This window comes from Hermetia illucens, chromosome 1 (genome assembly GCF_905115235.1).
Source record: "Hermetia illucens chromosome 1, iHerIll2.2.curated.20191125, whole genome shotgun sequence".
Lineage (NCBI taxonomy): Eukaryota > Metazoa > Arthropoda > Insecta > Diptera > Stratiomyidae > Hermetia > Hermetia illucens.
In genome coordinates, this window is record NC_051849.1 from 169187021 (window position 1) to 169331199 (window position 144179).

General features: G+C 40.9%; 4 protein-coding genes across 11 annotated transcripts in view; 3 read left to right on the top strand and 1 right to left on the bottom strand.

The window, feature by feature from the left end:
- The first annotated feature begins 15141 nt into the window (after positions 1 to 15141).
- LOC119647150 (pancreatic triacylglycerol lipase-like) lies at positions 15142 to 57430 on the top strand. 8 transcript variants are annotated; one of them, XM_038047948.1, is made up of 8 exons: positions 15142 to 15479; positions 51880 to 51993; positions 52103 to 52169; positions 52230 to 52479; positions 52548 to 52705; positions 52770 to 52993; positions 57004 to 57169; positions 57237 to 57430. In XM_038047948.1, exons 2-8 carry the CDS (start codon positions 51882 to 51884, stop codon positions 57346 to 57348), a joined length of 1089 nt encoding a protein of 362 aa, XP_037903876.1. In that variant the 5' UTR covers positions 15142 to 15479; positions 51880 to 51881; the 3' UTR covers positions 57349 to 57430. The 8 variants fall into 8 exon arrangements, with proteins under 8 accessions (XP_037903876.1, XP_037903880.1, XP_037903875.1 ...); XM_038047952.1 differs by having other exon boundaries at positions 51912 to 51993; XM_038047947.1 differs by having other exon boundaries at positions 15142 to 15358.
- Positions 57431 to 63934: 6504 nt separating this feature from the next.
- LOC119646181 (lipase member I-like) lies at positions 63935 to 65458 on the top strand. The gene is made up of 7 exons (XM_038046563.1): positions 63935 to 64022; positions 64083 to 64155; positions 64212 to 64461; positions 64517 to 64674; positions 64804 to 65021; positions 65076 to 65241; positions 65298 to 65458. The coding sequence occupies exons 1-7, from the start codon at positions 63986 to 63988 to the stop codon at positions 65407 to 65409; spliced, it is 1014 nt and encodes a 337-aa protein (XP_037902491.1). The 5' UTR covers positions 63935 to 63985; the 3' UTR covers positions 65410 to 65458.
- Positions 65459 to 68613: 3155 nt separating this feature from the next.
- LOC119659907 (haloacid dehalogenase-like hydrolase domain-containing protein 2) lies at positions 68614 to 75879 on the bottom strand. The gene is made up of 4 exons (XM_038068236.1): positions 75737 to 75879; positions 75381 to 75674; positions 69059 to 69272; positions 68614 to 68999 (listed from the first exon to the last, which is right to left on the bottom strand). The coding sequence occupies exons 1-4, from the start codon at positions 75871 to 75873 to the stop codon at positions 68832 to 68834; spliced, it is 813 nt and encodes a 270-aa protein (XP_037924164.1). The 5' UTR covers positions 75874 to 75879; the 3' UTR covers positions 68614 to 68831.
- A 24809-nt stretch (positions 75880 to 100688) lies between these two features.
- The window catches only part of LOC119661108 (phospholipase A1-like), a 58373-nt gene continuing 14882 nt past the window's right edge, over positions 100689 to 144179 (top strand). Inside the window, exons 1-2 of the mRNA XM_038070304.1 lie at positions 100689 to 101014; positions 101131 to 101266. Of these exons, the coding sequence (XP_037926232.1) occupies positions 100963 to 101014; positions 101131 to 101266 (188 nt within the window). The 5' untranslated portion in view covers positions 100689 to 100962. The remainder of the gene's footprint in view (positions 101015 to 101130; positions 101267 to 144179) is intronic.

Here is a 144179-nt window from a genome sequence, read left to right on the forward strand (position 1 = left end):
ACATATATACATACATATAGAATGTATTTTATGAGTAATATCTAAGGATACAATGCATTCACACAAAATAGAAAATTATTATAACTTTGCCAATAATACCAGAATTTCATTCAAGTTTTCCAGTATTATGTTTGATATTATAATTTACACTTATAATAAATTCTGTCGTACTAAAATGAATTTAAGGGGTAACATCACTATGAAGGCCTAAAAAAGCGATTTTTTGGCAATTGTTTCGAGTGGAAGCAAATGCCGTAGAGGAATACAAATTAGAACGATTATTACGCGCATATTTAAGTATATTGCAGTCAATTTTAGCAAAAATATATGTAAAGGTTGCGCCACTGCAGCAATCCTCCTGAAGCCTGGCGAATTTGAGATGCTCTGCGCAATATCTAGTCCTAATTTTATGCTAGACAAATAAAAAAAAATCGAGAATACCTTATTATTGTCACTCATTGCGAAATTTATTGGCGAAAACTATTCTTTTCTATGTGAAATTTCGCAGATAATATAAATTTACTCAAAAAAAATTTATTTTATGATCGAACGTTCTAGAGTTTTCTCTTCTTTCTGTAATCGTTTATAGAAATCGATTTTATCTTTTATATATACTTTGAAAGAAAAATATATTGGGACACTATAGAAATATTAAATCAAATTTCAAAATGTTTACCAAGTTACAGCAAATAGAAGAGCACGCACCATATTGACGTGCCCATAAAACGAAAACCTCGTTCTTCAACTGTGAAGGATAACTAAAATTCTGTTGAACCAATTGCGCTGAAATTTGTACACATTATTAGCTCTGGTTCGATTATGTTTATTATTTTCGAGGTGTTACAATCTCGGCAGATGCCGGATTTTACCTAATATTAGCACTAAGTACCCAGCATTCAGGCTCGGACGATCCTATCTACTTAACTGGTGGTGGTGGCCGATGGTAGGTTAATGGAAGAATCCGTCGAGAACGCCCCGCAACATCGAGCACGTATGCAGAATGGTGTACTTCTGTATGGTTTGAACCAGACTGTGCGAAAGTCGCAGGACATCAAGGAAAGCTGTGAGGGGCTTAGGCACAATATCTGTAGCTGACAATATTATGGGACCTACAACCACCCGCTTGAGATGTCAATTTCTTTGATTTCTCGAGCCAATGGCTCATAGTTCACCTTCTTCTCCACGTATTTCCGTAATATACGCGGAGTGACCCGTCTTGTCAACTAACAACACATCAGGCTTGTTGTGTGTAATATGGCGGTCATTATTATTTAATTAATTATTTCTTATTTTTATTCCGACTTTTCAATGAAAAAAGTGTGAATTTTTTTTTGATTCGTACGATGGAGGCCAATATACAGAATAAGAAAACAATTTTTCTTGCTAACAACCCAAGTTTCCGAGGAATACATGAGGACTGGCAAGATCATAGTCTTGTACAGTAAGAGCTTTGACCCTATGGTGAGACGTTTCGAGCGGAACAGTCTTTGTAAGCTGAAATAGGCTCTGTTGGCTGACAACAACCGTGCGCGGATTTCATCATCGTAACTGTTATCGGTTGTGATTTTCGACTCTAGATAGGAGAAATTGTCAACGGTATCAAAGTTGTATTCTCCTATCCTTATTCTTCTTCGTGTTTGACGCAATGGAAAGATTGCATTTTTTATTGCCGAAAAAAATCTAAAAATAGGTTGAAATATCAGAAGTTATAGAGCAAACGCTCCTAAAACAACTAATGTGGAGTTGTTATTTGTGCTATTGTTAAATGATAGAATTCCTTGTGTCTCATAAATGTTTATTCTTAACTCGATGAAAAACTGTTCCACTCTATCCAATAGAAATATAACTATAAAGGTGAAATTGTAGGAAGTACTATATAATCCATATTAAATCTTATTAAAATAGTAGTTTGTCGTTAAATCGTCGTAAAATACCTCGACTCAAATAAAATTAACAATAATTATATTAATTATATATTTTATATTTACTGAGAACCCTTCTCAAGTATATGTACCTTACAAGTGTAAACTTTGCAAAAGTTTCGCCGATATCCTGTTATTATTAGCCGCATTTTGAGGCATCATATATAAAATGTTATTATCTTCAGTGAATAACTTAAATTACTGAATGCATATCCATTATGAACGTAACAAGCTGGGAAATCGGGAGCTGAACGCTTCAGGTATGAGAGGGTTTGCGTATTTCTTTTATAAAAACATTTAAGTGGACATTTGTCTCATTAGTACCTAGCACGTAATATATGTATACACAATGTGACAATATCCATTTTCGCGTGATACTGACATTTAAAGTTCTTGATACATGATACATTGGATTTCGTGATTCTAGGATGAACTTAAGGGGGGTCAAGTCAATTACTAAAAATTATAGTAATATAATATTAACTTTATTTGAACAGACATCGGTATGTAGGGTATTTCAGAGCCTAGGCATCATATAGCGGTAACCTCTTGATTTTTGTCAAATTTTTGGGTTGCGTAGTTTCTGCGAATGGGTCCGTTGAAGAAATGGCCACTTTCGACCCCCGAACTCCCCGCATACAGTAAACCGATTTTAATAATGATCAAATTTGGTTGAATTCCGAATAATTCTTCCCAGTAAAGAAAATCTCAAAAAGCATGTAAAGAAAAGCCCTCTAAAGCGGTTTGCTCCTTTAAGTATATTTTCCCACAGTTTTTCCATCGCTTGCCGCAGAGGGAAAATCTAATCTGTTGCTGATTTGCCTGGAGTGAAGTCTCTTACAAAAGGGTAACAGCTAGCTGCTTTGAAGCTCCTCCTCTGTACAGGGAGCGAGCTTTACATGGAAAAATGCGCAAATAGTTATTCCGTTTGCATTCCCGAGATCGTCGTAGTGCTGTTGGTCCATTCCGAAGCTCCTTTTGTGGCTTCGCAACAAATTGTTTTTCCTATTGGGTTGTCAGCCTTACCCAACCCCCAATATGGAGGACCAGTTCGTACAATTTTCCTCGTTTCTAGGCGTGGGAGACTCGCCTTCATTCTTCTCCGTCTGTAGCTTTTCGTTAGGAAAGAGCTCCCAGCGATCACCACGTGGAGGTGGAGATCGGGTTTGGTAGTAGAGCTGTTGGTGTTGGTTCAGCAGGCGTTTCCCATTTTTATGCTTCATCGTGGGTACCAATTCACTTCCCTTTGACCACAGATCTTTATATAGACTACGGAATTGTTCATCCTCTTATAGAGGCCCAAAAATTCATGGTGATGTGTTTTGGCTGCCCAAAAACCATGTACGGATTTCATCATCGTAGATATTATCGGTTGTGATTTGCGATCCTAGATAGAAGAAATTATCAACGGTCTCCAAGCTGTAGTTTCCTAGTTTTAATGTTCATATTTGACCAGTGCCATTTAATGTTATATTTTGCTTAGTTATCATAGCTGACGATGCACCATATATTTCGTCTCGCTTTCATTGATATGTAGCCCAAGATATCGCGCCGCCTACTCGATCAGTTTGCACATCTTGTTCTTCCCATGCTGTCGATGTCGTCAGTATAGGCCAGTAATTGGGTCGACGTAGAGAAGATGGTGCCTCTCTCATTTATCTCAACATTACGAATCACTTTTTCCAGGGCCAGATAACAAAGGGTACATGTCGTGTTGATGTCGAATGGTCTTGAGAGTGATCCTGCTGCTTTTATCCGGCCTCGCATATTGCTCAGAGCCTAGTCTAAACAAATAATTTCGTCGGGATACTGAATTTTCCCGTGATCGTGTACAGTTTTACGCTGGCTATGCTATCATAGGCAGCCTTAAACTTGATGGAAAAATGTTGCAAGTGATGGCCACTACCAACAATTTTTCCATCGCTGCTGGAGAGAGGAAATCTGATCTGTTGTTGATTTGCCTAGAGTGAAGCCTCTTTGGTACTGGCCGATGATGTTCTGGGCGTATAGTTCTCAGCAACATGATACCTCTATACCTCTCTGCGTGATATCCGTCTTTTCAAGTATGGATCAGATAATGCCTCTTTGTCAAACATCAGACATTGATTCGCTGTTTCACCCCTTAGCATCAGTTGACGAATCGCTTAGTGTTGTTGATCCCGTTCATATTTAACCTCGTAACGACTTATGATTTTTAAGCCGATGAATTGCACGGACTGCTTTTTTCCATACTTGGTGGTGGCAGCATTTTTCCGTCATCTTCAGTTTTCAGGCCCTCCAACTCCCCAAAATTCGGGTTCATCAAAATACTCAACCCATCGCTCTTATATGCCCTTTCTGTCAGAAAGTAAATTTCCCACTAAATGCCATAGTTTTGTCGGGTGTACATTTGTAGAATAACCCACTTTCATCCACATTTAAAATGTCCTTTATCAATTTCGGCAATTTCATTTTCCAATTGCATACTTCTCGTTAGTTCACGCTGCCAATCTCCCCACACTTTTAAATGGAATGTTTCTGCTCTCAGAACCTTCAACCCAATCCGTACTAGCTTCGAAATCACTCTTACCCCATTTCGGAGCAAATTCTTCTGCTTTTGCTTCAACTAAGGACCCACTAACATTTTTATCTCTCGATTGTTTAAATCATTTAAGGACACATTCACCAACGTCAGGATTTGTGGAACCTCTAACTCTCTCTTTTTATCTTTATTTCCACGCCCTTTTCATACGAAATCTAAACATCAAGTTCAAAATTGAAATATTTTCTAAAATACTTCGAATTATCCAAAAAGGATTCAAATTATCCAAAAAAGATTCGAATTATCCACAAGGGCGAGTTTGATTTATCCACGATTTCTAAATATCAAGGTTCGACTGTATCAGTAATCATGAAACAACCTGAATCGAGTTCCCAAGACATTACAGACCGCTTCACAGGCCGACATCATCACTAAATCCTACACACAGCTCCGTCAACAATGCAACCAGTAGAACCATGTTGCATACATTGTTTTTGCGCATAAAACAAGAACAGCAAATGCATTCCAAGGGTCAAATTTGAAGTATCAAAGATCCCCTACAACAGTTAATAAAAACAATGACTGTTGCATTCCTTTAAAATTCTTTGGTTAATTTGTGATGAAGCATTCGGATAATGCACTTATGGTATTCCATCTAAACAACAAACTATTAGCGGAATAAACCTCAACAGCACATGAACGCAATTAAATTCTAAATTGATGAAATTGGCTCCCAATTGAGTTGAAGGTTGAAACGAATGCTGACGCTCTGCCTTTTTTCACAAATATACATACATGCCATGTTCATACTTATAAATTTAGACTCGCTTGAATGCTTGGAATTAAGCTTACATTGGTGCTATTGCTTCCAATAGTGTAAACCAAGTAAGCGGCTTCAAAATGAAATGCTACATCGCAGCTTTTGGATAAAGAGAGCAATGTGTAAATACCTAAGAGAAAAGTGAATTTTCGAACCTATAAATATCGTTGAATTACCGTTCCCAATATATGGACAAAGCCATTCGAATAAAAACTTAGTATTTACGCTTTGTACTACGACTGATTTTAAACGATGCTCTTTCTAATATAAACAAGTAAGAGGAGAAAAATGACTCAAACCCCTCAAACCTATGTAAACTTTCTAAATTTTATGGTCGCAAACTACACATGTTGGTAACGTCTGTGCACTCGGAAAAGCTCACTATAGACAACCTGTTACACTAGACGATTACATCACGTTGAAATATATTATTATCAGGTCATAACAGTCACAGCTACACATCAAAACCTACCTACAAATAATTCAGATTGAATTGAAAAAGCCAATTCTTTATCAGACGAAATCAGAAAAAAATATCTCCCACTCTCTGCAGCTGTTATAATTCCAAAAATGTTTACTTTTTTTATATATCATATTTACTATAACTATTGAATATATTATGGCTCTTAAGGAGTAAAAATTTAAAATTAAAATTATTTTAAGAAAAAATTAAAATAGAACAAAAATTTCTATAAATCAACTATTCTCTACTATAGAAAGACAAGTCGGAACCCAGAGACTCGGCGCCTCGATTATGAAAAGTTTTCTTGATTTTCTATGTAAGAATTTTTGGGTATACGATGGTTCCATTTATATATAGTAATATATAATATATAGTAATTTGACGTGAAAGAGGCAAATTTGATCTACTATAACTTTATTAATAATAGTAGGAATTCCACCAAACTTTCCAGAATGCTGGTTCATATTAAAATCTATATTACTGCAGGATGAACTTAACTTTATTTAAGTACAGATCGTAACAGAGGGTATTTCGGAGCTAGACACTGTGTGGTTCAAAAATAATTCTTGGCACCATTTATCCAGTAATTGAAATTATTTATTATTCATAACACATAATTATAAAACAATGTCACTTTGATTATATAAATGTGATTATATAAATATCTAATTAGAGAAAAAATTGACTTAGCTTTCTTATTGCTCTGCCAGCCTCGTGACTCTCACCCCGCTACCTACAGGTAGGCGAGCCACTCAGGTGAGTGAGTATCAGTTCGTGGTGAATTGCATCGTTCCCGTACGGAGCCCGGACGAATCCATGTTAATTAGCCTGTGCCTCCACACAACCCCACTCCCAGGTGATACCGCGCTTTAGCGATAAACCTGACTCCAGGCCGACCTGGTATCGAATACAGGATCGCTGGGGACTCTCAAATTCTCCCCGTATAACAACTCGGCCAAAGAGGCGGCAAACTGTACGGAAGCCAAGTAAAACGAAAGGCCGATCTTGAAACTACGAGGAGGTATCGTGTGCCATTATAGCTGCCATCAGTGTCCTATGCCAGCGTACCAGCATCCCATTGGATTGCGAGTGGTACGCAGTCGTCCGGTGAGTCCAGGTGTTTGTCCAACTCCAAGAACAAGGTAGACTCGAACTGCATTCCCTTCAGTAATGACTTCGGCTGGAACTCCAAACCGTGGGATTCACTCACGACAAAGAGGCTCGGCGCACGATTATGCGGAAATGTCGGCCAGAGGTATTGCTTCAGGCCACCGCGTGAACCTGTCGATGATTGTGAGGCAATAATTGAAGCCGTGCAAATCTCGCAAGTGGCCAACAATGTCAATGTGGATCGTGTGAAAACGCTTTGTAGACCGGGGAAATGAACCTACTTCTTTCTGTACGGGCTTGGTGACTTTACACTTCTGGCGCGCGATGCACTGTCTGGCCCAGGAGTTAACATCCTCATTCATTGATGGCCAGTAATATCTACTAGTGACAAGCCTTTTCGTTGTCCAAATGCCTGGATGAATAAGCTCTTGTATTGCATGGAACACTTCCTTGCAAAAAGCGGCCAGAATGTATGGCCTAGGCCCCTTTTCAGAGGTCTTGTAGAATATTTCGGAGATTGAGCCGAAAAAGGGAAACTATCGAAATTTGTATTTGGAGTTGTCCCTGAGGCTCTAAAGCATTGCATCACATAGGAACATAATCATGATTTTCGTTTGGAATCATTCAGTATTTTCAAAGAATGAGTTCTATCACATTTTTGTTTCCACAAATCTCTAAAATGATTCTTAAGGAAAACCGTGCTGATTTTCAGTTTAGAATAAATTATCTTCGATATTTTCATAAGATGTCAGTTGTGTGGCGCGGCAGGATTCGCGGCATTCGAAATTTATTTCGAATGTTGCGAATGTGAGCAGTCAGATGACGCTCTCCACACATTTTTAGAACTCGCCACAGGAGTCGAGAGCAGGCGGTGGAAGAGTGCTATTTACGCGGCGGAATGACAAGAAAAAAATGGCGAGTCTTCCGTCAGCCGTGATAAAGAGAAGGAGATTACGAAAAAAGATTTATGGATCTTATGTATAGGAGTTGTAATTTTAATTATTTACATAATATAATAATAAATAATAGTGTTAGCTATAATGTGTAAAATAATGTCGTATTAACTAAATGGGTATTATTAGCTAAAATTGCTCTTCATTTAGTTTTTTTTCGCGCCCTCTGAATTGGGGCTCAACAATATACCCAAAGTTTTCCCTTCTTCTCGTTGGAGACTCAAAGGGATAGTGGGCTAGCAAGCTGCAAATTTTAAAACCTTACTACCGAAACGTCAACAACGCTTCGGATAGGGGTCGACCTCACGGCTACAACCTAAATGTAATACGCAGATCGCAATGGATGATCCAAATGCCTCTGACAGCACCTTGATATGTGATGGGGACACACCGTTTTGGCGACTGTAACGATAATGGAGCCAGGTTCGTGGATTTCTGAAACTTCTGCCGGCTTGTTATTGATGGGACATTGTTCGAGCACAGAGCCTGCCATAAGATCAGTTGGATTTCAACTGACTGACACCGTACAGGCAATCAGATCGACCGCTTCGCGATCAGTAGTAGATTTTGAAGTTGCCTTCTGGATGTGCGTAACAAGAAAGGCACTGACATCGATCTAGAAAGAGATCACCATCTTACCTTCGCTTGCGTTTTGCGTCCGTCACTTCTAGCAGGGTTGAAGAGCTACGGCCCCCAAGGTCAACACCGATCACTTGTATGATCAGTCGTTCGATAGGCATAAGATCTGGCTGACGAATCGATGAACGGAAGGGGTTGAAGGCTCTATTGACCACTGCGAGTGATGGCAGGCGGGACGCGCTCGAACTACGATACCTAGCGAAATCCGTAAAAATCCATACGTGAATAGAGAGAATTTGCTATTCGCTATTCAAGGAAGCGGAAAATATCGCAGAACGCAATGATTTCAGAAGTATATACCGCATCACGAAAAAGCTAGCAGGTGATCCCAAAGCTTTCGATAGTGTTATGAAGGACATTAACGTTCTACTTCACATCCAAGCTACTGAGAAATTGAAGAGGTCGAAAAACACTTCACCACACTTTTTAACTGCATCACAACCGGTGAGCTTGCTCCTCTTATGGATGAAGTGGCTAGTCACCATAGCATGCGGATACCGACCGAGAAGAGAAATCATTTCGGCAATCCATGCACTCAAACGGAATAAAGCCGCTGGGCTTAACGGTCTCAAATTGTTCCTGTTTCAACAAGGTACACCCCTTGATGAGGCGACTCTCTTATGACTGCCCACATATAAAGCAGGCTCACCCGACACCATCTCTTTCTTAACAAGCCCTTTCATAACAGTATTCCGTAGATTTATGTCTCTTGGCTGATGCTGGTCGCGAATGTTTGCGTTTTACCTATATCATACCTTCCTAGCCAATTGATAAGGATACATTCAATAAGGAGCTCTTTGATTAGTCTCTTTTCTCCTGATCTCATCATGATGCGTTGAAGCGGCCAAAAAGAAGTGAAAGCCCCTTCCTCTCGCAGACGTTTGCCAGTCTAATGGCGAATTGCAATGGGAACCGGATGTCATCTGCTAGGGTGCACGATGCCACAACTGCCTCCCAAGCTCTACCCCCAGCTTCCAATGAAAGTTGGACTGCCGTGGGGACTCCAGTCAGGAACTCTGAAAAACTTATATATTTTAAATTGCGTTGGAGAATTATACAAGCTCTTGGTTTTTCACAAGAGGAATTCCAAATTATCTGCATATTTCTTCTTTGTAGCTCACCAATCTGCCTCCGACACGCTCAGGGTTCTTGAGCCAGCACTATTTAAATGTTGTCTGTGCAAAAATCCCTTGCAATTACTGCAGATGCAGCTTTTGTATGGTGGAAGTTTTCCTGTAATATATTAGTGCTGACCATTTTTTCAATTAATGGTTAGGGCTCTTCTCCAACCCTGGAGTATCTTCCTGCTCAACTGATGTGGCACTTCCATGAATCTCGCTGTCCGATTGGGTCCCAGGTCTTGGCCTACCCTCTCCTCCTCGTATGCGTATGTCGGTGAACATGAGCTTTGCGCTGCATCACTTGCAGATCTGCATGACACCAAGGTCTCCAATGATTTCCTGGTCCTCACGAGTTAGTATTTACGCCGGAAATGATTTCGGTAGGTATGTCTAGCCGGATTCTCTCAAGGCACTTGCATAGCTAAGGACGGACTTCTTGGCCGGAATTTCTTATCTCTTGGGTTCGGGTTTAAGTATATGCCCCTTTTGTGAGCTGATCTCTGCTATATTTTTCAACTCCTCCGTCGCCGTAATGTTTTGTTAATACTAGAGTCACCTCGTATAGACTGCTTCCTTCAACACCCATTAACGGTCTTGGTAGACGAGAGGCTTGGTCCCAGGAAATGGTTTACCTTCAAGGGAGCTATATTCCGGATCAGCCTATACTGAAGTTGCTTGACAAAAATTATAGTCCTACTAGACGAAAGGTTTACTTTCTTTATCTTCTTATACTAGGTCAGATAAATCTACACAGTAAGTTCCTCGTTCGGATCGCATCATTTTTAAGGTTTTGTGTGAAACAAAACCGTATTAGAATCGATTCGATGTCTGTCTGTCCGTCTGTCTGTCTGTCTGTCTGTCACACCCGATTTATTCGGAAATGGCTGGACCGATTGTCACGAAAATTGGTAAGAGTATGTGAGCTGCCGTTCCCTTTACATGCAGCAATTGGCGCCATTTTGTGTTAAGTTTAAGGGGGGGCTCCCCATACAGGTGAAAGGAAGCTGCAACATTTTTTTTCAGAAAATTTGGCCATGTGGGGTATCAAATGAAAGGTCTCAATTAGTACTTTTCGAAACTGGTTCAATCTTTGATATTGGGTGAAACATAGGGAAGTGAGGGCTCGAAATATGACCATCAAAAAGTGTAGCAGGTCTCGTTCTCAGAACCTATCCAACCGAAAAATCCGAAAAAAATCACAATGGTGCATCTCTATGAAATCTAGGCCTCAAAATATATCCGGTACCGATGTCTGCAGAAATAAAGTTAATAACAGTATATTTCCACATTTTAGAAATTTACCCGGCACCCCCCTTATGTTCATCGCACAAGTACAAAATTTAGCATAGGTGTGACGAAGAACATGATGCACAATTCGGTCAACAAAGTTATAGGGGGTGAAACTTTACAATTTTTTGTGAATTTCGTGCACTCTACAACCTGCATGACGTCATCATCACATATCAATTTGTCAATACCACAACGAAGTTAGTTCGTATGAATTGGGTGGAAAAGGATTAGGAAAGGATTTTTTAGTCATTTGTATATGAATATCAATTATTCAAACGAGATATGTGTGTATGTAGGTATATAGTATATGCGTGCTAATGGACTTTGCGGGTAGTGCTAAATTCAGATAGATATAAGAAGTAAATCCAAAATATGGGCACGATCAATTTATATACGTGCATATATGTGTACAGTATTCGGAAATAGGCAGTTTGTCTGTTTAGGGTGAGTGTAATATCTACGGCTGTAATATGTACGTATGTCTCGTAGTTTGGAAAAATATGAAGGAGTATGTTGGATTTGTAGCTATATACGGATAGAAAAATGTGAAATTTCTTAGATAAGATGAACACAAGACCTTTATACCCGAAGCGCGAGCATCTCTGAACCATTATTTATATGATTCATGCTATCATATGATTTAAATTATCCCCTAAATGGGGCGCAATAATTCACTGTAAGGTGACTCAATGACTGTGTAACATATGTACATGCATCGTAAGGAGGAGGTGGGAGAATTTCACTCGACGTCCAGATGACTTAGTTTTTAGAGCGCTAGGCTTCCGCAGCGGAATGTCACGGTCCAAATCTCAGTGGCGGCAGAGGGAATAGTATCGCGACTGGATGTCGGGTACCACTCGGGCTAACTGTGAAAGAATACCTGACTAAAGTCAAGATAATAATCACGGGATAGCGCGATGCTAATCACATTACTTCCCATAAGGTGTAGTATACCTCTACGATTTTGAATGAAGCGCTTTAACACTTTCCGAGGAACAAATCTAATTGTATTGTCGCGCCAGCGATTATTATTGGCATTTGCTATTATACCAAGAAATCGGCAAGGTGGTAATTCCCCTATCAGCTGGGGGTTTTGAATTCACTGGAAGTATTCCTGTTTATTGCAAAAGGCAACTAAAAGAGATGGATATTGGCAAGGTAACAACTTTAAACAGTGAACCTTATTATGCTTCAGAAACGAACACCGTGTCTAGTTGAATTTCTCCCATCATCAACGGCACAACAACCGACATCCGACCTAGACCTGCCTCCAGACATCGCAGGTTTTACGCCGACAGCCACCAATCCGATATACCTAAAAGCTACCTGATGTTCTGGCCTACGTCATCGCCCCATCTGAGACAGGGCTTGCTCTGTCTTCTTCTTTTACTATAGATATTTTCCTTATATACTTTGCCGGCTGTATCATACTCACCATATGGATTAAGTGACCCGCCCACCCACAACCAGATGGTTTTGGTATCGCTCATAAATTACGTCGTTTTAGAGACTTTGAAATCGTCCACCCCATGCAAGGAGCAAAAAATTCTTCGGAAGATTCCGAGGCTGCCAACAACCGTGTGCGAATTTCATCGTCGTACTTGTTATTGGTTGTGATTTTCGACCCTAGGTAAGCAAAATTATCAACTGTCTGTTGTAGTCTCCTACCTTCTTATTTGACCAGTGCGATTTGATCTTGTCGCTTCTTTGTTCTTTGGTGCTGACGTTGACACCGGGTACTTCGTCTTGTCTTCATTAATGTTCAGCCCAAGATCTCGCGCCGCCTGCTCGATGTAGATGGGGGCAGTTTGTACATCTCGGGTTGTTCTTCCCATAATGTGAACATCGTTAGTATAGGCCAGTAGTTGGGTTGACTTGAAGAGAATGGTGCCTCTTATATTAACATCTACATCGCGGGCCACTTTTCCAGAGTCAGACCAAAGAGGATGTATGATCATGATGCATATCGTACGGCGCCTTGAAGTCGATGAAAAGATGATGTAAACGTTGTGCATATTTCAACAGATTTTCATCGCTAGCCATAGATAGAAAATTTGATTGTTGCTGATTTGCCTGGAGTGAAGCCTCTTTGGTATGGGCCCATGATATTCTGGGCATATGTGGCTATTCGACCTAGCAAAATAGCAGAGAATGTCTTATAGATGGTGCTCAGCAACGTGATACCTCTATAACTGCATGATATCTGCCTTTTAAGAATGGGATAAATAATGCCTCGTTGCCAATAGTCAGGCTTCGATTAGTTGTCCCACATTTTAAGTATAAGTTATGAATCACTTGGTATAGTTGGTTACTTCCATATTTAACCAATTCGCTTGTAATTCCATGGGTTTTCCGCAACTTTGTCCGATTTGTCCGCCATCTTCAGTTGGTGGGATCTTCTCGTCGATATTTTGGTTGTCCAGAAGTTCATCAAAGTACTCATTCCTTCGTTCTAATATGCTCATTCTGTCGGAAATCTGATCTCCTTCTTTGTCACGGCAGGATGAGAATCAAGGCCTTCCGCCCCTGTTGCGGTTTCTCCCTGCACTTTACAAGTTCACAGGTTCTCCCAGGCTTCCTGTTTCTATCTGTGAAGTCGTTTCTCCACTCGACATGATAGGTCTCTGAGAGTGCCCGCGTTCTTTCAGAATATTCATCATTGTCCGGTATGCGACGTTCTTCCGTTCCGTTGCTAGCTTACATTAATCGTCGAACCAGTCGCCTCTATTTTTTTTGCAACTGGGGCCAAGTATGTTTGTGGTCGTATCCATGATGACGTTCTTCAGGTGATTGTGAAGATCATTTGTAGATGCTTCATCTGCAGAATCTCTGTAAGCTGCGGTTATTGTGGCATCCATTTCCCCTTATAAGTATTACAGAAGGCTTTATCATGGATGGCTTCAATGTTTACTCTCACCTGATTGTCAGAAGCGATTCGAGGTGGTATTGTTGCTGAGAGCACCATGCCAACGAAACAGTGGTCCGAGTCTATATCAGACCCCTTTATGTACTGACATTCATCAAGGCTGGGAGGTGACAACGTTCGATTAGCACGTGGTTAATTTAGTTGAACGTCGTCCCATCCCCCACGCAAACCAGATACTTCCAATAACCACTTCGTGCGACACTGCCAGGTGGATAGTCCACAGTCCGTTTTCATTGGTAGTTTTGTATAAGCTGTGGAAGCCAACGTATCACCTGTATACGGACACCGTCCCCACTTATCTGTTAAAATCTCCAAGTATGATTTTGATATTATACTTGAAGAAGGCTTCGAGGGTTCGTTCTACTGCCTCGTAGAAGGTATCCCTCCTAGTGGAATACTTGGTACAATTTGTCCTGTTTTTGGGCCCGGAAAAAACGGCTTCATCATTGTTTGCCTGCTGTTTTTCGTTAAGAAACAGATGTTGGTTCACCAGGCTTTGCCCAGGTTTTATGCTGCATCGTAGATACCATCATCCCTTTAATCGTCAGCATAAATTCGATTGAAACTTATTCCACCCCCTGCTATACTCTAGACCCAAACCACGGAATTTTTCGTTTCCTCTGAATTCGTTTCTAAACCAAAAAAGACCATTCCAACAAAACTGACAAAATTCATAACTACTCGTATAAACTTGTTTCATTCTTTGATTCGATTCTATAATGCGCTAACACCTGTTGTTAACAATCCCTGCACTTAACTTCTTCACGCTTTTTAAAAACGGCGCCCAACGTGGGACCCCACACCTTAGGAAATATTTTCGATAATACTGTTATTTGATTAAACACTGTCGGAGGCTCTTTAATATGTTATATTATAGATTGCTTAAAATGACTAACTAACTTCTATAGTCTATAGTCAACTCTAAGTAATTTCTTAATGCCTCTCTCGTCAGCCGAGTTCATTCCGTATCATCGCCCTGGTTTTACTTCAAACGCTGCTTTATCTATTTATTTTTCAAAATTACGAATTTATCTTATAAATATCTTATCAACTCTAAAAATGATTTCCGAACTGGCTGCCTTCCAGTTAGAGACTAGTATTATTCCCTCAAAATCTCATTCATCCATTCATTATTATGCAGCAACTTTTGCAAGCCATATCGTAGTTTAGCTGATATCTACTCTAACAGTAGTATCTCACAGTGTAACAAGATATAAACAATTTACCATAGTAGTGATCGGTGGTTTCTTAGAGGCTATTTTTACAACTTGTTCTTTACGAAGATTCAGCGGTTCGCTCACCTTGGAGGTCGTTTCTTCGCCGGGTTCCGCCGAAGTCAACTCCCCTTTGGGGGCTAAGTCACTTTGATAGTCGCATTGCGAGCTTTCAATAGTACTAGTTCCGCGCTCGTCGAAATCGTTAGTTTACGCGTTGCGCTCTCGACGTGGAAATCTACACGTTGCGAATTCTATACTTACAACTATTTGTGATAAACGAAAACAAACGGTCTGGGAATCACACGTGGATTTTCATATAAAGTTAATTGCAACGGGTCAAGAGAGTGTTGAAGTGCAAAGTGCGAAATTGTCAAAAGTAAGACGACTTAAAGAAATGCGCATAGTGTGCACTGAAGCGGGTCCATTCACAAATAAGTGAAAGTTAAATATAGAACCAATTCCAATTCGATTCAATCGCCCTTGGTGAAGCATATTTTGTAATTGCAAAATTTTTTGCTCGAGTGCCGTCCCACTAACTTCATTTTGTGTTGATATTGGCAATTTAGGTTTTTCTCACTAATCATACGTTAAAAGCAAATGAGTCTGCTTTAGTATTAAATATTATGATAGTGGATTTTCGGGTCAAGTGTAAGGTCATTGCCGCAAAAGACCTTTGAAAATATATTTCAAAAACACAATATTCATTCAATAACTCCCAATATTGCAAAATGTAAACTCCATGAAGACATGGGCATCTAACTGTGTCCTCGTAAGTCAGAGATAACGCTAAATTAGTTTACTTGGTGATAACAGAAAACAGCGACGATAATACTAATGAAATCCCAAATGGCTGTCTCCCTTGAAGGTGATGTCTGAAGCCTCTCAAGTCGAACATATTGAAATTGTTATCTATAGCATGACACTGCTAGAATGCTACTATTTTGGGCGACTACATAGCATTAGATACACAATTCTGATAGTGACTTTTTGGTCTTCCGGGCAAAGTCCATATTCTTGGGATAATATATACGGAAAATTTGAATTTGTAGCACCCGCCGAGACGCTAGATAGCATCATTACTAACACAGTTGTTCGACAGAAGTTTCATTTGGGGGGAAAGCACATAGAATGTAATGAATTCCCAATTCGGTTAATAGTAACACAACCCCCAAATAGTAGATTTTGGTATTAACAGTTGTAAACACTCGAAACCGAGCAGTTAGTTGTGTCTATTTGGATGGTAATTACAAAAGCTTCTCGATAACACATCAAATTTAAATCTAAAGATAAATTAATTGAGAAACTAAATCCCTCTCTAGAATAATGCACGCGACCAGCAAAAGTTAGAAATTTTTGCTTTTAAAGTTCAAGTTCGGTCTTTTGTGGGTCATTAACATTGACATTGGCGGTAAGTTGCATTCGTAAAAAACTTGTTTCAAGCTTTATAGGCATAACCACTTCTACGGCGCCAAACGAACGGGTAGTTTTGGAACTGTTATAATAATATTACTTCCAAATCAAGCAATGTGGATACTGTATTTCCTTAAATTAAGGAAAATATAAATGAACAGTGGCTTTTCGCTAAGAAAAGTGAGTTCGCGAAATAATAGGTTCTCTTTCTAATATAATTGGTTGTTTAGGTACGATCGATTCAACATAATTGTAATTGCAGACTGAAAATTCGAAAATTAGCTGAGGTGAAGAAAAGTCAAAGTGTGGAAAATCATCTGTAGGCGTAGAAAAAATCTAAACTACAAAATTAATACTCACTCCAAAACATAAACGGTATGGTTTATGAGTTCTGCTTGTTCAATAACTGGCCCGCCGCGTCTTGATAAGGTTCACCAATTTACTCGGTCATGGACTTGATCCGGCTAAGTTAAGAGTTGGCTTTCATCAGTTTGGATATTCAGATTCATCTTTGCAACCTTACGGGCGCAACTCCACATCAATCGCGGATGTTCTCATTTCGGACATAATCTAACATCGGATGCCACTAATCTTCATTTCAGTTACTGCGGACTGGTGTTCATTGTCTTTACTAGTCGGCCAACACTTGGAACTAACTAGGGCGACATACAAGCTACACTGGCCCGTGAAGTAATTTTATTTGAACAACGTCGCGGACCATTACAAAAACCTTTACGATAACTGGACACTCGGAATGGCAAGAGACATCTGTATCGACTTGCTATGGGGATTGTGGTTACGTTCACCTTCGGGCCTCGACGTGGTGTTGCGTTTCAACACGGGTGCCGTACTCCTTAGTTTGGTAGAGATTTAGGTAGGTCTTCCATCCACCAGTATGAATTCTGAACCATGCACTTGGCATAGACTGGTACCGTCGCGTCGTAGCTTGCTTCGGCGCGGCTCTGATTGTGGTCACAAAACCAATCTGTGTCTTAAGAAGACCGTAGGATTAAGTCTTCATGACAAGTACTCCCATTAAATCCCCTAGGACTGACTGTATGGACTTGTTAAAAGCCGATGTGAACGCACACAGGATATCGAACACTTCTGTTGCGTTAATGACAAGAACGATACTTTGCGGACCAACCATCGAGCCGGGACGGATAGATGGCGAGAATATTTCGAGCAGATTTCAATTGACGAATCTGTTCATCCTCTATTTCCACAATCAATGCCGACATTTGGGACACCTGTGAGCGCAACTGAAGTCGAGGAGGCAATAAAACGAATGAAATTGGGGAGAGCAAGAGGTCCTGATGACATCGCATCTGAGCTCTAGAAAGCGAAGAGTTGGGACCCAGCACTGTGGCTCAGTGAACTTTTTAGTCGGGTTATTCAGGAAGGTAGAACACCATCTGACTGGCAAGAAAGTTTCACAGTTCCAATATGAAACAACTCGGGAAACCGGAAGCTAGACGCTTCAGGTATGAAAAGTATTGTGTATTTCTTTTAAAAAGAGATTTAAGTGTGCATTTGTCCTATTAGTATGTAGCACGTAATATATGCATATATTATGTGAAAATATCCACTTTCAAGTGATATTGACATTCATAGTCTTGAATTTGCCCAGAAACGACAGCTTTGTCCCAGTATAACTTTGTTAATAGTGTGATTTTCACCAAATTTAGTAAGATGCTCTATGCTATAGCCTACAGTGTTGCAAAATGTCATGACTCTAGGGTGAACTTACGGGGGGTTTTCCTGTCAATTACTAAAAATTATAGTTATGTAGTATTATTAACTTTATTTGAACAGGTATCGGTATGGAAGGTATTTCAGAACCTAGGCACCATAAAGTGGTAGGCCCCTGATCTTTTTTCAGATTTTTCGGTTGGGTAGTTTCTGAGAATTGGTTCGTTAAAGAAATGATCACTATCAACCCCCACCTTTCCAACAAATGGCAAAACTAAGACCGGCTTCGAAAACCGACCTTTAATTTGATACCCCACATGACTATATTTGATGAAAAAAAATGTATACCCTCTTTTGCATGTATGGGGACCTAGACGTAAAAGGATGTAACTCACTACATGCGTGAGCGTTCACAATTCCCACCTTTCTACTAAATTTGGTGTCAATCGCTATAACCGTCTCCGAGAAAAATGCGTGCGACGGATCGTCCTGTCCGGTTACTTTCCTATACCATGAAGACTTTTGAACGCATTCCTGACAACCGTATTCACGAAATCGTTGAAATAACCGCGAATCAAGCCGGATTTGTCATGAACTGCGGAACTACTGACGCAATACACGCTGCGCGATTACTCATGGAGAAACACCGTGAGAAGTATCGCCCTCTTTACATTGCCTTTCTGGATCTAGAGAAAGCGTTTGACTGTGTACCACACGAATTCATCTGGTATGCTTTACGACAACACTTCGTACCAGAAGAACTCGTGCGTTGGGTTCAATTGCTCTACCACGATCCGAAAAGTAAAGTTCGAAGTGTGCCGGTTTATCAATACCGTTTCGTGTCTCTGTTGGTGCTCATCAAGGAAATCGCCCTCCCACCACTCCTCTTTGTTTTTGTTATGGACACCGTCACACGGGATATCCAACGTCCAGCGCCCTATACAATGCTTTATGAAGATGATGTTTTCCTAGCACCCAATAGCAAAAGTGATCTCGAGCAACCTGTCCAAAAATATTATGATCGCCCCATGCAACACGGTCTCAGGTTGAATCTAAAAAAACTAAATTTTTGACGATCGATCCCCACGAAACAGGCACAATCACTCTCAGCGACAATGACCTGTCCAGAAATTTAAATATAAATTGAATATATATAAATATATAAATATATTAGATTTAAATACCTCGGGTCAATGCTATCAGCCAACGGAGAACTGCATTATGAAATTGCTTCACGAAACAACGCAGCCTGGATGAAGTGGCGTTCCATAACTGGTGTTCTTTGTGATCGACATATCAACAAACGTCTCAAACCTAAAATTTACCGCAATGTCGTTATCCTGTCGCCCTCTATGGTCCTGAGTGTTGATCGACTATAAAAGACAATGAACGGCGTCTTGCGGTAATGGGGACGAAGATGTTGCGTTGGACTAGTGGCCTGACACGTTTCGATCGCATCCAAAATGAGGACATTCGCGATCATTATGGGGTTGCACCGATCGTGAAAAAATTGCGAGAGAGGCGTCTTTGATAGTCATGTAATTCGCGCTAACGAGGATTTACTTGCCAAGATTGGTCTGAACATCAAAGTCGACGGTAAACGACCAAAAGGACGGCCGAAATAACGGCGGCTTGATACGCTGAATGGTGATTGAAAAGCCTCGAGGGCGCATCCAGATCAGGCATTTGATAGCATCAAATCGCGAAACCGATCACGACTAGCCGATCCCGCTTGTGAACGAATTGGACTTTGATTTGAACATTCTGCTGGACTGCCTTTCTTTCCCATTTTGGAACGGTTCAGAAAATTGTCTACTGAAGGTTTCGTTGATCATCATGCTGGCTCACCCCTGGCCTGCCGATCAGCAGGACCAAAAGCGACTACAGATATTGTTGATTCCGAACACAGAAATTTAAAATCCCGACATGGGTAGAGATTATATAGACCGGAAATCAACAAAGAGATTAGATATCCACTGTATGCAGGCGTCAGATTTTCACAAATCCATGCAGATTTCATTCGTCCTCAGCTCGCTTTCCTCGTTTCGAATTGTAAGATTAAGATTATCTCGTCCTCTCGTTGTCTTATCGAATCTTTGATATGTAAGACGCCCAATATCGACAAGCGATGATTTTGTAAGGCAGGACTTTGCTGCCAGCAAAAATGATGCCGTCTTATGATACTATAGGCGATCGACGTCTTGAAGTTTACACTATAAAATGCAGGAAGGTGAGACAACGATTAAATTTACCATGTATTGACTGGCGTCGCGATTATACTTAGAGATTTCAATGTGGACATTTTATTGAGTAAGTGAACTACTAAAGGAAATGATTTTATAGTCGTTTTTGTCGAATCGTATATCACAGCTTTTGGCACTACAACGTCGAATTTCTTACAGAGTAGAGATAACGGTGTATCTATTATGAAAGACTAGTACAAGTTCTTCCAGCTTCCAAGTCAGACTACCAAAATTGTTTGTGCAGACATGGAGTTATGCGGTTCGGTCAGATTTGCGGACAACCTAACGTCGTCCTTGCATTAAAATTATCAACAAGGCGGGGCCTGCATTGCGACCGGGGTGGAAACATAGCATCTTTCCGGGTCATAATATTATTGATTATTGAACCACGATCATGGTTATTTGTTTTTTACTGACATTCAAGTCATTTATAACCGTTATCGAGACAACCTAATGAGATCAGGGTCTTGAAATGTGTTGGAGCACTTCATTCAAGAACACTACAAAATTACAATACCCTGTAGGAAGCAATGTAATCAGCATTGCCTTCGTACGTAATATTACCCTGATTTGACTCGGGTATTTATTCACAGCTGTGTTGACTAGTATTTGACGTTAAGTCACAATAGAAATCACGCTGCCACCAGTGAGATTTGAACCGTGGCCCACCGCACGACAACCTAGTGTTATAACGACTGAGCTATCATTTGATCTGTCTTAGGGATTCACCATTTCTGCCAGAAGAAATAAATCAAACATTTTCAATAGGTACCTAAACGCAAAAAGAAATGTGAAAAATTTGGTTAACCTAATAAAAGACCCCGGTTTGCAATTCCAATTTGATATCTTGCTGGTGAGGCCATTTTTCAACTAGATATAACTCGGTGAATTGAAGTATAAAAAAGATGCTTTCCTTTTATTTTATATTCCAACCTTCTCTGGTCAGTTAACCCCAAATGGACTTCTCTATTAACAGAGATGATTCGGGCTTCGAATAGTTAATTAGTTTAGTTGAGTGGAGGAAGCGGCAACTCCACCCACTCAGACCTTTGTTAGGCCCATTGTACTATTCCTAGAAATCATCAATTCATCGGCTTCTCGCCGACGGTGTTCTCAGGCTTTCGGAAACATTCTCCAGAGACAGAGAATGCGCAGACTCTTCGTTGAAACCATACCAGGGTATGTTCGTCAGAGGTCTGAGGAGTCCGGGCAGCTACATAATAAGTCCAGGGTCGCCTTTTCTTCCTCCTCACATTGGCTGCATATGGCCCAGACCACCACTGCCTTTTTTTCCATGTGATAGTTTAAGGGGCGGTGTCCCGTTAAAAGCCTTGCTAGTGTTTTCATGTCCCACTTCTTAAGGAACAACAAAAATGCCGTTCTGCCGGCAGAAGTTCAAATTTCTCCACTCGGCTCTGTTGGCTGCCAACAACTGTGCCCGGATTTCATTATTGAAGCTTGTTATCGGTTCCTTTTGTTTCATATGAGCAGTGCGATCTGATCGGTTTTTAGGTGCGAGGGACTCACCTTCATTCTTCTCGGTCTGTAGCTTTTCATTAAAAAACAACCCCCAGCGATCACCATATGGAAGTTAAGATAGAAGGCGTTTCCAAGGTTGTATGCTTCATCGTGGGCATCAATCCACGTTCCGCCCCGGGGACTGCACCACCCTTGAAGTGTTAAAAAATACTTGAATTTTATTGATTTGGTAGGAAGAAAAACGGAAATTTAAACTTATGGGAATTCTATATTTTTAATAGAAATAAAGTTGATGTTACAGGCAAACAAACTTTAAGATTAAATCAAAACTCACGCCATCGCAAGTTGCTGTAAGCACGGCGCTGAGGTCGTTAAAACTACTAAAGTATTTAGGCCGGATGACTCTGTCAGCCATACCATTGTCTTCCCTTCTTCCAGCCAGGAGCCACTCTTTCTCACTTTCCAGCCGATAGACGATCACAATAATAATAATAATCGTTGGCGCAACAATCCAATTGGATCAGAGTCTAGTAGTGTGTTAGGGCACTTCATTCAAGACCATGACGGTACACTACAGTACACTGTAGGTGTGTGGTGAATGATAAACGATGCCATTAAATCACTTGGCGAATTACTGTCAACTGTTTGAAATGAACCTCAGAATTTTGCATTTTTTACGATTGAGGCGTCAATAAGTTCTTAGAACCTCCAAAATTACATGCATTACTTGAGCAGTTTTTGGATAGCAGCTGGAAGCCATTAGGTTTTTCTCTCGGAAATTGAATGCCCCGCATCAAAAATGCAGCACCTAAAATACAGAACATCTTGCAATTTTTGAAGGAATCAGGCATTTTGGATACATTTTGGAAGGCAGCTCATTCAACTTGCGGATGAAGCAACTCCTAGGCAAGCTCGGCAGGTAGAGTACATTGCACAATTCTCCAGAAACTTGTTCATATAGACGGTTCACCAAATATTATAGCGGACACTTTGTCGCGAACTAGAGAAGATTCTCCGGGGCAGAACCTCTCTGTGTTTAAATTCAGTTAATATTGACGGCAAGAAATCATTATATTGCGTTTTCTACGGTCGAAACCAGAATGCACTGACTTTCTCGTCCTAGCGGACGCGTTACTAACAAAACGATCTGCCAAAGCCAAACCCACTACCAGGCGGGGCAACCACTCGCCCTCTCTCCAAACTCCAATAATTCCTTATCTATGAGTGAATATATGTATGTTTCTGTTCCACCTGCAAGTGAGGATAAGGTCGATTATGATAACATCAGATTTCTCCAGATTGCTCCAGCAAGTGGCATCCAAACTGATTCAGTCTGAAAGATTGCCTAACCACGAAAGCATGTTGTGTTAACCCGAGTACTCAACATCACCTTTATAAAGCAGATGTTAACACCTCTTTTGTCCCTAAAGTTTGCGGCAATGTTACTTATATAATTTGATGTTAGTTACTGGTCACCAAGAACTAACACTGAGCCAAGGTCAGTGTTTAGCAATGGGCGGTCAATTACAAAATCATGAAAAATGAAACCTACAATGTTCTCCTCACTTTAATCACTGCCATCAAGACCATATCTTTATGTTACCTGGAATTTAAAAAGTTGCTTTCAACTTACCTTTGATTCGTTATTTCAAGGGAGTGAGGAGCACGTGGGCTTTCGTCGTACCACCCTGGCTGAAGACTGTCTTCTTTTCCTTGGTCTTAAATAAATCACAATAAGTGAACATAGCATCGACGAAACATCTCATGACTTGTCTTCTGAGGCTTACAAACTTAAATAAACAACAATTTTTACCTTCACTGAATAATATACAGTTTAAGTATTTGAAAATTTAGGTAGCAATTAACAACTATAATGTAATGGGTTATACATATGTAAACTACTCTTTATTCATCATCGTTAAGTATGGAGTGTTTTTATTAGCCAATTTCTAATTTTAAATTAGCAGAAGATTTTTACCCTTTAGTATCAGCATATACAGGGTGCGGCAGGATAACTTCCTTTTTTCAAAACTCAATAAAAACTATTGTATGCATCGGAAAATATTTATTTATTTTTTATAATGTAGGTACATGTCTAAAGTTTTTATTTACATTGTTTTGAAGATCAAATCTCTTAGGTGACGTCCCCCATTCTCCATACATTGCGTAAACCGATTTCTGGCGTTTGTCATGACTCTTGTTAGCATACTTGGATGTTGGTCTTCAAATTTTGTAGGGTTCTTGGACGGTTCACATAAACACGGGATTTCAAAAAACCCCATAGAAAAAAATCACAAGGGGACAGATCGGAGGAGCGTGCCGGCCATTCCAAACCGCCTCTAATTGAGATAAGGCGCTCTGGAAAGTGTTCCCTCAAAACAGCCATCGCTGCTCTTGAAGTGTGTGCTGTTGCACCGTCTTGTTGGAACCAAGTGTCCCCCAAATCCAAATTTTCTAGCCGTGGAAAAAAAAATCTGTAGCATGTTTACATACCGGTCCGAATTCACTGTCACTGTTACCTCATTTTCCTCAAAAAACCAGGGACCAATAATTCTAGCTGAGGAAATTGCACACCACACTGTGACTTTGGGTTTATGCAAAGGCTTTTGATGCAATTCTCGAGGGCTGGTGTCAGCCCAATAGCGCATGTTTTGTTTGTTAACCGACCCACACAAATGAAAATGAGCTTCATCGCTAAAAAAACAATAGCACCCTTGGGAACGACATCAAGAAGAAGCTCACACGCGTTCATCCGAGAATTGAAGTCACGTTCTGAAAGTTCCTGCACTATCGTCATCTTATAGGGATGAAAATGAAGATCATCACGAAGAATTCTTCTCACAGAACGATTGGATAGTCCAAGGGCAGATGCATGTTTGCGCGCAGAACGCCGTGGCGATCGCAACATTGACGCTCTCACTGCTTCAATGTTCTCAGGTGATCTAACGGGCCGAGGGACTCCAGTTCTTCCTTTTGTCGCACTTCCAGTTTGTCTGAATGTAGTGAACCATGAAACAATTGATTTGCGGTCTGGGACGGGAGCCAACGGGGCTAAATTAAAGCGATTCCGAAGTGCACGCTGTGTTGCAATAACCGAACATCTGCTTGAAAAGTAAACCTCAACGGCAAAGGCACGCTCTTCACTATTCCAACGCATGATGGCGACTGAACCGTGTCGTGACAAAACTTTACAGTATCCCCTCTTGAACGAGACCACTAGCGCTCCGCTATGACATCAACTAACTGAGTGGCGCGCATTTTAAAAAAGGAAGTTATACTGCCGCACCCTGTATATCTTATACTAAAGAAGCAAAGAAATGCTTATACGGTAATCCTATCAAGAAACGTTTAGCCAAAAACCAAAAAATCGTCTATTTATTATAGTTACCCTCAATTATTTGGACGGAAATAATATTATATGTGGCGCAACAATCCATATTGGATCAGAGCCTTGAAGTGTGTTAGAGCACTTCATTCAAGACCATATACACTACAGTACACTGTAGGAAGCAATGTGGTCAGCGTTGCCCTCGCCCGAGATTATTACCCTGATTTGACTCAGGTATTCATTCGCAGCTGAGTCGCCTGGTATCCGCCGTCAAATCACGATACAATCCCACTGCCGCCAGCGAGATTTGAACCGCAACCTTCCGGTACGACAGCCTTGTGCTCTAACCACTCAGCTATCCGGACACTCGAGCTGTGGTCTCGTTCCTCAGTTTAACTTCAGTATTTTGTGGAGCATTAACATTGGAGTTGACAGTAAGTTTCATTAGGGGACTCCTAGGTTTTAGCTCGATGAAGTCCATTCTTTCCCATGAGATGAACATAAAGGTCCAGAGGTTACAACGTAAATACTCGCCATGCAGGCATAACCGCACGGCCTTCTTGGGACACAAATCAATTTGGCGACTACAGTCTCTCTCTTAGTCCAGTCTCAACGTTTATACCAATGAATGCGAGGCCTATCAAACACTTCCGCCGCATTAATTACGGAGTACGACACACGAGTTGTAAATTCCAGCTCCACGCATTGAAACCACAAAGAGCTCTGCCCTCGATATTAGCCTAAAGACAGCCACCATAGAACTCCCACAAAGCGTTAAACGCAAATAACTGAGCCGAGAGTACGAAATATTCCATATTGGGAGTAGGGACGAGGTAGCTGACTGGCCCGTGGCCTTGCGCCTAAATGATTCTCTTGTGGGTGTTTCCCCATCCGATGTGGTAGATAGGTATCAGTGGCCGCTCCGGGGAGCTCTTTTAACGCTGTGGTGCACCGTTTTGATGCCCCAAACTGCTAGGGCCGTGACTGCTGTTATGAGACCAAGGAGGCTGACTTCACGAAAGAAAGTAGCTCTTCCGGCCTGCAGCTAGAAATCTCTCTGCGGTCTCCAAAGGATGGTTTACCTAGTGTCCGTAGCCTGACTCTAGCTAGAGCTGGGCAATCGCAATAGAAGTGTCTTAAGGTTCCCACCTCTTCTTCGCAGCTTCGGCAATCCCATGTGGCAAACCATAAAATGCTGCGCTCGTTTCTATGTTCGTAACTATGTACTCGCAAACACGTGGCGGCACGTCAATGCATTACACGGCACTAACAGTAGACCTTGGGTTTGATCGTCCATTGCATGAACAAAAAAATTTCAGAAAAACTCATTACTCCGAAGCCTATATCTAATCGATATTTTGTAGTTTTGAACATATCCCATGAGCTACATATTATATTACAACCACTTTGTGAAATTCAGTTGTCAGCTCTCCTAAAATGTAATTTCGGGAAAAGTTTCCAATTTACATCCCACACACTAGTTTCCCCTTATTACAAATGTGTACCTAAATATATAATCGGACCATAAAGCCATGCACTTTTTAAACTACGAGGCCTATTCCGATAGTTGGAAAATATTGCTATATTTCGCTAAATTATTTTGTGTTCTTTTTGTTGCAATCATGTCAAACAAACAAATGTTTATTTCCCATATGTAAATCATTTCACAATAGTGTATCATATTACAAACTCACAAATTTCCAATTTCCATAACACAGGCGGAAGTACGAAATTTAACGTGCACTTTGTTCTAAATAAATTGAGAAAAACGTACTCGCATGTAATGCTCATATGCATGGGCAATGGGTCAATTTCCCCTGATAAAGTGAGTTCAGGCAAAAATAGATTTCCGCTTGGATATTTCATAATTTAGACATACATAGCTATGTATTACAAGCAACAATTGCAATCGTATTTGAGAATGAGGATTGTTATTACACTTTTATGCGAACAAATAAAGGTGGATTAGGTTCATGATACACAAGTTGCATAATGAGAGCTGTACGCCGAGCGAATTTCGTGAAATATGCATAAATGAGTATATAAAGACAATAGATGTAAGCTCAACCGCCTATTTAATTGCCGTGAAAATTATGTATACTTGCGTATACAACAGTTAACAAAAACTTGAAAGATATATTAAGCATTTATCAATTTTGTTAAGAAATTTAGATAATTTTCCGTGATTAAGTACTGTAGTTTTCCATACAAGATATAATTATGATATATATATAAACAGCAAATCTGAAATCTTTGTCGGTTTCGGGCGTGATGGGTCTTTACCCTGTGGCTGGGCACATATCTCAAAGAAGATTGCCTGGTGATCGATGTAGGTGTAGCGTTCGCTGACGCACCAGGACCTACCACGCGCCAGCGCAGGGCTGATAAAGGTCAGGTCTACAACCGAACCTGACCCCCCTTTCTGAAAAGTTTTCACAGCAGCTTCGATGGCCAAACTATATCCATCTGCGCAAAAGCTTCTAATAAAATGCGCCCCCGGCATTTGATTCTCCGCTGCCCCACTCAAGGGATCGAACGTTGAAATCACCAGCAATCACCTTTGGACTTCGTCCCCTTGCGTCGAGAACAAGTTTATTAAGCATTTCCTCGAATTCAGACAGTGTCAGATTTGGTGGGGCTACAGCTACACCGCTTATTTTCGGCCACACAAAGTCACTGCCTGACTTGCAGTATATTGCATGGTCTGTCGACCGCAAGCCTATATCGCCACTCCACCAGTCGAATCTGTGACTGCGTTCTGAGTATCCTTCCCATAGCTATTTTGGTCTACGCAGCAGAGATAAGCAAACAGTAGCCCATACACAGTCAGAAAAGAAAGTTCATGAGCACATATTTACACATCAATAAGTATACCCCTATCTGCCAAATGGGGTCGGGCCTGATGGTAGATCTGGCAACTCCTCACCAAATTCCTAACTGCTCTAGATAGTAATTTAACATGCAGTGACTCGTAAATACTATGGTCCTTTTTGGTGGGGTTTAAACATTCCTATAAGCGCTGAGATTCGTATACCTCACCCGTTCAACCAGTATAATCCCTCAGCTGTTGCTCTTCACTCCTTATGGTTTCAATCATGAACCCATTTCCGATACCACGAATAATTCAGAATTCAATTGATTTTGGCATTCTCCCATTCCATTAAATTCACCTCCATTAATAGCCGCTTGGCTTCCAGTTGGAACAGAAATGTTCTGCCCCCAATAGTTCCTCTGAAGTTGGAAGAAGCAATCTATCAATAGCCTATATCTCCGCCTGAAATGTACTAGTGTTCTTACGCATTGGTTCAAAGTACATTTTCCCAAGAGCAGTGACACCTGAACGGCAGAACGCAGGCTTCTCCTAGGAGAGGGCGTCAGTGTACCAGGTAATCAATTGGTGGTCACAACAACTCTTTCAAAGTTCGCCTGCTCCTTCATCAGCTTCCAAATTTCTTGCAGAAATCAAACCTCGCCTATCGCCAAGAATCTGGTTTCGATACAAGTAGTTCTCTGCTTCGCCGATACCCCGGATTATTCTCAAAATTGAGGATAAGGATTCCATCCATACGCAACTGACAATCAGTAGAGCAGAAGACGTCCAGAAATAAGGCTTTGACTAACAAAAAAAGCATTGAAGGCATGATTTTCTTTCCATCCCAAAGCATTGATGGGCAGAATATCGAGTATTTCAACAGTTTGTCCAAGTTGAAAGTGTTGTTAGTACCGATGATGGCATCAAATTGAATGTCGAACAGCGCTAAATCCGCTTTTGCTACTTTGTGCAAAATCTGAAAATGCAGATTCATCAACGTCATCATCAGTTTGAAGTTGCTTCGAGCCAATAGACCATAGAGCCACGTGGCACAAAATAGTGAGGGAAGAGTGTAAGCTTGTCCGAAGGTCGTGCGAAGAATTAAGTTATGTACATTGCCAGCAAATGGCAGCAATTGTTGTAACTGACGCACTATGCCTTACATAACGCAACCAGTTTTCACGTAGGGCAACATACTTTTGGGGTTGTTGGCATTTAACTTATTATTTTTTGAGAGCCATATGATCAAAATGAAGAGGAAGGTGAAAAATCTGTCTCCTTGTTGGAAAGATATTTCGATAACTCCACCAAGAAAATGGGGTCTGTGAACAAGTTTAATGATCCCTACTAGCCACTTTTTATCGTTTATGGTTTTTGTAGATTAAAGTAGCTTTCTAAGATGCCATTTGCTGAATGCAAATGATAATAAAAAGCAAGCTAGCAGAAAAGAGTTCCAAGAGCAATCGTCCACAGTTCAGAGTATTCGTCTGTGACACATATTATATTCCCATAAAATGGTAATGTCTGCAGCAGTGATAAACTGCTCTCCCGTCACAAAAACAAAATCAATTAAAACAATTTGGCGTATAACGTCAGACAACTACAATTCCAACTTGTTTTACTCGTAGTTAATTAAGTATAGTGAGTGGACATAAATTTATTAGCAGAACATCTCATCGAACGACGCTTTTAAAGACGACTGAATCAAAGTCTATTACATGATTGTGAAATATATTTGCTTTACAAATACAACAATCAACATTTAACTCTATATCTAGCACTTACTGACCAACAATGCGGTTACACACAACTAACTTATTGTGTGGAATTCTTTTCATTGTAGAGTTAACATTTATTGCCATTCAGCTCCATAAATAGAAGAATTTATTTATTTGGAAAATTAAATTTTTCAAGATGGTCTGTTGTTACAGTGAATCTGCAAAATACGCCTGTTAACGCAATAATGATCCCCCAGAAAGTAAAGTGTGATGCGTAAAATACCCGTAAAAGCATTATCCACCTCTTTAGTAAAAAGCTGAAATTATCTGTAAAGTCTGAGATTATCCAAAAACCATTATCAAACCCGCCCTGATATAATATGTATGGTAAATCGCTCATGAGTTTGCAGTTTGCTTGAAAAGTAGCTATTTGTATAATTGCTGTGTTCCTGTTTACATTCGTGAATGTCACAAGTTTTGTTAAAGAATTCCACAAACTAATTTAAAGGCCATTACCATCACTGAGAATTTAATGAAAAGAATTTCTGATTTGATTGATGATTTGATTTCTACAGAGTTTCACTGATCATTTTCAAGAAATATATTCTTGTCTAGTTCCGGGGTATCTGAGAGATCCCAAATGCCAAAGTTTTAGAAAAACTCCAATTACCTTAGTGCCAGATTTAACTTCCAGATGACTGCCAACAACTCAAATGATGAAGTTGTGCTTGGAACTAATCGCAGGGCGGCCATTGAGATGGGGCATCATAAAAATGCTGACGTCTACGGAAGTCCCCATCCACATGTTCCGATCAACTTTTTCTCCCTGTGACCCCAAGGATGTGTACCTTCCTTTGTAATGACAGAATGGGTGGGCGGTGGTCAAAAGACCATCCTGAGTGGTCAAAGACGACCAAGAGGAGAGAGCTATCCCAAAAAAAAATAAAAAATATGACGAATTGGGCTGTCGAGGTTCGCCCGCAAATACTGAAACTTCATCTAAGTTCTCCGTGGGCACGTGTTTGCCTCAGTGCTAGCCAGGCTCGGGAAAGTGGGGTGGTCCATTGAGCACTTCAATCCCTCAGTGCGCAGTGGAACTACTTTTTTTTATTTTTGAATTTCAGGTTTAGCTCGCGTCATGTTATTTTGACAGGTGCACGCAAATTCCTGTGTCTGTAATTTTCCGCCGCCCACCGGAAATGACACGAGTATTTTAGTATAACGACATATTAGTGATCGAAGTGCTCAAAGGACCCCCTCACCACATTCCTGAGCCTGGTTAGCACAAAGGCATGCAAGCACATGTCGACGGAGCACGTCGATGGAGCTTCAATATGTGCGGGTAGAACTTCACGGTCAATTTCGCCATCCTCTTAGGTTTTTGGGATTGCTCACTCCTTTTGGTCATCTCAGGTTACTTAAAATGGTCTTCTGATCATCGCCAACCTTATTTGTCATTACAATTTATGTATCTCCTGAAGATTACCCCTCTACAAGAATTTGATGATCCCAGGCTGAGGTAATGGAAGGTACATCTAAAATATATAGACTGTTTGTCTGTCAAATCTAGCGCCAGGGTTTTTTTTTTAATACAGGGTCCTTAGGCTCTTTATATGCATCGAGTATCCTCGTTTCATATTTGGTTCAAAGAGAACCAGGAGGGGCTTTCTACGAGCTATTTCTCAAATTTTCTTCGCTCATCGTCGCGTTTCTTGGATTTTGATTGGGCTTGGGTAAAGGTCCATGTCACATACTCGTAGCATAACTAAAGTTTCCTTAAAGATTTTAATGATTTAAAAACTTCGAATTTTGTATTCCTCCTTAAAGACCGTTATCAAGGAGTAAAAATTCTTGCAAGTTAGCTGTATTTTTCGTTATATTTCGACCGTATCATTGCCATTTTTTGGCAGCTAAACGGAACGAATGTAAATTCGGCTGTATATCTATATTCCTTAAGGTCTAAATTTTCGACGCGTTGGGATTGGCGCTCGCTGCGTCTCCAAAACCGTCCCATTTGACGACCGCGGCTAGCCATGGACCTAGCTCTCGAGGACCCATGACTGTTGGTGGTTGGTATCAACTGACAGTTCTACTGTCAACGAAAAAGCAGTTCTGGAAAAAGCAAAATAATCGAAGTAATTGTAATTTCAAGGAATCCCAACTCGAAATTTCCTGCTACTATTAATTGAGTTTGGTAAAAACATTTTGATCATACCACACCAGTTTCTCAACTTATACTCAAGGTGTCGGATAAGGAATGAATGTCTGACGATTGACAACAAGGCATTTTCTGTGTCATACATAAAAAGGGAGATATCATGCAGTGTAACAATTATAGATATATCACGTTGCTGAGTACCATCTATAAGATATTTTTGCATGTCAAAGAAGCTTCACTCCAGGCAAATCAATAACAGATCAGATTTTCTCTCTGTGGCAAGCGATGGAAAAACTGTTGGAATATGTTGAACCACATTTTCATCAATTTAATCTAGCCAAGGCAAAACTGTTCACGGTCATGAAAGAATTCGGTATCCCGACAAAAATGTAAGACTGACTAGGCTGGTCTTGGCCAATTTCCGAGGCCAGATAAAAGCAGCAAGATCACTCTCGAGACCGTTCAACATCAACAACGATCAAAGACAAGAAGATGCCCTATCATGCGTCCTCTTTAACCTGGCGTTGATGAAATTAATCCGTGATGTTGAGGTTAATGTGAGAGGCACCATCGTCTTTAAGTTCACCCAACTACTGACCTATGCCGACGATATCGACACCATGGGAAGAACGACCCGAGACGTAGAAAATGCCTTCATCCAGATAGAGCTGGCGGTGCGAGATATTGAACTACACATCAATGAAGGCAAGACAAAGTACTTGATGGCAACGTCAGCACCAAAAACCAAAGAGGCAATAACATTCAAATCGCACTGGCCAAATGAGAGCAATAAAAATAGCAAACTACAACTTTGAGACCGTTGATAATTTCTCGTATCTAGGGTCAAAAATCAAAATCGATAACAACTACGTCGACGGAATCTACGCACGGTTGCTGGCAGCCAACAAAGCCTATTTCAGCTTACAAAAACTGCTCCGCTCGAAAAGTCTCACCACAGGGTCAAAACTCTTACTGTACAAGACAATGATCTCGCCAGTCCTCATGTATTGCTCGGAGACTTGGCCGCATTCGAGAGAAGAATGCTCCGGAGAATTCTTCATATATGCAAAAGGGGGTGTACAATCTTTTATAACCGAATATAGTCATATTGGGTATTAAATGAAAGGTCTCGATTAGTACTTTTCTTAGTTTTGACATCTGTTGGAAAGGCGGTGAGTGGGGGGAGTCGAAAGTGGTGATTTCTGTAACGCACCCATTCTCAGAAACTACCCAGCCGAAAAATCTGAAAAAAATCATTAAACCGCCTCTATATGGTGTCCAGGCCCCAAAATACTCTCCGTATCGATACCTTTTCAAATTAAGTTAATAAGAGTATAATACTATGTTTTTTGAGGACTTGACTAGAAACCCGCCCCCCTTGAATGAGTGTAATTATGCGGTGTTTCCAAGGATTAATTATTTGAAATAATAATAAAAAAAATTTGTTGTTTCTTTTTCGTTGGTGTAGATATTTATTCTTGCAAATACCGATATTTCGGGAACTACTTGTTCCCTTCATCAGTAGTAACAAGTCTCTCCCCTTAAGTTTATCCTAGAGGTACAAAATTTTGCATTAATATAGATAGTATGTGATGCATGATATCTCCAATCATCAAATTGTGCTATTACTGACAAATTTACTGACCCCCAACTAAAGTGAGTTGTTTGACATGCTAATTATGTATATCTATTACGGGCTACGTACAAATGAGATAGTTCTGCACTCAAGTATACTTCCAGAAGAAACAAACAAAACCTTTCATACCTGAGGCGTCGAGCTTCCGATTTCTGACTTGGTTAGACTTATAAAGTAAACTACGATTTGAATCAACATATATTTTCCTTATTAATACAATACAATAGTGGAGCCAGCCTATCTCCTTGTTTTTAACTTGTCTTTATGTCAACGACATTCGTTAATTGGTTATTTATTCTAACTTTTAACATCATTGATGCCATGATCATTTTGATTAAGTGGACTAATCTCAAGAAAAATCTTTTTTAAATACAGAAAAGGAATTTTAAAAAACATAAAAATCCATAGAAAAGCTAAGAGTTCAATGGCCATTTAATAGACGGCACTCAAAATCATTCACATATGACTTCGAAACTATATTCACAGCTCAGTTTATGTGCAATATTGAAATTCACATTGTAGGTATATTTATATCACAAACAATATTTTTATTGAATTTAAATTATGCTTAATTTCTCACGGGTAATGTTGACATCCTTGAATCTATTGTATGTATCAAATACAGAATAAACAACAATAAATCCATTTGACATAAACACTGGAATTTGCAAATAAACAGAAAATGATACGCTCATTTACATAATCAATTTCCATTCGAAGTACACTCGTATGTGAACGATGCTATTATGTACATAACGTCGTAATGAAAAAGTATATTTCTAATTAAAGATACATGAGCAATCATTTGTGTCAAGTCATTATAATTCTCCTATGAATAATTTTTAGTTGGGAGGAAAATTTGTATTTTGAAATTTCTTAATAGAAGCTGAATATTTGAAATTCCGACGCATTTTAAGATTTATTAACTTATTTGCCAATTAATTCAGTAACAAATATGGACGCCCTATCACAGGTCCACTGTGACTAAATGGCATTAAGTGTTCTCCAACCACACTGTTATAGGGAGAAAGACTTATTTGAGCGGCTAAGAATAAGCAATCTACGAACTAACTAGCTTCTTACAAGGCTACAACCTTGAAAATTTGCAAATATTTAAAAAAACACTAACCAGAATCTGGATCGAACAAATCATGAACTCTCTCTATAAAAAATACTTTCTATCTATGGGCACTACTCTTGATGCGTATAAAATCCTAAAAGTGAAAGTGAAGGAACAAAAGTAAACGTTTGGAATGCGTCAACATCCTGGTGGCCATTTTCTAATTCAATCTTATAATCCTATACGGTACTCTTTTATTTTCTAACCACCAATAGACGACCATGTGGGCAACATCATCATCATCAACGGCGCAACAACTGGTATCCGGTCTAGGCCTGCCTTAATAAGGAACTCCAGACATCCCAGTTTTGCGCCGAGGTCCACCAATTCGATATCCCTAAAACCTGTCTGGCGTCCCGACCTTCGCCGTCGCTCCATGTCAGGCAGCGTCTGCCTCGTCTTCTTTTTCCACAATAGATATGGCCCTTATAGACTAACCGGGCTGAATCATCCTCATCCATACGGATTAAGTGAGCCGCCCACCGTAACCTATTGAGCCGGATTTTATCCACAACCTGACGGTCATGGTATCGCTCATAGATTTCGTCGTTATATAGGCTACGGAATCGTCCATTCTCATGTAGGGGGCCAAAAATTCTCCGGAGGATTCTTCTCTCGAACGCCGCCAAGAGTTCGAAATGCTCCTTCCTAAGAACCCAAGTCTAAGATGAATAGATGAGGACTGCTAAGATCATTATCTTCTACAGTAAGAGATTTCACCCTATGGTGAGACGTTTCGAGCGGAACAGTTTTTGTAAGCTGTAATAGGCGTGCACGGATTTCATCATCGTAGTTGTTATCGGTTGTGATTCTTTATCCTAGATAGGAGAAATTATCAATAGTCTCAAAGTTGTGGTGTCCTATCTTTATTCCTCCCGTTTGACCAGTGCGGTTAGATGTTTCTAGTTTGCTGATTTTCAGTGTTGACGTTACCACTATATATTTTGTCATGCCTTCATTGATGTGTAGCCCAAGATCTCGCGCCACCTGCTCGATCTGGATGAAGACAGTTTGTTCGTCCCGGGTCGTTCTTCCCATGATATCGATATCGTCAGCATACGCCAATAGTTGGGTGGACTTGAAGAGGATCGTACCTCTTGCATTTACCTCAGCATCACAGATCACTTTCTCGAGGGCCAGGTTAAAGAGGACGCATGATAGGGCATCCCCTTATCGTAGACCTTTGATGATGTCGAATGATCTTGAGAGTGATCCTGCTGCTTTTATCTGGCCTTGCACATTGGTCAGCGTCAACCTAGTCAGTCTTATCAATTTCGTTGCGATACCGAATTCTCTCATGGCCGTGTAAAGCTTTACCCTGGCTATGCTATCATAGGCGGTGTCCGTATTCTAAAAGTTTTTCCATCGTTTGCCGCAGAGAGCAAATCTGATCTGTTGTTGATTTGCCTGGAGTGAAGCCTCTTTGGTATGGGCCAATGATGTTCTGGGCGTATGGGGCTATCCAGCCCAGCAAAATAGCGGAGAATCTCTTATAGATGGTACCCAGCAACGTGATACCTCTATAATTGCTGCACTGTGTGATATCTCCCTTTTTTATGTATGAGACAGATAATGCCTCGTTGCCAGTCGTCAGGCATTGATTCGTTGTCCCATACCTTGAGCACAAGTTGATAAACCACTTGGTGTAACTGGTCGCCTCCATATTTAACCAATTCGGCTGTAATTCCATCGGCTCCTGGCGACTTATGATTTTTTAGCCGATGAATTGCACGGACTGTTTCTCCTAAACTTGGTGGTGGCAGTATTTGCCCGTCGCCGATGATTGTCAACTTGCCGATGTTCTGGTTGTTCAGTAGCTCATAAAGTGCTCAGCCCATCACTCTAATATGCCAATTCTGTCGGAAATCAGATTTCCCTCTTCGTCTCGGCAGGATGAGCATCGAGGTGTTTAAAGCTTCGTCCTGCTGACTTAGAAAACTTCCACGCGTGGTGCGGTTGCTCCCTGTACTTTTCGAGCTCACAGACTTGTTGGTTCTCCCAGGCTTCCTTTTTCCGTCGTTGAAGTCGCTTCTCCGCTCCACGGAGTTCGTATGATAATAAGTCTTTGCGCGTGTCCGCGTTCTTTGAGAATACAACATTAGCTTACATTCATCGTCAAACCAGCCGTTCCGACTTTTTTTGAGGCTGGGACCAAGTATCTTTGTGGCCGTATCAATGATAACGTTCTTCAGGTGGTTATGAAGATCATTTGTTGATACTTCATCTCCAGGACCTCTGTTGACTGCGGTTATTGCGGCATCCATTTCCCTCTTAAAGCTATCGCGGAGTGCTGTGTTGTGGATGGCTTCAGTGTTCACTCTCACCTGATTGTCAGAGGGGATTGTAGGTAGTGTCGAAATTCGAGCTCGGATCACCATGCCAACAAGATGGTGGTCCGAGTCTATATTGGCCCCCGTATATGTTCTGACAGTCATCAAGGCTGAGAGGTGGCGGCGTTCAATCAGCACGAAGTCAATTTGGTTGAAAGTGGTCCCATATGGAGAGACCCACGTATGTTTGTGGACCGCTTTCCGCGCAAACCAGGTCCAACAGCCGTTTCGTGAGATACTGCTAACTGAATAATGCGCAGTCCATTATCATTGATATCCCTATCTAAGCTATGGGAGCAGACGTATCGCCTGAATACGGTCTCCATCGCTACTTGACTGTTGAAATCTACAAGTATGATTTTGATATCATACTTGGGACAGGCTTTGAGGATCTGCTCAACTGCCTCGTAGAAGGTATCCTTCTCCGACTCTGGAGTCTCCTCTGTAGGGGCGTGAACGTTTATGAGGCTTATATATGTAAACTTGCCTCGCAAACGTAGAGTGAATAGCCGTTCGCTTATATTTTCAAAGCCGATAACAGAAGGTTTCATTTTTTGGCTGAATAGGAAACCTACTCCGAGCACGTGGTTTACTGGATGACCGCTATAATATATGGTGTAGCGGCTCTTCTCCAGGAAGCCGATCCCTGTTCAGCGCATCTCTTGCAACGCTGTTACATCAGCCTTATATTGGGACAGGGTATCGACTAGCTGCTCAGCAGCATTCGGTCTGTACAGGGAGCGCACGTTCCATGAGAGAATGCTCAAATCGTTAATTCATTGTCGTTGCCGGGTCTGTCGTTGTAAAATCCATCCTGTCCGCGGCTCTTTTCGTGGCTTCCTAACATCGGTTTTCCGAGCAGGGTTGTCGGCCCCGCCCAACTCCCAACCTGGAGGACCAGTTGGTACATTTTGTCCGGTTTTTAAGCGCGGGAGACTCGCCTTCATCCTTCTCCGTCTGCAGCTTTTCGTTAAGAAAGAGCTTCCAGCGGTCACCACGTGGAGGTGGAGATAGGGTTTGGTAGTAGAGCTGTTGGTGTTGGTTCAGCAGGCGTTTCCCAGGTTTTATGCTCCATCGTGGGTACCAATCCACGTTTCGCCCTGGAACCTATACTACTCTTTGACCGCAAGAAATCCTAAAAGTGAAAGTGAAGGAACAAAGGCAAACGTTTGGAATGCATCAACATTGCATCCAATCCTATAATTCTATACGCCGAGAGCCTTTCTGATGGCGTTCATGAGTTTGCTACGGGATTATTGTTGCCGTCATTTGTACGGTACTCTTCTATTTTCTAACCACCAATAGACGACCCTGTGGTCAACATGATAACCCAAATTGGATGATAAGGAAAAACAGATCCATAAAAGTTAGAAGAAAAGGATTTCATGCTTTTATGATTTTAAAAGTGTATTACTACTTGATTTTCTGTACGAATGTTATGTCTGAATACCACTTCATTGAGTGCAGCATGCATACATATTTCAAGAATAGATTAAATTTTCTTATCTACGATCTATTCTCCACAATAGAAGAATCACCCTATTGTTTAACTATCGGCTGAACGGATACTGCAGTTTTGAATAAAGCGCAGTTTACCATGCACATTTAACGTTTCTGTAGGTGACCCTGACTGAAATCAATGCTAACCATTTTCTCACTAGGTTCGAACTCCAAAACAACAAAAAATATGACGGCTAAATGCGTCAGTCAATAAAAGTTACTCAGTCACCCCTGGGTAGTCCATCGAAATAATAATAATTTAAAATAAAACATGTAAAAATTCAAATTTCACTATTTTTATTTAAAATACGGCTCTTAACAATTATATGTGAAAAATTGCATCTTTTAAATGCCCACCATGAGCACGTCTACAGGCAGTCATACGAGAATTAAAATTGTCAAGGACTCGCTCACGCATTATCGCATTGACTGCAACAATTTCAATCTGCATATTGTGCTTCATTGTCGGCTAATTCACAAAGACTTTACTTTTTAAAAAACCCCACAAAATTTAGTCTAGTGGAGTTAGATCGCATAATCTAGGAGGCCAGTTTATGTCACCACTACGCGAAATCAATCGACCGGAAAGCTTAGATCGCAATAATCCAATGTTTTTTCGTGTTGTATGGCCTGTGGCTCCATCGTGTCGAAAATAAAGATCGTTTATGTGCATTCCTTCAAGCTCGAGTCCCCAAAAATCTTCAATTAGTTGTCTATATAATAATCGTTGGCGCAACAATCCATATTGGATCAGCGCCTTGAAGTATGTTAAGCGCTCTATCATTAAAGACCGTAACGGGTCACTACAGCATACTGTAAGAGGCAATATGATCAGCATTGCGCTCGCCCGAAATTATTACCTTGATTTGACTCAGCTGAATCGACTAATGTCCGACATCCAGTTACGAAAACAAATCTCTCTGTCACCAGTAAGATTTGAGCCGCGACCTTCCGCTATGATAGCCCAGCGCTCTAACTACTTGAGCCATCCAGACATATCAGTTGTCTATAGCGGTGTATATTGCCAGCAGCGAAGGAAAACGAGCCAATTATTCCACCAGCCCAAAAACCACACCAAACAGTACATTTTTGTGGATATAATAATATAATTCCCCAGATGCGTCAATTTTATTTGTTGACGATTCCTTCAATGAAATGGGCTTCATCACTAACGACGGTAAAAAAAACCAGCATCATGTTCGAAGAGCCAATTCGCGAAATTTCTGCGTTGATAATGATCTGTGGCTTCAACTCTTCTGATAATTGAATTTATAAGGATGCAAACTCTTATGTAAAATTCGCCAGACAGTCGATTCATGAATGCCTCATTGTTGAAAACTTCGAGATATCGATGTTGAAGGTTGTTCAAAAATGGAATTTTTTGGTCTTCTAGTCCTTTTTCTATCCTCGACAGAGCCAGTTTCTAAAAATCTTTTCATCATCATCAACGGCACAACAACCGGCCGGCCAAGAGTTCGCAATTCTTCTTGCTAAGAGCCCAAGTCTCCGAGGAATAAATGAGGACTGGCAAGATCATTGTCTTGTACAGTAAGAGCTTTGACCCTATGGCGAGACGCTTCGAGCAGAACAGTTTTTGTAAACTGAAATAGGCTCTGTTTGCTGACATCAACCATGCCCGGATTTCATCATCGTAGCTGTTATCGGTTGTGATTTTCGACCCTAGATAGGAGAAAGTACCAACGGTCTCCTATTTTTATTCTTCCCGTTTGACCAGTGCGGTTTGATGTTGTTGGTTGGTAGGTTTTCGGTGCTGACGTTACCACCATATATTTTGTCTTGCCTTCATTGATGTGCAGACCAAGATCTCGCGCCACGAGAGGCAATTTGTACGTCTCGGGTGGTTCTTCCCATGATGTCGATCTTTCCACCAACCTTTAAATTGTCGGGTCATTCCGTCAAATATTTGCAACGAAAAAAAACACGAATTTTGTGATAAGTTGTTCTTAACCATTTGAGTTGTTCTGTCGTTAAATTTGTACATCGGTCTATTTAACAAATGTCAATGATGACATAGAAAAAACAAGTTAGAATACAGAAATCTCAGCACTTTTGTGTTCATCTTATGTGAGCAACTCTCTATGCACGATTTTCCATTCATACATAGCTAAGAATACAAAACGGACTATTTTTCTAAACTCTCCACCATTTGGTTTTATTAAATGCCTGATCTGGAAGCAATTGCGAGGTTTTTAAATTGCCATTCAGCGTATCAAGCCACCGTTGTTTCGGCCGGCCTTTTGGTCGCTTACCATCGACTTCGATGTTCAGACCAATCTTGGCAAGTGAATTCTTGTTAGCGCGAATTGCGTGATCATACCATCGAAGATGCCTGTCTCTCAGTTTTTCCACGATTGGTGCAACCCCATATCGATCGCGGATATCCTCATTTCGGATGTGACCAAAACGTGTCACGCCACCATTACCGGAAGACGCCGTTCATTATCTTTTATATTTGGCCAACACTGAGAACCATAGAGAGCGACAGGACGGACAACATTGCGGTAAATATTCGATTTGAGACGTTCGTTGATACGTCGATCACAAAGAACACCAGTTGTGAAACGCCACTTCAGTGATTGTGCCTGTTTCATGGGGATCGGTCGTCAAAAATTCAGTTTTGTTTAGATTCAATCTGAGACCGTGTTGCATGGGGCGATCATTCCATTTTTGGACAAGTTGCTCGAGATCATTTTTGCTATTAGATGATAGGAAAACATCATCTGTATAAAGCAGTATGTAGGGCGCTGGACGTTGTATATCCCGTGTGACTGTGTCCATAACAAGAACAACAGAGACAAGAAGCGGTTTTGATATACCCGCCATACTTCGAACTTTACTTTTCCGAACGTGGTAGAGCAATTGAACCCAGCGTGTTGTCGTAAAGCATACCAGTTGAGTTCGTGTGGCACACGGTCAAACGCTTTCTTTCGCTTCGATCCCGAAATGCAATGTAAAGAGGCGATGCTTCTCCATGAGTAACCGCGCAGTGGGTATTGCGTCAGTAGTTCCGCAGTTTTTGACAAATCCGGCTTGATTCACGGTTATTTCAATGATTTCGCGAATACGGTAATCAAGAATGCGTTCAAAACTTACAGGTATTACTATCCAAACTTTGATACTACTCTGACCGAGTTGGTTAAGCGTTAGCCTCTCGATCCTGTTACCCCGGATTGGAATCCCGATCTAACTTTGTCAGTGAATGGGAAATAGTTGAAGTTTGATCTTTTAGGAATAAGAAACATCAGATAAATTTGACTGGATAAACTGCATTAGTTTAAAAATGTAATCTGCAATCAACAAACAAACCATATTCAAGTTCTATCGGCACTAATTACAAAGACACTCAATTATAAAAATTTATCTGGCGCATATGCTACCAATTTTGCAACGCTTCTTCATAATTTCCCCATATTTTATTCTATATTTAGAACGTATATTACATTGGCTAAATCCACTAACCAAAATATACTTGACAAATTATTGATAAGATAAATCACAATGTTGATCATAGGGTAGCAATTTTCATCTACTGAAATGATTAAATTGTTTCAATGATTATCAGGAGCAATTCGATTTTATCGAGGCCATTTAATGAACCAACCACATTTTCAGACTGCCTCAGATTAGTAACTTTAGTATCAAATCAACCCTGTGTCCAGTAACAGTTTTTGTAAATATTATTTCTTAAACTTCATTTGGTGGAAACTGACGCTTTTCGCTGAAATGCCCTGTTCCAGTAAAGTATCAATTTATTTTGTATTTTGTTTGTTTTAAGTGGTATTAATTTCTAATGATATTTCGACACGCTCGTAATGGACACGTAATTGCTTAGAAATCTTTTTGTCAATGGTTACTTAATGTTTGCATCTATGCAGTATGGACGTTGAAAACTTTGAAGCGTATACGGAAATACAATTATCTAGATGAGAGTCGTCGAAATTATAAAGTTTAATTGAATTAAGCTCGTAAAGTCGAATACTAAAATTTAGTGCTAAAAGTGTGCTTAGCGTAATCATCTCTGAGTAATTTTAAATCATGTGTTCACACAGTGATGTCATAATTTCGTATGTTACTTTATTGACGGAAAAAAATATGACGCTCTGTGAAAGATGTAGATATGTAACTCTAAAAATAGTATACAAAAAAACTACCTTATTGTTTTGTAAAATATCAAACTTTGTAATCTATTCATTCGAAGTAACGACGGCAAATTCGTTCCACTTTAAATTGGATATCTCAGAAGCACATATGCCCCAGCAATCTCCTCTGTTATTGAAAAACCCTCATTTTGTGAAATAGGACGAAATAATTAGGTGCTAGATCAAACGAACGTATCTCTAAGCAATGTGTCAATAAATAAAGGTTTCTCTCTTTGAAATAATCAATCAATTTATGTGCGATGCAAGAACTGACACCAATGATGAAAGATGACGTACGGATTTCGATTGCCTCTTCCCACTGCAGCTCTGGATTCGAACGAAAAACATTTCGTATTGGAATCAACCTATACTGCTGCGATCAAATGCTTACTTCGTGGGGGAATTATTAAGTGTATGCAGAATCAACTGGCATTGAACTTTGAACAGGTTGTGATGCGAATGCCCAGCATATTTGTTGGGGCAGTAGCAAATGCAATCCTAGAGGAGAGAAGCTGTTTGATTTTATCACTTCAGCTGGTCTGATGAACGCGAACGTAGGGTGCGCCCCTACGTTCATGGGGCCAAGAAGAAGTGAAGTAATTGACTTAACAATCTGCACTTCAAAATTGTTAGAGTTGCTTAGAAACTGGCCAGTGCTAGATGAAGTTTCACTCTCAGATCACCGTTACTTAGAATTTAGTCTCACTATTGCAGGTGAACAGACTATAATACAAGACGGATTGGACGAAGTTCAATGAACTTCCTTGCGACAAAGTTGAGCTTCCTAGGCGACTAAGGACTCATTTGGAGATAAAAAATCAACCTTTTAGAGTACTTTGAAGTCGCTTCTCCAATTTCCTGAGGCCAAGGTGGTAACACGATTTCATGGTGGCTTAACTTCCGGAACTCACAGCCTGAATATAAGAGGCTCATAAAACGTTCGAAACGAGATTCTTTTAGAACATACTGTGAGGAACTGGAAGGTAAAAGGGGGACGTCCAGGCTGTGCAGAGTCGGGGAAGTTGGACTCTCTTAAAAAACCGGATGGTACTTTCATAAACTCCAGAGTGGAGTCTATACAGTGGGAGGAAGTGAATTGGCGGTTTCTGCAAATCCTTCAAGACGAAGGGGTTGCAAGGAGAATCGGGACACTGCGAAAGCGGTTGTTACCAATGAAAAGGCGAGAGCTGCAATACTATCATTTGAACACTTCAAAGCACCTGGCATGGATAGCATCTACCAAACGATGCTAAAGGAGGGTATAGAGCACTTAGAGCAACTTGTAAGAAATATTTTTCAAGGATGTCTTGCTCTAGGCTTCGTGCCTTCCTCTTGGCAGAAAATGAAGGTAGTCTTCATTCCAACGCCTAGGAAAGATGACTATTCAAATCCAAAGAACTTCAGGCAAATCAGTCTAACATAATTTTCTCTGAAATGTCTGGAGAGACTGGTTCAGCGTCACATTTGCTTACCAACGTGGAAAGTCCTGCGAGTCTGCTCTTCATTCTTTGGCTTCAAAGATAGAGGATACAACTCTGAAGGATGAGTACACGATGGGGTGTTCGTGGATATTGAAAGGGCTTTTGACTGTGCATTCTTCCAAAAGCTCTGTGATGCCGCCAGAGAGCATGGTGTTGACTCTAATAATATGCTAACGCAGAGATTGTTGTGTGCTGAAGTAGGTGTTGATCGCGACCTAACAACAGAAGTGACGAAAGACTGCCCTCAAGGAGGCGTGCTATCACCACCTCTGTGGAGTATGCTGATCAACTCATTACTATGCGAACTGCAAAATCTGCCAATACATGTTCAAGCTTATGCGGATGACCTGGCTGTGCTGGCTGTTGGGTGAGATCTCGGAAAGTTGTGTGGAAATACACAACGCGCCGTTGATTTGATTGACAGTTGATGTCCCAGACATGGACTTTCAGTAAATCCAAATAAAACCGCAATGGTATTATTTACAAAAAAGAGGAAACTGAATGATCTTTGCCTTCCAAAGATAAGGGGTACAACCCTTCAACTCTCCGAAGAAGTGAAATATCTGGGAGTTATTCTAAACAAGAAGCTTCTTTGGAACAAACATGTGGAGATAAAGATGAAACGGGCTTATGGGCTATGTAGACGGACTTTTGCCTCAACATGGGGACTTAGGCCTCAGATAGTAATGTGGATATATGTTGCTATCATTAGGCTGCTGTTCGCTAATGCATCCGTCGTGTGGTGGGTTAAGGTGAAACAAAAGAGTTTTCGCTGTAAACTAGCCACACTGCAAAAAACTGTGTGTCTGGATATCACCGGTGCCATGAGCACTACATCCGGAGCAGCTCTGAATGCATTATTCAATTTGGACTCCTTGGATTTGTTTATTCAGAGCACTGCATTGAGAGCAGCTCAAAGACTAATTCGATTAGATCTATGGGAAAACAATGGACGTGGGGCACAGAGCATTGGAAGAGTCATTAAGAGAACTGAATCTAGTTTTCGCAATGCCTTCCGATTCTCAAATCCCCGTACATCTATTTGGTAGAAGATATGATGTTATCTTGAAACGGAGAGAAAACTGGGACGAACCAGAGGAATGAGTGTCAGGACATACTGGCGTTTTCTACACCGATGGCTCAAAGACATAAAATGGTTCTGGAGCCGGACTCTACCTCTTGAATAAAAACAAGAAGTGGGTTTTTCCTTTGGGACAATACAGAACAGTCTTTCAGGCTGACGTGTATGCAATCCTAAATGCGACAACCTCGATGATTGACGAGCGGTTGAAGGGCTGGCGCATCGCAATCTGTAGCGATAGTCAAGCTGCATTGAGGGCGTTGAGTAGTACTTTGATCACTTCAAAAATCGTACAGGAATGTAGAAACCAATTGAATTCCGTTTCCAGATTCAATACGGTGGAGTTACTCCGTCTAAAATTTGAGATCGGGTGCAAAGTAGAACTACGAGGGGTTAGAATATACAAATTTGAAAGGAGGCAGAGCCCTTTCTCACAAGCTCCCCAACCAAAAAATTGAAAATAAAAAATAATAAAATGCTCAAAAATAGAAGAAATATTATGAGTCAGGTCAATGTCACGGTTTACTTTCTTCGATTATTATGGCGTAGTGCATCTGAAGCTCTTATCAAAAGGTAGTACGGTTAATAAAGGGTTTTAGATTGAAATTTCTGTGAAACAGTGCGAAAAAACGCCTGGCATTGTGGAAAAACAATTCATACATTTTACATCACCATAATGCACCTGTGTCCATCTCCTAGTGTTTTTGGTCAAAGAAACTTCACAATAATGCCTCAATCATCATGTTCACTTCCTAAGACTTTTTAGATTTGCAATGGTTGAGGAAATAAAGACCACCACCAGAGTTTTAGACTACACCAGTAAGTGACTGTCCGAATTGCTACTAGGATTTGAAAAAGGGCTGCCACAAGTGTTTAATATCTGAGTCGGATTACTTTGAAGAGAACAGCATAAATATTAATGAATAAAAAAATATTTTTTGAAAATACTATATGTCATCCTACTTTTTGAGCACACCAGACTAAATATACTCGGCTCGCTCAATAAGATCTGGGTTCCAGGCGACATTGGATTAAAAGACAATGCGGCAAGGGAGGAGGGACGCTGCTACACGATTCAGAGCATTTCTGTAGAATCGGAAATAGATTGTACCGAAGCTGAAAACGAAGAGGATTGGTTGAGGGAACCGCATTAGGGGCACCAACCAGAAATTAAAAGAGTCCAGGATTTTCACGCGGCTATACGAACCCAAGCTCTGCAAAATTCACCAAGAAGAGCCTCTGGATCATAGTAGGAATACTCTCATTGCAGTCTAAATTATTACCTGGAAAAGCTAAGTACATCTACGGACACTGTCTGAGAAATCTGTGACAGTGACAAACTCTTCATAAATTTTTTGGGATAGTGTCCGACAATTGTGCAAAGTAGGTTAAAGCATCATTAAGCATGCCAAACTGAAATACTTGGAAGGAGGAATATAATTAAATTCCTATCGGTTATAGGCTTGATGGACATACTATAGCTAATAGGTATATATAGTTAAAGGCGTACAATAGTTCTTCTAGGATGCAGTGTAAATCTCTTTGACATTATTATTACCTACAAATAGGATTATTAGGTAGCAAAATATTCTCACACAAATTAAATTTAGATAAATCGGTTTAACCGAATAAATCGGATGTGACATGCAGGCAGACCAATCTATCAGTAAACTGGGACTGTTTTGTATTTTGTCACAAGTCAAGAAGAAATACAGTGACGAACAGACACCTGTAGCAATTTCTTAGTTTACTACGCAATATTAATTATTTTATATTAAATTGTAAATTAATTTTATTTAAAACAAAATTGTGTAATCATTCAATGGAACATGTCTCGAAAACTTTTTCTTTTGTAAAAAACGACCAGGCGAGGCCTTCTGTGAACTAGTCCCAGTTTTTTTAACCGACTTCGTGGCTGGCCATGCTTTTTCTAACCAATAGCACGCTGTAATTAGCCTGAGGTCGACCGCAAGTAGTACTCTCGCTTCCTTCCAATGCCCTGTGGTTTCTGGCAGAAAGGATTCAGCCTATTCAAGGAGATCCTTTTAGGCTTGCCATCAAGGTCTATACACGCTCGATGACTTTATAGGCGCCCTTTTATGGTAGCTACAGCGACTTCCGAAGGCAGCAGCCCTCTTCAGAACGTGAGTGCAAACTTCGAGCTCTCTAAGGTTGTGGACCGCCGCCTGCGTGTGACCAGATGGCGGAGCGTTCTCTCGTACACCAGCTTAGCAGTTCCTGCAGCAAACTTCTCTTGGACGGCTGTGCGAGGCCAAGCAGAACGACAGACAAGACCTGCGATCTGCGCCATAACGGCTGCTTTCAGCGTCCAATGCTAACGTTCATTGGATTGCGAATGGTATACAGTTGTTCGCTGACGTTTGAATCCCATAGTCTGTGATGATTACGGCGAGAACACCAAAGTGCGGAATCCGCTGTCGACAGAGAGCCTGAGCACATGATTGTTATATCCTGTTATATCCTTCAGAGGGATTGTCTCACGCTACTGCGTACATCTCTGAGTGGCCAAGATCGTGCACCGAGTAAAACACTTCCTTACGAAAAGCAGCCGGAATATATGGCCTAAGTCAATTTTCAGAGATCCCGCGGCAGAAAAAGGAATGTGTGCCCAAGATAGGGAACTCCTTGAACTTGTATTTGGAGTCCGACTGCTGGCTCTGAAGAGTTGCATCATTCTTCTGGGCGACAGCGAGTACCCAAAAAGTGACTAAAACTGGTATGTTCATTCGGGGATCTGAGAGAAAGTAAAGTAAAAAATTACTGCACGCGCAACTACAGAAAGGATTGGGAAAAATGTACGTAGGTAAGGTGAACCAAAGATAATGTCAAAGAATCAAATCTGCCTCAAAAATATGATATCATACAAAGCAAAATAAAGCAAACACAAATACAATAAAGTGGAGGAAAGATGAGACGCTCTCGTGACAATATCCAGTATCTTTCTTTAATTGCGTTCCGACTGAATGGGGGTTTACACATTGGAGAAAGCCAGCTATATCAAATTGGCAAGAATACTGGTAAATATCCAAAACACACCCATTTCTCCATTTTCGTTAAAAATAAAAGGTTGAAAAATGTTAATTAGGTTTCCAGCCATATAGTATTATTAATTTTATTTGAATAGATATCGGTATCGAGTGGAAGTTTCGTGATTTTTTGTAAATTTTTTGGTTGGGTAGTTCCTGAGAACGAGTCCGTGAAAGAAATTATCAATTTCCAGTCCCCGTACATCCCCACTTTGTATCATATATAAAAAATGAGACTAGTTTTGGAAAGTACTAATCACTCTAAATCTTTTTGCAGCGGTCACGTTAACCCTGCTCATTGTGGAATAGTGTGTAATGTTTAGATCTCCGCTCCATCTAGTCTTGATTGATTTCGACAAAATTTTCGCCAACGTCAACCGAGAATGCTCCACACTGGAGCTGTTCCGGAGAAACGCAAAATGCCATGTACTGCATCGAGTTAAAATTTTAAAGAATTCAAAGTCCAAAGCGGAATTCGCTTCCACTTCCACTTTCACGGCAGTTGCTTTAAGGGGGTCATCCCGTGTGAAGGCCGTTTTTTTTGCCTTTTTTTGAAAAATTATGGTGGAATTCGCTTCCACTTCCACTTTCACGGCAGTTCCTTTAAGGGAGTCATCTCGTGTGAAGGCCGTTTTTTGCCTTTTTTTGAAAAATTATTTTGAAGGACTGGATAAAGATAGAAACGTGGTTTTTCCACCATATGTTTATTGATATCTCTAGTATATGTGATAAATTTTACAGCTTGATATCGTGACTAGCTTTCGGAATACGTGTCAGTTTATGCACCCATCTCCAAAAAAAGGTGTTTTTCTGCTGTCACGCTGGAGGGCGGTGTGTTCATCTGAGGAGAAAAAACTAAACGGCATTTTAATGTGGACAATATTTCACGGTCCGCAAACTAGGATAATTAGAAAATATTAAAAGGTAAATTTTTGGTGGGCTGTTAAACTTATTTTTTTGGATTTTGGTGTTTTTTACGGCTTTTTTTATGAATCAAAAAAAAAACTACCCGTTCGATTGCAATTATCCTAGTTTGCGGACCGTAGAAATATGTATTAAGGAAGTCGTGAAAATTTCAAAGAATTTGGCTGGATAGATTTTGAGCTATGGTGGCAGCCGATTTTCAAGATGCAGTTTCGAGAAAAAGTCTTGCAAGGCCGATTGTTGCTCTCTGGTTTCAATTCTGGCTCTTTTAGCGGGGTCAGTCAATCGTCGTTCAGACCGCCAAATTCGCGCTTCATTACGGCGGTCGGCATAAACCTGACATACGTGACCAACTTGACATCCCATTGTCACTAGGATTTTGAGAATGCCATTGAATCCTTCATTGAAAATAATTACAGCCAGAAAAGTGGCTATTTCTACTACCTTGGCCCCAGAATGAAGGTGTTTAGGAGCGAAAGTCCAGATCAATGCATTTAACGACTCATTGTTATTCCGGGTCTCTGCTCCTAAACATCTGTTCAACAGATCATCTCGTGACAAATCTTCGTAGATTGGTTTGATGACTGTTTGAACTTCTTCAGTCAAAGGTGCCTTCTCATGGTGGAAACTATCCAGTTCTCCTTTAGCTTCCGCTTTGCGCCATTTGCACGAACTGTCCTCGCCTGCTGAACAATTTGGATGCTGAGGATTTTCGTCTCTAGAAAATTTATGGAAGAAAGTTGTCCAAATTTCCTGCTTCATTCCTTCTATCGAATTTGCGTGTCGACGAATAGCTAGCGCAGTAGCGAAGTCCTTTTTCTTCTCTGATAAGTATTGATTCCCATGAAATACTCGTTTTTTAGTGCGAGCATGACGTTGAACGTTAAAGCGATCTCCCTTCGTACGATCCATTTAAAAAAATAACTGAACACCCAAACAGCACAATACTTACAACAAAATATAACTAAGTATAGCTTGAAAGCCTTTCAGTGCTCACTCTAGACTGGATTATCCTTTTTATTCCAAACAGCATATAAGTTTAGACAATTGATTGGTTTTCCGTCTTTTTATATTTATACCTGTGTTCGCATTTATAAGGCTCAAGTAAAAAACTAACAAGCAAAAAAGATTCGATGCTCTTTCTCAGCGAGTACTCTAACGGCGGCTGCAAACTCCTTACCTTTTTAACACTGCAATTTCTGCACTAGTCGGAATATCGGAAAACCCCTTTGCCCACATATTCTCCACTATATATAGATACAATTCATGCAAAGAAAAAAAAATCGATTTCTCCAACCCGACACACGGGATGACCCCCTTAATTCTCACGAAGTTATGGATTTTGGCCTAATGGATCTTGAAATGATTTTGAAAACGGGATAAGTAGTATCGAATTGAAGATAAACACCAGCAAAACCAAGGTTCTCGGTCTGACTGATCACTGATTAGGAAGGATCATCATCATCATCAACGGCGCAACAACCGGTATCCGTTCGAGGCCTGCCTTAATAAGGAACTCCAGACAGCCCACTGTTATTCGAAAGCTGCGTCGTGTCATCCAGGCTCTCCAGCCTGAGACAATAGCTAATGGAGAACTTCGTCGACATTCGTGGATGAAATCCTAAGACAGCGAAAGTGGCAGTGAACATATCACACATTAAGAAAGCGCAACAAATCAATTGCTGGCTACGCCATGCAGTCAAATCCACTATCCCAGAATGGCAAACGAGTGGATCGCCCTAGAAACACTTCTTAAGTCCTGGGGAGGGTTGAAGTAGGCCAGGAAAATAGAGATGAATGATGAGCGTTTATAAGAATTGCAAATAGGCCATCTGAGCATTGCGAGATAAAGCCGGGTTTTCTGCTACCGACAGGAATGGAGGCAATTACTGAACTGTTCATTTCAGTGGTATATTCGTAATCCCTGGCTAAATTTTCCCGGAATTACGAATACGCCACTGGAATTAACAGTCTAGGAATTGTTCCAATCGTTTCGGTGAAATAAGATAATAATAAATTGCGAAGAATTGGGAATTAACCAACGATTGAAAGATCTGAAATTTCAAAGCCGCTAACAGTGAAAGTAACCCTTTGCACTTTTGCAGTTATTCTGGGAGAATAACGCTCTTGTTGAGAGGGTATCAGTTGCTCAGTAAATGAGATAACTTATATTTGTAATCACACTTCGGCATTGAGTTAGAATTTCTTTCATGTTCCCATGTATCTTTTTGAATCCAATTAAATGAAAATTAACAGTATCGCCAATATGACCAAAGTCCAACAACATTTAAAAAGTATGTTGAATTCCAGAACATGGGGCACTTTTGCAGCCACAACGAAGCAATCTGCAAATCTGCATAAATGACCATACGTTGATTATGGTAACGTTAAGCACCAATCAAGATGCCATATATGTATCATCTATTCGAATAAAAGAAAATTACCAGTATAGCCTTAAAGGCCAAGATGCTGGTGCTTTTAGGTAACTTGTATAATTCTCTTAGGCTTTATGGAATAAACTAGTAGATCAGTATATTAAGAGACTGGAAAACTTATTGATGGGCTGCATGGCGTATGTGTCAGTACCCTTGCTACTAGTATGCTTCGGAAAAGATGTCCAAACATTTAATTCTCAAATTCCGAAGACTTTATCTACCACTTATTCTGACAGCTCAAAGATATTAGTAAAATATGTACTCAAATATTCTGAGAAAACTAGAAAGCCAATATCAAACAAATGTGTATATGTACTCACATTATTATCCCATATATTGCTAGAAATGATCGAATTTTTTCAACCAATTTGCCAGGCATTTAGTAAATATTTTGTGAATTTGTGCTATATTGTGATAGTAGAAAAACTGATAATGCAGAAATTTCGAACAAAAGCAAGTAAGCACTAAAACATGTAGTACTAGTTGTATCTACATTCATTTCTTTTCAATATTAATCAAGAAACCAAAAAACTGAATTTTATATTCTAACAAAACTTTAATTTCAGGATCCTTAACAAGCTCTCTAGGATTTTCCAAAAAACAGGCTGTGAACACATTCATTTTTTACCACGGGTAATTTGTAAAGCCCAAATATAAAATCTGAACATCCTTTTTACCTATTCATATTTGCAGTTCGGAACCTGATGATAAAGAAGTATACGAACTTGCCAATTCCAACTTAATTTTACAACATCCGAAATTTGACAATGCCAAAAAAACTTGCATATATATCCATGGATACCTGGAGAGTCCTGATGTGGAAAGTGTTAAAGTGATAGTGGATGCCTACCTACAGAGGAACGATCACAATATTATAATATTAGATTGGACTGAAGATGCTGCTGGAAGCTATCTGTTGAGTGCGATTAAAAAAATGAGGCAGGTATGCCATCAAAAACAGAAATCAAATAAGTTAATGAGGTACAAAATTACCTTTCAACCCACTTTCAGTTGGGCACCATTGTAGCAAACGCCCTCATTTTGATGACAGATGCTGGTCTTAAGCTTGAAAACGTCCACATTGTGGGGCACTCGTTAGGAGGACAAATGGCTGGAGTTATTGGACGTGAAGTGAAAAATAGATCTGGTGGGAGCCTTGTTATAAAGCGGTAAAATGATGATGTATTTGCCATCTAAATCTTACTCATATTCAACTCCATTCCTTCTTCCAAGGTTATCGGCTTTAGATCCAGCCTTTCCTGGCTTCTACCCTGCAAAAGTTTCTATCGTCAAGCCCATAAGTAAAGATGACGCTGAATTTGTTGACGTTATTCATACAGATGCATGGTTATATGGAGCTCCAAGCAGTACGGGTACCGTAGATTTTTGGCCAAATGGAGGACGAACATTGCAACCCGGTTGTCCCAGACGAAACTTCCGTCCGTTATCAGATAATGGTAAGTCAAATCATAAATCATAATTGAAAATTAGGACTCACTCTAATTAAGCGTTCATTGTAATTCGCATAAATTTGCACTAAATAACGGTTGACATTATAATTCATACCGAAAAGCACAATTTCCCAGTGTATAATGAATTAAAATTCATATAAACATATCAAGTGTGTGTGTGTTTGAGGTGGGGGAGAATCACTTCGGGCCGGGTGGTGGCGCTGCGACAATGTCGTACATTCAGTTATGTGGCTGATAATGGCAACCTGCGCAACGTTCATGTCCCGAAGAACATCTAGCGATAACAAGGCTTCTATATGTTGGTGTAGGACAGGAATAAACGAAATGGACAAGGAGTTTCATGGGCTCCACTTTTTTCCACAACGTTTTAGCGAACGCATTGTACGGGCATTATTACTTATTCATCCCGTACTGGTTGATAACAACAACTTGGAATGTGCCCAAGATTATCCACTTTTCACCATTAAAGAACTGGTAAAGGTTGTTATCTTTGTGAAAAATAAGAAGGCGTCAGTACAAGACCGTATCTCGACAATGGTATAGCTCTAAATTAGTGTTCTACCATCGGTCTGACCCACTGCTTTCAACGTTTATCTGAACGAGGACATAATTTCTTGCCACTTGAAGGTGGTGAGACTCACTCTGATTCACAAAGGCAAAAGAGCTGCCGTCTGCATATCAACCACTCTGTAGCCACAGCCGCGAAGGTGCTCGAAAGGCTTATCAGAAGAAAACTCGCCGAAACAGTGTGTGCTGCCGCGGACTAGTACCCAAGATAGTTCGGCTTTAAAGCAAAGAGCCCTACGGGGAATGCTATCATGCAGGTCGTGAACACGGTTAATCGAACTGAGGGGACATTTTTCACGATAGTGCGCTAAGACGCCACAAGCCAGAAGAGTCACACCTGACCGGGATACATAAATGATACAGTTTTTGCCGAAGGCACTATTGACCAGATGCATGAAATATTAATGCGACGGTTAAGCAGATTATGAGTTATTATGGTTTCAGCCTTGTGCTAAACAAAAAAGCCAAAGAGCCATCTTGACTAAAAAGAAAACAGGGCTGACGTAACAACGTTACAAGAAATGTCCTTGACAGGGGCCGGTTTCCTGGAGAAGAACCACTACACCATATATTATTCTGGCCATCCAGTAAAAAAATTAAATTCCCTGTTTTCGGCTTTGAAAATATAAGGGAAAGTCTATCCACTCTACGTTTGCGATGCAAATTTAGAAATAGGAGAGGAGACTTCAGAGCCAGAGAAGGATATCTCCTATGAGGCCGCCACCTTTCAGCATTGATGAATGTCCGAACATTTAGGGGGGCCAATATTGACTCGGATCACTACCTCGTTGGCAATGGGGATAATAACACCACCTAGAATCCCCCTCTGAGAAGAAACACTGAAACCATCCACGACATAGCCCTCCGTAACACCTAAAAGGGGAAAATGGCTACAAACATACTTGGCCCCAGCCGCAAGAAAAGTCGGAACGGCTGGTTCGACGATGAATGCAAACTAGCAACGGAACGGAAGAATGCTGCATACCGAGTAATGCATACCGAAAAGTACAAGGAGCGATCGCACCAGGCGCGGAAGTTTTATCAACAAGTCAGCAGGATGAAACCTGATACACCTCGATGCTCATCCTGCCGAGACAAAGAGGAAAATCTGATTTCCGACAGAATGGGCATATTGGAACGATGGGTTGAGTGCTTTGATGAGCTGGTCAACATTGACGGCTTCAGGTATGAAAGGTTTTGCGTATTTCTTTTATAAAAAAGTTTGAGTGTGAATTTGTCCCATTAGTATGTAACACGTAATATACGCATATATTATATGAGAATATCCACTTTCGTGATATTGACATTCAAAATCTTGAATTTCCAAAGAAGTGACAAATTTAACCTATTATAACTTTGTTAGTAATAAGGCGATTTCCACTAAATTTGGTATGATCAAGCTCTATATTATACCCTACATTACTGCATTTCGTGGTGCTAGGATGAACTTGAGGGGGGTTCTTCAGTCAATTACTGATAACTATGGTAATATACTATTATTAACTTCATTTGGAGAGCTAACGGTATGGAAGGTATTGCGGAGCCTAGGTACCATATAGTGACCTCTTGATTTTTTCAGATTTTTCGGTTGGGCAGTTTCTGAGAACGGCCCCGTTAAATACCTTTTCAATAAATGTCAAAACTAAGACCAAGTACCAACTATAGGATAATTTCCGCTATTTCGCTAGGTCGGATAGCCCCATACGCCCAGAATATTATTGGCTCATACCAAAGTGACTCCAGCCAAATCAGCAACAGATCAGATTTTCTTTTTGCGGCAAGCGATGAAAAAGTTTCGAATATAGCCATCAGTTACACCATCCTTTCATCGACTTCAAGGCCACTTATAATAGTATAGCCAGGATAAAACTGTACACCGCTAGAGAGAATTCGGTATCCAGACGAAATTGGTATCCTTGAATAGGCTCTAGAAAAAGCGATCCGTGTTGCTGGGGTAAATGTGAGAGGTACCATTCCCTTTAAGTCCACCCAATTACTGACCTATGTTGACGATATCGACATCCTGGGAAGAATGACCCGAGACGTACAAATTGCCTTCATCCAGATCGAGCAGGTGGTGCGAGATCTTGGGCTGCACATCAATAAAGCTAAGACGAAATATATGTGCCAACGTCAGCACCAAAAACCAAACAACCAACATCATCAAATCTCACTGGTCAAACGAAAACAATAAAAATAGAAGACTACAACGTTGATACCGCTGATAATTTCCCCTATCTATGGTCAAAAGTCACAACCGACAACAGCTACAACGATGAAATTCACGCACGGTTTCTGGCAGCCAACAGAGTCTATTTCATCTTCCAAAAACTGTTCCACTCGAAACGTCTCACCATAGGGTTAAAGCTCTTACTGTACAAGACAATTATCTTGCCAGTTTTCATGTATTCTTCGGAGATTTGGGTTCTTAGCAAGAAAAATTGCGAACTCTGGGTCGCGTTCAAGAAAAGAATGCTCCAAAGAATTGAGGGTGGAGGATTCCGTAGCCGCCGGTGGGCGGGTTACTTAACCCATATGGATGAGGATGACCCTGCCCTAAAAATCTATAAGGGCAATATCTACTGTAGAAAAAGAAGACGATGCAGACTGTGCCCGAGATGGGGCGGTTTTAGGAATATCGTATTGATAGGCCTTGGCGCAAAACCGGGATGACTGGAGTTCTTTATTAAGGTAGGTCTAGACCAGAAACTGGTTGTTGTGCCGGTGAAATTTGTTCGATGTTGTTATTTAGAAAAATCTACTGTGATAGTGCTGATCAAAAGCAATCTACCCGCGACCATGGCAAATGGGGTATGGCTCAGGAAAGCTACGTGGAAACATGGGAGATGATTGCATTTTGTAACGTTATCCTGATTGTAGGTAATGTTCCTGAATATGATTATGCATAGAACTCCTAATCTTTCGTGATTAAGAAACCCTTATTAATCAGATGTATATGAAATACTTGAATTTTTCAATATCATATTGGTATCAGCAAGTGTGGTCTTCAAAGTCGAAGGTAATAAATTGGGCACATCTTAACCGAAATGGTAAGGTATAATTTCACTAAGTACCTCTATTCTACGCCCCGAAGGAATCACCGTCTGTCCCGTCCTCCCCCTTCTCGATGAGGGTATGGATGTTCATTATTAATAAAATATCCATGAACTTAGAAACTAGTTTATTTTGGCATCGATTACGTTATGTAGTAATCACAACACAATTCCATATTTTCTATATAGCATTTATAACAGCTAAAAATAAAGAGGGTGGGTACAATCACACATAGGAGGAAGAATAGCCAAAGAGTGAATTTAAGCTATTATCTCAACTTAAGAACACTTAAAACTTAAAAAACTACAAGTCATTTATTTTTCCCACAATAAGTCATTTGAAAGTACTATAATAATCATCTATCTACATTTCAGATCTATCAAGTCATCGAAGATCCTGGTGGTTTTGGGCAGAAAGCGTTATAAATAGCCATCCAGAGAAATTCAATGCGGTGAAAGCGAAAAGTTGGAGTGAATTCAAAGCGGGAAAAACTCTGGAATTCGAACAACATGTAGTGATGGGATTACATTGTCCTGCAGGGTATGAATTATGAAAAAAAGTTGCTTCCGTGTATGCTTATTTAAATTCTTCTGTTTTGTTTTCACAGGGTATCAGGCGATTATTACTTACAAACCAATGGTGCAACACCATTTGCCCGTGGACAGACGGGCGTTGTTTTTAGTAACGAGAGAACAAAAACTGAACAGAACAAAACATAGGATTGTTATGTTATTTTATAGTATTTTTTGTAATAATATATTGAAAGATAGAATATAAAATGGGTGGAATCTATAGAGGAAATGTTGTTTCCCTGATTTCTTGTATGTGGCAGGCATCTATAGTCTTAAATAATAAGGTTTCGTATTTTGGTAATTGCATCGCTGTACTAGACACAATACTGATCACAGAAAACCCGAAGTATTAACAAGATACTGAGAGAAAACAATATGTCAGTGGATACAGTGTAAGGTATTATTCTTATTGTCCCAGTTTTCCAAATTCCAAAGCCTGACAATTACTCTTACACCATATGAGAATTCAATGGAAGATGATTTAGATGCAAATGAATTGTTATGGATAGAAAATCAACTCGTTCCAAATTTCCTCTAACACTCATCCCGCATTTGTTTCTTCCTACAAAAAAGCGCTCACGACCTAATCAACGAAAATAGTCACGTGATCTCATCGGAAAATTTTCCTTATAAAAAAATCGACGAACAAATGGAACCTCCCCAGACTAAAAGATAAACAATCAAATAGGCTACGTTCTCTCTGAAAAACGGCATACGCTCATATCGTGAAGTGAATTTGTGACATTAACGGCTGATACGCTAATAGGCAAACAGTTAACCGATAATAAGGTTTTGTTTTACAGAAAACCTTTAAAAAACTGTAACAAAATTGATACGCTGTTCACCTATCTGCCTGTGGAAAAATCTATAAAAAGCATAGCGAAGTTTTCATAAATACGTCACTTTTGTACTCCTAGTTCTATTGGCATCGACTCGACTACTAAGATTGACCGAGGAAGAGGGCAGCTGGCTCGAAATATTCTTCTTCTTTTTCTTCAGCCTTTGTCCCGTTCACAAGCGGGGTCTTGATCGATTTCGCCATTTGGCTCTATCAAATACCTGATGTGGATGAAATCTTGAAGCTTTTAAATCCTCATCCAGCGTATCAAGCCACCGTTGTTTCGACCAGTCTTGGTAAGTGAATTCTCGTTAGCGCGAATTGCGTGATCATACCATCGAAGACGCCTCTCTCGCAATTTTCCCACGATCGGTGTAACCACATAACGATCGCGGATATCCTCATTTCGGATGTGATCAAACCGTGTCACGCTACTAGTCCAACGCAACATCTTCGTCACCATTACCGCAAGAAGCCGTTCATTGTCTTTTATATTCGGCCAACACTCAGAACCATAGAGAGCGGTAGATTTTCGATTTGAGACGTTCGTTGATGCGATCACAAAGAACACCAGTTATGGGATGCCACTTCATCCAGGTTGCGTTAATGCGTGAAGAAATTTCATAACGCAGTTCTCCATTGGCTGATAGCGTTGACCCGAGGTATTTAAATCGCTCAGTTCTGGGCAGATCATTGCCCCTGACAGTGATTGTGCCTGTTTCATGGGGATTGGTTGTCAAAAATTCAGTTTTGTTTAGATTCAATCTGAGACCATGCTGCATGAGGCGATCATTCCATTTTTGGACAAGCTGATCGAAATCATTTTTACTATTAGATGCTAGGAAAACATCATCTGCATAAAGCAGTATATAGGGCTCTATAGATCCAGAAACGCAATGTAAACAGGGTGATCCTTCTCATTGTGTTTCTCCATGAGTAACAGCGCAATGTGTATTGCGTCAGTAGTTCCGCAGTTTTTGACAAATCCGGCTTGATTCAGAATTATTTCAACGATTTCGCGAATACGGTTGTCCAGAATGCGTTCAAAAATCTTCATGGTATGGGAAAGTAACGGGATCGGACGATAATTTGAACATTCTGTTGGACTACTTTTCTTTTCCTATATTGGAACTGTGGTACTTTTTGCCAGTCAGGTGGTATTCTTCTTTCCTGAATAATCCGATGAAAGAATTCACTGAGCCGCAGTGTTGGGTCCCAGCTCTTCGCTTTTCAGAGCTCAGATGCGATGTCGTCAGATCCTGTGGCTTCCCCGATTTCATTCGTTTTATCGCTTCCTTGACTTCAGTTGTGCTGACAAGTGGAACTGGCACAAATGTCGGCAATGATTGTGGAAGTGGGTGATGAGCAAATTCTTCAGTAGAAATCTACTCGAAGTATTCTCGCCATCTATCCGTTGCGGCTCGACGGTTGGTAAGCAATGTACCGTTCTTGTTATTAACGCAACAGAAGGGTTCGATATCTTGTGTACGTTGGTTACGGCTTTCAGCAAGTTGATACAGATCTCTCTCACCATCCCGAGTGTCCAGTTTATCGTAAAGATTTTTGTGATGGTTTGCTCGAGTGACAGCGACTGCTTTCTTTGCTTCCCGGTTGGCATTCTTATAAATTTACTAATTGGTAAGCGTTTTATCGTCGAGAAATTTGTGGTAGAGGCGTTTCTCTTCACTGACCTTCATTTCAACATCATCATTCCAAAGCCAAGTATCGTCCATGTACCCCTTATTCGGCTTGGTAACCCCGAGGGTTGCAGAGGCCGCTTTGTGATCGTGTCTTTCATTTGGTTCCAGGATTCTTCCACATTCGCAATGGTCGGTAATCGTGTCAGTGAGATCGTTTCTTCCTTCTTCACACCAAATCGCCACCATTTAATGCGCGGCGGGTCAGTGCGTTCCTCACGCTGTTTCATCGGTGGCTTAATTCGCAGGACGGCAATCAACGGCCGATGTTGAGGTGTAATTGTCCATAGGGAACGGCTTTGTAATCAGTGACAGTGGTAAAATGTCGGTGCCTCATGAGAATATAGTCAATTTGCGTTTTACTGGTCCCACTATAAAATGTAGGAAGATGGGACAATCGTTTGATGAACCATGTATTCATAGGTACAAGCTCTTGGGTGTCCGCAAAATCGATTATACGCTCGCCACCCTCATTGCGCGCTTTGAACCTCTTTCCCCCATGGCACCTGTTACCGTCTGCCTTTTCACCCACATGACCATTAAGGTCACCGGCAATGATATTATGATCGTCAGTAGGCACGTGACAAGTCTTTTCATCGAGTAGTTGCCAGAAGGCATCTTTCTCGGCACTAGGTCGACCTGTCTGTGGTGCGTACGCGGTGAATAAGTGAATAGTGCGATCAGCTGATATAATGGTGAGCTTCATCAGCCGACCATCAAATCGTTTGACTTCTTTAATGGCATCACGGAAACCCTCTGAGATGACAATGCCAACACTAGCCATTTTCATCGCGTTCGCGTTCAATATCGCAGATTTTGGTACCAGACCATCGGATTTCTTGAAGAGCACAGATATCAATGCGCCTTTTCCGAAGGGCTCTTGCGAGTTCCTCGATCTTTCCAAGTTAGGGTACAAATATTTAGCGTGCAGACACGTCCGTTCCATTGCCGTATTCATAATTGCGTCTCCGATTCGAGTCTCCGTTTCGGGTTCGAAGACAATATTATACTGTAAGCAAACTGTCATCCTGTTGCTGCTCAGGAGTGTAATCGGTACATCTCTGCTGTTACCTCCTCTGGTAGCCATAGAATGGTTGTACCTGCATGTGCGGCAGTGTAGGTTTCAATCACGAATACGATTCATACCCTTCCAAATTATCGGGATCCTGAAGCAAATTTGGTACTCCCGTATTGTAGATTAACTAGACCTTATAGGTAATATCATAATAATTGTCTTAACGCACAACAAACACTGTACTTAAAGTAGAGAAGTTAAAAGACCAAGCCGTTGTGCGTTGTAATTTGGGCAAAGATTAGGAATCGGGAAATGGAAGTGTGTTATAAGACGCAGGACAGCAGGTGATATCGTTTGCGGCGGAGTAGTCCCTCAAACCCGAGGAAAGTTTACAAAATGTACACCGACCTAGATAGGATCTACGCTGTTGTAGGAAGGGAAGGTTCAGAAAGCGGAGGCGGAAGGGGTAGTCCACACGAGGAAAGCTTTTTTTAAGGAAGGGGGACGGATGAATTTACGTTGCATATTTTCAAGGGCAAGACAATCATAGTTACGGGAAGGTGACCAGATGTACAAGACAATGATCTTGTATTCCTCGGAGACTTGGGTTCTTAGCAAGAAGAATTGCGAACTCTTGGCCGCGTTCGAGAGAAGAATCCTCCGAAGAGGATGGACGATTCCGTAGCATACGTAACGACGAAATCTATGAGCGATACCAGGTTGTGGAGAGAATCCGGCTCAATAGGTTACGGTGGGCGGGTTACTTAATCCGTATGGTTGAGGATGATCCCACCCGGAAAGTCTACAAGGCAATACTTATGGTAAAAAAAGAAGACGAGGCAGACCCTGCCTAAGATGTATCGATGGCGTAGGTCCATACGCCAGGCAGCTTCTAGGGATAACGAATGGGTGAGCCTCGGTGCAAAACCGGGATGTCTGGAATTCCTTATTAAGGCAGCCCTAGACCGGATACCGGTTGTTGCGCCGTTTATGATAATGACCAGATAACGGATCAGTACCCGAGAATATTCTTCACGAGGGAATTGGATGGAGTCAAAATCAGAGGAGAAGCGAAGTATAAAGCCTAACAATTTTGCTGCTCGATTGGCGACTTCGAGGCAATGGGTGTCAAAGCGGAACTTATTGACGAAAGTGACTTCGAAGTCTTGAGTAGGATAAGGAATGTCCGTTAAGAGAGTAGGAGAAAGAAGTGGGTGAGAATTTTAGGGAGTAGCACATAAATTGACACTTTCAGAAGTTTCGCGCTAAAGCATTAGTCGAGCACCAACGAACCAGAATGTCTACGTTAGATTAAAGGGAAATACAATCCATAGGCGACGATATAACCGAAAACAGCTTAAGGTCGTCGGCATAGAGGAAACAGGGACAAATAAGGAGGGGGGGAGGAAAGTCTTTGATAAAAAATAAAAATAACAAAGGGCCCAGAATTGATCTCTGTGGGGCGCCAGAAGAGGGGGGAGAAGGAGCGGGACGTGCAGTCGTCAAAAGAGGCGGGGCAGGAAAGGTAAGAGGCTAGCCGTAAAACAACTGGCATGGGAACGCTTAGAGACGACAGGAGGAGAGGAGAGAAATGGGACGGTAATTCTTGGTAAGTGTACCATCACCACTTTTGTGTATGGGGATAATGAAAACCTCTTTCCACAAGCCGGGAAAATGATTCTCTTCGAGGCTTTTGTTGAAAATAATAGATAGGGGAAGGGAGATGGGTTTACCAGTTTTGAGCAAAAAGAGGTTTAGAAGACCATCGTAGCCAGATCCGACTCATCATCAATGAGGTACTCGACAAAGAAAGAGGTAAGAAGGGGAATGGTAGGCAATGCGGGGTAGGCTACATCCAATAGCGGGAGGGATTAGGAGGAAGAAGGGGGACATAGACTGAGGAATAGTAGCGGCAGAGTAAATCACAAGATAGTTTGGGGAGAGTTAACTGAGGAGCCAGAAAATTTAATGGACGCAGGGGAAAGCTGGGCCGGACAACGGGAGTTGCGAATGTAGGATCAGAAAGGTTAGAGATTGCTGTGCTTAAGTGAGTCTTCAACACTGGTCAAATATTTGTTTCTGGACTTACGTGTTAACGATTTGACCGAAGAACGTAAAGATTTGAAAGAAACTAAGTCAGCATAGGTTCTAGAAGACAGGAACCTCTTCCTCGCGGTGTGTTTTTGACGAAGTTTTTTGAGGATTTCAGTGGTGAACTAGACAGGGTAAGAGCGTAAGCACTTAGGAGAGGAGGGGACGTACCAAGGAAGAAGATCAGATAAAATGGTATAGAAGGTGTTGAGTGCGTGGTCACACGTAAATGGAGAGAGAAGGGGAACCCAGTTGATTACCGCCAGGGCTGAGTTCAGACCTTCGAAGTTCGCCATATTGGATCAGGGCCTTAAAGTGTGTTAGACCCTTTCATTCAAGACCGTAACGGTACACTACAGTATACTTTAGGAGACAATGCGGAGATTATTACCCTAATTTGACTCATTCACAGCTGAGTCGGCTCGTATCCGACATCCAGTCACGATAACAAATCCCTTTACCACCAGTGAGATTTGAACCGCGACCTTCCCCTACGCCAAACGCACTAAGTCCTTGAGCCATCCTGATATCAATCTTATAAGTAGTAGTCACTAACCTGCTACACCCCTTACCATTAGTATCACTAAAAATTGGGGGAGATCACAAATTTGAGCAGCTTTTTGAATGGGTTCACAGTTTCATCCTGAAGAGTTTTATGCATCTTCTCTAGTGCAAGTGAAATGGCTGTCAACCTTTCCGCGGGGTCCTTCACATGAAGGATTAGAAAAGTGAAATAATAGTTTCCCAGATCGCTCAATTCTGGTTCCTTTAAAAGTGGCATATATGTTATCCAGTAAAATTGGATGTTGGACCTAACTATAATATAATACAATTCTACATACATGGAAATATCTAACGTCGTTTGAAACCCCGAAATTAAAAGATAATATCACTATTGCTGCTTGTTACACTGTTCTCTTTCTAGTTTGTTCATAGATACACCATAAAAATGTACCAGTAACATTGAATGGAACCTTGAAAGCTGCTTAAAATGACAGTTGCATGACAATAAAAGTTCCATTTTTTATAATTACAATTATTCACCTCATGCAATATCGTTAGCTAGTAAAACAATCTTTAGGTAAACTCGTAGATAGGTACAAAATTTATTCCCATTCATATTACTGGCTGCTACTAGTTACTATGAACGTTTTGTTGGTCCTAGTAATATCATGGTTCGGTGCATATTAAACTTAATATATATTACTTCTATTTGTTAAGACTTCTCTCTATCTTCTAGTATCAATTAATTATGTGGTTTCTATTAATTTTCGTAATGACTTACGCTCCATTAAATTTGTCTTTCACCACGGGTATCAGCAGTTTAAAAGTTTTTTCGACCAACCTTTGAAAGTTTCTTTTGTTACAGACCAAACTACCGCGATAGCCAGCGATTCGACCTCAATGACTCCAATAAGATCCTCCAGCATCCAAAATTTGATAAATCCCGAAAAACACTTATGTATATGCATGGCTACACAGAAGGCTCGGAAGTTCAAAGTGTTCATGTATCAATTGAGGCATTTTTGAAACGTCGCGAGCACAATATTATCCTCTTAGAGTGGAGTGAACTGGCCAGTGGAAATTATTTCGTTGATGCGGTCCCTAATGCGGATATGGTGCGTATATCGTTACTATCACTTAATCCCAAGAATATTTTGAATTGTATTCTAGATCGGGATCCTTGCTGCTGATCGCCTCTTGAAGATGTTCAAAAATGGTTTAGACGTAGAAAAGTTCCATTTACTTGGGCATTCGGTTGGCGGTCAAGCTATTGGAAAAATCGGTAGAGAAGTGATCGCCCTTTCTAATGGAAAGGTGAAATTACCAAGGTGAGTAAATCTGGAAGCCGAGCCAAAAAAAATCGAACAATCCCAGGCTAGCGGTGGAAGTTAACACTATTCTCATCTTTTTCATGTAAATTTCACGAACGCTCCAAATATTCTGAATATTCGTCCTAGAATAACATCTCTGGATCCAGCCTTCCCAAAATACTACCGTGATCTCCATATAACTCCAATAAGTTACCGAGATGCTGAGTTTGTCGATATCATTCACACAGACTCTTGGCTTTATGGAAGTCCCTTGTCTGCCGGAACTGTCGACTTCTGGCCAAATGGCGGAAAATCATTACAACCTGGTTGCCCCAGAAGACAATATAAACAATTAACACAAAATGGTAGAAAATATCCTTCCTGCTCAACTCTATTTATGTATCACACATCCATTGCAGATCTATGTTCACATCGACGGTCATGGATATTATATGCAGAAAGCGTGATCGATGAAGTTCCGAAGAAGTTTCTAGCGGTGAAAGCGAAATCGTGGGATGATTTCAAGAAAGGGCGAACAGAACCTTTGGAAAGCTATGCGGTTATGGGATATAATTGCCCCACGAAGTACTATGCATTTCTCTTGATGAAGTTATTTAAATTTTTACTTAATTTGATTATAGTTTGACAGGAAATTACTATCTTCAAACGAATGAAGCCTCCCCTTACGCTAGAGGAGAAGACGGTACCAAGTATACAAAGGTGAAGCCGAAGCCAAGAGATTGGTTTAAATGAAGACATTGATATGTGTAGTCATCAATTAATAAAATCAGATTCATATTCAGATTCATTTAATATATGAAGGGACGCTAGGTTGTGACATCAACGTAGAAAAAGTTTGCTTGTGAAATCAAATGCGATTAGTTCGATGGATTCCGGTTTTCTCTTAATATGTTTATCCAAAAGTTAAATTTTTCATCAATCAAGTATCAGGTTGAGGCTATTAAGAAGGTGGTTGCTTAATGTGGAGGCAGGAACATTGCAATCCTTTATTGCAAATTGAGTCAATGAATACCTTGGTACAAACGTTCAATGCATTCGTCCTTCTTCATTCGGTTCTATGCCTCGTTTTACTTACCTACATCCTACCTTCATCAACAGGTCTGTGAACTTGAAAAGTACAGGGAGCAACCGCACCAGGCGCGGAAGTTTTACCAACATCCTGCCAAGACAAAGAAGGAAATATGATTGCCGACAGAAATGTTGGAGCGATGGGTTTAAGATTTTGATCCACTGCTCAACAACCAAAATATCGTCGAGTTGGAGGTCCCGCCAACTGAAAACGACGGACAAATGCCGCCACCACCAAGCATAGAAGAAAAACCTTCGGCTTAAAAAACATAAGTCGTCAAGACCCGATGGAATTACAGCCGAATTGGTTAAATATGGAGGCGACCAACTACACCAAGTGGTTCATCAACTGATGCTCAAGATGTAGGACAGCGAACCAATACCTGACGACTGGCAACAAGGCATTATCTGTGCCATACATAAAAAGGGGGATATCAGGCAGCGCTGCAATTATAGAGGTATCACGTCGCTACCCCCAGCAAGATGCTAGGCCGGATAGCCCCATACGCCCAGAAAATCATTGGCCAATTCCAAAGAGGTTTCACTCCAGGCAAATCAGCAATATATCAGATTTTCTCTCTGCGGCAAGCGATGGAAAATCTTTTGGAATATGGACATCAATTGCACCACGTTTTCATCTACTTTAAATCCGCCTATGACAGCATAGCCAAGGTAAAACTATACACGACCATGAGAGGATTCGGTATCCCGACGAAATTAATAAGACTATGCTGACACTGACCAATGTGCGAGGTCAAATAAAAACAGCAGGATCACTCTCGAGAGCAAGGGGATGCCCTAACATGCGTCCTCTTCAATCTGACCCTGGAGAAAGTGATTCGCGATGACTTAAATGACGTAAATGTGAGAATCACCATCCTCTTCAAATCCACCCAACTACTGGCTTACACTGAAGATATTGACATCATTATACGGAAGATTACCAACACATTTCGATAAGAAATACATTTCGTTTCCTAAACCGGTTAGAGTATCCCCCCTTAATTTCACATCTGGAGCAAATCTCAAGTGTTCGTTCCACACAGAATCATTAACGTTAATGAAGCAGTTTTGCTCCTCAATCGTAGAGTGCATATATGTTCGTTTATGTTTTGAAAGCCGATAACAGCACGTTTCATTTTTTGCTGCCTAGGAAACCTATTCTCAACACATGATTTTATGAATGACCCCAATTACATATGGCGTAGTGACTCTCCGCCAAAAAAACCGGTCCCTGTCCAGTAACGTATCTCTGTTAACCGTGAGACATGAGTTGAATTGCAGCTCCTATTCTTTACAAGGAACAAATGTTCATGGAAAAATGTGTTAATCGTTTGTCCTTTTTCATTGCCGGGTCAGATTCAATTGAGTCAGCTCTCCAACCAGGGTTGTCAGCTCTACAACAGCCGCCTACTTAAAGGAACTGTTAGCACATTTTGTCCCGTTTTTAGGCGGAGGAGATTCATCTTTGCTTCTCCGTCTGCACTTTCTCGTTAAGATAAAACAACCAGCGATCACCACATGAAGATAGGATGTGGAAGCAAAGCTGTTGGTTTACCAGGCGTTTCCCAGGTTTTATGCTCCATCCTGTGATGGATCCTCGGGTGTATATTATACAACCTTCTGACTGCTGGACTGATATTCTAATGTACGCAAAAGGCGACCATATGATTTGGGAATCGATTTTATATACAATCCTAAAAACAAAGACTTGATGCATATGAGAAGGGCTTCTATTAAGGACATAACGTAGTCTAGGTCAATTCCCTGAAAGTGGATGGAGTAACACAGTTCCATCAACCCTTAAATCGATTCTGGCAGTTAGAACAATAGTAAGACATATTCTTTGGGCAAATATGGATATCTCGAGAGCAACTGATTCTTTTTATCAATGTATTGTTATTGTTATTTTTTTGTCTAGTCTGTTTAGTAATAGACTCGACTCATCTGGATTGGATTGGTCACTTGCTCTGAAGATCACAATCTAACTGTCGTTGTATTGGTTTGCAGGTCTGTTTTTGTTGGTTTGAATGTAGGTAGATTTTAGCTAACGAATTATCATTAGCATGGATCTATACCATCGAATACACTCCTTTTGCAACTTCTCCAGGATGAATCCAATGTCATATCGACTGCATATATTTTCATTTCGAACGTGAGTATAGGGAATTATGCCATTAATCCAGCGCAACTCTTCGGCTTCATAACTACAAATAGCTTTCATTGTCTTTGCTGGCGACGTGAAGCAATTTCATATTGCATTTCACAATTGGCTGAGAGGACTGGTCCGAGGACACTTAAATTGCTCAATTCTTGCTGTTTTCGTCAGATCTAGCTGCACACCGTCTTGGCTTTTGCGAAGTGGTGAATTCTTTCGTTGATTTTTAAAAAAAAAACCCATCTGATAATCGCAATTGTCTGTTAGTAACCAAATTACATTAACACAAAAGATTCACTAGGACACGTAAGCTTGATCGCCTTTAATGCTACCGTAATACTAATGGTAAAATCAACTTTTTAGATCAGTCACCAGCCAAAAACAAACATTTGATGTCCACTCAATATTCACCAATATTTCTTTCCATATCCTACCAAGGATACATTACTTCAGCTCAACTTCCAACTGTCGAAGGCGGTTAATAATTTTGGATTAAGCATTAACAACAAGTTCATTTGCTAGAATTGATTCGCTAAATATATCGCCATATTAAGGTCCCATCTTGCTTGATTCTCCCGAATACCTCATTCCAGAAAAAAGAAAACAACAACGATCTGGCGGAAATCGTTGAATTAAAGTAATTAGCGTAGCTATTTGAATTTTCCTGCCTAGCTCATTAACTAAATGAAAAACAGTTATCGAGATTTGCGGTTTGAGTGCATTTATTTTCATTCACCCATATTATAGTATTTAAATGCTATTTTTACAAAGGCTTAATATCATACATACCAGCTACCAGCTCTATACTGTATGAATATCCAGTGCGTTGCGTTCTTAAACAAATATTTTTTTTAAATATCGTTTTTGAACTACATTTGATGCTTTTTGTATGCATATTTGCTCTCATCTTAAGCCTAAAGAAAACTAATTAATTTTTCTTTAATTCCTCTTCTATCCAATGGACAGCGGCACTAAAATTTTCTAATGTTGCAGTAGGTGGGGGATCGACGACTACACTTGGTAGATACTTCCCTGTTTTAACAAGAATTCCCTTCATTCCAACATTCATAGCTCCAACCACATCATCATACGCGTCCTGGAAACAAGTTCTTTCAAAAGGCTTGAAAATATTTTATGCACTAACCGATCACTTACATCACCAATCATAACACATTCCTCGGGCGCGACGCCAGCCGGAATTGCACTTTCAAAGAAATATTTAGTTGGTTTTCCAATAACAGTAGCAGTAGTCGACGCTGTGTACTCTAAACCTTTAACGATAAATCCAGGGCCTACAGCTAGACCATCTTTTCGCTTGTAATATTTTCCTTGATGAATTGCGATTAGGGGATGCTTCTTCAATAATACGCTAAAAGGGAAAAATAAACCTATAAATTACATATGAACGACAAACTTTCGGTTCTGTTGATAAAATGTGGGCTTGAAGAATCAATTTTTTTGCAAACCCGCGATTTTACCACAAAATAGAATTTTTAACCGTGATAGATCGTTAATTTAGACCATTTGTAACACAAATTTGCTACTGGGCAAATTAAATTAACGTGTTGATAAATGAAAATAATTTCATGTTTCAAAACAAATCAACCGTTTTCAAGACAAGTCAACGCGGGGGACGTCGACAGAAAAACTAAAGGATGAAGTTTCAATGGAAATTGAGGGGTGCGTGGAAAGGAACTCCTCCATTAAAGAAATTAAGCGTCAACTTTCTCTAAAAGGCTTCAACATAAGTATTTCGATGGTGAAATTAGAAATAGTATGCCATCGAGTTGTTGAGAAGATGCCAGGCGACAGGAAATAATCTTCAACGAGTGTGGTTTCAATACCAGCCTTCGCGTCGTCAGGTTAGATAAAAAAAGAACACTCCGGCGAGACTGGTGCTGCGGACAGTACGGGGACACAATGTGACGCTCGTTACCGCGTTGACTAACTAGGAAGTTATCCATTCCAAAATACTAACCAATGCCACCTGCAGTGAGGAACAATTTTACTGCTCCATCAGGGAATTGCGAAGTCCATCTTGGTAGGGGGCATTGGTTATAATGGATAACGCCAATCCATTGTCGATATACTTATGTTAAATCATTTTAGAAAAAGTTGAGGCTTAATTTCCTTAATGGAAATCGGTGAATTCCTTTCTGGGCACGCTTCAATTTCTATTAAAACATATGAACTTATTTCCATTTGTTAAAGAGTGAACTTCATTTGCTAAATAGTTAATTTCATTTATGGAGGTGGAAGACCTTATAAAGACACGTCCGCTTCAACTCCGCCGCATAAACGTCGGAGGTACAGCGAGCGCGTGTGTGATTCGCACCCACTAAAACCACCTCGTGTCTCTTCAGCCCCAGCCACACCTTTTAGGTATTACTTTGCGGAGTGAATTTGCCTTTAGGCACTCGTCCTTCTATTCCTTTCTGCTTCCCTCCTTCAGGAGCTCCTTCTGTATTGCGATTTCGAAGGAAACCGTAAGCCAAGCTTCCTTCGGCTTCAGCATGTCTGCAACTATATTCTCCCGGCTCACGCTCCTACCCAACGCTTGGTTCAGATTGCTCCTTTCAATTGCGAAACTTGAACGGTGAAACATCACATGTTCTGGATCCTCCTTTATGCCACCGCGGTGTAGATACTCCACATAGCGACCACGGTATCCAGACAGGAACTGGGTAATATAGAAGTTGGTCTCCCTATGTTTCCGCTCAAGCCACACCCTAATGTTGGGAATGAGCCTGTGCCTACAACAACCTTTCGTAGCCTTCTCTGATTTGAGTTGCCGGAGATCATTCGATGCTGACCTCCTGCATGCCATGTGCCCCTCCATACATCTTACATGATACAACACACTCATTTAGTCTGCGAGAATGTCGACTGGGATCACGCCCGCCATCACCCGTACTCATGTGGCGTAGGTTTAAAAGCCCCACAAACTCTCAAAGCCGTCAACCGGTTAACCGAATTCAGCTGTTTCTGTCTCTGAGCGTTTGCGAGCGGCTCTACCCACACAACAACACTCCGAATAGAAGCAATCTCTGACATTGTTTCGACCCGTCAATATTCGTCAACTTTTTTGCAAGTATCGCGATGGCGGTGGTTCTCTTTTGGCATATACTGTACTGTTCCCAAAAACTCAGTTTGGTGTCAATTATCACCCCCAAATATTTGATAGCCGCTTTGACACGTCCGTATATACACTGACTTCCACTTTCAAAGTGTCTTTCTTTCTATGGTTTGTAATTAAGACCGCTTCCGTTTTCTCGTCCCCCAAGCTCAATCCAGCTCTTCCTAGCCAGGATTTTACCTCTCACTATTTCCGTCGCGTAAACCTCCACGTCCTCAGGGTGCTATGCTGTAACAACACAGTTAGATCGTCTACAAAGCTGACAATCGTAGTCTCGTCTGAGACGAGTAGATCAAGCAGCCCATTATACATCACCTTCCACAACAAGGAACCTCAGTACCGAGCTTCGTGGTACCCCCGCTGTGACAATGTACTCTTTGGGGCCCTTATCCGAGTCCTCGTTGAGAGGTAATTTTCCATCAAACTCGCTAAACATCTTTAATTCGATTCTACTTGGCCGAGTTGAATACATTGTTAACATCTAATGCCAATGTAGCACAGTAGCCGCGAGAAACTAAAGTGTATTTTGCCAAAGTCACGACCATGCCTATTGCATCCACCGTAAAGTGGGCACGCCGAAACCCATACTGGCACTCCGGCAAGCGCATTACTGCTTTCGGCGATGAGTAGAGTTCCGTTGTAGATGACTTTCTTTATCATCTTCCCATTGTATCCAACAGGCAGATCGGACGATATGATGCTGGATCTTTAAGTTGATTTTGGACCCAAGGCCAACTTTTGTGTGTTCCCCTGAGCAGGGAATATTTCTTCTTTTACACGCCACGAACGTTAGCGGGAAGGTCGGGCCTAGTCTTCACTGCTGACTTCAAAACTCTGTTAAGGATGCCATCCAAACTTGGAGCCTTGTTGTCGCTGATCCTGGAGGTATTATACCCTCTTCGAGCTGGACAACCATTTGCCATCCGCTGTTTTTATGGTGAGGAAACAGAGTGGTTATCATTTCTCTGTGGAGGCACGGGCAGACCACCTAAAGCGATCTTCGCACCCTTTTCATTACCACCCTGTAGGCCCCATCTAAAGGGTTTACGAGGGTCGTCTGAAAAGGTCCCAACTTCAACGCGAAGATGGCAGCACTCGTCTATAAAAACTAGGGAATGTGGTTGCGCATCTTTTGACAGATACTCACCAAAATTTCAGCCATTTCGGATGCGGCGTTGTTGTTTGACAATCGTTTGAGTAAGTCGATGTGAATGCTTTTGTGAAAACGGAGAAAATCGAGTATCGAGCTGTTATTAAATATTTGTGTTTGAAAGGCAATATGCCTACGCAAATTAAAGATGAGTTGGACGCCGTGCCCGGGGACTCTGCGCTATCATTTACCACCCTGAAATTTTGGACAGCTGAATTCAAACGTGGCCGTACAAGCTAGGGAGACAATGAACGTTCGGTGCGCCCAAAAACTGTGACCACTGACGATTGAATGAAAATTTAGGCATGAGAAATAAATGAATTACTGTAGATGGAACTTGGATCCACCTTTATATTCCCGAAATAAAAATACAGTCAGAGCAATGGACTGCGAAGGGGGAATCGACTCCAAAAAAGTGCAGCAAAAAGTGACAAAGGCTGAAGAAAAAGAAGAAGATGGAGTTATCTTGATCGATTATCTTCAAACAGGGGAAACCATTACAGGAGCATACTAGGTATCATTACTCGACAAGCTAAAGGCAGAAATTGCGGAAAACGCCATATTTGAAGAAGAAAAAATAAATTTAAAGAAAAAATATCCTAATAATGATAGGTTGAAAACTTTTCAGACCATCCTACTATGTCAGCACAACTGTTTGAAGCAGTTCTTTTCACTCCTCCAAATGGATTCTTTTTAGCGGCCACGGAGTTGCCCCTGGATCTCTTCTCGACCGTCACTATGGGCTTCCGCCTGAGCTTCTGGTAAAGCCTCCCTGTCCGGAATGATGCGGCTCGCAAACTTGCGACTTCGTTGTTCCAACAGTAGCTAAATTTGATGAGTAGTCGCGTTCTGGACATAGTAGCATTGCTTGCTTAGACACCCATCTGGTGATTTGAGTAACTTTTTCTTTGGACGGACCATCCAGGGATATATCGGGCTTTAGCGCTGCGGGAAACATGTTCATCTCAAACGCTTTCGCCTTCCAGCCGGGAAAACCGCCCGGCATTCTGCGAGAGCTGTTTTTCAAGCTCGATTCACCGTTGATGCACACCGCCTCGTAAATACGGTGAATATAGTCCCCACTGACTTGCTTAACGATTCCGCTGGGTAAAGCAGCGCACAACTATGTCAGACCTACTGCAAACCCCAGGTCGAGCAAAACATTATATTCGTGTCCAGCTGCCCCATTCTAGAGCTCACGTATTAAAATCACCTGCTATGAATATTATCGGTCAAGTCTTTTTACATCCAAAACCTGTTCTTATTCGGCGCTATTTTATTATTGTAGCGCTGAGTGGAACATAACAACTGCGGATGTGAACTCATTTCACCTTCTCTCTGATGAAGATTTCCTCCGGGTGCTCCATTATTTCTTGGAAGACTTGTTCTATGCAACTCTATGACGCCGGCGTGATTTCGATATAGTTAACTAATTATAATATCATCGAACATTTTCTCATGGATTGTTTATGGGAGTAGCTCCTGCGCCGCTTGGCAGCGGTTGGGGTTGTATCAACCTCATTTGCGATTTGGCTCTCCGAAATTCCAGACACCTGCTGCTGCCTGCAATGTGCCCATACCCTCCCTCCCTTTGCACAATAAGTAATTTGGTCCAGTTTCACAGTTCCTACTGATGCGGCCTTCCTTTCCGCATCTTCTGCATTGCTTCCACCTAGAGTATCGCTTCCCTGCCACCGCATCTAGAGTATCGCTTCCCTGCCACCTGCTCCCTAAGCCGACACATAACCCAGTCTATTCTTACTTTCCCTGCTGCTAGCAGTTTGAGTGCTGTCTCTACTGGTAGGCCGATGATGGCAGTTTGTGTTCCCCCGTAGGTTTTCTTAAACGCTTTCGCCGCCAAGCGAACCCTTATGTCGACTTCTAGTCTAAACTCTCGTCTCCCGTCGTCTTCTAGTTCTAAGAACTTTCCAATTTATCTGCAGAATCTGTCCGTCCCTACACCCTCGAATTTCTTGAGCTGAAACCTAAGGTTCCCTTTCTAAGACCCTGTAATGCGGCTGACATTGCTTTCCAAATTGGTGAGTTTGGGGTCTGCCTTCACTTTCCTGAGAATTTCAGCGGTTGACCCTTCACCTCGCTTAGATATCATGACCACCTCCGGTCTTATCTCCACGCTACCTCCGCCGCATCCGCCTTAAGAGTCGCGGCTACTGGAGTTTCGCTGGCAGCTTCAGCGGTCGTCCTCACGTGCTCTACTTTTTCTTTGGGTAAAGCCTTTTTTCTTTTCGGGGTTTGCAGGTCTGTTGATTCGTTCAACCTTTCGAGCAGCCTTTTTCCCGGTTTTTTCCTCTTTCGTGGTTTGAACAGACGCTACTTATTGCGCTTGGTCACTTTTCCCTCGACGACTTCACTACTTTCATTTAGGGCCTGCCGATTACGACGATTACCCAATGCCCGTTATCATGACCCTTATATTCTGGTGAATATTCCGACACTTCTTGATAGAATTCACATGTAAAGATTTCTTCCTCATTGTATACTACCGGTACGCACCTTCTACTTGGAGTAGCGCTTTCAATCGGGGAATGGGAGAGGTTTGCCCGTGACCTGCGAAAAATCAGGTCTGTTTGGTTTTATTTCTGGGTATCTTTCCTATAGTCAATATGTATTCACAAGCGAGTTCTTTGAAACTACCTGTCCGCCCTGCGCATAAGCGTGCCCTTACCCGCATCAAGGGGCACGGGATTTGGGAACTCCATACAGGAGCCTTCTTCGATGGACAAAAGTGCAATACGCAAATCTTAAAAATCCACCCGGTCATTTCGCTCGATTCGTTATGAAGTTCTACACCGACGAGTCGTCCGAAAGTAAGTTCCCGTCTCGTCCCGTTCGCAACATTCTTATGGAATGTGCAAGTGCTATTCTATGGCAATCAATGGAATTCGCCCCCAGTATTTTTTTTTTTATTTCACTTAAAAACTACTTTCACGAAAGGAAGATAAAAACACGCAAGCTGCGAATTGCTCCCCCAACGAAAGACCTTTAGATATCTTCAATGGGATTCCCCGAAGACATACAAATGAAGTTGGTCAAGCGAAGAACTTTGCACTGATATAAATATGCAATATGACTAACAGATGGCAGCAGAACTAACGAGCGCGAATTTTGAACAAACGTCAGCGAGCTACTTCGGTGTTCCCCGGTCAATAGGAGTAAATAATAACACTCACTTGAATGCCACATTTAGGCGTTCATGGTTGAAGGCATCTGGCGCCAAACCGACCACAACAGCATCAAATTTCTCGGGATTCGCTGGTGGCAAGTCCTTTAGAGCGTCATCCGCAACAAGATAGCAAGGATTCAATCTTTTATCTTCTATATAAGCAGCCGCTGCACTCAGGGAACTGAATATTTCGCTTTTCTCCATCTTAAAGCCAATTTTTACTAAACGTTGGTAGAGTGTGTCCCGAGATTCCTTGGTTGTGTTCGTTACGAATTTGATGTGAAGATTTGTTTTCCTAAGCCTGCAAACGGAAGACAAACTCTGTAAATTCATGTTTAACTGACTCCCTGGATGTCTAACTACCTTTCCAAGGCCTCAACTGCACCAGGGGTTGGATCATCCTCGACATGTAAGGTACCACTCAAGTCGATTAAAGCCGCTTTCAGGGGCATTTTATTTACTTTTCTAGCGAGGAATCTGACCGGCCGGCACTGACACATATGACATAAGTTAATGTACATCTTCTTCTTCGCGTTTCTTAAGATTGTGTATACTGTTAGCCCGCAATTCTCTTCGTGCTCGTTGGTTGGACTTCCGGTTTCATTGTCAGATGTGTGTAACGGCTTTCTAGCAAAATTGTAGTTTTGGGTACGTAGAGTTCAAAAACTATGAAAAGAGGGATTCGTTTTTTATGTGAAAATGAAAAACAAGAACAAGAGGTTAGGTGGGTTTTGAGCCAATGGGCAGGTACACTAGCATATTCCAGGCGGAAATTTACGCCATAGACAAATGTGCCTCCTTTAATCTGCAAAGGAACTACAGGGGGCAGAACATAGCTATTCTCACCGATAGCCAAGCAGCGATCAAGGCACTTAGGTCCAACCAGGTGAACTCTAAACTGGTATGGGAATGCCTTGAGAAACTGAATACACTCGGCTCGTCCAACAAGGTCTGGATACTTTGGGTTCCAGGCCATGCTGGGCTGGAAGGCAATGAGGCAGCGGATGAACTAGCCAAGAAGGGAGCAGGGATGCCTTTATACGGGCCAGAACCCTTCTGTGGAATCGGAAACGGTTTCATGGCTATGAATCTAAGAAACGAAGAAAAACGGTTGAGGGAACTATATTGGGCGGGCCTACCAGGGATGGAGCAGTCCAGGGTGCTTATTGGGGGATACGAACCCATGCGCACAAAGGATTGCTTAAACCTCACCAAAAAGAACCTCCGAATCATAGTGGGAATTCTCACTGGTCATTGTCGGCTGAACTACCACCTAGGGAAGCTAGGGATATCTACGGACACTGCCTGCAGGTTCTGTGAGGAGAAGGACGAAACCTCTATGCACGTCCTGGGACAGTGTCCAGCACTTGTGCAAAGTAGGTCGATACATCTGGGAGAACACTTAATATCGGATGCAAAGCTGAAACTTCTGGAAGTGGGGAACATACTAAAGTTCCTAACGGTTACTGGCCTGCTTGAGATACTATGATCAACAGGTACACTATAACCAGTAAAAGGGGCACAATAGTTCTTCAAGGACGCGGTGCGACTTTCCCTTAACAAAATAATAATAGGTGGGTTTGAAAATTTCAAAAAATCCATTTTTCTGTTTTTCCTCTGGATAATGTCCCTTCAGCAGGCTCTTTGTTATATGCGTTGGAATCAACGACTCTATGTAAGTGAAAAACGACCTACGTTTTATTTTAATGTAAAAATTTAATCGCTATTTATCTGGAGACACTATTTTTTAAATTGATGTTCACAATTTCACAAAAATGTATGAACCAAATTTTCCACACTTCTTCCATATATTTTCTACTGCTTGAACCAAGGATTTTTTCTTTACTCTATGTTGCTTAGAACGCTTTTCTTCAAGATTTCTTTATTATTCACAATCACGTGCATAATATCATGTCCAAAACGAGACTAATTTATTTCAATCCTAAAATGTTTCAAGTTGCTAAATTGCTTACATAGCTAAAACGTACAAATCGTCAAATTGTGAAAAGTGCGAGATTATTACCTTAATTTGATTGAGATATGCAGAAAGTTGAGTCGACTGATATCGGACATTCAGTCACGATACAAGCCTTTCTGCCAATAATGAAATTTGAATCGTAATTTTCTATTGCGACAGCTTAATGCTCTAACCACTAATTACTAAGTCTTCTGTGTCCTAAATTCGAAATTCAAATAATTGTTTGCCTGGACTAAGTGAGCAGTGAAAGTGATGGGAAAATATGATGCAGAACTATTTAATGGTATCCGTCTACTTCCCGTACGCTCCATGCCAAATGAAGAATCCGATGATCTACTACAGGCCCCATAGCCTCCGAATTTCGAAGCGAATGCACCCCATAGTGCTTGCGAACACACTGGCAGCCACAGAAGGGGGGGAATACCCTCACGAACTTATTATCGAACACAATTCGTTAATTCATAACAAGAAAAGAAGGAGGTAATCGATCTTCTTTTTCTTCAGCCTTTCTCCCGTTCACATTCGGCTGTATCGAATGCCTGGGTCTGGGTGCAATCTCGAGGCTTTCAAATCCTCATCCAGCGTATCAAGCCACCGTTGTTTAGGCCTGCCTTTTGGTCGTTTACTATCGACTTCGATGTTCAGACCAATCTTGGCAAGTGAATTCTCGTTAGCATGAATTGCGTGACCATACCATCGAAGACGCCTCTCTCGCAACTTTTCCACGATCCGTGCAACCCCATAACGATCGCGGATATCTTCATTTCGGATGTGATCTAAACGTGTGACGCCACTAGTCCAACGCAACATCTTCGTCTCCATTATCGCAAGACGTCGTTCATCGTCTTTTATAGTCGGCCAACATTAAGAACCATAGAGAACGACTGGACGGACGACATTGCGGTAAATTTTAGATTTGAGACTTTCGTTGATACGTCGATCACAAAAACACCAGTTGTGGAACCCCACTTCATCCAGGTTACGTTAATGCGTGAAGCAATTTGATAACGGAGTTCTCCATTGGCTGATAGCGTTGACCCGAGGTATTTAAATCACTCAGTTCTGGACAGATCACTGCCGCTGACAGTGATTGTGCCTGTTTTATGGGGATCGGTCGTCAGAAATTCAGTTTTGTTTAAATTCAATCTGAGACCGTGTTGCATGAGCCGATCATTCCATTTTTGGACAAGTTGTCAAATGCTAGGAAAACATCATCTGCATAAAGCAGTGTGTAGGGCACAGGACGTTGGATATCCCGTGTGACGGTGTCCATAACAAGAGCAAAGAGGAGTGGTAAGAGGGCGCTTCCTTGATGAACACCAACAGAGACACGAAGCGGTTTTGATACACCCGCCATACTTCGAACTTTACTTTTCGAATCATGGTAGAGCAATTGAACCTAGCGCAAGTTCTTCTGGGACTAAGTGTTGTCGTAAAGCATACCAGATGAGTTCGTATGGCACACGGTCAAACGTTTTCTCTAGATCCGGAAATGCAATGTGAAGAGGGTGATGTTTCTCACGGTGTTTCTCCATGAGTAACCGCGCAGCGTGTATTGCGTCAGTAGTTCCGAAGTTCTTGTCAAATCCGGCTTGATTCACGGTTATTTCAACGATTTCGCGAACACGATTGTGAAGAATGCGTTCAAAAGTCTTCATGGTATGGGAAAGTAACCGGATCGGACGGTAATTTGAACATTCTACTGGACTACCTTTCTTTTTCCTTATTGGAACAGTGGTACTTTCTTGCCAGTCAGATGGTGTTCTTCCTTCCTGAATAACCCGATTAAAGAATTCACTGAGTGTTGGGCCCCACCTCTTCGCTTTCCAGAGCTCAGATGCGATGTCGTCAGCTTCTCTTGTTTTCTCCAATTCCATTCGTTTCATTGCTTTCGCGACATCAATGGCGCTGACAGGTTAAGTCCTTGAGGGTTTTGCGTGAGCACCTGTCTTGCGACTTAATCCCTCGGTCTTCTTAAGACACGGATTGATTTTGTGACCACAATCAGAGCCCCGCTGAGACAAGCCATGAAACTCCTACTAGGGGGCCTACCGCAAATAACCGAGCTGTACTCACAAACAAAGGGATTTCACTTGAAGTATGAGAGTCCAGGAGCCATCTCGGTTTCCATGGTACCAGTATACCCCTGGTAAGGTTTCGTGACCAATTTGCCACTTCAGATGAGTCCCCGTGCAGACTCGGGTCTGATCGCCCTGATTAGGCCTTTGGAGCATTCGCCTACTGCATCACGGCCGGCAAACCAAAGTCTGCCATGCAAGCACAGCGGGACTGGTTTATACTGAGAACAGGCCCAGCATTCATACCAGTGGATGCGAGGCCTATCTAACACCTCTGCCGCAACTAAGGGGTACGGCACCCGAGTTGTACAGCGCAGCTCCACCATGAAACTCCCACTAGAGGGCCAACCGAAAATAACTGGGCTGAGAACACATCCTCCAGGAATTCTTCTGGAGCATATACTCTCAGAGGGCCATCCCGGTTCCCATGGTACCAGATAACCTCCGGTGAGGCTTCGTGGCAGAGCCACTTCAGATGAGTCCCTTGCAGACTTGGGTGTGATCGCCCTCCTCGAGTACAGTTACGCTGACAGTTAAGCCCTTGGGTGTTTAACGTAGGTACCTGTCGTAGAGACTTAATCCTACGGTCCTCTTAAGACACGGATTGATTTTGTGAGCACAATCAGAGCCCCGCTGAGAAAGGTAACAACGGTACCAGTCTATACCAAGTGCATGGCTTAGCATTCATACTGGTGGATGCAAGAATTACCTAAATCTCTACCGAACTATGGAGTACGGCACCCGTGTTGATACGCAACACCACGTCGAGGCCCGAAGGTCTCTTCTCGCTTGAGCATAACCACAATCACCATGAAACTTCCACTAGGGGGGCCAACCGCAAATAACCGAGCTGTCCTCACATACAACAGGAGTTCATCCAAAGTATGTGAGTCCAGGGGCTTTCCCGGTTCCCATGGTACCAGTATACCTTTGGTAAGGTTTCGTGACCAATTTCCCACTTCAGATGAGTCCCCGTGTAGACTCGGGTCTGATCGCCCTGATTAGGTCTTTGGAGCATTCGCCTACTACATCACGGCCGGCAAACCAAAGTGATTACAGCGTCTCCCGGTGCTACCACTATGGAGGTTCTCCTCGGCCACTTGGTTTTGGTTTGGCCGATAGGGTTGCCGCCCCATCTTCCTCGCCGTCACCTCTGAGCACCGCCCCGCTGAGACACGAAAGTCCTGGGGGTTTAACGTGAGTACCTGTCGTGAAGGCTTAATCCTCGGACCGGAATCCTTAATCTTCGGACGGGGATTGATTTTATGACCACAATCAGAGCCCCGCCATGCAAGCACAGCGGCCCTGGTTTATACTGAGTGCAGGCTCAGCATTCATACCAGTGGATGCGAGGCCTATCTAACACCTCTGCCGCAACTAAGAGGTACGGCGCCCGAGTTGTACAGCGCAACTCCACGCTTGAGCTCCGAGGAGCTCAGCCCGCGATGTAGGCATAACCACAACCACAAATAACCGGGCCGAGAACACATTCTTCAGGAATTCTCCTAGAGCATATGCTCTCAGAGGGCCATCCCGGTTCCCATGGTACCAGATAACCCGCCCCGCTGAGACAGGTGGAACCGGTCCAAATGTCGACAATGATTGTGGAAGTGGAGGATGAGCAGATTCAGATTCAGGCTCCACGGTTGATAAGCAAAGTACCGTTCTTGTCATTAACGCAACAGAAGTGTTCGATATCCTGTGTGCGTTTATTACGGCTTTTAGCAAGTCGATACAGATCTCTTTCGCCATCCCGAGTGTCCAGTTTTTCGTAAAGATTTTTTATAATGGTTCGCTCGAGTGACAGCGACCGCTTTCTTTGCTTCCCGGTTGGCATTCTTATAAATTTGCCAATTAGCAGGCGTTTTTTCGTCGAGAAATTTGTGATAGAGGCGTTTCTTTTCACGGACCTTCATTTCAACATCATCATTCCAAAGCGAAGTATCTTGGTTCATGTACCACTTACCCGGCTTGGTGACCCCGAGGGTTGCAGAGGCCATTTTGTGGATCGTGTCTTTCATTTGGTTCCATGATTCTTCCACATTCGTAATGGTTGGCAATCGTATGAGTGAGCTCGTTTCTTCTTTCTTCTCACCAAATCGCCACCATTTAATGCGTCGCGGGCCAGTGCGTTCCTCACGCTGTTTTATCGGTGGTGTAAGTCGCAGGACGGCAATCAACCGCTGATGTTGAGGTGCGATGGTTTCATAGGGAACGACTTTGCAATCAGTGACAGTGGTAAAATGTTGTCGTCTTATGAGAATATAGTTGATTTGCGTTTTACTGTTCCCACTATAAAATGTAGGAAGATGAGACAATCGTTTGATGAACCATGTATTCGTAAGTACAAGGTCATGGGTGTCCACAAAATCGATTATACGCTCGCCACCCTCATTGCGCGCTCCGAACCCCTTTCCCCATGGCACCTGTTACCATCTGCCTTTTCACCCGCATGACCATTAAGGTCGCCGGCAATGATTATATAGTCGTCAGTAGGCATGTGACAAGTCTTTTCATCGAGAAGTTGCCAGAAGGCATCTTTTTCGCAGATATCAATGCGCCTTTTCCGAAAGGCTCTTTCGAGTTCGAGTCTTTCCAGTTAGGGTACCAACATTTAGCGTGCAGACACGTATTTGTTTTGTTCGTTGTGTTCGGACTAACGTGCTTACGTCCTGACGCCGTCCATGCGTCAAGAACCCTTGCCCATTTCTCGACAGGACCGGAGCCCGTCTTGCCGCGTCGACTGAGGTGGACGCCCTAGAATTTCTCCGCCTGTCAACAAGAGAGATCAGGTAGGATTTAGCATAGTAGAATAACTCCAACTATACTCTATTTATCTCTTTCTCTGATCTCAGCATTTTATTTTTGTTTCACTGAGGATAGTACAGAGTACGTTGCCTCAAACCCTTCTCCTTTACCTGGGCTTGGGACCAGGATACTATGTTAACAGCATGGCGGAGTTAAGGAGGTAATCGATATTAGCTTCTATATCATTTGAATTGCGTTAAATGTGCCATTATGATATATATCGTCAAACAACGGGCAGATTCTGAGAAGAAATGGAGTCGTTCGAATATGTAAAGGAACTGGGGGAAAAGTTACGGAAATTTTTCTGTAAGCCTACCCCCTAGGTGTTGGGTGGTGAAATCTAGTTGAATGCACCGGTCTTGGATAAGATTAGAGATTAGTCTGAGGTCATTTTCCTCTCCTTACGAAAAGTTTTGTTTTGAACAAGGGTATCTTCATATTCAGAGATATGCAGTTGTCGGAATCTACGAAGCATATGTGTATATGGTATACTACTATCATTCTTCTCTCTAAAAATCCGCATAAAGCTATTTATGTACATTACATATTTGTTATATTCATAATGTTATATATATACGATTTTTTTTTCACAAAGTGCTACTACCCCCAAGGAGGCGCTTAATTGATAATAATATGTTCCATTTTATGAGATCGATTTATCTGTTGGGACAACTTTCAACCATTTAATTGACGCTGTTTAGATGAGTAGGAGCCAATGGCCCAAGTATGAAGGGCGGAACCTGATTACAAAGTCATGTGTGTAAAGTATGTATTAATCAGATACTGTTAAGAAAGGCTATGAATATATACTGTGCGTAATATACGGATAGATATGATATAGATATAAAATACAATATTATAATAAAGTAAATAATAATTCATGGTGGAAAGTAGCTAAATGTGAACTAGTAGAGAAGAAGGTTTTGAAAGAGAACTAAATAATTTATGGTTGGAGAATTACTACATAACTGAGTGATTTAATAAAGTAATAAGCGTAGTCAGAAACCTAAAATGTATAGAAACATCGCTAAGAGTAAATTTTGAAAAAAAATCTAATTTCAAATAAATTTATTTTTACATCATCTAAATCAAAACAGAACCAATTCATCCAATGACGGAACTGATTACCTCAGTGGCCATTGTAATAATGTTGCAACCACAAGATCACAGCTAATGCCTGCAGAATGCCCAATGATTCCGTGGTGCCTGCCAAGTTTTTTGCGCCATCAAGATACTCTGCAAATTTATGGGCATTTTGTATGCTTTGTTTGCGCTCAGGTGAGGCGTACAATCTGTGCCGCATTCTTGGAGAAATGGCGTTCACTTTCATTCAAGGTAATATTTATTGGGAGTAGATTGAAGAGGTGATGACGGAATCAAATGAATGGTTGACGCGTTATGCTTGGAAAGACATAAAAGTCGGATTGAATAATATATGGATACATGCATGCGTGTAGGAGCTTTAACAAGTAAACCTCGAACTTATTATTGTTGTATGAAGAGTCATTTATTTTATTATGTATCAAAACTGAAAAGAGAATTATGCAAGAAGTTTTCATTTTTGGTCCCCTAGTGTTTACTTCTGTTGACTTCTGTTGTTGATGGCATATCTTAGGACCCAGCTATTATCTTTCGTCAAGCCAGATCTAGGAAGAAGAGTCTTAAAATCCACATTCCGGTTGAGAAAAGAGTGTAAAAAGCATGAAATTCGGCGCTGCTTAAAGGAATAGGTAACATTAGTACTTAGACATAGTGCTTAGGATGAAGAATGTACTTCCATCTTGTTGTAAACTACTATCCCAACAACTTTCGGAGGTCTATTGTTTTTTATTATACCCATGTACTTTAACAATCTTGTCAAGGCTTCCTAAATTACTTTCTACATTCAGTTACATCGATTAAGAATGCTATCGTGCCATTATCGGTAGTACTTTTCCTTGATCGTTGATTTTTTTTAAGGATAATAATAATCGTTGGCACAACAATCCATATTGGATCAGGGCCTTGAAGTGTGTTAGAGCACTTCATTCAAGACCGTAACGGTACGCTATAGAACACTGTAGGAGGCAATGTGGTCAGCATTACGCTTATTACTCTGATTTGTCTCAGGTACTCATTGACAGCTGAGTCGACTGGTATCCGACGTCAAATCACGATACAAATCCCACTGCCGCCAGCAAGATCTGAACCGCGACCTTCCGTACGACAGCCTTGTGCTCTAACCATTCAGCTATCCGGACAGTCTTAAGGATAGTTGAACTCAAACTGTTTTTTTAAACTGATACAATTTTCAATTTAGAACTACGTTGTCAACCTACTTTTATGCTTCCCTTAAGGATGGTCAGCTATCTTTAACGGGTCGCTCACGATACGGGGAAAGACGTCCCCGAGGTGCCGGAATTAATAGTTTTGACTCCCTAGCTGGCATTATACTTGCGTTCTAGCTAGTAACTTTGAGCCTAGTAGCGTGAAAAGCATATACTGGGAACCATCGGAACCTTCGAAAGCTTTCTGCCGACGTTGCTGAGCTGATGTGAGCCTAGCTCCGCCAAGTTGGCAGTTGTAACATACATCAGGAGTCCGTTTCGGGACCATGGTCGGGCAGTGTGCATTAGTGCATTAGTAGACTGCGTTGCCCCGAGCAAAGGCTAATCTGTCCGTATGTTCGGATCAGCTTGGCGTAGGTCAGACCTCGGGGAACTGGGCTAGGGGCTTTGTGTCCGAGACTATACCCGTTCCTGAATATTGCAGTCCGCTCCCTTGCGCATGATGCGCGTGGTGAAACTCTCATTGATAACAAAGATAAAAAAAGTAAAAAAACGACGACTGTAGTACGACAATGCGTCGCTTACCGCAGCGACCAGTGACAGAGGCAGTGAGGGCTAGAATACTCGATGTGACACCGATCTGTCCAAATAAAGATGAAGCCTTACAACGTCAAACGGCTGCCGGTGTGGGGACGGCAACTCCAATACCCTGCAAGTCCCTGTTTTGGAAAAAAGCCCAGTCAAAATCGCTAGTCTTGAGTAAGTAGATTCGGACATGAAGCCGAAGAGTTAAGGCTCATCAGGAAATGCCATGATAGTCGTGAAGCATATGTCTTCGGCAACGTTCTTCAAGAAAAACGGGCTGTTGGAACGGAAGGATTTACTGGACCGCATCTCGATCTACAGGCGAACGTCGTCATCAGCGGAAGACGCACGAAAATCAAAAACTGCGGTATTTCTCGCTGAGGACATTGTTAGCGCCAAGTGGAACGCAGAGAGACGACTGCAAACCGAACTGGGGGAAAAAGCGGAAAGAGGAAGACGCACCTAAAGGAGACTTTATCGAAGTAAGGAAATGGGGATGAAAAGGAGGAACCCACGACGCCGACAGAGCCCCGTCTGTTCAAAGGCAAGGACTCTAAAAATCGAAAACCAGCAAGAAAAAATACGAGAAAACGAAGAAGGACTATATCGTCCGCTCTGGTCATTAAATCGACGAAAGGCAAGACATTTTTGGAAGTCCTCAGTGAAATCTGCTACAAAATGGAACTCAACGACAATCACGGCTAGCAACAGTACGTTCCGCGAAACGGTCAAGGGGCTACTGGGATTGAAGGTTCTGCTCCCATTTCCAGTCTAGAGCCTATGTGCTCTTTAGAAACCCGAGAACTTGACTCTCACCGGAAAAGTCGAAGTGGAGGAGGCCATGCAGCGTGAATGTCCTGAGGTAACCAATGCTCGGATAGGTATCACTTCGATGAACTTTCGAGGCCAAAAACTCACTGTGGCGTAAGTTGCCACGCAATGTGCTAGGAAACTCTTTAATAGCGAGAAAATCAAAGTTGGCTGGGTAGTATGCAGGGTACAAATACGGACAACTGCAATTAAATGCTACAGGCGCCCGGACTATGGACACAAGTCAGAAACTTGCAAGAGACCCGACTAGAGGACAGCATGCCGCAGATGTGGTCAAGTAAATCTCCAAATAAAGACCTACAATGAAAGCAAAAATTGCATTTTCTGCAAGGATCGTGGCACGTTTGGTGAAAGTGCTGCACACACTATGGGTTCGAGGCTGTGTCCAGTCTAACTAGAAAGGGTTAAGACGCGACTAGGATGATCCGCATTCTAATTCTAATTAACATGTATCAAAGTGCAACCACTCACGGGTTGCTAGCGCAGTTCGCTGCGAAGGTAAAAGCTGATGAAATGATAATCAGCGAGCAATACTGGCACAAGAAGCCAGTTTCATGGCATCTTGACTTATCGGGTATCGTTGCCGTTTCGGGCGCAGAGGGGCTAATTCTGGCAGACGGTGACATTAACGCTAGGGTTGTTAAATGGAGCATGTTTCACTTAGACTCCAAATGTAAACGGATCCTGGAAATGGCGGCGAGAACCAGGGCTCAATTTTAAACATCGGATCCGCGCCAAAATTCTGTCGTCCAAGCTGCGAAGGAAGCATCCCTGAAATAATTTCTGCATCGGAATCTCTTGCACCGTCGTCGGTGGTCGGGTGGCGATTTTTAGAAGAGTTCCTGGTGTGTCACCATCAATATATCGAGTTCGGAGTAGTTGACGCTAGTTATCGACGTTCACCAACCCGGCATTCAGCAAATTCGTCGAAGTTCTTGGAACAGGCAGAGTCGCGCTGGAGGGCGATTTGGAGGGTGGTAGCATTTCAGCTGACACTGTCGTAAATTCAGCGATGAATCTGGTAATGACAGCCTGTGAAGCTTCCATACTCCGGGGAAGCCCCAGCCGTGACAAGTCTTTTATATACTGGTGAACGGCGGAAATTGCCGACCTACGGATGGAGTGTCATAAGCTTCGCCGCTTGATAGAACACAATACACAACACACTCCCGTGAGGGGGTATGTGCTATAAAGGAAGAGTATAAATCAGCAAACGGGAGACTCCGTAGTGCGATAAATAAAAGCAAAGCTCGCGGCTAGCAGAACGTAGTCAACAAAGTAACTGTGGACCCGTGGTGATTTAGCTATAAATTTGGCACCCGGAAAATCAGGGCTCTGACGAAATCTTATTAAGTACCGACCAGGTGGACCGCTTTGTACGAGCATTATTCCCCAGATATTTCGTGCGGGTTGATGTCAACAGCGCGGAAAGCATCGAGGAGTGCTCCCTAGAAAAAGCAATTTTCGCCATGAAAACAAGAAGGCTTGGTCCTATGGTATCCAGCCGGAAGTTTGCAAAGTGGTGTTCCGTCAATCGCCATACTTGCTGCTCGAGACATTCAACGCTTTCCTGAAGGAGGGGAATTTTCCCTTGTCACTGGAAGGTAGCGAAAAAGAGATCCTGAGCTGCCGGTAACGAAAAGGAGACTCGGAGATGCCGTTTGCATACCGATCCGCTGTGCATGCTTGACACGATCCGGAAAGCGGTCGAAAAGTTCGTGAGGAGTAGACTCGCTGAAGTGATCCATGCTGGAATTATCCTCAAGACAGTTCGGGTTCAGTGGAGGGAGATCAACGGTGGATTGTGTTATGGAGGTTGTGGATGCGGTTCATCGAGCCCATGCACACAGCTGCCGATCTCAACAAATAGTGTTCCTCACATCGTTTCATCTCAGAAATGCCTTCAATTCCGTGAGATGGAAAGTAGGCTAGGCACATTAGAAAACTCATTCTTCGTGCCAAGCTATCTCTTGCTGATAGGTTTTAACAAGTGTTACAAATCACTCTCACTGTCGTCCATGTTTATCATAAAGGTGTTTGTAATGAACCGCTCGGATAATGGCAAGCGCTTTCTTTGCTTTCCGGTTGGCATTCTTGTAAATTTGCAATTGCTCAGTGTTTTGCCGACGAGAAATTTATGGTAGAGGCGATTCTTCTGAAGGGCATTAATTGACTGGGTATATACTGCAATGATTACCTATAGGGTGATAATCTGGACAATCGGATTCGACAGTCAGCGAGTTGCACAAACTTCAAAGTCTTGCTTGTATGTATATCACTGTGGCACATGCCCAACAACGTCCCGTGGAGAGAGAGAGGAAATTGACTGCCTTTCACTTTTAGGTATAAATGCAGCCAAGGAGAGCCATCTTCAGAATGTCGCAGGTTATCAGCGAGGGTGAACTTACCAGGAATGGAAAAAGTTCGGTGTGCTCATGGAAAAGCATGAGCCGAAGCATTCGCAGGATTCTTTTAAATCCATAAAGAAAACTATTGGGATCATAGTACGGATACTCACAGGTCATTGCTGAAGCAAAAAATATCTGCGGATATTGTCTGCAAATTCTGTGGGGAGAGTGTTGATGGGGCAACGTCCGGCATTAGTGCGGAGTTTCCAGAAGCAAGGCTAAAGCAGTTCTAAGTAGGAAACATCCTAAAGTCGATTATAGGATAATTCGACATAATATAGTTAACAGGTGCAATACAAGAAAATTAAATAGAGTGGGAGCAAATCAAGTAGGTAACTGGCCCATGACTCATGTGGCTAATGTATTTGCATGTCGATGGCGCTTAGATGGTTTTCTTGTGTGCATTTCCTCATCCTATGAGACAGGCCATAAACAGCTGGCCACACACTACTGCACTGCATTATATACATGGCACTAACACCACACCTTATGCACGGAATTTTTCTCGCGCATTTACCGTCGACGGTGGAACAAACGCAATGATTTTTCTCCATCATAAAATATCAAACAATACGTTGGGAGTTAACTCCCGGGGTTCAGTCTTCTTGGGGCAATATAACCATGAAAGGGCATTCGTTAGGATGCAGTACGAACTCCCTTGATATATCATGTTATGTTGTTTGCCATAAGCTCCTCTATGGACCATAATGCGTCAATCATACATAAGCCATATTACAAACCGTCTCTGGAAATGTGTTCCAGTTTGATCCAGGACTCCCAGAGGATTCCGCTTCTGCGCTATGTGTTTTTACTGGCCGAATGTGTTGGGCTAGAGCCTATGCATCGTATAGCTAGTAATGTAGTTATCCCTATTTCTTAGTTGTGATCTAACTACTGCAATTTTCACTTGTCGGGGAGGCTCTTCATCCCAGATTGTGCTAGCCCAGAGTACCTTGATAATATGACTCAGATAGCGTGTAACGAAAACGAATAGTTGAATTTTAGTGAGTTAGTCAATGTGCATATAATGCTCCCACACAGCAGCACCAATAGATTATTGGAGTGTTCTTGTTGTGCATCTCCAGATTTTAAACAAAACAGCAAAAGTGGAGCTAATGTTGTTAATATTTCGAGAAACAGCAAGTTCATTTCATTTTTCACGATATGGAGCTAAAGTACTCACTCTCTTTGACCAGTTGTTATGGTGCGTTTTGGGACCACACTGGTGCCACAGTTAATATCGTTTTTGGTGGCGAACTGTTCAATATATCTGTGTGTTGGTCAGAAAGGTGGTTTTCCTAGTGTCAAATGGCAGCCGGCTCATCAAAGCGGTTCGAAACTTGGTGGTGCAGATTTTCCGCTCCTACGGGTAAGTGGGAAACGACAATCAAGTGATAATGTGGTCGTTTTGGATGGTTGCAAGAAGTTGTCCTTTTGGCATTCAGATTTCTTCTTTTCCTTTAGCCTTTGGCCCGTTCACAAGCGGCTCGTCGTGATCAGTTGCGCCATTATATTCTGTTAAAGGCTTGGCCTAGATGCAGTCGCGAGGCTTTCAAATCGCCATTCAGCGTATCAGTCCACCGTTGTTTCGGCCGGAATTTTGGTCGCTTACCAACGATTTCGATGTTTACAGCAATCTTGACAAGTGAATTACAATGCCACTTTTAGGAAACCTAAATCTAAATTTTGATCGGAATGTGCAACCATCGAAAGCTACTTTATAGGATCGACAAGGAAGGCATGGGCAAGTTAAGTAATAATTGATGGGAAAGTCTTGATTAAAGCGAGAGTATTATATCATTAACTGAATCGTAAGCCCCTATGTGTTGTATAGCGCTTCAAGAATATCTACGCGTCGGCTGTCGGTTCTGAACAATGTGCTCACCCTAACATTTGAAGCTTGCACTGTTCCTCTACAGTTTTAGGACGATCCACTTGGCGGTCATCCTAAAATTATAAGTTCTGCAGTACCCGATCAAACAGTAATTGGTACAATATATCGGTTAAGGATTTTAGAGCAAGAGCGGTGGGCGGCATTTTTTTTATAAGGTTAGGGATACATAGGAGAATGAAGACTTCTTCTTTTACTTTAGCAGTTGTCCCGTTCCCAGGGTCAACTCAAGAGAAGAGAATGGAGACTTATATAGAAATAAAAGGTGTTCGGAGATAACAGTGAATTTGATGCAAGCAAGGAAGAGCGACGAAGCGTTTTAGAGCGACTTAGAAGCGCTTTGTGGATTTTACTGATCATTGATTTCAAATATCGAATCCAAGGACTTTCAAAAGAATAATCGAACTTTATTTTGGGTCTCTGCAGTAAATTAAATTGGATAACAGCGTACGCTCGTATCAGAGGAATGAATGGATGAAAGCAGTATCTTGAAGGTAAATAGGGACATTTTTCCTACTTACCTAAAGATGCAGATTCAAATAGATGCCTATTAACGATGATTTTATGGATTATCAGGATGTGTAGTCAAGACAATCACCAATTTGAAATTCAGCAAATAATATTTTCTTTATATTATTAAAGGTCCTCTTTCTCAAATTACTTCCAAGGACAATTTTTGTATTTGAAGCACAGACATACAGTCAGACAGACGGTGTGGAAGGAAGGCATAATCAACTATGATGGCCAATCTCCCGGCTACGATTTTTAGGTAGATTGAGTTTCTATAAATTGAGTGTTGTGTAATTTCACGAAGTATAAGAAAAGATAAAGAAGAACGGAGCCAATTGTACTATCCTTATGAAAATCTGTTTCGCAGCCACCATTTTTGGAGCTGTTTTAGCTGGTGGTAGATCTTCACACTTTTTCTGTATGTTTTCTACTGTAGGGCTTGCCTTTTCCTAAGGGTTTCTAAATGTTAACGATTATATATTTCTAAGGGATCTGTCAGTCAGACTGAATTCGCATTTCAGCAGATCAGATTTTGATTTGAATTTTGTTATGTCAATTTATTTCATCTATTTAATGCTTTCACTATCAAAAATACTATGTAACCAATCTAAATTAGTTTGTTTAAATAAAATCAGTTTTTAGAAAGTAATTGCAAACTGAATAAGAGAAGGGGGGCTTCACCTCATATATCATCATCAGCAAAGGCGCAACAACTGGTATACGGTCTAAGCCTACCTTAATATGGAACTCCAGACTTTCCCGGTTTTGCGCCGAGGTCCACCGATTCGATATCCCTAAAAGTTGTCTGGCGTCCTGACTTACGCCATCGTTTTATCTCCACCTCATCTTCTTTTTCCACCATAGATATTGCCCTTATAGACTTTCCGGGCTGGATCATCCTCATCCATACGGATTAAGTGAGCCGCTCACTACAACCAATTGAGCCGGATTTCATTCACAAGCAGACGGTCGTGATATCGCTCATAGATTTCGTCGTTATGTAGGCTACGGAATCGTCCATCTTCATGTATGGTGCCAACAATTCTTCGGAGGATTCTTCTCTCGAACAAGGTCAAGAGTTTGCAGTTTTTTTTGCCAAGAACCCAAGTCTCCGAGGAATACATAAGGACTGGCGAGATCACTGTCTTATACAGTATGAGCGGAACAATTCTTGTACGCTGAAATATGCTCTGTTGGTTGCCAGTAACCTTGCGTGGATTTTATCATCGTAGCTGTTATCGGTTGTGATTTTCGACCCTAGATAGGAAAAATTATCAACGGTCTCAAAGTTGTAGTCTCCCATCTTTATTCTTTCCCTTTGACCAGTGCGGTTTGATGTTGCTTGTTGGTTGATCTTCGGTGCTGAAGTTACCACCATATATTTTGTCTTGCCTTCAAGATCGTGATCGTTGCCTGCTCGATCTGGATGAATGCGGTTTGTACGTCTTGGGTCGTTCTTCCCATGATGTAGATATCGTCAGCATAGGCCAGTAATTGGGTGGATTTAAAGGGGATCGTACCCCTCGCATTTAGCTCAGCATCACGGATCACTTTCTCGAGGGCCAGGTTAAAGAGGACGCATGATAGAGCATCCCCTTGTCGTAGACCGTTGTTGATGTTGAATGGTCGTGAGAGCGATCCTGCTGTTTTTATCTGGCTTCGCACATTTCGTCGTGCTACCGAATTTGCTCAAGGCCGTGTACAGTTTTACCCTGGCAATGCTACCATAGCCTCTTTAGTGTGTGCCAATGACGTTCTGGGCATATGGGGCTATTCGGCCTAGCAAGATAGCGGAGAATAACTTATAGATGGTAGTTAGCAACATGATAGCCTTATAATTGCTGCACTGTGTGATATCTCCCTTTTTATGTATGGGGCACATAATGCCTCTTTGCCAATCGTCAGGCATTGACTCGTTGTTTCACACTTTCAGCTCAAGTTGGTGAATCACTTGGTGCAACTGGTTGTCTTCAGATTTAACCAATTCGGTTGTAATTCCATCGGCTCCTGGCGGCTTATGATTTCTAAGCCGATGAATTGCACGAACTGTTTCTTCCATACTTGGTGGTGGCAGTATTTGTCCGTCGTCTTCAGTTGGCAAGACCCCCAACTCGCCGATGTTCTGGTTGTTCAGTAGTTCATCACAGTACTCCATCCATCGGTCCAATATGCCCATTCTGTCGGAAATCAAATTTCCCTCTTTGTCTCAGCAGGATGAACATCGAGGTGTATAAGGCTTCATCCTGCTGATTTGTTGGTTAAACTTCCGCGCCTGGTGCGGTTGCTCCCTATACTTTTCGAGTTCCTGTTGGTTCTCCCAGGCTTCCCTTTTCCGTCTGTGAAGTCGCTTCTCCGCTTGCCAGAGTTCGTGATAAGTCTTCGCGCGTACTCGCGTTCGTTGAGAATGCAACATTATTCGGTATGCCGCATCCTTCCGTTCCGTTGCTAGCTTACATTTATCGTCAAACCAACCATTCCGACTCTTTTTGCGGCTAGGTTCAAGTATGTTTATGGCCATATTTATGATAATGTTCTTCAGGTGATTGTGAAGATGCTTGTTGATGCTTCATCTCCAGGATCTCTGTTGACTGCGGTTATTGTGGCATCCATTTCTTTATGGGTGTCGCGGAGGGCTGTGTTTTGGATGGCTTCAGTGTTAACTCTCACTTGATTGTCAGACAGGGATTCTGGATGGTGTTGTTATTCGAGCTCGGAGCACCATGCCAACGAAATAATGATCCGAGTTTATATTGGCCCCCTACATGTTCTGACATTCATCAAGGCTGAGAGTTGGCGGCATTCGATCAGCAAGTGGTCAATTTGGTTGAAAGTAGTCCCGTCTGGAGAGGCCCATGTACTTCCAGCAACCAATTGCTAATTGAATAATCCGCAGTCCGTTATTATTTGTATTTTGATGTAAGCTATGGGAGCCAACGTATCGCCAGAATACGGGCTCCGTCTCTACTTGGCTGTTAAATTTCCCAAGTATGATTTTGATATCATATCTGGAGCAGGTTACGAGGGTTCGTTCTACTGGCTCGTAAGGTATGCTTCTCTGACTCTGCAATCTCCTCTGTAGGGGCTTGAACGTTAATGAGGCTTATATTTCTAAATTTGCCTCGAAAGCGCAGAGTGCATAGCCTTTCGCTTATATTTTCAAAGTCGATAACAGCAGGTTTAATTTTTTGGCTGACTAAGAAACCTACTCCGGGCATATGGTTTACTGGATGGCCACTATAATATATGGTGTAGCGGCTCTTCTCCAGGAAACCGGTCCCTGTCCAATGCATTTCTTCCAACGCTGTTACATCTGCCTTATATTGAAACAGGGTATCGACTAGCTGATTGCAGCTCCATTTCTGTACAGGGAGCGCACGTTCCATGAGAAAATGCTCAAATTTTTATTCAGTTTTCGTTGCCAGGTTTATCGCTGTGTTATAAGTCCAATTCGAGGCTCAGCCTTACCCAACCCCCAACCTGAAGGACCAGTTAGTGCAATTTGTTCCGTTTTTTGGCGTTGCTTTCACTATCAAAAATACTATGAAACTAATGGAAATTAGTTTGTTTAGATAAAATCAGGTTTTAGAAAGCAATTGCAAACTGAATAAGGGGGTCGTCTACCTTAGAGTAAAAATTCAAGCCGATTTTTGGGAATCATTACGAATGTAATATCCAATATAAATGGGAGTTTTTTTTTATTTTATTCTAACATATGCTTCGTTTGACACTTCCGGAAATTAATAACAATCGCTCGTGCGACCTTAAATGTCCTTAATTCGAAACTGCAGAAGTGTTACAGACAACTTTGTCGTGAAACTTCGTTCATCTGAGTTGTCTCGATAAAAAAAAAACAGAAAATATATTTTTCCCGAGAAAAAAAAATTTGATTATGATTGTGATTATTTAATTTGCAGGATCAGGGTTGTAGAGTGAATAATAATTGGAGAGTTAATCCTTCTGGGAAAGGATTTATTTTTTCATGCAAAAGAACCCGAAAGGGAAGGAAAATGATCGAAATCGCCCAAGAGGGCTATGTTTCCGGTTTCGTATACCTATGAAGGAAAGTGTATTTCACATCCTCCATATGGTGCATTTCTAGATATATATAGATACCATCAAGATTAGAAATACGCAAAACTAAAATAGTAGACTTCTTTTAACCCTGAAAATAGACGACCGCCTTAAGTTAAACGCATTCCACCGGCGCTTCAATTATCTCACAAAGTTGATTTTTGCAATTATTTGGATATTTTTAACGTTTTAAAAGACAATGCTCCGTGGATGAATATTTTAATACTTTTATGTTTTTGCACTGAATCTTTGTAAATAATATCAAGAAAAATAAACAGTTATAATTATTTCATGGCAGATGGCTTCGGGCTTTTACTCTTATAATTTGATAATCAACATTAAAATATTGCAGATTTCTCTTCATCAATTTTGCAAAAGTTAAGTGCAAGTGCAGTTAGACGTGAATATTATTATTTCGCTAATTATGCTTTAATTTTTATTGATAAATAGCTAATTGTTTGTATATTTTGCATTAGATCAAATTTCATAAATAAATCTTTCTTTCCCTTGACATGATTTAAATATTTGTATGAGGGGTTTACATATAAACGTATAATGTAACTAGTGTTTTCAACTTTCACTCTGTAAGACTCCCACCGACATTTTATGTTCACTATCTACGTGTTCTTTTAATTTTTTATGGAAATGTTCAATAGCTTCGGGATGTTGAACGGAATATAGTCATGCGCATACAGTCCAAGCTTCCTCATTCAATTGCATTTCCCGTAAACTATTTCGCGATTATTGATTCTCAATTTGCATAAAATGCATTTACTTACTCTTTTCAACACCAAGTTATTGTATAACCGCTGTTGAGGTGTTCGTCGACAAGAAGCGTTATCTAAAGTGCGTTTTTAATATGTAAAATAAAAACGTCTAATCGGTTTACTGTCTGTCTGCCTGTCCAGGGGGTGGAAATCTTTAAAAGACTCTTTCTACCCATAAATCTTGGGCATTGGAAGAATTTGTGTGCTGGGTCTCCTGGCACCACAATGCAGCTTGGATCTGGAGGAAAATTGCCTGGTGGGTGTCATTCTCATCGCCAATGTGGTACTCGCATATGTCAAATCAACTCGTGAGTTGGAGCGTATCCCTCGAAAAGGGTCTACATTTTCGGCATTTGCAAGCGCAAAGTGTTCGTAGTTCGATTGCCCCAATCCGCAGCCTTGAATTCCACACGTCCATATTAACGACTTGTAGGTTATATTTGTAACCCAGACACAACTATTATTGCTGCGATAAGGCTCACTGATTACAGTAACTTCGACTCCCTTCTCGTAGGTGGTCTGTGAGGGTCGGTTTTCGCTGTTGTATAACTGCATAACTGTATAACTGCACCGAAAGCAAAAGTTTGTAACATTGCATCCAAAGCCCTACTAAATACTGTAGCATTTGATGCTGCTTGCGAGGTACAAAGCATAAATTCAGAGTCAGTCTTGTACTCCCAGAATATATGGCCTTCTTCGCCACATTTTCGGCATCTATATGACCTATCACAGCCACCGGTGCATTTCGTAGTTATGTTGTCAAATTCAAGGCATCTAAAACAGCGTATGAGAGAGACCTGCTCTCTGCTTATCTGTCCGTAGGCCATACCTATTTTCTCAGAAACGGTTACTCCTATTGATACGAAATTTGGTGCAAAGGTGGGAACTGTAAATCCCTTCGCATGCAGTGAGCCACGAAGGGGGGGGGGCAGATTTTTTCTTATCGAATATAGTCATAGGATATCAAATGAAAAGTCTCGATTAGTACTTTTCAAAGCTGGCCCCAGTTTTGACAATTGATGCAAGACGGGGAGAACGGGGACTGGAATCTCTCGAATCCGTTCTCAGAAATTATTCAATCGAGATATCTGAAAGAAGTCGCGAAGCTGTCATTATATCTTCTCTAAATAAATAAAATATTTGCATGGAGCATATTTTGAGCTCCATGCAGATATTTTATTTATTTATTATATAAAGTTAATAGTAGTAATACAGTCATGTTTATTAAAATATTACTATAATTATCATTTCAATATTTTTTAGAAAATAATCCGGAACCCCCTTGAGTTTATCTTAAAACCATCAGGTAGATCATGATGCTACCATGACACTTTTATCAGCAAAGTTAATAATAATAATAATAATCGTTAGCGCGACAATCCAGTTGGATCTGGGTCTAGAGGGTGTTAAAGCAGTAACGTTACGGTGTTGGAGGCAATGTAGTCAGCATTCCACTCGCCCAGGACCCCAATTGACTCTGATAGTCATTCACAGCTGGGTTGACTAGTAACCGACATTCAGTTATGGTACAAATCCCGGTGCCACTAGTGGGATTTGAGCTACAACCTTTAGTGTGGCAACCTAGCGCTTTAACCACTAAGCTATCCGGACTTTACAGAGTTATAATTGGTCAAGATTGTTTCTTTTGTGCAAATTTACTGCAGTTTAGGACTGAATGTCAGTATCTCACTGTAATGAACAGCCTGAAATACTGAATTCAGAGGCATTACAAGCTAGATGTAAATACGACAATTGTACACTCAAATATCCTTACGCTTTTTAAGACTTTGTTGAAAACAAAACCTTATTAAGATTTTGTTGAAAATTTTGCATTTGCATTTTGCAGCCTACTGGAAAGTTTCGTGGAAATCCAACTATTATTAGCAAAGTTACAGTAGGTCAGAGTTGCCTCTTTTGTGTCGAATTTGTACCCCTTAAAAGATAAAATGTCAGTATCACATCGAACTGAATATTAGGTACGTATTTTATAGAAATTATTATTATATTATGTTTTTGTTTGTTTTTCTTGTATTTATACTTTTGAATTAAAGACTTCCTCCACTTCGATTTCAGAACATCCATCTCTCTAACCCGCAACATCTCTCTAACCCGCAACATTCACACTACAAGGCTACAAGGTGTGAGAACCTAAAGGTCGCGTCTCATGAAGATCTGTGGTAGGATAAACATCGCTTGAGAATGTGATCCATCGTGGGTCTTTCCCCTCGATCGGCACTCGTGAAACAAAACGAAACATATATTTCCGAAAAAACTTATCTACTACAACGAAGTTGAAACCGGTACACCATTCTGTCACTTTAGGGATATATAGTGGTCGCTTGCAATTTTCCTGGGGATTCATGTCTGAAAGTTTAAAATCAAACCAATATGAAGAAGAAGAAGATCCACAAGGTTTTTCGAAAAATGCATTGTCATAAGATTGTATGGGTTTCAAAGTCCCTCTAATAATGTAATCACCATATTGATGTGCAGAATTCTATGCAAACTGCATGGGGAAGGGGTGGCAAGAATCGTCAACTCTCCTCACACCAATGCATCACCCTTTCTCCCGGTGTACTTCCAGCAGAGTCTGTACTGATTCCAGTCTGGAGCTCGTGAAAGTACCATCGTATTTTCGTAGAGAGTCTAATTTGGCAGACACAGCCCTGAAGTCTCCTTTTCGCCTACCAATTCCTCACAGTATGCTCTAAATGGGTCTCGTTTCGAACACCTAATGAGCTTCCTCTATTCACACTGTGAGTTCCGGAAGTTTAACCAGATTTCATTCTTATTGCTTTTACAAGCACGGTTCAGTGGTCGCCTGGTTAATTTCCTGGGTTTTTGCAGTTCTTGGTTCTACCAAGAACCGTTTTACCGTTTTGGCCTCGGGAAATAGGACAAACTTCTTCATATCACTTTAAAATTGTGTAATTCCGATTTTTCCATTCATCTTCAATCGCCAAAGGGGTCCTCGGTCGCCTAGGGAGCTGTACTTTATTGCCAAGAAGCTCATTGAATTTTATCCAATCCATTTCCCTAGAGTCCCGTCTTTGTATTACAGACTGTTCGCTCGCAATAGTCAGATTGAATTCTAGGTATCGGTGAGTGGTAACAGTGAGACTTCGTCTAGCACCCGCAGTGTGTAATTAATTTTAACACTTTTTAATTACAGATTATTAGGTCAATTACCTAACTTCTTCTCGGTCCCACGAACGTAGGGGCAATCCTGCATCTTTGTCAGCCTCGCTGCCAGCAGATAGGAGGAGACTTTGGCATGCTGCAGGTTAATTTGACCAATCTTTATGTTTTTCGACAAAGACTTAATCTAATGTGTAATGGAAAACTGTTGGAAACGTATGCCGCGGGTCGCGTTTGACGGGGTTTCCCCCACACCGTACCGCCAGAGACGCAATTCCATCGTGTTTTATTTCTCTGAGAATAGCTGCACTTGGGGATATAGTAGTTTGCATGTCGTCATCCATGAAAGGCTTCATCTCGTCCCGCAGAAAATTCGTCTGTTTTCCACTTAACACCTTCACTGGTTTGCGGTGTCTGGTTTGCATATATTCGATCACTCGAACTGTCATCAAGTCAGTTGCGCTCACGTCTCTGACTTTCCTTTCTTCCGCCTGTTCCGTAAATGTTGTAACAGGTAGGATTCACTCTGTAGTCCCTTCACCAGTGTGGACCCCCATACGGGGGTTCCATCCCTGTATAAACTATCCTCAGAGCGCAGTTCCATTGTGGGAACTCTCCCACACACACACCGAAGATGCTGCATTTTGCTCTATTTTGTGTGAGTCGAAGACCATTATTGTTCTTCGCTCTCAAAACTGAGATGATGCTGATACAGTTTCTTGATATGATTGAATTTCAACCTATTTAGGAAAACGTGGAGCACCATATGGTGACTTCCCCTGAGCGCATTCAAACTCTTTCGGTCCAGCTCGAATACCAAAGCTGAAACGTCTGTAGATTTGTCCTTCTTGGTATTCATGGACTTTACCCTCCAGTGTCCGGAGTCCTTGTCCGGGTTCTGTTCACCTAACATGCGGATGATGTCCTCTGCCGAACAATATCCGACATGTTCTGTCTTGCGCAGTTCAATGTTTACAATTGTGAACTTGTGCCGGTCGCCAAAACTCAAAGCCGGGATTATCTGCTGGAGGCATTCCTGCCTCATCAGTGGACTCCAAATGGAGGAGCCCATTGCGAACATCTTAATTGTTAAATCTAGGCTTTGTTCCAGGCTCCATCATTTTTTTACGCGGGCTTTTATCATAGTTGATAGTTTTAGTGCTTTTCTCGCTTGTTCTTAGTCGATCCAACGCATGGAAAGTATCTGATTTATTCTTTTAATGTGCCTAAATCTTGAAAAGATTATTCACATTTTTCTCCTTTTTCACCCGAATTTAACAATTGAGATAACTGGGACGGTACTAGGATTTTATTCTTATGTCCTAAAAATGAATGAGTACTGCTGAAAATACTACGCAAGTCACCAGACAAGCCAGTCAGACGAACAGAGGTACACATGAAATGACTATGGTTACAACAGCAACTGGATATGAACTTGATATTGAATTAGAGACCGTAGTAATGGTGGTGCAGCTTTATTAATTGTAGAAGCATTTGTTTGAGCTCTGTAAAATAGCATTCCAGCAGTTCCAGTACAACCATAATAACCAATAATGATGGCCTTCCACTCTCAATGATCATTGATACTCCTCCGATCGATGTTTACTGTGCTGGTCTACTCGGCAATTTACTCCGATAAAAGGTGCACTTTGAGTAGCATAAGATGCAATTCTCCACATTCACTGCAGCATTAACGGTTCGAAGCCACTTTTCCATTTATGTAAGATTAAACTAAACTAGTTAGGCAATCTTGGATCATGATTTTCTTTCCAATATCTGCAGGTTCGGTTAGCAGTCCGGGGGAAAACTGCCTATCCCACATCCAACTGATAGCGATAAGTCCCAGATCCAGTCAATAAGAAGTTGGTCTGGTCGGGCTTTGATCCACTAACGTATTCCGTCTGGGGGAAAATCTGTGCCAATTGCTAGTGCATTTTACGATCATTCAAAATCTGACTATCGTAGGTGCACATGGGACATATGTATGGGGCTGTACATAGTTTACTGTCGTAGTAAACTTACGTTAGGTCGGTAACGGACGGAAGAGTTTAAATCGATAACTTTGCGTAAAGACTAAAATTAAAGAAGCGTCGAATCTTGTGATCTTTGTTGAACGTTCGATTTGGAAATAAAGCAAAGAAATTAGTAAGCGAGTGTATCTGTGTATAAACAGCTTGCAAAGTGGTAGATTTTCAACCCTTGTGTGATAAAATAAAGAATTTTAGGATAAAAACAAGGTGACACAAAACTTCATACAATGAAAGTGTTGCTTGTGACTATTTTGATGGTGGCCTTTCTGAATTGTGAAGGTAATCGATTCGGTGGAATATTTTAAAGGAGTGAAAAATAATTAAAATCAAAAATTAAAATTTTCACGTGGTGTTTATATCTAAATTATTTTCCTTGTTGTCAAATATTTTTCTAGATGTGGGTGGATTTTTTCAAAATGAACTTCGCGCCTTGATTCAATCGCGCGTTTGGGATGTGAATATACTTCGTTGCAATGTACAAAGATCAAATATATGTCCTCATTCAGATGTAATTCTTCGAATGTATACTACGTAAGTAGCAACTAATTACTTTATGTAAGGAATGTGTAATATTTTTCCTGAAGTTTTCCTTATGGAAGTGAAAATCAATGAAGACCTGGTTTTGAAACTGGATGTTGCGTATTGACAAAAGGGGGCTTAAAGTCTTTGTGTGAGGTGTAATTGAATATAAATATAAAATAGATTACATACATGCAAGTAAATGATATATGAAAATCACCGTAAGTGATGATATGATTTTTCGAAAATCTTGGTTTCAATTTCTCCCTTGAAACATGATTCACTTTTGCAACCATACGCTGAGTGGAATGAATACTAAATTTCTGGGACTAATTTCTCTTCTCTGTATGCAAAAAATGTCTATAAGTTATAAGGTAGGGCGTATAGTTTATTTTAATAGTTTGAGGCGTAGTCATAGGGTTCGCTTTCAGCCATTTTAAGCCCATTTGTTTAATGTTTATCGCTTTTTGTCTGATGGAATCCGTGCAACGAATAATGAAAATTGTCAAAGTGATTAAATAAAGTTGAAAAAGAAACAGAAAAAAAATATCCAAATACCAGGTAATACCTAAATATCATCGAATGGTTGCTTTGGGTAATTTTGTTTTGATTGGTAGTATTTGCTATTTTTGCAATCTCAATTTCTATTGGAGTTCCTTGTCAGATCGATTGCTTTAGGAAACAATATATGTCCTCGCAATTGCAGGTTTGGCAGGAATCCCAATATTTAATTTCGATGTGGCGCCAAAGTTCCAGCATAATTCCTACCTATTAATCTTTATTTTTTTTTAAAGAACTTCCATTGAGAATGATTTTTGTGTTTATTGGTGATCCTCGTTCATCATCAACAGCGAAGCAACTGGTATCCAGTCTAGACCTGCCTCAGTAAGGAAATTCAGACATACTGGTTTTGCGTTGAAGTCTTCCAATTCAGTATCCCTGTGGCTTCGTTCTAATTTCACTTGATATTTTTAAATAAGAGTGAGTGTTTATAACAGTGGCATCAACAAAAGGAAGCTTGTATCTTTATTGTTGACCTCTGAATATCTAATTTTTCTCTTTTATTTCTAATGTACAACAATTTTTTCCCAAAATAAATACGAAAGAAACTTTCCCATAAAAGTAAACTAGCGTTCATTTGAAACCTTTTAAAATCCTGCTTGATTTATGCTTTCTCGATAAGTGAAGGTAAATGAAATTATTTGTTCATAAAAAAGGACCTTCTAAAATCATTGTCAGCACTTTTAGATGAACTATTATTTGGAAAATAACTAGAAGATAGACCGTGCGGAAATACCTTCTTCTCTCTTATGACTTTATACTTTGACTTGTTGTGGTAAATAGGCAATAGGTTTGGTGCTCCTAGAACATAAAAAAGCAGAGCTGTTTGTACAAAAAAGAATTAAGGCAGTTAGGGAATCAACTAGGCGTCAACTAGAGTTCGGCATTTTTTTCTATTGTATCACAATCATTTTTGGACCTCGGACCAAAAATTGATTAAATCTTGAATCTAAAAAAACAGCCTACATCCTTCACCAACGTTCAGGAATATAGAATAGTTGGCAGCTAATTATTTTAGTTTTAATATATTAATAAATAATTCGTAAAGGCAAGAAATGTTTCCTCTTCAGGCGATGGTAATAAATTTTATGCGATAAGTTCCTGGCTAAGCTACTTGGACGTGAAGCAAGTATGGTAATTTCAGATGATTAATTTATTTGTAATATTCTCAATTCACGGTGGATATTGTAGTTTCTGATGTTCCACGGTACGGAAGTAATCGTTCTTGAGTTTTTAGACTGCATTCTTTGAAGGATTTCGATGTTAGATGGGCGAACAGATCCCCAAAGTTGTGCACCATAAGTCATGACAGGCTTTATCACTGCTTTATATATCATCATCATCAGGACTGAATTCCAAGGGGAGTTTCGAAAATTTGTTGTAAGTGACATGACTACATTTTGTATCACTTACTTTGATTTTCCAGCGGGCCAATCATTGCAATTTCGTGATGCAACACTAGAATTTGAATGTGCGCAGAGTATCGCCGTATCGTCAGCAAAGATAGAAGTATGATAAATAGGCGCACGCTTGTGGGCAAATCTGCAGTATATATCAAATAAAGCAGTGGGTCGAGGACACAACCTTGGCATACTCCCACTTCGTTGTTACATTCACGTGATGTGAAAGTTTCCTGCCAGTCAGATACGAGTCGAAAATCGTATCGCTATTCGTAGATAGCTTTTCTTTGATTATGTAGATGAGACCTTCATGCCAAACCTTGTCAGTGTGTCCTTGGTCTTGTCAGAAAGTGCTTTCTGCCTTCCTTCTACCTTTCTATATCGGAGACTAGTCGATGAACTTGGTAAAAAGGAATAATCCCTTTTTCATTAAAGTGTTGTTGTAGCTTGGATAGCAGAAGTTTCTCCAATAGTTTCGATAGTGAGGGAAACAGGCCTATCGGTCTATAAGACGTGACGAGCGTAGGATTTTTACCTTTCTTCGGGATCATGTTTTTTCCGACAATTTCCAGCATTTTGGAAAGTAGCCAAGGCATAAGATACCATTAAATATGTGTGTCAGTTGAGTGACTGCAGATCCCAGCAGTTATTGGATCATTTTGTCCGTAGTAAGGTCGAAACCTGGAGCCTTTTTGGGTTCAAGGTGGTCCTGCGTTAAGACTTCGAAAACTTTGAAACGAATCGGTTGGTGTGCACTTTTAGGAATTGAAAGTGATAATTTTTTCCATTATATGTGGGTTTGGTTGGAAAGCGCCTCTCAAGTGTTGAGCAAAGATTGTCGTCCGACATTCGGATTGCTGATTCGCGCAGGATTGGTCTATTGAGCTTCTTCACCGCTATCCAAAGGGAATAATTCGTGGTCCTTTTTCAATGCTTTTTGTTGCTCTTTCCTAGACGCTGCTTCTTTTTCGGGTTCGGGGATCTAAACTGTTGCCATTCACGCTACAACTGTCGTTTTTTTCGTATAAGCTGGTCTATTATTCTACACATTGGGACTTCGGTGTTGCATGCAGGGCATCTGATGGTAATACTTTAGTGAAACAATGTACAGCCTGGTCGAGTTCGGTGTTTGATTTGAAGGACACATTTGCTTTTAAATGCGAGGAGATATATTTCCTATACTTAAGCCAATCAGTTTTCTTTGTCGTCAGTTCGGTAGGGATTGGTTGGTGATTTGAAAAGGTTATGAGTACCGGCTAATGATCGGAACTTAGATCAAAGCAGGATTGTGCCGTTAGTTACTTTCTTTTTATATTTCTCGTTATGCCAAAGTCGACAAGGTCAGGTATTTTACGGTGAACAGTTGGCCAGTAGGTTGGATGGCCGCTCAATAATACATCGACTTCACAGTTCGCCGGTATGGCAGCGCGAGGAGTTTTGCCTCTAGGTGAGATCAATCTCGAGCCCCAGTACGTAGCATTGAAGTCCTCAGCTAAAATCAATCTTCTTCTAGCGAGTTGAAGAAGCTTCTAAACTGTTCTGCAGAGATGGTAAATCTCGGATAAAACCTGATCCTCCATTCTACTACGCATATAGATGTGGTTTACATGTAGTCTTTAGCAAAGGGTTCCATAACTTAATGCTTTACTCGACTTTTAATGAGGATTCCCGAACCTCTATGACCTTCTCCATCAGGGTGCTAAATATAGTAAAATTTGTAGCCGGGTGTCATAAAAGTCTCCCATATAAGGAGAATGCCGATCCCATTGTTGACAAGGAGTACTTGTAATTTCATTTTATGTTGGCTAATACCATTCACATTTCCGTGGCAGATTGTAGCAGAGCTCATTTTTTGCGAGAAGGGTTTGGAGAATCAGCGTCTGGTTCCGAATCAGTTCTTGTTATGTTATATTGTTATGTGTGCCATAAATTCGTACGTATTCGAATTAGTCGTACCATTATAAATTCCAGATTAGTTGCTGATTCGGTACGCTGTGGTGATTTGGGACGATTGAATTTCACAGCATCAGCATAAGACAAGCTCGACTGGGTTTTAGCAGGCAAAATTCTGTTCGGAGCGAAGCAACAGTGTTTGAAATTAGATCGCTTTTAAGGGTCTTTCAGTTGGTGGTTTTGATTTGGGAAAATCGGAAGATGTGATTTCATCTTTTGAAAGATGAACTATTTTTTTCTATTCAATTTTTTTTATTAACAATAAAACCTTGATCGCGGCTTAGCAAAAGTTTGGACAGCTTTTAGTATCTGGGGTAGATTATTTTAACTCATATGACTACCATTGAATGTGTTGATGTGTTGTCCACTGAAAGAGTCCAAAGCCTTCCAGTTCTTTCCCATTTCACATATCAAGATGGTCCTCGTATTCATTGATTTGCCCGCCTATTCACCAGGCGTAAATTCACTGGAGAACACTTGAATAATCTTCGTTCACGGTATTTGAGGTACGGCCGTATATACGCTACGCGATGTTGCACTACATTCAGCGCGAGCAGCCAACTGCAAACAACTACATATTTTGACATTTTGGTGCTGTCCAGACACTTACTATTTACTACAAACTCCAACAAATATTTACGGTTGCCGCAACCTGATCGGCCAACCGCAACTTGTCCATAGACATGCATCTCGCTGCAACCGCAACTTGCCGACAAACGTGCAATCTCCCTGCAACCAACAACCTATTCGACAACTTGCTTGCACGTATGTGGCTAGTATTAAGCCGGTTCAACATGTTTGCTGCTTGCCGCAACCAAGCGGGAACCAAAGGCAGAGCTTCTATAAAATTTCATTTAGGATTAATGGCAATTGAGCTCCATGGAGCGAATGATGCTTAAACATTTTTCTATAGGAAGCTTGGTGGAAATACACGCACATATATATTTTTATTCTTTTGTTTCTTTTTGGAAAATGTTTGATTGGTCTAAGCCACTCACTCAAGGGCAATGAAAAGAATAAAAGTTGTTGGAACAACAGCGCAGTGTTATAAATATAGACTTCATTGGGTTAGTAGAAATATTATATTTTGCAAGTATATTATAAAAAAACATAAGTTGTTTATTAAGACTTGGCAAGAGTGTGAACGTGCCATTTAGGCCCTGCCACCTGTCCTTACAAGAAACATATATCCAGTTTTTGATAGCGATGCTGCTGGCACTCCAATGCCTGGTTTCAGTCTGGGCATGGGGGAAATTGGAGGAGCTCATTATGAAAACCTTGATTATTAAGTCTTGCTTTCGTTCTAAGCTCCAATATTTTTTTCCACGGGTGTTTCCGGAGGATGGCCTATTTTCCCTCTGACATTTTACAAGCCTTGAAACTGTAGTTTGCGCATACGTCGTTTTCTTTCCCGCCTTCATGTTCGCGTTCTTATGGGAGCGTTGAGCTTCCTTGAGATCTCATCCGTGGATATGATCATCTCCTGGCATATCGATCATGGTCCCCGTACGAAACGTGGATGTAGGCACAGCAAAGCGTTGCCTACCACAAATTTTATTCCTACACTACTTGCGGGCATTATCGCTGTCTGTAGAGTTGGCTGAGCCCGGTCTGATTCCACTTCCTTGCACCCGATTCCTTTGGCCATTACCATGCCTGATGCAGTCACTTTTATGTCCCCATTCCCAAGAAACTTCATTTTCTTCTGCAGTGCCTTTCTTTGCCGTAAGCTGGGAGCCTTCCCAGGTTCATGAAGTCTGGGCTGCTTGGATCTTTCGAAGTGGAAAGCATGCTTTCCACAGATTTCTGTGTGAAGGGAGAGGGGGGGTAGTATTTGGTGAGCCCTCCAAAAACCGCAATCGTGGGTGGATTCGAAGTCTGTGACTTCTTACCAAGTGACGAGTTCAAGTCCTCCAAAACTTGTAGCACCGACGAAGGTAACAAGTGGTTCCCGAAATATCAGTTTTTTCAAGTCTTGATTATTTTAAATAATTTAATCACTAGATGTTCCAGAGTTAAAAAGTACAGTGCTGAAAGAGAGAGAAGAATGCACTCCAAAATCATAGCATATCGTTTTGCTGAAGGATGGACTAATATTGTCGGAATTCTCACTAAAATTGAAGATAGCGGGTATTCTATGGTCCGTCAATATTATTGGTAAGGAGCGTTCTGACATTCCGGAAACCATAGAATCATAGACCATTTTCGCTAAAGGTTGTAGCTCCGAAGTCAGCTCTTATCCGAAGCACTGTTGAATTGAATTCAAAGTTTATGAAAATTTCATTATGTTATCAACAATAATTTTAAAAAATTTTGTCAAGAGTTCGGAAGGCTCTTTTTCAAAAAGATCTAATTTCATTTACTTTAAATTTTTAGCGAAAATTAACCAAATCAGAGCTTGTCCTATAGTTTTAAAATGTACTATAATATCGGAAAACCATAAATTTTCGAGATTCCTGCTTAAAAATTGATTCAGTGCGGAATCTATCCTATGAGATCTAAAGCAACCCGCGTCAGTAATATATTTTTTATATCTATGTATCATCATCAACGGCGCAACAACCGGTATCCGGTCTAGGTCTATGTATGCTTTTTGAATTTAACAAAATCTCTCAGCTATTGTACTCGACGAAAGAATGACCCAAGTAGAACTGAGAGATATTCGCCAATATAATACATACATACATGTATCTTGTTAATAAAAATAGGTTCAAACAAACCATGCTTTCAATCGATTGTTATTTCATATTCAAGTTTTTTGTGATATTTCAAATTGATTACTTACTTTGTGGTCCATACCGTCACTATTCATTAAAAAAATAAATTAACTAAAAATATGGTAAAATATACTGTGATTTGATGAGGAAAGTGTAGAATAGATCAGCTCATCAAACCACTGCAAACTTTATTTTAAGCACAGCCATTAACGCATGTCTTTTATGCGAACAAGTCAGTTAAGCAGTTATTTTTTTTTCGATACTATTTTCACCGCAAAAGTTTGATGCAGCAAATCATATTTTGTCTGAATATTTGATATAGTATTTCCTCCGAAAATCACATGCGCTGATAGCATAATAGCTGTATTTCATTTATACTTATTATATTACTTAATAAGTTCTTCAGGCAACAAGCTTGAGTAGTGTGGCATTATGCCTGAAGGCTTAGCATGAAAGTAAAAGTCGAAGTTCAGCCACTACACATGGATCTAAATTGGAGAAATTATATCTTAATATCTGCATTGGAATTTGGTTTATTCAATTGTATCAATTTAGTTAAATATTTTGCGATCACTTTCGGGAAAAGTACACTCCTATATGTCACAAACAATTTAATTTTGGTCTATGTAATAAGCATGTAGATGCGTGTGCTTTTTTGGTGCACTTGATTAAAGAAGGGCACTTAAATACTAACCATACAAAAGAGAAAGTTTATTTTGCGTATTCGAATACTTCGATTATGACGTTTAAATTAATCTACGAAGATTTTGTAGATAAATCTGAAGATATATCTTATTCGATTTAAGGGGTAGCGTTACTGTACGGGTTTAGGATTGAATAGATGTTAGGTAGGTATTTTTTCTTAAGAGGGTCATTTCGTGTGACGGCCGTGAATTTTTAGTGAAGAACTTGATGAAGGTACAAATACGAATTTTTCACCATAGATTTATTAATATCTTGAGCGTGTATAGTAATTTTTCCAGTCCGATCGCCTAGTTGATTATTGAAATACAGAGCAATTTATACACCCATCTCCAAAGAAAGTTGTTTTTCTGCTGCCACGCTAGAGGGTGCTGTGATCATCTTAAAGAAAAAAAGTAACCGGCATTTTAACGTACAGACTTAACTACAGCCCGCAAACTAGGATTATTCAAAAATATTAAAAGCTAAATTTTTGGTGCTGTTTTAAACTTCTTTTTGTAAATTTTCATGTTTTTTCACGGCGTCTTTAATGAATAAAAACAAAAAAAACTAAAGAATGAATCGCAATTATCCTAGTTTGCGGACCTTAGAAATATGTTCTGAATAAGTAGCGAAAATTTCAAAGGATCCCGTTGGATAGATTTTGGGCAGTTTCGAGAAAAACGCATTTAAAAAATAGAATGCGATTTTTAGCCATAAAACTTTAACTGCTCATTAATCTGCTATGCCTAGTCCATGAACCTTAGGTTTCTTCAAGAAACACATGCACAGCCTTGCCTTAAATTCTTGTCCTTTTAGCGAAGTCATTCGAACGTCATTCGGACCGATAAATACGCGCTTTATTACGGCGATCGACATAAATCTGGCATGTGACTTATCACGTGTTTAACACTATAATTTCGACTCCGAATATCAAAAAATCACTTTGCCCATATATTCTACACTATATCTAGATACAATTGATACCAAAAAAAAATCCGATTCCGCGGATCCGATACGTGTGATGACCCCCTTAAATTACCCATTTATGTGCCAGAAAAAAAATTAAAGTTGAGTGAAATCTATATCTTTACTCTAAATCGCATTCGGAAACTTCTTCTTGACATGTTTGAACAAAAAAATTAAAGAACATGTGGTAATATGCTGTTCCCTTACCTTCTCTTGGGGATTTGAAATTTGGAATTCTCGGAAATTTATTATTATCTCATCGGCTTCTTCTTATCTTTAAATGACTGACGTGGAAGAGGTACACTTCTGATGCATTACATTATGAAATACACGACCATTTTTAAGGTTTTCTGTAAAGCAATTTCTTATTAAAATCGGTTTGCTGCCGGTCTGTTTGCCTGTCTGTGTCCCTGTTTGTCTGTCAATTTTTACTAATTGACTGCAAGTACATTCTAGAATCATAAAATTTTGCAATAATATAGGCTATTATATAAAGCAGCTAACAAGTTTGGTAGAAACTGCGAAAAGTGAATATTCTGACATAATATTATATGTATATGCAGATACATTGAGTACTAGGTGGTAATGGGACATATGTCCTCTCAAACATTTTTATATAAGAAATACACAAAACCTTTCATACCTGAAGGGTCCAGTTTCTGGTTTCCCGACTTGTTTGGATTTATGTTACTAACGCTGAAAATTATTTCCAATTTATTTAGCATTGACAATGAAATTGTGCCTCCGAGTTTATGAAGCTTGCTAGGTAATCTTGTGATTCTTTTAGCAGTTTCGCACACAGTCTAACAACTCCCACTTTTCTGCTTTTTTGGTACCCGAATTTTCAGTGGTCGTATGTTTGCAGTAGGAAAGTCCTGGGTGCTTCAGGTTTTGATATATGGAGTACCTTTAGGTCGACGTATTTCATATCAACTTGAAAGATTACCGGTTTTCAATCTACATATATAAAATGCTGAGTTTCAATCCTGCTGTTGGCAGCTTACTGGTGGATTTTCAATTGGGAGTGTTAAAATTATCTTTTAATCCGCAGCGGTAAGTCATGTTTTCTTCTTTCTACCATCGTCATTAATATCACAACAACCGGTGTTTGGTTTAGGCCTGCCTTAGCAGGGAGTTCCAGATATACCAGTTTTGCGCTGAATTGTAATAGGTCAAAATGGTCTCACACTGAATGAATAGTCTAGCTTAATATGTATCTGTGCGCGTGCATTTGCATGCACAAATGAGACAAATGTCCTCTCAAATCTTTATATTTAAAAATGAAATCATACTTCCCTTGGTCATGGCATAACTTGAGAACGACTTTACCGATTTCATTCATCTTTGTTTTTAAAAGTTTCGTAATACTCTGTAGATAGATCTTACGGAAAGAGAAATTAAGGAAATTGTACAGAAAATTAGAAAATTGCAGAAAACTTCTGTTTTTAATGTTCAGAACATACACTTTTTGTGTTGGGGTTGGAGGTCCACGAAAATTTGTATGTGTCTTAGCCAACCCATCCAATCTGCAAATGCTCCCTTCGCCCGTTCAGCACTGATATTGAAGATCATTGGTTTTCGTAAAATTTAGTTTTTGATTAATAGTGAGAAAATATCATTAACTAGAAGTACTGACTTCCTTTTTCTCTATAAACTTCAACTGAAAACATAATTCATACCTTTATCGGATTTCGAATTTAATGAAGGCGAAGCAAACAAAATCTGTAGCCGGTTGCCGCCACATTGCTTCGCAGGGCAGAAGCGCGAGACAGATTGCTTCTGCTCTGGGATCGAAAACGAACAGCCAACCACATTTTTGAAAGTATTGGGTACTCGCTGATGAAAAGGAGTGATTCTTTCACTACACCGAAGAAATAACTTAAAAATTAAACCAGAGTGGCCCCCATTAAATAGATAGCGGGCTCAGGGCCAGTCAGTCCCATAACAAATAGTCTTTGTTTCTTAACTGAAACCAACCAATTTAATGCTAGATCCACATGTTTGCCAAACCTCAACAACCCATCGCAAATTCAAAGTTGTGGATAAAATTTTGGCTTGGTTTGTGTAGGTTAGCAAGTGCTTGCTGCCGATCCGATCGAGTGTCGGTCTTTGGACAAATCAAAGGGAATCTGCTTGCCTCCTCAGAAAACACTTACAAACTGGAAACCTGTGGATGGCGACGTTTGGTCCACCAAACATTTGTAGAGGTTTGGAGTTTGCGGTAAGTGCCAAACGAGTGGAGCTAACACGTACATCTGTATCTATAGATCAAATATTAGATTATTCATTTCTTGGTGCACAGTCCATTCCATTGTAACGTGTATAAAGTTTTCAGTTTCTTTAGTGAGTTTTAACGGTTGCAGTGAGTTCACGGCAATCACGCCTTATAATAAAAGTTTAAGTTAACGTTGATTTTTGTAAGTTTTGAAAGACTAACACGTAGTGTACATGGTCATAAGAAACATCAAGTGATTATTTTTTTAAGGAGAAACCAAGTTTCAACACTCAGGCCTTTAGGAGACTCATACCATTAACTCTTTGAGACAATCACATCTATGGCTATAGCCGAGATTCGAACCCGTGTCACCATGTCGAGGTCGTAAAACTGACACCCCAACCATCTCGGCAATCGCACCGTGGAGTGAGTCAATATTTTATTTCCAGTTGAATTTTGGTTCTTCAGAAAGTCTCCAATTAGATGTATTGAATTGAAGCGCAGAATTTGCAATGCAAGTCAACCTGCCAAGCAACGCGAAGTGCGAAATGAAGTTGAATGGAATCGATGGAATTAAAATTAATAACGTAGAAATGTCGCGCTTAACCCAACGTTATGTTTCCACATAGCAAGGCATTTAATTTAAGTTTAACAAGTCGGGAAACCGGAAGCTAGACGCTTCAGGTATGAAAGGTTTTGTGTATTTCTTTTATAAAGAGATTTGAGCGTGTGTTTGCCCCATCAGTATGTAGCACATAATATATGCATATATTATGTGAAAAGATCCACTTTCAAGTGATATTGACATTCAAAGCCTGGAATTTGCACAGAAGCGACAGCTTTCACCTATTATACCTTTGCTAGTAATGGTGCGATTTTCACAAATGGTAGGATTATGCTCTATACTATAGCCTATATCGCTGCAAAACTTCGTAATTCTAGGAGGAATCTAAGAGGGGTTTTCCTGCTAATTACTAAAAATTAGAGTAATTTACTATCATTAACTTTATTTGAACAGGTATGGAGGAAATTTTGGAGCCTAGGCATCATACAGCCTGTTGATTTTTTTCAGATTTTTCGGTTAAGTATTTTTTGAGAATGGGTCCATTAAAATCAGTTTCAACCCCTCGCACTCCTCACCTTTTCAACAAATGCCAAAACTAAAACCGGCTTCGGAGAGTATTACTTTAATTTGATACCCCACTTGACTATATTTGATAAAAAAAAAGTACACCCCCCTTTTGCATGTATGGGGACCCTCCCTCAAATTTGACGTAAAATGATGTAACTCACTATATGCATGAGCGTTCACAGTTACCACTTTTCTACCAAATTTGGTGTCACAACAACCGTCTCCGAGAAAAATGTGTGTGACGGACAAACAGACAGACAGACAGTAAACCAATTTTAATAATGAAGCCCCTGGATTGCCTATCGTTAAGTCAAATTAGCTCCCTTGCTACCGCTACCAGAGCCACTACATTCATTAACTTCCGGAAATGGACCAGAATCTGTACATTTTTTGACTCACATCCTGGAATATAATTGAGCCGTTTATTTTGAAAGTGGCAGAAGTCACTTTTCCAAAAAAACAAGTTAATGATAACATTGCATAGAATTTAACGGTATCTTTTCTTTAAAACAAAGTCGTATTCAATATACTAAATAATATTAAGAAGTTTTACTAGTAAACGGTGTGACACACATGCTTATTTGGAAAGTGGCGTAAGTCAAGGTACCATAAAAGTTAACTGCGGGGCTTAATAAAAAAGGATAGAATGAATGTTTTATTAAAAGCGAAATAAAGGTGTGTGGAGTGTGCTTTTAAATTATTTTCATTATGATTTAAAATCTTGTGATCAGTGAACATATTTTTATGAGGGGGGAGATTGATCTCATTTGATAGAAAATGAAACTCGCCGTAAACGTAAAAGTTGGTGCAGTAACGAAAGCATATGGCGAAAAATATATAGCAACAAATTCTAAAATAATTTTTCCCAAAGAAATTGCAGTTAGGGTTGGCTGTTTGAAAAAATATTGAGATAAAATAAGTTGTTTTAACTGACAGCTTATTTTTGATAAATTTTGAAAGTTGGGAAACTTTAGGAAGCAACATTTTCTTTTAAATGCTATATTAAGCGAGAAAACCCCAAAACGGAAACGTCAATCAACGCCAAGGCGGTGGCAGATTAATTATTATTTATCATATGAAAATGTATTAACTGGTGAGAAATTCTTTTTGGATACTTTCAACATCTCAGAAGGATGATTGGTTCGCGCTCTTAAAAAAGATGTTGCTGAAGAAGATTTGAACTCTGAAAATTTCAGATGAAAAACAGAATATACTGTGAAACAGCACGTTCAAAGCTTGAAAAGTGTAAAACTGATAAACTACAACATGTAGGAAAATCTTCAAAAATTATTTTAATTTGCACTTTCATCAGCTTAAAAAAGATACATGACCAAAATGCGTGGCAATTGATTTACATTTAAAATTATCGTAAGTGGACTGGAAATGTTTAGAAGAAGATTAGAACCACAACAAGTCGGGAAATCGCAAAGTAAACGCCTCAGGTATGAAAGGTTTTGTCTATTTCTGTTATAAAGAGATTTGAGTGTGCATTTGTCCCATTAGTATGTAGTGCTTAATATATGGATATATTATGTGAGAATATACAATTTCAAATGATATTGACATTCAAAGTCTTGAATTTGCACAGAAGCGACAGCTTTGACTTATTATATTATTATATTATTGTTAGTAATAGTGCGATTTTCATCAAATTTGGTATCATGCTCTATGCTATAACCTACATTACTGCAAAATTTTGTAATTCTAGGAGGAACTTCCTGCCAATTACTAAAAATTATAGTAGTGTATTATTATTAACTTTATTTGAACAGATATCGGTATAAAGAGTATTTCGGAGCCTAGGCACCATACAGTGGCAGCCTCTTGACTTTTTTTCAGATTTGTCAGTTAAGTAGTTTCTGAGAATGGGTCCGTTAAAGAAATAATCACTTTCAACCCCCCGCACTCCTGACCTTTCCAACAAATGCCAAAACTTAGACCGGGTTCGAAAGGTACTAACCAAGACCTTTAATTTGATATCCAACATGACTATATTTGATGAAAAAAAATTGTACATCCCCCTTTTGCCTGTATGTGTCCCTTAAATTGAATGCAAAAGGATGCAACTCATTATATGTTCATAGTTCATAGTTCCCACCTTTCTACCAAATTTGAAGTCAATCGCTATAACCGTCTCCGAGAAAAATGCGTGTGACGGACAGACAGACACACGGACAGACAGACAGACAGTAAACCGATTTTAATAAGGTTTTGTGTTTACGCAAAACCTTAAAAAGGGCTGGGGAGAACTAGTTTCTTCATGAATGGAATTTTAGTATTTCACTCGAATGTCAATTATTCTCGTTAATTATGACGTCCCAATCTTATTTGCACGGCTTAGGATGCGGTAAATTCACACGAAATTGATAAGTTTGAACTGCTATAAACTTGACACTAATAGCCGGATTTTCATGGAACTTGACATATATATGCACGATACTGTCCTCTATGCCGGCGCAAGTACTGGGATAAATTTAAGGGAGGTTTTTGTTTTTAGTCAATTTCAAAAAGTTGGTAATATACTATTAGTAAGTTTATTTGAGCAGATATCAAAATCGCACATATTTTGAGGCCTAGATTTCATCTAAGGATACCCCGATTTTTTTTCGGATTTTTGAGTCGGGTAGTTTCCGAAAACGAGTCCTGTCTCACTTTAAGTGTGTACATTTTGACTCCCTATTGACGCACTTTACCATTCAAGTCAAAACTAATATCAGTTTCGGAAAGAACTACACCTTTGATTTGATACCTCACACGACTATATCCGGTGAAAAAAATTTTTAAACCCGCCTTTGCATGTATGGGAAGCCCCCTTTAAACTCCATAGTTCCCATCTGTCCCCCAAATTTCGTTCGGATGTTAGCCATTTTGAAGAAAAGTGCATGTGACAGAGAGACAAACAGACAGTGAATCGATTTTAATAAGGTCTTGTTTTACACAAAACCTTAAAATTGGTGATTTTTAGCCTGATATATGAAATTTTTTTTTTCCTGATTTGAATAATAAGACTTGCTTTTTTATATCCGCTAGTGATATTTATTACAGTCTAGACTTATTAGCACTAATGGTGGGAACAAATGGTTTCCGAAATATTGATTTTGGCAGCGATAATAAGTATCACTAGCGAGTAGAAAAAAACAAGTCTTAATTTTTACAAATAATTTAATCGTTAGAAACACCGCGAGATACCATTTCTTTTTCTTTGTGTTTTATATTTTATTGTTGATCAAATAAAGAAATAAATAAACCTATAAAAGACCATCACAAATAAATAAGGGGGTCAGAGTGAAATTATGCGGTGTTTCCAACGATTAATTAATTGAAGTAATAAAAACTTGTTGTTTCTTTTTCGTTGGTGTGGGTATTTATTCTTGTAAATACCGATTCCACTTGTTCTTGTTTCCACTGATGAAGCGAACAAGTGGTTCCCGAAATATCGGTATTTGCAAGAATAAATACCCACACCAACGAAAAAGAAACAACAAGTTTTTATTACTTCAATTAAATAAGGGGGGCAAATCAACCACGAAGAATCAAATCATAAATTAGCCGAGTATCGAACCCTGACGTATCCCCTATGTGGAAGAAATGAAGGCAAGATACAACTCCGAGGCTCGATTTAAAGTAAGTTCTCAACTAGAAGGGAATAATTGATGGAAATCGAAAACTTTGGAGAAGTTAACATTGATTGTATGGTTACTTTCTCCTTGTAATAAAATTGGTTATAGGCATTCCCTCGCCTTGAATTCCATAGGGGGGTGATATAGGCCGGTAATGCTCGGCCAGTGTAAAGTGACTTTTTGCGTTAGGGAATAATACGAGATTCCGTACATATATCGGGAAAGATACCTTCTTATTGGAAGGACATTTTTCTGGGAAGAGATTTGTAACACTATCGGGACTGCAAGCTACACTAACATTAACATTGTCAAGAAGAATTTCGCCAATGGAAGGATCCAGAAGACGAATATGTAGAAGGTATATAACGAACACAAAAGTCAGTTGTGTGGGAAGAATAGTGAGATTAATGATAGCTGTAAACACTGAGGAAGAATGATCAAGAAGTAGCTAACAGGCTGAGTTCGCAGACCAAGAAATACGATCAGCGACTTTTATGTGAACAGTGGGGAGAATGAGCCAAAGCGGGAATCGCAGGCCTCTGAACAGTAGGGTTTGTCCACCAGGGTGAGCTTTCATGTTTTCTAAACACTGCTAATGTAGATTTTTGATTAGAATTGTTGATGTTGCAAGTCGGGTTAGAAAGTTTTCGTTCGGCGTTATCAAAAAGTCTTAATCCCAGCTGCAAGAAAAATGTTTATGGAGGTTAAGGAGGTTAAATTTGGGCTCGTTGAAATAGAATTCCGATCGCTAGGAATGTTTCTCAATACGAAATTGATATTCTAGGTAGTTACTGTTGATTTGAAAGGCGGAACAAGAATTCAAGAAAACCGTGGTTTCGAGAGTTTTTTATAATTAGGGTGGGCGAACAGACCGGGAAAACTTGGACGTTCAATAGAAGGAACATTTAAACCCCACAGGGGAAGAAATTTACGCCAGAATATTTAACTAAAAGCACATCCAGAAGTACATTGAGAAACCTTTCAATAAGGTGGACTGCACGGCGCGTTCATTGGGGTTAAAGGCGAACAACTAGGGACTCATAGGGATGAGCGCTTAAGGAAATAATAGGGATAGCACGAATATGCTACCTAACGGGAATTAAAATACCCCCTTTTTTGAGTATCCCTGATGCTAGGGTATGACGATTGCAATGAAGTCTAGTCAGAAGATTGTGACAATCCTTTCGGGAATTCAGAGGATGAGTTTGTAGCTGAAAGTCCTTAACGAAAAGTCGGGGGGCCAAATTGATGGATGATTCCACCCCTTCAAATCTTGTGGGTGGCTAATTTTGAAGGCGGAAGATACCCCAGTCTCCCTTTGACATATGTCAACATTTCGTTAGATAAATATGAGCATATATATATCTCTCTATAAAGTTGCCATAAACCCTTCTGTGGGCGCCATCATTGTTGATTTCTGGCAATGTGTTTCAACTCAGCCCACGAAATTCCGAGAGTTTTTCTGTCTTCCTCCACTGTTTTATGCCGCCTAGTGCTAGAGCAATAACCATCTTAGGATACTTGGATCAGTTGTATGGCATAATCTGCAATCTTTCTTAATGTAGGGGCATCTGACCCGTACGCCGGTAAAGTTTTTCAAAGTGTCGCTAATTTTCAACATTATAATTTATTTTTCCGAGTGGCATTACCCCTTAAAATGTTCGCTGTTTCAGCCCGCATAGTTGAGTAGATTCAATCAAGAATTCCAAAGCATGATTTCGTTTAATTGTCTGCAAAATTTGATTTTATGTGTGTTTGTGCGTATCTTGTTCACTCATTTTTGATCAATATCGTGATAAAGCTCTGGAGTGTGTACATATACCAATGTATATATATATGCCGTTGGTTCATAGGTTAGTATGTTGTTTGCAATGATGTTCTTTCATAAAATCAAATTTAAAAAGTAGAATTAGTACGCACTTTTGGTCATAGTTCTGTATTGAGGTGTGCTATGATCCACAATTCGAGTCTTCTTCCGGTTTTAGCAAATGGAAGAAAATCTGGAACAAAGCTTACATCAATCTTTGTACGAGTATCTATATTTACTCGTGTTCATCTACGCATGCACTTACATCCCGCTAAGTAAGAAGGAAACTTGGATACGAGCTGTTTACTGTATGCGACCGGTAACTAATCTTATTGATCATCAGCCTGAACTGAAAGCCGGTTTCAATCCAATAGTACAATCGGAAAAATAAATTCCGGTTATAATTGATTCAATACTTTTTCACTGGAATGCGACTTGCTCTTAACGCTTCGCAGCATACCTAGGACGATGCATGGTTTGAAAGATTCTATGCTTGGAGTAGATTCTATGCTCTGAGTAGTTGCTCTAGACAATTCTGACCCATTAAACTACTTTCTGCGTGTCGAAATGGGTAAATAGTAAAAATTATTCAGAAATGAAGTTTTTCTCCATTTGATACCAGCATGTAACAGTAGTCCTGTTTGCATTAATGGAAACGGTGCGATCTATAGTATGAATGTACATGCACAATGTTAACGACAGGTTGTTTACAACACCTGGTCTACAAGGCTCAGGTATTGTACCAATAATAATACGCTTACATTCTTATACTGACAAATAACTCCAAATATGCCACTTTTGGAAAATTGCTGCTCTGTTATGCTCAGCTCATCGAATTGGAATTTATTTACTTTCCATACATTGGTATAAACGAATGATATCTTGCGTAACATTTGTTGATCTCTGTACTATAAAACCCAGTTCCAAGTAAAAGCGAAACTGTCCCTTGCCCATGGTAAAGGTTTCCGAAAGTCAAAACGCAGAAAGTGAAACGCACCATAAAAATCGATTTGTGTAATGTTACAAGCGTTTTCCAACTGTAAAATGCATATCATGTATCATAAAATGAAATATGAACTGCATTTTATGTTAATGATAAAGTTATCCGTCGAATTGACACTCTACCGGTTTACGCTCATATGTCAGTATGTTCGTAATATAATCATTCCTCTTTATGTAGGTGAAAAAGTATACATAAATCATATACTATACGTTAAATATGTGCATATGTTTTTCACGCTGCTTTTCATGTGCTTACCTCAACCGGCATTTTAAGATTATTCTACTGGAAACATGTTTTGATATTGAATCTTCAGTAAGATCTAAGTTATTGATTACAATATAACACAGTTTATTGTTAACCCAGTTCGGGACTAGTAACAATCTGGGAAAGTAAACTATTTGATAAGTATGTTCTGTTAACGGTTCCTCTGGATTCAATTCAACTATTTCAAATTTATACATAGGTCTATTAGCTTCATTATAGTCCAGGGGGAATAGCTAGTATTTTTCATCAATTGATTGCACCAATTAAGATAAACAATATCGCACCTCTACATAAAGATAGAGATAGTTTACAGGTAGTTTTGTGAGTGATTGGAAAGATAGAAAAAAGATCAAGAATTACTAAATATGCTTTGAAAATTTGACGGCTTACGGTCAACATGCATGTAAGGTTCGGAGACATAAAATTTGATAGCAAAAGAGAATTTCAATCTTTGATCACTGATATGCATGTATTTACATAAAAAGGGCTTTGACAATTTCACACAGTATATGTATAATATATGCATACTGTCAGCGCGCCTTTGGATCAATCACTTTCTCCTTAATTCCAGCTGGTATAAAAGGCGATTGAATGCAGCATTGATTCACATGCGTATTATGTAGAATTAATTAAAAAAAAACATTTTTAGTTTAAAAACCTGATATGTGCCGGTATATACATACATTTTATTGACTAGATAAATGAACATTTAATGAAGCACTCATAATAATAATACTGCATTCGTACTAGTATTTAAATCTGTAACTTCTCACGCTTAAAATGAAAGTGAAAGTACATATTAGAATTCATTCGCAATATTTTTTCATTTATATTGGACCACTATGAATACTTCGCTTTGCGATAATAGTACAATGTGATGCTCGAAATTTTAACTTTATTTCATTAGCTTTTGTAAGAGAAAAATAATACACGATCATTTTGAAATTTTAGTGTGATTTGGAAGTTTAAAATATACAAAAACAGATTTATCAGATTTTCAATTTTACAATAATCAATGTACTACTGTTTCGTGAAGATCTTGAGTTTTCAGTAAGTGTTAAATGCAATTCGCTTTTATTTAAAACAAGTCGGGAAACCGGAAGCTGGACGCTTCAGGTATGAAAGGTTTTGTTTGCTTCTCCTGTGAGTATATTTGAGTGTAGAACTATCCCATTTGTACGTAGCCCGTTAAGAATCTGCATTTAGCATATCAGATTTAGTACTTCGGATTGTAAATTTACACGGTAAAGACAACTTTGAGCTACTATAACTTTGTTACTAATAGTATGATTTTGATCAAACTTGGATAATATGCCCCATACTATACTATTACCAACTTTTATAACTCTGAGATAAACTTAAGAGGGGTTTTACTCAATTTTCCCAAAAATATGGTAATATACTATTATTAACTTAATTTGGACAGGTATCGATATGGAGAGTACTTTGAGGCCTGGGCACTGTATAGAAGCAGCTATATAACAAATCTCAAAACTAAGATCGGCTTCGAAAAGTACTAATCGAGACCTTTCATTTGATATGCCACATGACTATATTTGGTGAAAAAAAATTTTACACCCCCCTTTTACATGTATAGGATCCCCCCCCCCCCCCTAAATCTCAACTTAGGAGGATATCACTCACTGTATGTCTGGGGGTCCACAGTTTCCACTTTCTCACCACATTTCGTGTCAATCGGTACAGCCGTTTCTGAGAAAAGTGCCTGTGACAGACAGACAGACATTGAACCGATCGTAATAAGCTTTTGTTTTACAAACAAAACCTTAAAAATATAAATAAATTCGTTATACAAGATGAACTAAACTTTTCATCAACTCTCTTACTTAAAACAACTGATATTAAAAACTAAATTCACTTTTTTCGAAATCCATAATTTTTTAAATCATGGCCTGCTCCGCCACGGAAAACAACGATGGTGGCCACTGTCAATCGAATTAACAGCATTCGAAATAACTTCCGAATGTTGTTAACCCCGCTGTGCCACAACTGTGACCAGAAGGCAAGAGCAATTTTTAATTATTTCAAAATTTATCTGGATTTTCATCCAAATCTATTTCGCCGCCTTTACAGTAACTTCCTTCGGGCACAATACAGTTACGCCAAGGTATTTTCCAATCCACGAAACGAGAATTTAACTCACCTTCCGGGATGGCTTTCAGAACGCGTAGCGAATCACATTGCATTGCTTCTATCGTCTTAAAACGATTTCCCAACAGGGGTTCTTGGGGTTTCGGAATAGTCAGAAGTAGAACAGAGGTGGTGGAACAATATGCATGGACTTTTTCCCGAAAAAAGTACCGCAAAACGAGTTCGCTGTGAGAAGGTGAATTGTTGTGATGCAAAAACCGTGAATCATCTGCCACAATTTGGGTGTGTTTTTGCGAATAGCTTTATGCAAACATTCAAATAATAATCTTTGTGGAATATTATTATTCTGTCAACGGGAAGTCGTACCGCGTCCTTAAAGAACTATTGTACCACTTTTGCTGGGTATGGTGTACCTATTAATCATAGTATCTCAAGCATTTTAGTATATTCCCTACTTCCAAATCTTTCAACTTTGCATCTGGTATTAAGTGTTCTCTCAGATGCCTCGACCTACTTTGCACAAGTGCCGGAGACTATCCCAGAATGTGTATAGAAGTTTTATAACACTCCGCACAGAACCTGCAGGCAGTATCCGTAGATATCACTAACTTTCTTATGTGGTAGTTGAGCCAACGGTGAGCAGTGAGAATTCCCACTATGAATAGGAGGTTCTCTTTGGTGAAGTTTAAGCAATCCTTTGTGCGCATGGGTTCGTATCCCCAATAAGCACCCTGGACTGCTCCATTCCTGGTAGGCCCGCCCAGCATAGTTCCCTCAACCGTTCATTTTCATTTTTTAATGTCATAGCCATGAACCCGTTTCCGATTCTACACAAGGGTTCTGACCAGTTTATAGACGTCCCTGCTCCCTTGTTGACTAGTTCATTGACCGTGTTGAACGAGCCGAGCGTATTCTGTCTCTTAAGGCATTCCCATACTAGTTTAAAGTCCACCTGGCTAGACCTAAGTACCTTGATCGCTTAGCTGTCAGTCAGAATAGCGTGCTCTGTCCCCTGCAGTTCCTTTGGAGTTTAAAGAAAGCACATTTGTTTATGGCATATATTTCCGCCTAGAATATGCTAGTGTGCTTACTCATTGGTTCCAAGTACATTTTCCTTGGACCAATGACATCGGCACCCGCTCCCTCTGCTGTGAGAGATCCGTCAGTGTACCAAGCAATCAGTTTCTGGTTTGAGCCATATGTCGTAGCCACGCTCTCCCAGTTTGCCTTGTTAGTGCAACGTGTTTTAAACTTCTTATCGTAGTGAAACCTCGTTCCCATGTAATCCCTTGGTATCAATAATTCGGGATACCGTTTAGAAAGACTATCAATCTTTCTTCGATTTAGGCAGAACCCCGCCCCGCACTTGCACTCCCGGCCATCCTGAATATTGCCCTCCTTGCCTGCATCTGTATGTGCAGATGGAGAGGGGTTAATTCCAGAAGGACCTTCAGGGATGCCGTTGGGAATGTTCTCATTGCCCCAATGATACACATGCAAGCCAGTCTTTGGAGTTTACTCCCTGACTTGTGCGCTGAGTTCAGTTCTTTCTACCCAGATTCCCGCCCCATAGGTTACTTACTATTGCAGTGTGTAGCCAAAGGAGTATCTTCGGGCTGCAACCCCATTTTTTCTTGCTATAGACCTACGAGTCATCGGAGTCCTCGTGGCTTTCCGACAAGTGTTTCCAACATGCGTCTTCCGGAGTAATTTTTGATCTAGTTAATTTTATTCCCAAATATTTGACCTCTGTTTCTCGTTTCACCTCCATGTCATGTAACCTTATGGCTCTTAGATGATCAAGCTTACGTTTTCTAGTGAATGGTAATATGGTGGTTTTGGCTGGATTGATACGCAGCCCCACCTTCCTGCAGCAGACACTAGTAACCCTTAGTATAGTTATATTTTGAGGCCTAGGGTTCATATGGATGCACCATTGTAATTGCGGTTTTTTTTGCGGATTTTTCGGTTGAATAGGTTCTGAGAGAGAGTCCTGTTTCACCTTTTGGGGTTTATATTTTAAACCATTACTCCCACTGTCTATCCCCCTCCCGCTATCATTTGATACTGCGCATAGTCATATTCTGTGAAAAAGAAGTCTAGCATCCTATTTTCGTATTGGGAGCCCATCGTTAAACTCAACAGAAAATGGCGCCACTTTCTATATGTACCACCACACGTTCTCACCAAATTTTATAACAATAGGTTTTCCTTTTCCGACGGACAGTCAGATATTCAAAACCTTAAAACGAAACGAGAGGAAAATCCTTTGGAATTCCGTTGAGCATCCTTTCATAATTTCAGAGATTGATGACTTCCAATTGCAAGTCACATGTTCCAAGGACGATTCTCCAAAATAATTATATTGAATTGAATATAGCCTTTTATTGTATCTTGAATATAGGTAACCTTTCAATGTTTTCTAAGCTTCACTTACTTCTATATCAAATGGTGACAGCGTCAATACGAACACTATATCGACTTCGAAATTAGTTTAGGATCTGGTCGGTTTTATCGGACCCCGAACATTATTAAATATAATCACAATAAAACAAAATTACATCAACTATTAAATAAAAAAATCAAAGCAATGGCAAATAACAAAGGAGAACTGTGTAAATACTATTTGTTCGAAATGAAAGACAACCATAAAAACTTAATTCTCATTTTTCAAATAGACTGTTAGTCAATTAACTCATTTGGAGGGCTTTCAATTGTCTTAATTTTGTATAATGAGATAATAGTAGCAAATCAATGATCTCATTTCTGAACAATTTTGTTTGTATTTAATTTATATCTTATCTTTTATGTTTCGCTATCCCAGGATTACTCACTTCCTCATTTCTGTTGTGATTCACTACAGATTTCCTGGTGTTTTTCATTTCATTCGAATAAACTTAGCCCTGATTCTGCTCAATCAATATGATCAAGCTATAGTCACATAATCCAGCTACCTTAATCTGGTTATCAAATTATATAAACAGCTACTTCATATAAATGAATTAGATTTTTACGTCTGCTCACGCAAAGAAAATTACATTTGAGTTATCTGTGGGTATTCTTTGAGGTGAAAGAAGAGAAATTAAGTTTTTTTGTGCGCCTAATCACCAATTTGAAATCCATTATTGTATTTTGTATTTAAAGCACACATATATGGGCCCATAAAAATGCAGTCAACGTTAGTAATTCATTAGAGTATCTTTTTGTCATTAATTTTGGACATGGTCTTTAGTTTAATGAATTGCCTTTGATTACTGAAAAAATATTTTTCTGAGCATGTGGCATATGCAGAAAAACGAAAAATGAATTAATTTTACACTATAGGCTCGAAGTGCTTATCGTTATGAAATTATATTGAATGAAAAGATGTTAATTTCAAAAGTAACTAAAGCGATAACTGAAATGAAACACCATACACCATTTTCCAAAACATTTGAATCGAGCTTTAGAAATTTTGGTGAATTAATCTAACCAGCAACATTTGCATTAGATCTTTATTAATATTGCAATATGAATAATAACAAAACCCAATTAGAGCGTTGAAATAAAAAGTTCAGAAACCATTTTCGTTACTCGTGCAGAAGAACATCGCTTTTCTTAGCAGATGCATCAAGTTGAGAATGTTATTTGATTGCATTAAAATAAGGGAAACAGAGAACGGAGCATCACATGTCTTAAATCAAAGTTGGACAGAAAAGCAATACCTTCATCTGAAACTGGTCCATCTACCCCACAGGGAATTCCCCGTATTTTTCACCAAAGTGATAATAGCGGAAAGATGCGAAAGCTAGAGGAAAAGGTGACTCCTCATGAAGAAGAAGCAGATCTCTTCAGATAGAGATTTTTACGGTCCAAGGTCGAGCAAATATTCTACTTCTCATCACCGATATAGAGGTGGGAATCAACGCATAATCCCTGACATCGCCAGTCACTCCAAAACAAAAAGAAAGCATTAGGACAGCAACAGGGGGCACCGCAAAGAAAATACATTGACAGAGTTATTAAGGAATTCCAACCAATTTGGGAGCTCTGGGGCTGAAAATCTAAAACCTAGTACTTCCTAGGATCAAAGCGCTCTGCGAAATCCATAAACCAGGCAAGGAGATGAGGGAAATAATTCCCGGATATGTCTCTCATGAATCAAATAGCCAAATTGTTAGCGAATGAACTGCACTGTTTCTGAATGTCCCGGTCAAAGGACCGAGCTACCTAGTGGAAGATTGGCTATATCAACAATAATAAGGACTACAACGAAGAGGCAAATCAAAACAATATTTAAAGCTAGTTACAATCAATATAGAGGAAAACTACTTTACTTTTAGTGGCAAGTATTATAAACTACTAAAAAAAACTCCGATGGGGGGAGGGGGCTCCGGCTCCCGCTTCATCAATCATCATCATCATTCTTAATGGTAAACCTGGAAGCGAAGTTATCTTCAGCCGGTCTGATGTCAAGGTTTCGGAAGAGGTATGTGGACGACATCTGCGCAATCATTGTAAAAAACGAAGTCGCCTGACTTTTTTAATAGACTGCATATAGAGCTCACCCCTGAGCTTACCTACGTCCTTGTTCAAACGGTAATTGTTAAAACTTTGACTTACAAGAACTTACTAATTACTAACGATTAAAGTCATTTTCGGTGCAGTATCACAACTTTATGGTTGACATTAACCCCTTGGCATAGTTCGTCAACCATACATATGTACCATCGTTGCTGGTTTGATGAAATGTGTTTCAGCTCCACCCTAGACATCCCGAGAAACTTGCTCTCTTTTTAAATTATTTTGCGCAACGTGTTTCTAGCGACACTCTCTCATCGGTTACTCTCCTTCTGATTTATATATCCAAAGGTATTCTTTCGCGTTATTGGCGACGTCTTTCATCTTGCCTTGTTCATACATCTCGGAACGGTAGAATCGACATGACATCTTTCCTCGAACACCTTGGCTACGTTGATACCATCAGCTTGCTCTTTTCGCCAGTAATGAATCTTGACCAAATGGCTGCGGATTTGGAAAAGAAAGAAGGAAAACCAAGTTGAGCTGAAGGTAAACATCAGTAGGTCACATTTTTAAAAATGAGCGTGGCCCTATTGCCTGCTATGTCATACAATTGAAGCTAATATCTCGCGAAGACCTGGAGAGAGCTGGGGCGCTTTTCAAGGAGCCGGTGCGTGGGTGTGATTGACACGCTAAGTTGCATTTAAGAGATACAGGCAATCATACTATATATACTGCCTGAGTGTTTCACCTTGCATTAATTTGCCATAGAATGTAGCTAGAAATAATGATAATATCGTTAGGGGATGTCGCACTGCTTCCTAGAAGAACTACTATGCATCTTTACTTTTACAGTACACCTATAAACTATAGCATGTCGACTAAACCTACAACCGACATAAACTTTATTACGTTCCCTACTTCCGAATGTTTCTGATTTTCTAGTATTTCTGATATCTGGTATTAAGTATTCTCACAGGTGCCTTTACCTACTTTGCACAAGTGCCGGAATGTCCCAGAACATGTTCCGTAGATATATCTAGTTTCTCCAGCTGATAGCTTAGTCGGCAGTGAACAGTGATTATTACCATTATGATCCGGAGACTCTTCTTGGTGAGCCTGGACTGTTTCATTCCTGATAAGTTCGTCCAGTAAAGTTTCCTCCCTTCATTTTTCAATGTCGTAGCTATGAACCCATTTTCGACTTCACGGAATGGCTATGCACCGTATAGCGGGACCACGGCTCCTTTCCTGACCAATTCGTCCCCTGCTTTATTGCCTTCTAACCTAATTTTGCCTTGAAGCCAGAGTATCCAGACGTTATTGAGTGAGCCGAGCGTATTCAGTCTATTAAGGCTGCTCCAGTTTGGAATTTACCTGGTAGGACCTAAGTGCCATAATACTTGTTTGGCTGTTGGTTAGAATAGCGATGCTGTACCCCCTATAGTTCCTTTCCAGGTTGAAGGAGGCACATCTGTCTAAGGTGTATATTTCCGCCTGAAATATGATGGTATGCTTACCCATCGGCTCAAAGTACGTTTTTACGTACGTAATTAGACGAATGACCCCGGCATAATCTGCCTGCCAAAGGATCCGTCAAGGTACCAGATAATCAGCTGTTGGTTTTAGTCCTATATCAATGTCACGCTCTCCCTCTTTCTCCTCTTACTTCAACGTGTTCCAAACTTCTTATCGAAATGAAACCTCGTTGTCATGTTAAACCTTGGTATCAATAATTTGGAATGCCACCTAGAAAGAATATTAATTTTCCTTCGATTTAGGCGCCTCACTGGTACTGAAGACTTGTCTGAAGATCGCCCTTCTCGCCTACATCTGTATGTGTAGATAGAGAGGATTCAATCCCAAAAAACTTCTAGGTTGCGGTTGGGCAAGTTCTCATTGCCCACTGATACACATGGAAAACACTCTTTGAAGTTTGTATTACTCCCTGGCTGTTGTGCTAAGTTCAGTTCTTTCTGCCCAGATTACAGCTCCATTGATAATTATTGGCCTTACTATTGCAGTGTATATCTAGAGCAGCATTTTTATGATGCATTTCCATTTTTTCCATGCTATGGACCTGCATCAGAGCACTTCTAGAGTAGTTTTTGGTCTACTGTGATTCAAAAACATTTGACCTCTGTTACTCATTTCACCTCCATGCCATGTAATCTAATGGCTCTCAGGTGATCAAGCTCGCGCCTCCTAGTGAATGGTATTATATTGGTCCTGGCTGAATTTATGTACGGCGCTGTCTTTTTGCGCCAGTTACAATCACAGTTTGAATTCTGTCACAGGAGGTGTCCTCCATATTAAAACAATACGAACATTACGAACCTGTATTACCTCTCCTAGGGGCTCATCGATTACCAATCCCCACATTAATGCTGATAATACCCCACCTTGTGGACAACGTTGAGAAGTGTTCATGACAATAGACTGTGTACCTTGCTTCTATTTGCTTACTCTCTAATATTCTGCCCATCCTGAAAGCCAGGGTGGTTCCAGTCCATTGCTCTGTGTACAATAAGTTATCAAACGCTTCTTCGATTTCAAAAAACGCACACAGTGATATTTCCTTCGTTTCTATGTCGTCACGGCATTTTTGGTTGACCGTCCTGCCCGGTAAGGGTGCTGACATGGATAAGGGGGATTGCGTATTAGGATGTTTGTTCTAATATAGTTGTCTATGTCCTTCTCCACCATCTTAAGGATGCATTATATATTTCTGACTTATTACTGATGATGAATTCTTCGATTAATGTCGCTGCTTTCCCTGACCTAATAGTGGGCATGGCAGCCAAGAAGTAGTGGTAGTACGTCCCTCTGGCAGAACTTTATCAGTCCAACGAGTAATTCCGGTGGATCTGAGTGTCGCCTCCCAGAGAGTACCCTGATCCAAATTTTGTGTGATGAAGAGGCGTAGAAGCTTCCCTCCGGGTTTGGGAAGGTCCGTCACCATTGACGCCCTTGGTATATCATCACCAGCACATGTCGACAGTTCCGTTTTTTTCTATGCTGGGGACAATAGCCCTAAGCCCGTCCGCGTGTTCTCCGTCGCGCAGTGCACCACTATAATACTTTTTATTTCATCTCGCACAGATCTTCACGACTATGAGGTTCTCAATTATTTTCTGCTCCTTACGAGTATTTAATCCGACAATACTTTTGGCAGTATGGCCATTAAACCTCCACGGCATTAGATTAGCTAACGGTGGGTCTCCTGGCTTCTACTTTCACCCTTGACCACCCCAAGATTTCTCCTCTCTTGGAATCTCTCTCTTTCTCTCCCTCTCTGGGAGCATTTCACTCTTGCTGGTTGATTTCCGCTGGTCGCTTATTTCAGATGGCTTAAGTGTGTCCTGAACGTTCTTAAGAGCCGCCTCTGGTCGCAGGTGTTTCATGGTACTGAGAGTTGCCTGCTTCCTGACGTCTTATATGGTGACCTCAGACGTATGTTTGCATGTCCCTGCTTTTCGAGCGGGGATCTTTGTTGGTTTGTTGTTGATGTATTGGTTTGTTTTATTGTAGACCTCATATATACCCACGAGTATGAGGTTTGGAGGTTCGCCGTGCCATAGCTTCCCCTAGCATGGTAAAGTCAGGCTTACTTACTTACTTACGGTCGAATGCAGTCAGCTACCTCCGACTGTAAACTATTCAATGGGCACCGTTCGCATAGCACCCTGGGTTGGAGGAGGTGCTTTTCCACTCCTCGGTTTAAAGCCGTAGCGCTTTGTTAATAGTGGTTGCACCTCATACAGGTCTTGGTAGACGAGAGGCTTGGCTCCTAGAGAGCGACTCATCAATCCCAGAGGTAAAGAGAGAGAGTTGGACAGTTGCGACTCTAGCTATGGTCTCTTCTTCCTTTTGACATTGTAAATTCTAGGGTATGCCGAGTTTGGCAGCATGACCCCTATAGGCCCGGGCCCGTCTAAACCGCCTCTATGCTCTTTAGACCGGCGACTCCAAGAAGGAGGATTTTGAGCGTGTCGCCCAGACTGTTCAGCGTATTTTTGCATTATCCCATCACCTTGGAGGACGTTGTCACTGATTGTCAGGCATTGATGGCAGCTTTATTATCTTTGAATAACTATGTTACGCTTGGAGCCGTGATCATATATAGTACAATCATCAACATGCACCCAGTATCGCCAGTACCGCCATTTGTAATACACTGGTATCGAAACTCCAATTTACCTATGAATCCAGAATCACATCCAGATATTTCATGTTGGAGACTTTTGACTGTTTAGCCGCGCATGGTGGAATTAGGGTATCATTATCTTGTTGATAAACACCATTACTTTTGCTTTGATTTCATCTCATCTTTAGCATAATTTCGGCAATAACGATGGGAAACACTAAGTATTTCGGACATGCCACCACGTTCATCGAACTTCTGTCCAGTATTCGTAAAATTTGATCTATCACTATCAAACAGAGCATTAGAGAGATAATGCAACCCTCTGCTGAGGGGTCCGTCCCTCTGATTACAGCTGTGGTCAAGTGGCTACCTATTTCATTAGATTAGATTATCCTAGCTCTTAACATAAATGCTATCCATTGCGTCAGACAACCCTATAATGCTATTCAGGTTAGAGTCCCCTTGGTAGATTTGGCACTCATTTTGTTGAATACTTCCTCTATATCCAGGTAAGTTATTTGAAGTGGCCAAAATGTTACTGAGTCACACAGAATTGCCGATGCTTTCTAGAATGCGAAGAGCTGATCTATACGACGTGCCCATTTTAGGGAATTCTGTATGTGGTTCTTCAAAATGTCTCCTTACTGAGAGCAATTTGATTTGCATAAGATTTTGTGATGTTTACTGACTGTAGTAGTGATTTCGAAACATGCACTGGTGACATAATGGTTCATAAGCTTAGGTCATTACATTACAACCCTAAGGGAACATAATAACTTTCTCAAAGAATGACTCGATTAGGTTGTGATGTTACTCATGATTGCCACTATTACACTTTTTGCCTTATGGCAAAATAATTATAACTATTATTGTCCTCCCGGTGGCTTAGAAATCATTTGATAAATGAAAAAAATTGGAAATACGTATGTTAATGTTTACTCAAAATTTTAAGTGGTTAATCTACTGAACAGTATCCAATAATCTGTGATGCCCTAAATTATCTACTGTCACTTCATATTGCAAATTTGTTAAAAAATTTGAGACTAAATTTCCTAGTTAAATATAGATTTAACATTTTGCAGTTGCGATCATCCACTCACTTATCATTCAAATTGTTTCTTGTCACTAATCTGCGTAATCGCTTTCTAGTTAAAAACCGCAACATACATTTGAACGTAGTTTAGTAGTGTTTCAAAGATTGGTTTGATTTTTCATTATAATTTCAAAGTGAAGATATATGATATATTACATCTTGTTTATGAAATTAATTTCAAACTTTTATAAAATCACCCATGATTTTTATCGACCAATACATTAAGAGAGTTACTCGCTTGAATCTTTTGTTTTGTTTCTCCCTTTAACACAATTTACTTTGAATCAGCGGTCATTATTCCCATTTTTAAGGTTTTGTGTGAAACAAAACCTTATTAGAATCGAGACGGTGTCTGTCTGTCCGTCTGTCCCTCTGTCTGTCTGTCTGTCACACCCGATTTATTCGGAAACGACTAGACCGATTGTCACGAAAATTGGTGAGAGTATGTAACCTGGTGATCCCTTCACATGCAGTAAGTGGCGCCATCTTGTGTTAAGTTTAAGGGAATGGAAGGTGCAAATTTTTTTTTACAGAATGTAGCCATGTAGGATATCAAATGAAAGGCCTCAATTAGTACATTTCGAATCTGGTTCAATATTTGATATTAGATGAAACATAGGGGAGTGAGGGTTCAAAATATGACCCACAAAAAATGTAACAGGTCTCGTTCTCAGAACCTATCCAACCGAAAAATCTGAAAAAAATCACAGTGGTGCATCTCTACGAAATCTAGGCCTCAAAATATATCCGGTTCCGATATCTGTACAAATAAAGTTAATAATAGTATATTTCCACATTTTAGAAATTTACCCGGCACCCCCCCTTATGTTCATCCCAGAAGTACAAAATTTGGCATGCGTGTAATGAAGAACATAATGCACAGTTTGGTCAAGTTTGAAGAAAATCCAACTATTATTAACAAAGTTATAGGGGGTGAAACTTTACAATTTTTTGTGAATTTCGTGCACTCTACAACCTGCATGACGTCATCATCACGTATCAATTCGTCAATACCACAACGAAATGAGTTCTTATGAATTGGGTCGCAGAGAATTATTTTGTTTTAGTTTTTTAGTTATTTGTCAGTCACACATGTCTGTATGTAGGTATGTAATATATGCGTGCTAATGAACTTTGCGGGTAGAGCCTAATTCAAATAGATATAAGAAGTAAATCGGAAATATGGATACGATCAATTTATATACGTGCATATATGTGTACAGTATTCGGTAATAGGCAGTTTGTTTGTTTAGGGTGAGCGTGATATCTATGGCTGTAATATGTACGTATGTCTCGTAGTTTGGAAAAATATGAAGGATTATTTTGGGTTTTGTAGCTATATACGGACAGAAAAATGTGCGATGAAGCTTCTCACATAAGATGAACGCAAAACCTTTATAGCCGAAGCGCGAGCTTCCGGTATTCCGACTTGTTTATATTTGATGTTGGTTAAATTGTTTTTATTCGCTAATAATATTAAACTGAGAGCGTGAAACGTATGAGGTTGACCATTATCAACACAGGGCTTTCCAACAAATTATTTATTTAAATCGCTTTCTAGAAAATAGAGGGCAATGGAATTTTTAGCTATATTACTCGGATCTGTCGTGCACTCGTCGCTCCTCACATCTTTTTCTTTTTCTTCAGCCTTCAGTTCACAAGCGGGGTGGCTCGTGATGATCGGTTTCGTCATTTTATTTTATCAAATGCCTGATCAGGATGTAATCACGATACCTTTAAATCCCCATCCAGCGTATCAAGCCACCATTGTTTTGGCCGGGTTTTTGGTTGCTTACCATTGCTTTCGATGTTCTGATCAATACTGGTTGTTGAATTCTCGTTAGCGTGAATTACGTGACCACACCATCGAAAACGCCTCTCTTGCAGTTTTTCCACGATTGATGCAAACCCATATTGATCGCGGATATTTTCATTTCAGACGTAATCGAAACGTGTCACGCCACCAGTGCAATGCAACATCTTCGTACCCATTACCGCAAGACGCCGTTCATTGTCCTTTATAGTCGGTCAACACTCAGAACTATAGAGAGTGGCAGACGGACGACATTGCAGTATATTTTAGATTTCGGACGTGCGCTGATACGTCGATCACAAAGAACACCAGTTGGGGAATGATACTTCATCCAGGTTGCATTAATGCGTGAAAAAATTTCATTACGCAGTTCTCCATTGGCTGATAGCATTGACTCGAGGTTTTTAAATCGCTGAGTTCTGGCAATGGCAGTAACCAATGGAGAACTACGTTATGCTCCTCACATAGGGAAACACAAAACCTTTTATACCTGAAGCGTCAAGCTTCCGGTTTCCCGACTTGTTTTATTATGTAAATTAAAGATGAATATCTCGTGCATTTGGAATTAATAAATGTATAGTAGCCTAGTTTTATTCTTCCCATGCTCCGATAGTGCAAATAATCAAAGCTGTTTTCTATTTTCAATTCTAAGAGTAGGTAAAAACTATTTCATATTTTAAATATGAGTTGGGAATTCAAAATTTCATGCCGAGATTGGAGGAATATATTAAGCATGAAGACCATCTATAAAAAAAGATTAAATGATGTTTTCGGTCACATGATTTATATAAATTATATTCAAATTTTTTCATTTTCAATCACTTTCTAGTATCTCAGTAAACCTCCAAAAAACATCTTCAGCTTAAAATTGTCATAAGTACTGAAAGTTTTTTTTTTTCAAATATTAAACCAGCATTTATGAAGGAATTACAGTGAAATATTGTTTGTAGTCATGACTTAAAATCAAGGGCATAGTTTTAATTATTTTTTAAGTAAATCATAGCTACCTGGACCTTTAGGTGCCTTTCTTCTAAGTTGTCTTTCATTCCCATTGTCATTTCGATTCATCGACGCATACGATTGTGAACGTATTTGGAATGGAGTCACATTTATTCAACATCTCGTAATTACAAGTCATTTCGAATCAGATTCCCATGCTTTAGCATTTAATTTTAGCAGCAATTAAACTGTCTCATTTTCCCTCGTTGTCACATGATTCGTCATAACTTAAGTTCACTTTTCATTTATTCTCATATGTGCTCATAAATAAGGGCCAAGATGTACAGCAAGCGGTTTCCCAGCTTTATTGCAGTCAAGGTCTGACGGTTGTCTAGGCAAATATTTATCATTTCAATTGTATGAGAGCGTTTGGGTTAATCTACCGAGCTTACAAGTATCTTAGAGACAAGTCAATCTACTAGAGACCTTTCACTGCCAAGATCAATGTTAATTGCATTTGAAAAGATGCATTGATTTTTGTTTTCATCATCACATGCGGCTGGTGGTATTCTTGTTTGGCCCTCGTAATAGCTCGAGAGAGAAAGTGGTTACGTAGTGAGCATTAAAAGTGAATTGAATTCATTTACGACTTTTTGTATCTGGTGATCTACCTAATCAAAGCTGAGTAAAATAAATCATCATCATTATTGAGTCTGCTCCTCCTAACTGAATTTTCAAAATGTAGATAGATGCGCAAATGGGATTTATATCGCTATATGTATAAATAAATACGCAATCAACACTATAAACTGTTGGAATTGGTTTATTTTTTAAAATTTCAACTTCACTGCAAATTTGGTAAAATTTGATAAAAATCTTCTTGCGAGAAATTTGAAATTCATTTGCATGAATGTAAGTAATGTTTAATCAAAGATGTAAAGAGTAAATATTAGTAGCCGAGTAACACTTTGTCTTGTCTGTTATGGAAGACTGGTAAATCGAATTGAGATTATCCTCATGCCTGTTGGTCTGAGTTTCAGCTCTTGACTGCTGATATGGAACTCCATGGAAAAATATTTAGTAATGAAAATTTTAAATGTCCACATATTTATGACTAGATATAATATCAAATCAATGAAATAACACTTCCAATTCAGTCTCTGTACATTCAGTCTTAATATCAAAAACGGTATAAGAAAATAACGAACAACTTTAGTAATAGTCTTTTTCCGCACTTGTAGGAGATTGACCGATGGAGCCTTTTTTGATTATAATATTTTTTTAATGAGCGCGCTGAAGTGTTCCGTGTCGCGGTTGGGAACAGAAGAGACCGACTTATTTCCATGCGGTCCTTACTGTCCCAACCAACGGCACTTTTTTACCGCTGGCTCTCCACTTACCCGGTGCGTTCTGAAAACGCGTGAGTGGAGAGTTTCCACGTTCAGCGCCATCTACCCGTCCGCATCCGCAACATCCGAAATAAATTTCGAATGCTGCAGATCCTGCCGCGCCACATCACTCCGCCCCCAGACGAAACCTAGGGGGTTTCGGCGACGGATCCCCGAACTTCGTTCGCCGTTAATCCACAAAGCGGACACGACGTTGCTTCGGGGCGCTCACGGGTTTCAGCCTGGCCAAAGAGACCGCCTTTTTGTGACCACCGATCTCGAGCTGGAAGAAATGTTCTCCCCTCTCGAGAACGCGGTACGGGCCCTCATATGGAGGCTGCAGCGGCTTCCGGACGGCATCCGTCCTGATCAGCACGTGCGTGCACGTGTCCAGTTCCTTGGGCGAACAAGCAGGTATGGACGAGTGTCGAGTGGGCGGTGGCGCTTTGATGCGTCGGAGATTGTCCCTCAGCAGACGCACCAACCCCGACTCCGTGAGACCCGATCTCTTGTCGAAGACCGGATCGCTTGGGAGTCTTGGGCTCTCCCCGTAAACCAGCTCCGCGGGGCTGGCAGCAAATTCCTCTCGGCGGGTTGTTCGAAGGCCGAGTAGGACGAGAGGCAAGACTTGAGTCCAGGACGGGTCGTCGCGTGCCATAATGGCGGCTTTCAGCGTCCGGTGCCAACGTTCTAGCATCCCATTGGACTGCGGGTGGTATGCAGTAGTCCGCTGGCGTTTAAAACCCAGGAGTTTGCCTAACTCGGAGAAAAGGGTGGACTCAAATTGCATTCCCTGGTCAGTGATGATCACTGCAGGGACGCCAAAGCGAGGTATCCACTCTCGGCAGAGGGCTTCGGCACAAGATTGCGCCGTAATGTCTTTCAGAGGTATTGCCTCAGGCCACCGCGTGAACCTGTCGATGATTGTGAGGCAATACTTGTAACCGTGCGAGTCTCGCAAAGGCCCTATTATGTCGAGGTGTATTGTGTGGAAACGCTTGGTAGTGCGGGGGAATGAGCCCACTTCTTTCCTTACATGCCTGGAGACTTTACACTTCTGGCATGCGATGCACTCTCTGGCCCAGGAATTGATATCCTTGTTCATGGAGGGCCAGAAGTATTTTCCGGTGACTAACCGGTTTGTTGTCCTGATGCCGGGATGCGCCAAGTCGTGAACTGCGTGGAACACTTCCTTGCGAAATGTGGCCAGAATGTATGGCCGAGGTCCCTTTTCCGAGTCTTCGCAGCAGAGCGAGAGGTTTGAGCCGAAGATGGGCAACTCCCGAAATTTGTATTTGGGGTTGGACTTGAGGCTCTGAAGTGCTGCGTCATCTACTTGCGCCTTGGCAATAGCCGAGAAATCGAGTGAGGCGGGGATGTTAACTTCGGAGACACGAGACAAAGCGTCAGCAACAATGTTGTCCTTCCCGGACACGTGCTGGATGTCTGACGTGAACTGGCTTATGAAGCTCAGGTGTCGAAGCTGACGAGGGGACGCTTTGTCGGGCTTCTGTTTCAAAGCGAACGTGAGAGGCTTATGGTCCGTGAACACTGTGAACGGCCTGCCTTCTAGGGAGAAACGGAAGTATTTAATGGACAGGTATGCGGCGGGCAGTTCGCGATCGTAGGTGCTGTAGTTCCGTTGAGCGGAATTCAACTGCTTCGAGAAGAAGCTCAACGGCTGCCAAACTTGGTCCACCTTTTGGTGAAGGGCAGCACCTACTGCGATGTCAGAGGCATCAACAAAAACGGCTAGGGGTGCATCTTGATGAGGAAATGCCAAAAGTGTAGCATCAGCCAGTTGCTGTCTGGATTTATTGAACGCGCAGACAGCCTCTTCAGACCACACAATCTCTCGCGTGTCTTTTGTTTTGGGGCCAGACAAGTACGCGTTCAAAACGGACTGGTGATGGGCGGCCTTGGGCAGGAAACGACGGTAAAAGTTTAGCATGCCCAAGAACCTCCTCAACTCCCTCACTGTTTTTGGACGCGGGAAGCTTGTGATTGCTTGCACCTTGTCTGGGTCGGGCTGTATTCCTTCAGAGGAAATGGAGTGGCCGAGGAATCTCACCTGTTTTTGAAGGAATTTGCACTTCTCAACGTTTAAGACTAAACCGGCCTCAAGGAGACGTTGAAAAATGCACTCGAGATGGGCTAAGTGCTCAGACTCAGTAGAAGAAGCGACCAAAACATCATCCAAATAGACGAAACAGAAATCGAGGTTTCGCAGGACTGAGTGAATGAACCTTTGAAAGGTTTGCGCCGCATTGCACAATCCGAAAGTCATTCGGGTGAACTCGAAGAGTCCAAAGGGTGTGCATATTGCCGTCTTTGGAATGTCTTCAGGAGCTACTGGGATTTGGTGGTATGCCTTGGCTAAGTCCAAGGTCGAAAAGATGCGGCAATTCGCGAGGTGATGCGCAAAGTCGTGGATGAGTGGAATCGGATATCGGTCAGGAACAGTCTGTGCGTTTAGCCTTCTGTAATCCCCACAGGGACGCCATTCGCCATTTGGCTTAGGGACCATATGTAAAGGGGAAGACCAACAGCTGTTTGAGGGCCTGCAGATACCCTGTTGAACAAGTTGTTCAAATTCTTTCCGCGCGATAGCCAGTTTCTGGGGTGGTAGAGGACGCACCTTTGAGAAAATCGGGGAACCAGTAGTATTTATGTGGTGCTGCACATTGTGCTTTACTGGTTTCGAGAGACTACACTCGGTAGTTATCTGGCTGAACTTTTGGAGGAGTGTCCGAACACGAGAGTCGGAGATGTCTTCCAAAAGAACGGAAAGGTTATTGTCAGCGTGAGATACCATTTGGCCCGACGAATTTAGTTTGGTTGTGGGGTCTATAAGGGACTTATTTTGCAAGTCCACCAGCAACCCATAGTGACACAAGAAGTCTGCGCCTAATATGGGGAAGCTGACATCCACCAGGATGAAACGCCACGGAAACGTCCTACGCAAGCCAAGACTCACGTCCACTTGCCTGTACCCGTATGTATTGATGCGGGATGAATTTGCTGCCGCCAGTTTGAGGGGTTGTGGATATAGTCGGTGATGCTGGGGTACGGGAAGAACCGAAACCTCCGCACCCGTGTCGACGCGGTAGTTGCGCCTGCTGAGAGGGTCGAAAATAGTTAGGCGACGTGGCGCTGCGCTCTGGGTGGCCGTCGCCAAGACCCCCCGCGGACCTAGTTTTTTGTGGTAGGCGCGAATTTGCAAGGTAGCGTACATCTTGTCGCTTTATCTCCGAAGTTACGATGATACCAGCAAATACCCTGGTCCGCAGGCTGTCTTGACGACCTGCTACCCGAACGCCCTTTTCGTGTGGCAGACCGTGAGCGAGCTCGCGGCCTGGCACTCGAACGCTGAGCGTCCAACGTCGCCCGCATCTCGGCCACGCTGGCAGTTAAGGCCGCGATCTCGCGCCGTAAGTCGCCGACCTCATCCGACGGTGGTTGAACGGCCGCTATGGTTGGGCGAACGTACACCTCCTGTACTTGATCGGCCGTTGCTGCTAGTTCCTCCAAGGAACCGGAGACGCAGGCTAGGATCGCCTGGGTGCCCTCCGGGAGCCGACGCAGCCAGAGTGACTTGATCAGGTCGTCGCCGATCTTGCTCCCACCCAATTGCCTCATTTCACGAAGCAATTGGCTGGGAGTTCGATCACCCAACGTTAAACCCGCCAGCAAGTGGTCTAATTTTGCCGACTCGCTTGCCGACAGGCGCCTGATCAACTCGCTCTTGAGCTGAGCGTACGATGCCGACTTCACCACGTCGGACACCAGAAGTATGGACTCTTCGTCCAGGCCGACCACCGCGTAGTTGAAACGGGTCGCGTCCGATGTGATACCGGACATTTGGAACTGTGCTTCCAAATGCACGAACCACAGCTCGGGGTTCCGACGCCAAAACGGAGGAACGCGTACGGCGAGGGCGGTCACTTGTGGGTCCGATGGGCCTGCCGCGTCTTTATTGTCAAACGACATTTTCCTACCGAGAAGTACGAGATTGTGATGCAGACGCGGTGAGTTTATACTGAAACGCGGTGAAATTTACACCGACACGGCAGGCCGTACCCACAAATGCACGCACGAAACGAGAAAAAAAGAAAACGACGACCGAAGCGGACGCTCTCCAGCGCAGACCAAAAACACCGAGAAAACAGAGAACTTGCGACTTGAAACACCTCAACGCCGTCTCTTGCAGCGGCTTTAATTTTATTGATTTCCGTTTTTTTTATTATTTACAATATTTAACTTAATTTGTTGTAACAATTTATGCACGAAATCACTTAATTTTGCAAATAGTAGTAAATGTAGTATAGTAGTAAATTGTAATTTAGTAAATGACCTAATTGTCCGCTGTGGTAGCGGTGGCTACGGCGTCTGCAGCGGCTACGACGTCTGCGGTGGCAACGATGGTGGCTATGTCTGAAGAGACGAGGACGACGATGATGATGATGATGAAAGTGTTGGCGGTCAGGTTGTTAGAGATGTCGATGCTGATGATGTAGAACTCTGCTGCTCTAGATACTTCGGCGGCTTCCAACAGTGTAGTTCCTGGGGACGTCCGTTTGCTGCACAATGACGCGGCCACTGACGGCGAGGAGACCGGGCGGTTGTTCAACTTATCCTTTCCGAACGCTGCAGCGCCCAATTGCTCTGAACCTGATCGCGGGCTGGGCACAGACTCGGAACAGCTGCGAGCGACACAGCCACAATTCAAAGCGATAAGCAAAAATGTCTGGCGTTTACAGGAATTCAATGTGGAGATCTCGTCGACACTTTCTTTTTGTTGGCGAACGTCGTCAGATTTTTACGCCCTTAATCCGCACACACACATTGGGAACACTTCTGAAGCGCGGATAGTATTTCCTGCAAAGATTGTCGGAATCTCGTGGCAATGATGGCTGGTCCGGTGTGTGAAAGGCGTTTGAAAGTTCTATTTCTGCCGTGTTGCTCGGACGAATTTTGTCGTCAATAGAACTTCACCAATGGCGGCGATGGCGGATAATTTGTTACTTGTTCTTTATCGGGGTCACCACTTTAGTAATGAAAATTTTAAATGTCCACATATTTATGACTAGATATAATATCAAATCAATGAAATAACACTTCCAATTCAGTCTCTGTACATTCAGTCTTAATATCAAAAACGGTATAAGAAAATAACGAACAACTTTAGTAATAGTCTTTTTCCGCACTTGTAGGAGATTGACCGATGGAGCCTTTTTTGATTATAATATTTTTTTAATGAGCGCGCTGAAGTGTTCCGTGTCGCGGTTGGGAACAGAAGAGACCGACTTATTTCCATGCGGTCCTTACTGTCCCAACCAACGGCACTTTTTTACCGCTGGCTCTCCACTTACCCGGTGCGTTCTAAAAACGCGTGAGTGGAGAGTTTCCACGTTCAGCGCCATCTACCCGTCCGCATCCGCAACATCCGAAATAAATTTCGAATGCTGCAGATCCTGCCGCGCCACAAATATATGTATATATGCATTATACCATTCTCTAGAATATCACTTTATATATGCGTAACCCAAAAATACTAAATAAGCTAGTCGCCAAATGTAACTGAAATACGCACCCTACTTTCGACTTAAACTTATTTGAAAAAGGTGGAGAGAAGATAACGTTAAGTATTAATGGTCGATAAATATTTCGGCATACTAGGGAGTGTGTGTTTATGAGGTTGAGGATCTGGAGCACATCAGCACCAACAATCTGATGTCTGATGCGACCAGAGGCGGGGTACTCACATAGAAAATATTCAATGGAGCTCATTTTCTTATGACATAATGGGACCACATCATTTGTAGAATTCCTCTTCTCAACATAAGTCCAACTAGTGAATTATGGTCAATGATCCCCCAGTATTAACCAATGCTACTGACAATCCAATTGTTAGTTCCGATCTGCGAACCTTTCTTTGCTAAGATATCCAAGATTTCATTTCCCTCTTTCCACAGTGACTAGGTACCCAGAGTAGGTCCACTGTATTGAAATTAGATGTAGAGTTCAATCGGTTTGTAAATTCTTCAACTATTTTTATGATGAACAAAGGACTTCTCAATGTCATCAATGCAGCTTGACTACAGATTGCAATACGCCTGTCCTTTAACTGCTTGTTAATCATCCAGATTGCTGCCCTTAGGACCACATACACTTCAAGATGAAAGACCGTTGTATATTATCCCAAGCCAAGGGAAAAGTGTATTTGAAAAGAATACTCCTGTTTTCAGAATCCTGTGTTGTTTCAAGCCATCGGTGTGGTAGTGTATTCTCTCACGGTTTCTTTTGGTTCATCTCAACTTTTTCAACCTTTGAGGATAACTTTACTCTTTTACCAAACAAATGTGAGGTACATTCAAAAATCAGAATCAAAACTGGATTTAGTTCTCTCAGTATAATTTCCAATGCTCTATTCTCCTTACGTCCCATAGGTCTAAACTTGAGCTGCTGTCATTGCAGTGCTTTGAATATATAAATGCGATCGCTGCAAATTTCGCAAATGCATTTAGACCTGCGCCGAATGTTGTTCATTTCATCGAAGAGGAAAGGTTGTAACATTCATCTCTCTGGAACGTTCCAAGCAAGATCTTGACCAACAACCGATACTGCTTTAATGTTCACGAACAGCCCCTTGGTCCTCTATCTTTGAAACCAAGAACTGAGACGCACAGGACTTTCCATGTTGGCAAGCATGTTGATTTTCATATAGTGGGTGCAAAGTTAGCTAATTTTCGCGAATGAGACGCTCTTTCTTTCGAGACATTTCAGCGGAAATGATGTTAAGCTAATCTGTCTGAAGTTCTTTGCATAATTATCTTTCCAAAGCTTTGTATGAAGACTACCTTACCATTTGCCAAGAGGTTGACACAGAGCTTAGAGCGAGACATACTAGAAAGAAGAAAAGATCGTTTTGGGGGTCCTATCCCATCCTTTAACTTTGCTGGATAGATACTATGCATGTCAAGTGTCTTGAAGGGTTCAAAAGGCAGCATAATATTTCTTGCCAATATCACTGATTTTGTTAAATCGAGCTCATGGTTCTTGTGCCAGAAATATATAAAGCCAGTCCTGCAACTTTGCCAGATTTGCTGCCAGTAGAAAAGAAGGGGCTTTGGCACGCTGTAAGTTGATTTGACTAACCTTTATATTTGCAGATGTAGGTGTAGTCTTATGTCCAGCGTTAATTGAAGAGTCTGTTGCATTGGTCTCGCCCAGGCTATTAGCTTATCCTTACCTTCCGCTGAAAGTTCGGCTACCTTGCGTTTGATCTCTTTTGATATTGCCACATTTGTTGGAGTAGGAATGCCTACGTTCTCGTTCCTAAGATGCTTCGCCTTCTTTCGAAGTATCTGCTGCTGCCATCGAGTCTTAAGTAGGTTGTGTCCGCGCTACATGGATTCATTTTCAGCTTCTAGCTTCTCTTTTCCTGGTGCAGGTGGAAAAGAAAGTTCGAACAAGCAAGACTTCGTTTGTAATTTTCGCCCCTTTGCGGCTGAAGTTTCCTCTGGCTGAACTTCCCCTTCCGCCTCCTGGAAGAATTATTACGACAATTGGAGTGGTATTTGAGTGGTTCCTGCAGTCACGAAACTATTAGGTCAAAGAATCTTGAAGCACTTCAAGAGACCCCTCGAAAGCTGAATTGGCAGAGAGCAATCTGCTTTCCGTTCCGACGCCTATCCATAACAACACTCTGCATATTATTTTAGAACCGTGTGCAGAGTTTAGATCACCACTCAGCCAGCTTTACTTCGTTTTTGAGGAGGCTTTCGACAGCGTGAACAATGGGCGCCCTTGGCTAGAGGCTATTCCGTGCATATGGTATCACGTTTAAAAACGAGATAGAATATCGGAGCAATTAGAAGTCCAAAACGAAGTCCACTAGCGCTACATACTCTCACCGAGATAATTTCTTTCCGCTGTCGGTGATGTTGAAGGTCAATATAATTATTTTTCTTTTTGTTTGAGGATTGAGGGGGTCCTAAGTTCGTATCCAATTAATGTCGAATCGGACCAATTGGAAAGGAATTTTCTTTCACATTTGTGGTTCACGGACCCCTCCTTTTTGAGCTAAATACTTAAAATTTTCAAAAAAGTGACCGTTTCATCCAGGGCAAAATCAACTCATCAGACGTTGCCTCACCCCTGCTCTGGTGGCAGCGTGACCGAAATTGGCTACAAGTGATAATCGCACCTTTATGTGTAATCGCAAACATGACATGAGCTGAAAAAAGACGGGTCCGTTGATCACAAATGTGGAAAAAGGTTTCTTTCTAATTGATCCGGTCCGACATCAACTGGACTTAGGACTCCCTCATTTCTAAAAAAAATGAATTTTGCTTCGGCATAATTTGGGTCTGAATATATAAAGCCGATTTAACTTAGATAGGATTCGCACTCCTGTCATGTTTGCGACTATATATAAAGGAGCGACCACCATTTGTAGTTACTTCCGGTCATGCTACTCCCCGGGGCAGAGGTGAAGCAGCGTCTGATCAGTTGCTTCTGCCCTGGACGAAACCGTCACTTTTTGAAATTTTTGAATATTTAACTCGAAAAAAAGGTTGCCTCTGCCCTGGACGTCAGTCAGTTACTTTTT

What these genes read in the sequence shown, in the direction of transcription:
- LOC119659907 (XM_038068236.1), bottom strand. Translation starts at nt 75,873, where the DNA reads ATGTGTCAGTGCCGGCCGGTCAGATTCCTCGCTAGAAAAGTAAATAAA. An exon ending in GCAGTTGAGGCCTTGGAAAG is followed by an intron (nt 75,675 to 75,736) that starts GTAGTTAGACAT and finishes TTCCGTTTGCAG; the next exon opens with GCTTAGGAAAACAAATCTTC. An exon ending in CGCCTAAATGTGGCATTCAA is followed by an intron (nt 69,273 to 75,380) that starts GTGAGTGTTATT and finishes TTTCCCTTTTAG; the next exon opens with CGTATTATTGAAGAAGCATC.
- LOC119647150 (XM_038047948.1), top strand. Translation starts at nt 51,882, where the DNA reads ATGATCGAATTTTTTCAACCAATTTGCCAGGCATTTAGTAAATATTTT. An exon ending in ACATTCATTTTTTACCACGG is followed by an intron (nt 52,170 to 52,229) that starts GTAATTTGTAAA and finishes TCATATTTGCAG; the next exon opens with TTCGGAACCTGATGATAAAG. An exon ending in CCGTCCGTTATCAGATAATG is followed by an intron (nt 52,994 to 57,003) that starts GTAAGTCAAATC and finishes TCTACATTTCAG; the next exon opens with ATCTATCAAGTCATCGAAGA.
- LOC119646181 (XM_038046563.1), top strand. Translation starts at nt 63,986, where the DNA reads ATGAACGTTTTGTTGGTCCTAGTAATATCATGGTTCG. An exon ending in CGGTCCCTAATGCGGATATG is followed by an intron (nt 64,462 to 64,516) that starts GTGCGTATATCG and finishes ATTGTATTCTAG; the next exon opens with ATCGGGATCCTTGCTGCTGA. An exon ending in GGAAAGGTGAAATTACCAAG is followed by an intron (nt 64,675 to 64,803) that starts GTGAGTAAATCT and finishes TATTCGTCCTAG; the next exon opens with AATAACATCTCTGGATCCAG.